At 53.6% G+C, this 140,453-nt stretch overlaps 2 protein-coding genes across 2 annotated transcripts; one reads left to right on the top strand and one right to left on the bottom strand.

Annotated features, from left to right (window-relative positions):
• Positions 1–20,828: 20,828 nt before the first annotated feature.
• Positions 20,829–39,122, top strand: CYP11A1 (cytochrome P450 family 11 subfamily A member 1). The gene is made up of 9 exons (XM_012475919.3): positions 20,829–21,251; positions 28,128–28,283; positions 31,822–32,021; positions 33,064–33,267; positions 33,910–34,070; positions 37,159–37,325; positions 37,571–37,649; positions 38,118–38,315; positions 38,780–39,122. Exons 1-9 carry the CDS (start codon positions 20,983–20,985, stop codon positions 38,909–38,911), a joined length of 1,566 nt encoding a protein of 521 aa, XP_012331342.1. The 5' UTR covers positions 20,829–20,982; the 3' UTR covers positions 38,912–39,122.
• Positions 39,123–40,734: 1,612 nt separating this feature from the next.
• Positions 40,735–137,468, bottom strand: CCDC33 (coiled-coil domain containing 33). The gene is made up of 19 exons (XM_012475930.3): positions 137,448–137,468; positions 129,893–130,056; positions 111,820–111,953; positions 107,628–107,737; positions 105,924–106,040; positions 101,900–101,991; positions 100,431–100,551; positions 92,596–92,725; positions 91,922–92,055; positions 90,862–90,933; positions 77,666–77,860; positions 46,331–46,496; positions 45,931–46,019; positions 45,590–45,721; positions 45,406–45,499; positions 43,885–44,051; positions 42,787–42,873; positions 41,763–41,876; positions 40,735–40,942 (listed from the first exon to the last, which is right to left on the bottom strand). The coding sequence occupies exons 1-19, from the start codon at positions 137,466–137,468 to the stop codon at positions 40,814–40,816; spliced, it is 2,268 nt and encodes a 755-aa protein (XP_012331353.2). The 3' UTR covers positions 40,735–40,813.
• Positions 137,469–140,453: the final 2,985 nt, after the last annotated feature.

Here is a 140,453-nt window from a genome sequence, read left to right as displayed (position 1 = left end):
CTGACCCCAGTCCCTCTTGGAATGAGGCTGTTGTCCCTTCTGATGGGGAACTGAGGTCCCAAGTGAGGGAGGCCCAGGCTGCAGAGCTGGCTGCCAGTGCCTTCCTGCTCAGAGCTACCCCTGGCATGTGCTAAGGAATTTGCAGGAGAAAAAACACAACTGGATGCCAGGCCTTGAGGCCACCTGTGGCCCACAGGCTGTGAGAAGGCAGGTTTGGGCTGGAGCTGGCACAGAAGTAAGGTCTGCCAGGGGCCGGGGGAGGCAGGAGGCTGACCTCAGCTTGGGGATGGGGTGGGAGGGCTGAGAGGACAGCAGGCTGGGGAGGCAGGGGCTGGTCTGAGTGCCCCGAGGAGGCTGCCCAGATGTGAGACTGGCAGCCAGGTTATGGGGAGGGACCTCTGGGGCACTGCATCCTTCTGGGAGGAGCGCTGAGCAGGGCAGGCAGGAAGAGTGGGCTTACTGCGTTTCAGGACCAGTCACTTCCTCTCTCTGACCACACCTTTCAGATGAGCTCACCACCTACTTCAGTGCCCAGCCCACCTTGATGCTGCAGGAGCAAATAAGGTGATGAAGACTCTAAAAAGCAGAAAGGTGGTATTATTAGCAGAAGTCACATTTGACTTGCTAATTCACTTCCTAAAAATAGCCACGTTTATTATACAATGGGGAGAACCCTGTGCTGGAGCTGGCGCCCTGGATTCTTGGCGCGGCTCTGTGACAGCTATGCTGTGTGACCTTGGGCTGAGTCCCGACCAACTCTGGGCATCTGATTTCTAGGTGGAGGCCGGATAGACCCTGAGATTGGAATGACAGCCAGATGTAAAATCATCAAGGAGGATGTGGACTGGATGTGGGCTCTGGAGGACTGGCTTCCTCTGAGTCACTGGGTCCGAGCAATTGGTGTCACTGAGGCCAGCCCTGTAACCTGTTGCAGGGGTATTGAGTCTTGCCTTGATCTTGAGGCCCCAGGGGCAGGTTGCCTGGTCCCCAGCACACAGCCCAAACATTAGAAGGCTCCGAGGACTGCAGATGAAAAGAGTCACAGAGAGGAGCTGGGGCCAGATAGATGGGATGGGGTGGCAGGGACCATGGGACATCCAGTCGGCTGGGCTGAGGAAACTACTCATTCACAGCACGTTTACTGAGGGCCTACTATGTGCCTAGCACTGGCTGTGCCACACGCTGCAGGGACAATGGAGGGCAAACTAGACCAGGCCCTAGTCCCTGCCCTCCTGGAGCTTCAGCTCTAGTACAGGAGGCAGGCACTCATCACTCACCACACAACCGAACTCTGCAAAGGGCTCAGAGAGGGATGCATGGTGCCAGGAGCACATGTAATGGGGGATCTGACTTAGTGGAGAGGTCAGGGAAGGCTCCCTGGAGGAGGTGACATGCGTTGAAACCCAAAGGATGAGTCAGTACCCACTAGGCAAAGCAGGGGTGGGAGGGGAATGCTAGGCAGGAGGAAGAGCAGGAGCACAGGCTAGGTGGAGAGAAGGGGGAGCAGAAGGGCTAAGGCAAAGCCAGAGTGGCTGCAGTGGACTCGGGGGCCCAGGAGTCCTGCCTTTACCATCAGCATGGTGAAAACCCCTGAAGAGGAGCTTTTCCATCTGAAGCAGCGGTTGTATGGTTCTGATGGCGGTTGAACCAGGGTGTGGGGGTTTAGATGGGCATGGGCCAGACTCAGACGTCAGCCTGAGGCAGTGGGAGAGCCCAGGTGGTGGTGTCTAGAAACACTGACTCACAGAAACGCTGGCCCGGAAGTGCACCTGTCAGACGACACAGGTTACGATGGGTGCCCCTCCTTCCTATGCTTTCCTGTCTGGTTTCAGCTCTTCTGTCAGCCCTGAGTCACCGGCTCCCCCAGGTGATGCAGGCCCCGGGACCTGCCAGGATGCTGCCCCCACCTCCTGCATGCGCCATGTCTCCATTTTCCTTGCCCTTCTGTCCCAGGTGCCTGCTGTGACTCCACAACCCCCTGCCCACCCTGTCTGCTCTCTGTGCGCTGGAACCATCAGCTTGGGAGAACTGAAGGGTTCATTGTAGGACAACTGGGCCTGACAGGGGCTTTCCAGTACACGGCGCCTGAACTTCGGTGTATGGTGCATTGATGGGAAACCAAGGGGCGTGGGGCTGAAAGGGGCCCTTCGAGACCATCTGTCCATGCTGCACAGGCACAGTGGGCTTGGGGCTGAGGACCACAGTGAAGTCTAGTAGCACGGGACGGGAACCCCTAGCTCCCTGGGCATTTTAAATCTTGGGAGGGGCAGGTGTGTGGAGCCTTTCTGACCTGGGACCTCAAGATCCCCTCCTCCTAGATCTTGCACTGCCAGCTGCTGTGGGACTTTTGGCCTGAGAAGCTGGACTCCTGGGATTTGGAAGGGTGGCCTTGGGAGCGCTTTTCCAGCAGGGGTTCCCACTGGGACTGGATCCAGAGGTTTGGTTAGGAATACAAGCCCTTGCCATTGGGCTGATGGGGGTGATGCAGAGCCCCCTGCACCCTGGCCATCTCTCCTGGGGGCCAGAGTGGCTCATCTTCTTGACCCCTGCGGCCCCCCTCACTCCCCCATGCCCCTGCTCTTCTTCGGCTGTCCTAGGGAAAATTCTCCCTCATCCCACCTAAGGGGGGCCCTGAAACAGCAATAGGACATGTAGACCCTGTCTCCCCAGCACCACAGTGGGCCGTCCTTTCTCCACCTTCTCCTAGAGCATGATTCTGGGAAAGGGACAATCCCGGAATCCATGGCGGATACTCCGCGTGGAGGCCTCTAAAGCTTCCTCTTCGGGTCTAGCCTCCTTTGCAGGCCAACTTTGCGTGCAAGCCTATGTTCTGGGACACAGTTTCTTCTCCAGCCCCTTCCCCTCTCAAGAGAGCAGACTTTGGATGGAGTTGGTTGCATTTCTAGAATGTTCTCTCAACTGGTGGATGTGCAAGGAGAAAGGAAGGGCTTATTCCCTCCCTCGCTCAGGTTAGAAGGACCTCGCAGAATGGGCCCGGGAGTCTCATGTTCAGCTCTGCGTGCTGCTCTTCCCACCCCTAGGAACCCTGCTTCCTACCTGTGCCTTCTGTGTCCCCAGTCCCGGTTCTGCCCTGGGACCTTGGGATGGGCCTGAGGGCGGTGGCTGGGAGCCCGGGAGCTGCCACTCCTGGAGCAGTACCACCCCCTGCTGGCCACCAGAGAGCCCCGGGGACTGGAAGTTTCATTCAGTGCCTGCTGAATTGGCCCCGTGGGGCAGGTTCCTGGGTTCTCCAGGAACAGTCTGGGTGTGCTCTGGCACAGATCCTGGCTTGGTCTCTGGCAGGCTGAGTGGCCTTAGATGAATTTCTGTTCCTGCCTGCGCCTCAATTTCCTGATCTGTACAATGAGTAGGGTGACCCAAGGAGGTTCCTCCCAGGTCTCAGATGTGGAGCCTGCTCCTACAGCCTGCCTCTGCATTCCCACTCCTGCTCTCCCCACCCTCAAGGCCTCCCAGCCCCTCCTAGCCTCTCTCTCTATTTGGCAGATCCCCCTGCTGGCAGCCTCCATCTGCCCTCACTTCCCTGGGCCCCCCTCCCTCCATCACAGGCCGTCTCCCCTCCCACTTGGCACCCCCAGTCCTCCTCCCACTCAGGCATGAACCTCTGTGAGTGGGCTCCTGGCAGGGTAGGTAATGGGACCGTACATTATCCAGTTTGTCCACTGTAAAATGGGATAACACCCAACTCCCAGAGCTGTTATGAGGATTAAACAAAATAATGACACGTTTGCGAAAGAGCTTTGTAGGTGTTGAGTCTGTGTCAGAGGAGGGGCCGAGAGTAACTCAGGCAGCCTGCCTCGATGGTCCCTGAGGCTGCGGCGGAAGCCTGGGTGACCTAGACAAGCCCTCCTGGCCCCCATCCACCCTCCTGGGGTTGGAAGTCAGGTCAGACCCCTGGATCCAGTCCTGATCTCCAGTGGTGAGAGAGACCTGGAATCTGGCGAGAGAACTCTGCCAGGCATGGTTCCATGACTTACCGGTCCCAGCAGAGACACGGGGGCGGCAGGGGAGCCAGAGACAGACCTCTCAGCACCCCTGGGGGAAGATGGGCTCTCAGTCTCTGCAGGAAAGAAAGCAAGACATTCTTTAGGCACCATCTAACACACAACACTGATCAGAGACTGAAGACTTTATCCCGAAGGCTCTCCACTCATCTCAGGAGAAAGTTCCCAGGCCTTAGTTGAGCGCTGAAGGTCTAAGGACTTATGGATCTGGCCCCTGTGCCCCTTTCCGTTTGGTTTTATCCCCCATCAGCCACTCTGAATTCCTTGGCAACCAGACTATTCACAGGCAAGTCTAGGAGAGAGGTACTACTAAGACAACGAAGCACAGAGAGGTTGAGCAGCTTGCTTAAGGCCACACAGCCAGTGAGGGGAGGAGCACGGGGTGGAAGGCACTGGAGCTGTGTCCCTAATCTCCATGCTCTGCTGCCTCTAGGACACACGGGAGGGGGCAGGTTCAGGTGGGGAGAGCAGGGAGGGGCCTTTGCAGAATTCTAGGGGACAGAGGATGGTGGCCTGATGTGGGGCAGGGCCTCCCGGGGTCTGGGAAGAGAGGGATGCGGTTTGGAGACACTTGGAAGAAGGAGCAGGAGAGCAGGGGTTTGAAGCTTTGAAGACTGGATGAAAGGGGCCTGGGGTGAGGGGCAGGGGCAGAGGAAGCTGGTGGGGTTGGATTTGGGCATGGTGTAGGTGTGGGCCTGGGGCCGCCCAGATGGCTGGGTTGTGGGAGGTAGGAAGCTGGGGCTCAGGAGTGCAGCCACTTGGGAGTGCCAGCTCTGTGCCTAGGACTGAGTGTGGGCATCTGGGGGTGGGGGTATGTACAGTGAGAAGCCCCAGGGAGCCTCCACATCAGGGCTCTCTCAGAAGCTGGTGGGGCTAAGGAACCAGGCAAGGTTTGTGGGAGCCAAATGCCTGACTAGGAGAGGACCAGAAGGGGGGCAATATCCATTGGTACACCCAGGGCAGAGGGAGCAGTAGCCCCAGAGACTTGAGATGGGATCTGTGGGTAGAAATTGCACAGAGGAAGCTGGGTGTGGTGGCTCACACCTGTAATCCCAGCACTTTGGGAGGCTGAGGAGGGCGGTGGTGGGGGCGTGGATCACCTGAGGTCAGGAGTTTGAGACCCGCCTGGCCAACATGGTGAAACCCTGTCTCTACTGAAAACACAAAAATTAGCCAGGTGTGGTGGTGAGTGCCTGCAGCTACTCAGGAGACTGAGGTGGGAGAGTCTCTTGAACCCGGGAGGCAGAGGCTGAAGTGAGCCGAGATTGTGCCACTGCACTCCAGCCTGGGCGACAGAGCTAGACTCTGTTTCAAAAAACCAAACCAAAACAACAACAAAACCCTTGAAAAATAACAAAAAAGAGATTGCACAGAGTGAAGCTTATCTTGATGGGGGAAGAGCTTTCTCGTTCATGGAGCACCCAAAGGTCACAGAGGCTTGCTCTTGGGATACTGACTCCCAATCACAGGAGGCGTCAGAGGCAAGGCTGGTTGGCTGCTCTGCAGGTGGGGGCTGTTGTTAAGGGATCTTCAGTGGTGATGATGGACATGAGGCCAGAGAACCTGTCTATAGTCGAAGGGTCATTGCTTTCTAAATTTAAACAGCCCCTTTCCTGGGGAACAAGCTCTCACTTATGCTGTGAAACCACCATCCTGGCATTCTAAGGCTCTCCTGCTGTGTAGACGGAAGCCTTCTGCATGACCAGAAGGAACCCCTCACCTTTTCCTCATGTCTCAAGTTCATCATTTGGGGGGCTTTTCTGCCTCTTTTCCTCCCACACCCACCCCAGGGCAGGCCTTTGAAGCAAGGTTTCCTTCCTGGTCTGGCACTACAGGAAGCCAGGAGGGAGGTGTCAGCAGCGGCTGCAGGCGCTCCCACTCCATTCTGGCCGGCCTAGGGGCTGCGGTTGCCAGGGTTGCCCCAGGGAGGGGTTCCTGAGATGTTTCCTTAGACATGTAATTGGAATTGCACAGCTTGGTAATTAGGAGAGGCAGCAAAGTGTTCTATAAATGACTGTAATTATGGCTGGCGAAACCCCGTCTCTACTAAAAAATACAAAAAAATCAGCCAGGCGAGGTGGTGGCGCAGGGTCGGGGGTAGGAGGGCACCTGTGATCCCAGCCACTTGGGAGGCTGAGACAGGAGAATCGCTTGAACCTGGGAAGTGGAGGTTGCAGTGAGCCGAGATCTCACCACTGTACTCCAGCCTGGGCAATAAGAGTGAAACTCAATCTCATAAAAAAATAAAATAAAATAAAGACTGTAATTATAGTTACTTTCTGCAGCCAAACCAGGAGTTTCGGGGATCGCCTGGGGGAACGGGGTGAAGCGGGGAGGGGGAGGGAGGGGAAGATCTGGTTTTGCATGTCAGTTGTGGGCCAGACCCCATCCATGAGCCATGTGCATATTCACAAGGCCCCTCCGTAGACTCTGGGGGTTCTAGACCACTAGCAACCCTGGAACCCATCTGGTTCAGGGCCCCAATTTGACAGAGGTGAGAAACCTGGAGAAGGGAGTAGACTTGGTCCAAGTGACAGAGGCGTCAACGCCAAACCTGCGCTGGAACCCAGCCATCCCCTCAGCCAGACTGAGACACATCATTTCAGCTTTTAGACTAAAAGCGCTTTCTTTTCTCCTGGTCTTTCCCCAGTGCCCCCTCTAGCCTGGCACTCTCCCCTTACCCCTTTCTGGGATACCTTTACCCTCTCTTCAGGTCTCTGTAATGCCACCTCCTTTGTTAAAGAAGGAAATACTCACTAGAAACTTATTTCCTAATGTTTTTACTTTATGTTACCATTATTCATGCTCGTAAGGTCATTTGTGTCTGTGGCGCCTGGTGGTGCGCACGCTGTGTGATGGTGTGAACTAGCTCCACGCTCAGTGACAAAATACTGGTGGCTTTATATCTGCCAGGGTAGGAGTATTTGCACCACAGAAATGGGCAAAGACTACAAATCAGTGCCCCTCACCCCAGTCCAGAGAGCTGGTTGTTAAACACTGTTCAGCTCGTCCCTGAATATGCCTCTGACTTTCTGGCCCTCACGTGGCACCCGGCAGACCCATCAGGTGCTCAGTGAGGGAAGGGTCGCTGCGCAGGAGGAGAGAGGATGCAGGCTTTGCCGTGGGAGGAGGGACTGCCTCCTTCTGCCCCCGGTGCTAGCTCTGGCCTCTGCCTCATTTTCCGACCTGCACCCAGGGCTCTCACAGGGGTGTAGGGAAGGCCTGTGGCAGGGGCCTGCATCTTGGATTTAGGTGAAGCCAATTTCCCAGGCCAGGGGTGAGGGGCCCCGGAGACTCAGGCAGGTGTAGGCGGCCTTGGGCAGGGCTCACAGAGAGCTGGGCCTGGAGGGCTTCCTGCCTCTTCTCCTAAACTGTCCATGGCAGCGTGCCACCTTCCTGCAACCTTCCCAGCCTGGCCACAGCAGGTGGGGTGGGTGGAAAGGCCGTGGGGCTGGGAGGCTTCAGAGAGGCATTTAGTGGGTTACGGCATTCCACAATGCACAGGTCAGGTTTTGAGCTAAGGATGTTTGCAGAAATGTGTTGGGGTTAAAGATCAGCACACCTGTAAAAACTGAAAATGGTCAATTACCATCAATGTCAAGAGGAAAAATTGTCCCTTTGTTGCTCTTTCACTATAGCAGAGTGCTGCTTCAAACAAACCTGACCCTACCTGCCTGATGACCCAATACGCAAATGCCAGCCACAGGTGTGTTCTATCTAAGGGAGGGCTCTATCTGAGAATTGTCTGGCCCCAAGTATCAATAGTGCTGAGGCGGAGAAACCCTGCCCTGGAAAGATGTACTAACTGGGTGTGTGGAAAGACACACACACCCAATTTCAAGTCACCCTGCAGTCCCAAGTAAAGAACCCCTGGTCTCTGCAAACTTTTAGTTACAGAAGAGGAACTAACGAAGGGCTGAGGTGGGGGTGGTAAATAATGCACTCAAGATCACCCAGCAAGTCCCCCTTGTGCAATCGGCATGGTGCCTGCACACAGTAGCAGCTCAGTAAATGTTAAATTGGGAAGAAGATTAGGAAAGAGGCCGGGCGTGGTGGCTCATGCCTGTAATCCCAGCACTTTGGGAGGCCGAGGCAGGCAGATCATGAGGTCAAGAGATTGAGACCATCCTGGCCAAAATGGTGAAACCTCGTCTCTACTAAAAAAAAAAAAATTAGCTGGGCGTGGTAGCACGAATCTGTAGTCTCAGCTACTGGAGAGGCTGAGGCAGGAGAATTGCTTAAAGCTGGGAGGCAGAGGATGCAGTGAGCCGAGATCACGCCATTGCACTCCAGCCTGGCAACAGAGTGAGACTTTGTCTCAAAAAAAAAAAAAAAAAAAAAGAAAAGAAAAGAAAGAAAATCAGGAAAGGATTAGGCTCTGGCCTGAAACTTCTCAAGGTTGCCCCAGAAAGGACCCCACCAGCATCCCCTCGATCCTTCCTGGACTCCAGCTTCTTGGCAGTAGTCGCTGCTGCTGATTGGCCTCTTCTTGACTCCTCCATGAGGAGGCCTGAGCCTGGCTGATGGTGGAGGCAGGCGACGCTGCCTAAAGGATAAGGAAGAGTGGGTCAAGGTCAATTTCACACATCTAAGCCAGAGAGGACACAGTGGTTACAAGGGTTCACCATGGTGGCAGGCACCCAGGGTACTGGAGAGCTGGGTCATCCATGGTGATGGGTGGGCTAGGCCAGGTTCCTGCAAGGTGTGTGGGTGTATGTGAAGGTGAGCTCAGATTTTCTGACCCTACCTGCCTGATGACCCAAGGTCCTTAATTAGCTAGACATCCTGTCTGGTGCCTGCTTCTGGAACTGGCCTTAAAGGGCCCACAAGGGTAATATCTGTGGGGGCCTCAGCCGTCACCTCTGCTCTCCATCCTTCCTTCCCTCTTCAATGGAAGCAAAATTGCATAGCTTTACCAATGTCGGATTTACAGCTCTACTGTTAGGTTCATATCCCAGATTTGCTGCTTGTTGGCAGTGTGACCTTAGGCAAGTGATTCAACCTGTGTCTGTTCTCAGCTGTAGAATGGGGTTAACACAATTGTATCCACCTTGATAGGGTTAATGGGAGGATCAAATTAGTTAAAAAAAATTTTTTTTTTTTTTGAGACAGAGTTTCACTCTTCTTGCCCAGGCTGGAGTGTAGCGGTGCGATCTTGGCTCACTGCAACCTCCATGAGGTTCAAGCGATTCTCCTTCCTCAGCCTCCCAAGTTGCTGGGGTTACAGGCCTGCACCACCATGCCTGGCTAATTCTGTATTTTTAGTAGCGATGGGGTTTCACCATGTTGGCCAGGTGGGTCTCAAACTCCTGACCTCAGGTTATCCACCAGCCTTGGCCTCCCAAAGTGCTGGGAATACAGGCATGAGCCACCACGCTCGGCCCAAATTACTTAATTTTTTAGCAGATCAGTTGGAGGGATGGCTAGCCTAGAGTAACCAGTCAATAAATGTGAACAAATTCCAGTATGATTTTTACTGGGCTCCTCATACCCTCCAGGGATGGTGAGAACTAACTTAAGGCTCCTTTTTTCTTGAGCGTCTCCATCTTTCTGCTGCCTTCTAGTGGAGCCCGGCTGTATGTTCTGAGAGGATGCAAGGTGAACTTGGTGTGTCCGGAAAGGTAATTCCCTGCTTCAGATTTCAAAGAAAGTGTGCCATTTAAGGAAACCTTGTGATTGGTTGTTGTACAGAGTCAAACAACTAGTTTCTCCCGCGTCCTCCCAAGCAGAATGCACCTGTGGTTGGCATTTGTGTACTGGTTTGTTTGAAGCAGCACTCTACTGTAGTGAAAGGGCAACAAGGGCAATTTTTCTTGACGTTGATGATAATTGGCCATTTTCACTTTTTACAGGTGCAGTGACCTTTGACCCCAACACTTTTCCGTAAACTTCCTTACCCGAGCTCTCACAGCAACCAGGTGGGGACACATGTTGTCCCGGCCTGGTCCCCTACTCCCATGGACCCTGCGAGAGGCGAAAGGATACCACAGAGAGTGGGGGCTCTGTGCTGGGCACTGGGTGTGCAAAGCTGTGTGTGATGTAACCGTGGACCCTGGAGAGAGATTTCGTTAAGGGAAAGATGAGGGTGGAGCAGGGCAGGGGGCGGGATAGGAAGGGGTCTGGATACCTACCTGGTTTGGCTGGCAGGAGGTTAGTGAGAGCAAGGGAAGGGGCAGGCTAGAGTCCTGGATTGGGATGGTCCCTGGGGCCCCGGCTGGGGAAAACGAGTTCTGGGAGGGACAAAGCTGTGCCGAAGGATGCACATCTGGCTACCTGAGGGACCTTGGAACTTGGTCTTTCGCAGTACGCCTGTGTCTGGGGGCAACGCGGCCGATGGCCACCCCATATGCTCGATCAATTCTGCAGCTCAGGCCCCCGCCTCAGAAGGCTCCGCAATACCTGTGCCAGGTCTCTGTGCCTTCCTCAAGCTTTCACGCTCCAGGACCTCGCGCCTCTCAGCCCCGCCCTTGGTCCCGCCCCCTCATGGCCAGCCAATCCGAGAACCCCAGCAACCCCCTCTTCCAATGCGGCTCCTCCGGGTCCGCGTCCGTCCCGCCCCCTCTACCGTAGCTCCTGCAGCTGGATGCTTTCCGCCGTTCGGGTGGCCGGCGTTCGTTCCCCGAAGCCCGCATCCCAGCTGCGGCCCGCAACGGCAGGTGCTGGAGGGGACTGCGGCCTGGGCCCCGGAGCCAGTCGTAGGCTCCGGGGCCAAGCGTGTCCCCGGGCCTCGCTCTCAGGATCGCCCTTTTGGAAGCCGCACCTTTCTGTCGTGCGCCCTCCCCACGGGCAGGGGATGGATCCCGGAAGCAGTGCAGGGAAAGGAGCCGTGGACAGGGGCGCGGACTCTGGCTTCAGCCCTGTTCTGGCTCTTCTGGGTCCTTCTCCTCAGGCTCTCAGCCTCCTCATGTGACAAACAGGTGTTTGCGGCTGCCGGGGTTGGCTCTGGGGCCATTTAGCCTTTAGTGAGAGTTCAGACGGAAGAGACCGTATCAATCATGTAAACCACTGTGGGCTGTGGCCGGCTCTCCCACTCCTTTTCTGGCCCCCCGGTAGGGCCCAGACTCAGCCCGGGGTCCCCTGCCTCGGGAGCCCACCTCCCTCCTGCACGCGGCTGGGTGTCCGATCCCGGCGCTGTTGCCGCGGGCTTTGGCTCCACCTAGTGGCAAGAGGTTTGATCTGAGAGGCGCCGGCTGAGGCTCTGGAGTGACAGAAGCGGCTATCTGGAGCAAGGACAAAGTGGCATTCTCGGCCTCAGCCTCTGCCACAGACCTGGCTGAGGACCCCGACCTCTGGTTCCGAGGGGAGGCTGGGGTACTGGTTGCAGTAAGAAACTTCTTGCTTACATAGCATGGCATGGCATGGCTTCTGTGCCCCGGTCTGACTGGCCCCATCCCCTTCCTCCTCTGGAACTGGACTCTGTCTCCATGGTCTGGCCAAGATGGATGTTTTTCCTTATGTGCCTGTCTAAAGGGGTGTGAGGTGCGTCAGGGAGAGGACAGGGAAGAGCTGCTGGCCTGGTTACTTATGTACTGCCCACTAGAGAAGCCCACAGCGGGGGCCTCCCAGGAGCCCATGTGAATATTTTGACAGCTGAAGAAAAAATGATTAGCTCTGAAATAAGAACACTGCAAAATTGAAATCAATAAATTCTTAATCAGGTGTCCAACTGTAACATTGTATCAACCTCATTAATTGTTAAATTTAGTATTCATAAAAATTTCATTACATCTGAAAGAATGTGTGGGCTAGGTTTTTCTCATTTCACAAGAATTCCCAATTGTAATTTAAATCAGTTACTCGTAGCCAAATGGTTTTAAGAGCAAAATTATAAATATCCTTTCAAAAACTTTACAGCATAATTTTAATATTTTAACATGTTTGCACTGAGAAAGTGAAGTGAAGCTGTCAAAAATAAAAATGAAACTGGACGTGGTGGCACGCGCCTGTATTCCCAGCTACTCAGGAGGCTGAGCCAGGAGAATTGCTTGAGCCCAAAGGTTCAAGGACAGCCTGAACAATGTGTAGAGGGGGACAGGGAGCTGCAGTGTGTCCTGCACCCAGGCAGGGAGTGCTCTGGGGGTACTCAATCACCCTTTAAGTTGGTGTGTGAGGGCTCCTCTGGAGTTACAGGGGTGATGGGGTCTTAGTGGAGCAGGGAGAGGCAGCACTGGGGAGCTAAGTGAGGATTAGGGCTCAGGTTTGAGCTCACCATGTGGAGTAAGTTCCCATAGGAGGGCTGCGATGGGTGGGCCCCCAGGACTAGCACTCAGAGATGCCCTTTGCAGGGGCCCCCAACCTGGCAACACTCCTCTGCTGAGGGCTCTGGGCCTTTGACTTCTGGGTCCAGTCTTCTCTCCTCCTTCACCCCAATTACTCCTGTCCCTAAAGTTATGTCAACTCTGTCCCCCCCCTTTTTTTTTTTGAGACAAGAGTTTCGTTCCTGTTGCTCAGGCTGGAATGCAATGGCGTGATCGTGGCTCACTCCAATCTCTGCCTCCCAGGTTCAGGTGATTCTCCTGCCTCAGCCTCCCGAGTAGCTGGGATTACAGGCATGTGCCACCACTCCCGGCTAATTTTTTGTATTTTTAGTAGAGACGGGGTTTCTCCATGTTGGTCAGGCTAGTCTCGAACTCCTGACCTCAGATGATCCGCCTGCCTTGGCCTCCCAAAGTGCTGGGATTACAGGCGTGAGCCACCGCACCCAGCAACTCTGCCCTGAATTTCCATTCATTTCAGGATCCGTAAAAGAAACAGTCTCCAAAGCAGGGTCCCTTTTCCTCCAGGACACAGCACATTCAGTCTTCATAATCCCTGGCTACATAAGTCCTAGCCTGGGCAGGAACAATGTGTTTCATTTCTTCCTTGGGAATATCACTCTACCATATGGCCACATGACACCTCCCGAGGCCAAACAAACAAAAAACCCCAAACAGCAAATGGGATCCATTTAATAATAAAATAGGTTTAACAGCCACATCTGACACTTAAGATGAGAAATGCCATTACCTTGAGACCCAGGGCTGGTTTCTCTCCAAACATCTGAGGTCCTTGCCCCTCCCTCCTCCCTTTAAACGGTTAGAGTGGGGTGGCACAGAAACAGATGAAACGCCCTCAGAGGAAGGAATAGGGTGTAGTGGTGGGGGAGCAATTTGACTTAGTGAAATACCCTGAGCTGTCCATGTGGCTGCCGTGAGGATCACAAGTTCTTCCATGCCACATCAGTTAGGGCTCCTTCTGAGGGAGGAATGTGGGGCTACATAGAACAACAGGATTGACTCTAGGTCAGAAATTTATACACGTGCTGGGATAAATGTCAGAACTTTATACATGTGCTGGGATCGTTGGAGGAAAAGCCAGTTCTTGGAGGACTGCTTTTCTTTGTGGAAGCTCATTGCCCTGCTGCTGCTCACAAGACACTGCCTTCTCCAACTGATGTCATTCCAGGCTCAAGGTCATCAGTGAGGCAAAACAGGCTCTCTCCAAACTCTCTTTATCAGAAGGTCCCTGACTGATGAGGCAGCGGTCACTCCAGCAGGAAGAGCAACAAGCACTCTTGATAAGTGCTTTTTTTTTTTCCTGCTAAAAACTGTGGCTCTAAATTTGTTGAAAGTGGTTGAACAGTATTGGAGTCTGGGGTCAAGTGGCTGTGTAAGGACAACTTTCACCATCATGGGTGATGTCTGGGCTGACACATACAACAGAGGAGACCAGGAGGATGTCACTCGTGTGTGTGTGTGTGTGTGTGTGTGTATCTGTGTGTTTGCTAACAGCTCTATTGAGATATTCACACATCATACAATTCATCCATTTAAAGTATGCAGTTCAATGGCTTTTAGTGTATTCAGAGAGTTGTACAATAATTACCACCATATACTTTAGAATATTTTCTTTTTCGTCATCCTAAGAATCCCTATGCCTTTATGTCTCATCCTCTAATCCCTCCATCCCCCCAGCTCTAAGCAACCACCAACCTATTTTCTGTCTCTTAGATGTGTGTTTTAAATGCCTTATTTGCCAGAAAATAAGATTTTAGGGAAAAAAAGAGGGAAGTTGTACTCTCCAATGACAAGTATAAGGTATAGTGTAGACTGCTGTCGTGAAATGCTCTACCTGGCACGTGTGTGTTTTCTGACCTACACATTTTTACCAAGTAGGCTGTAGTTTTCTTGAAATGACTTGAAAACTCTACAGGTGACTGACCTTGTTGTTTAGGAAAGTGGTAGGTGCAGGGTGATGGGGGGTGGGTGTAGGGGCTGACCTGGGCTGGGAGGATGGGTCTGGGGGTATGATATGATGGAGGGGGTATGGAAGCAGCTCTGAGAGGAAAGCAACACAGATCCAGTGTGTGGACAGGAAAGAGTTGACATCCTGAGTTCCATGGCAACCAGATTTGCCAAGGTCTTAGAGTGTGTCCAGAGTGGAGCCTGACCGCAGACCTCAGTTCAAGGGACCCAGAGGCCCTCTGAGTCAGCTGTGCTGAGTTACAGCCCCAGATCTGGGTCAACTGGGGAGAGATGACGAGGATCAGGGTTCCAAGGCGAAATTCCTTTGTTTCTTCGTGTTTCTCCAAGGCCTGGGGGACAAAGACTTTCTCCTCTAGCCTTGCCCTCCACCATCAGCCAGAAACTTCCTCCGTGGAAATCTGCAGTGATTTTTGGGTTGGCCTTACACAGGGCAGGCTGTGGGGAAGAGCCACTCTTGACTCGGGCCCGTGGGGCTGCTCTGAGGCTTGCCTCTGCCCTTGTATCACCCTAGTAACTGACGGCAGGTCTCTGCCCCTCCCTGGACCTCAGTCTTCTCATCTGTACAATGGCAGCTCAGAGACAGGACTCCCTCAGGGCCTTTCCAGCTCTGTCGGCCTGTGAGACCTAGTGAGGCGCAGGGCAGTCTGGGCATGGATCCAGGGATGGGTCTGCAGGGCGCTGGGTGTTGGGTCACATTGCTCACTGCCCTGCACCTGTGCCCAGGTCTGCTTCTCAGCAGCATGGCCAGGGACTGAGAGCCCAGACCTGGGAGAGGTACAACTCAGGTTTGAATTCCAGCCACAGTAAGGCAAGTGAAGATCTAGAAGATTCTTCCATAGAGGAGATGACCAGCCCAAATGATAAGTTGAGGCACTGAGATTGGCATCTATCTGAGTCCTCTCTGATCACCCTGCCCTGAAGCCACAGTTAGGTGAGCCCTGCCCACCTGTTCCAAATTCCAGCCAGTCACTTGGGTCCTGACTCTTAAATTTGGAATCCAGGTAGGACTCTGAGTGGACTGCCAAAAATCATCAGACATTTAAGGAATCTTCTAATATGAAAGGCAGGGATCAAAACAAACAGAAAAAGGAATTCAGAGGAAACAGACTATGCAGAGAGTAAAAGAAAACTAAGGCCGGGCGCGGTGGCTCAAGCCTGTAATCCCAGCACTTTGGGAGGCCGAGGCGGGTGGATCACGAGGTCAACAGATCGAGACCATCCTGGTCAACATGGTGAAACCCCGTCTCTACTAATACAAAAAAATTAGCTGGGCATGGTGGTGCGTGCCTGTAATCCCAGCTACTCAGGAGGCTGAGGCAGGAGAATTGCCTGAACCCAGGAGGCGGAGGTTGCGGTGAGCCGAGATCGCGCCATTGCACTCCAGCCTGGGTAACAAGAGCGAAACTCCGTCTCAAAAAAAAAAAAAAAAAAAAAAAAAAAAAAAAAAAAAAAAAGAAAACTAAACAACAAACAAAAAACGGTGATTAATATCTTCAGAGAGTTAAGAGAAGCTGTTACGTCCATACTGTGTCCACATCCAGACATAAGAAAGGACTGTAGGAAATTAAAGAACAGATTATGGAAATAAAAATTGCAGTGGAAAGGCTGGAAGCAGCCTGGTGTGGTGGCTCATGCCTGTAATCTCAGCACTTTGGGAGGCTGAGGAGGGCAGATCGCCTGAGGTCAGAAGTTTGAGACCAGCCTGGCCAACATGGTGAATCCCTGTCTGCTAAAAATACAAAAACTAGCTGGGCATGGTGGTGTGCACCTGTAATCCCAGCTACTCAGGAGGCTGAGGCAGGAGAATAGCTTGAATCCAGGAGGCAGAGGCTGCAGTGAGTCGAAATTGTGCCACTACACTCCAGTCTGGGCAATAGAGCGATAGGGCGAGACTCCATCTCAAAAAAAAAAAAAAAAAAAAGAAAAGAAAAGAAAGAAAGATTGAAAGCTGAAGTAGAGAATTATTTGGTGAGACAAAGAAATGGAACATGGGAGAGAAAATAAAACAATAAAGAAAAAATCAAGAGGTTCACATAAGAATCATAGGAATTCCAGAAGTAGATAAGAAAGTAGAGGGGAGAAATAATGAAATAAATTATACGAGAACATTTCTAGCGATTTGAGAACTTGCATTTCTAGACTGACTCACCAAGTCTCTTGCCCAATGACTGATATGGCAAGATGCATTGTGAGAAGAGCCTGGGAGCTTCCAGATGGGAATAAAAAGGACAAATGCAAGGATACAGGAATCAGAATAGCCTTGGACTTCCCAATGGCAATTCTAGAAAGTGGAAGACAATAGTATACTTTCAAAAATTACTTTAAAAGATTGAAAATTATTTCCAACTTAGAATTCTATATCCAGCTAAACTCTCAATCAAGTGTGAGGGCAGAATAAAGACATTGTCAGATAAGCAAAGGCTTCAAAACCAAGCCTTTCATGCACTCTTTCTAAGCAAGGTACTGAGAGATGCATTCAAGCAAAACAGGAGAGACATGGGATGTAGAAGCAGGGGCAAAAAAAAAAAAAGGAAATCTCCAAGATATGGTGAAGGAAGGTCCCTGGAGGAAAGCTGTGCACAGGCTTAGAGATAAGCAGCATGGATTGGGGGGATGATGGCTGGGAGATGCTTCTAAGAAGAAACAAATGGATGGGAACCTGATTAGTTGATTGTGTAGAAGAGATTTCCATTCCCCTCTGGGAACTGGCATTAGGAGTAGGGAGGGCTGGGATTGGAGCAGGGGGTTGCCCTCTTTCAAGTTTAGTAATCCTGTTGATAGTTTTATGTGTAGTTTTATGTATAGTCAGTAGCACTGACTGATAGTTTTATGTGCCAACTAGACTATGGCCCCTAGTTATTCAATCAAACACTAATCTAGGGGTTGCTGTGAAGGTATTTTGTAGATGTCATTAAAATCCAAAATCAGTTAACTTTAAGTAAGGGAGATTATCTTAAATGATCTGGGTTGGCCTGGTTCAATCAGTTGAAAGGCCTTCAGAGTGGGGCTGCAGCTTCCCTGAAGGAGAACAAACTCTTTCTGTCGAAAGACTCTCTCCCTGAGAGTCTAAGCTTGCCCTTCCTGACAGGCTGCCCTACATATTTTGGACTTGCTTAGCCAGTCTTATGATTTTATAAACCAATACGTCTCTTGATACATATCTCCTACTGGTCTGCTTTTCTGGTAGAATCCAGACTGATAAAAGAACTACTTGAATTTTTCAACCACCTACATGGATTATTTTGATAAAACTATATAATGAAGTAAAAATGAGTAAATATATATATTTTTTGAGATGAAGTTTCACTCTTGTTGCCCAGGTTGGAGTGCAGTGGTGTGATCTCGACTCACTGCAAACCTCCGCCTTCTGGGTTCAGCCGAACCTCCTGCTTCAGCCTCCTGAGTAGCTGGGATTACAGGGGACCGCCACCATGCCTGGCTAATTTTTTTCTTTTTTGTATTTTTAGTAAAGATGGGGTTTTAACGTGTTGGCCAGGCTAGTCTTAAAGTCCTGACTTTAGGTGATCCACTTGCTTCGGCCTTCCAAAGTGCTGGGATTACAGGTGTGAGCCACTGTGCCCAGCCAGAGTAAATAAAATTTTAACCTCTCATAAAAAGAAGAAGAAAAAAAAAAGAATTAGAAAAAGGACTAGAAGGAATCATACCAAAATGTTTTTAACAGTTACCTAAGGGTGGTAAAACTACAGGGAATACAGTAGCAGTCCCCATAACAAACCTCATGCCCTCCTTTCCCTCAAGGGACAATTTGCCATGAGACTTTTTTACTTTGGTTCCCAGACTGTCCCCTTAATGAGTTAAAGCCTGTAAATAAATTAAAAGTAGGATTATCTAGAATATAAGCTTGAAATATAAGAGTATAACAAACTCAGCAATATAGTTAGTTGTTTACTAGGGTATCGCTCACGGTTGTTAGTTGTTAACAGCAGAATTCACTCTAGCCAACATGTAGTAGGAAAGGAATGTATTGAGGCAACTATGTCACTCACCAAATCTCTAGGAGGGTCAAGAATCAGTCTTGGATGCCAGGGTTTCAGGAATATCACTCAACTCACATCCCAGAGCAGCCCTGGTGGCCATCTGCTGAGCCCCACAGGGCTCAGGTGCTGCAGCTGTCCCAGGGTGGAGGTTCCTGCCACCCCATATATCAGACTAGGTTTCACACAGTACCTGCTTCATCATGTTGCTACCTTTTCAACCAAGATTTCATGAGGTTGCATCTAATTGGTGGAGCCCAAGTCATCTGCCTGCATCCCAGTTGCAAGGGATGCTGGGAAAGACAGTTTCTGGCTTTTTGCCTTGAGATGAGATGTAGTCATTAGCCAGAGATTGCCAAAAACTCTTTGGGAATTTGTGCCTGGACAACCCAGCTCCGATGCTCAGCTGTTTTGATAAAAGCCAGGAGCACATTCATTGGCCTCATAAAAAGAGAGAGTCCAGGCCGGGCGCGGTGGCTGGCCGAGGGGGGTGGAGCACGAGGTCAAGAGATCGAGACCATCCTGGTCAACACGGTGAAACCCCATCTCTACTAAAAATACAAAAAATTAGCTGGGCACGGTGGCGCGTGCCTGTAATCCCAGCTACTCAGGAGGCTGAGGCAGGAGAATTGCCTGAACCCAGGAGGCGGAGGTTACAGTGAGCCGAGATTGCGCCATTGCACTCCAGCCTGGGTAACAAGAGCAAAACTCCCATCTTAAAAAAAAAAAAAAAAAAATAGAGAGTCCAATGCCCATCACCTGGGTCACCAGGACAACTATTAAGTGTGGTGATGCTGCCACTCTTGCTGGGACCCACTGAATGAACTGCTGCCCCTTCCTTGCCAGATGGCAGTAAGCACAGAGCTTCTCAGGGCCACTGGCTTCTCGTACCTCTCTCCTTGTTCTCTTCAGGGTGTGATGTGTCAGGGTGGCCTGTGCTCTGCCTACAGTGACAATTTGATCTCCTGTGAGCCAGGGACCTTCCTCTCCTTCCCACAGAATTTGAGGAGGAGGAAACCTGCACCAAAGCTTATTTGGGGCTTTTTCCTACTCAGTGGATCAGTCTCCTCTCTCTAGAGGTCATTGTTTTTAATACAGGAGAAAGGATTACCCAGGCAAAGATGCAGATTTTTTGTTTACATCTTTATTGAGGTAACATATTTAATAAAATGAAACAAATCACTAATGTATACTTCAGTGAATTTTTACATATGTAAACACTCAGCTTAAGAAAGAATATTTCCAACACTCCAGAAAATTCTGTTGTACCCCCTCCCAGTCATTACCCCACAAGAGAACCACTTCTAACACCATAAATTGATTTTGCCAATTCTTGAACTTCATCAAAATGGAATCCAACAGTGAGTGCTCTTTTGTGAGTACTCTAACATTAATGATGCACAGGATATTAATGTTCTTGTTTGTCCTTTTCCTCAGCGTTCTAAAATGAACAAATACAACTGTAATTTTCAAAATAATAATAGCGGCTGGGTGCAGTGGCTCATGCCTGTAATCCCAGCACTTCGGGAGGCTGAGGCGGGTGGATCACCTGAGGTCAGGAGTTTGAGACCAGCCTGCCCAACCTGGTGAAACCCCGTCTCTACTAAACATAACAAAAATTAGCTGGGCGTGGTGGCAGGCACCTGTAATCCCAGCGACTTGGGGGCTGAGGCAGGAGAATCGCTTAAACCCAGAACGCAGAGGTTGCAGTGAGCTGAGATCACGCCATTGCACTCCAGCCAGGGCAACAAGAGTGAAACTCCATCTCAAAATAATAATAATAATAATAATAATAATAATAATAAATAATAGCAACACTTGCCATTTACACAATATTTTCAGAAAATATACGGTATTTTAAAATCAGGGAACTGTATAAAATAGTTTATAATCACATATATATATATAATCATGTGGTGCTGTATAATGACATTTTGATTAACAATGAAACACATATAAACTGTGGTCCCTTAAGATTGTAATACTGTATTTTTACGGTACCATTTCTGTGTTTAGCTACGTTTAAAAAAAATACTTGTGTTTGTGTTATAATTGCCCACAGTATTCGGCACAGTACATGCTGTACAGGTTTGTAGCCTACGAGTAATAGGCCATCTCATGCAGCCTAGGTATATAGTAGGCTATGACATCCAGGCTTGTGTCAGTGAACTCTGTGATGTTCATACCGCAATGAAACTGCCTAAGGATGCATTTCTCAGAACGTATCCCAGTTGTTCAATGATGTGTGTCTATACAGTGGGGCCATAACTAAGATGTATGTTGCCCCAAGCTGGCAAGATGGCTTTGACCTTCTCTTGGGTCCCCCAAACACAGGTTGTCTGCAATCTTGACCAAAGGCTGCCAGGGCATGCACTCCACTGCAGGGGCCAGTAGGAGGCCCCAGCTCAGGCAAAGGCACAGGCAGATATTTCAGGAGTCTGCTAGGGCTGGCACTGAGGGCAGAGACAGAAGCGTTTCCCTGTCCTTTGGGGAGCCTCCCTGTTGCAGAAATTCCAGACTGAACCTTCATACTGAATAAGGGAGGAGGTGTGTGTGGGCTGGAGCCTGCAGGATGAGGAAGGACGTGAATGTTTGTTTTATCAGCCTCTGGCGTGGCCTTGAGATGGTAGTTATAATCTTGGCCCTGGTGTCCAAGGCCCACAGTCATCCTGGGAGTCCCCGTTAGAGTGGAGCAGGTACAGTCACAGCTGTGGGGACAGTATGCTGGCCAAAGGTCTTACCCCACGCTCAGTCCTGGTCAAAGGCTGCCAAACCTTTCTGAGTGCCCCCAGGGAGGGGCTGGGGCGACCCAGGGTGCCCACCGGCGAGGGAGCCGGAATCTCCACTCGCAGTCCTCGCCCATTCAGTGAGATCCCCTCCCCTGGTGACAATGGATGGCTAAATCTGTACCATTTCTGGAGAGAGTTGGGCACACACAAAATCCACCTTCACCAAGTCCAGAATTTCCAGAAGTATGGCCCCATTTACAGGTAAGTCTGGCAGAGGGTGGGAGCTGATGGGACAGGGAAGAGGAGGGGCCCAGGCAGCCCCGCTGTGCTCCCCACTCCCCAAATACGCTGTTCTCCACTTCCAAACTCCTGTACAACTTCTCTCTCTCTCTCTCTCTTTGTTTTTTGTAATACGATACAGAAATATATCGGGGATATTTCAAAATTCAACATTTCAATCTGTGAATGTCTTAATCAAGTACTCTAAACCAGGCATCTACTTTTGAAACAGTTGGTGGCAAGACCACCAGCCATCTGCAAGGAAGATCTTTAACGGGTCCAAACCCTAGATCTGGCCCGGCGCGGTGGCTCACACCCGTAATCCCAGCATGTCGGGAGGCCGAGGCAGGCGGATCACTTGAGGTTAGGAGTTCGAGACCAGCCTGGCCAACATGGTGAAACCCCGTCTTTATTAAAAATACAAAAATTAGCCGGGCATGGTGGCGGACGCCTGTAATCCCAGCTACTCGGGAGGCTGAGGTAGGAGAATCGCTTGAACCCGGGAGGTGGAGGTTGTAGTGAACCGAGATCGCGCCATTGCACTCCAGCCTGGGTGACAGAGCAAGACTCCATCTCAAACAAAACAAAACAACTCCTTGGTCTGAGGAAGGGCGACTGAGGCTAAGTTTCGAACTCCTGGCCCTGGAGCTGTCAGCGCAGGTAGCGAGTTTTAAAAACGGGGGGAGGGCGAGCGATTTGCAGTTCAGAGCACAGAGTGAAAAGGTCGCAGCGTGGTCGAGTTTGGCGCTAGCGACAACCCCAGCTTTCCCCCCGGCGCACGCCGCCGCCGCCGGGGCCGCGCGATTCCGGCCTTGGGTCCGCCCTCGCGTCACCCTGGGTGCGCCCTCGCGTCACCCTCGGCCCGCTCGCCCCCGCCTCGACTAGGCGGCTGCCCCAGCCCATCCGCCCCCGGGTGGGCCAGCGTTTACCTCAGGGCGAGGTCGAGGCGTTCGGTCCCTGCCGGTTCCTAGGTCCCCGTCACTCTGCCGCCAAGTTCCTCTGCACGGACTCCGTGCGCTTTGAGGTGTTACCGGGGCGCTGGGACGCTAGCTCCGCGGGTCCTGCCAGGAGGCAGCGGCGAACCAGGGAGCATTTCTCCGCCGGGCCTGCGCCCCTGCAGCATCCCTTGCCCACCTCGGCTGGCTTCGGCTGGCCTCGGCACTTGCTCGCGGCGCTCGCTCGAGCTCACCTGAGCTCATCCGAGCCCACCCGAACTCATCCGAGCCCACCCGAACTCACCCGAGCCCACCCGAGCTCATCCGAGTCCACCCGAACTCATCCGAGCCCACCCGAACTCGCCCGAGCCCACCCGAGCTCACCCGAGCCCACCCGCGCCAACAGTGGGGCACTACGGTGACGACCGCGGCGGCCGGTCCTCTCCTGTCCAACTTCTGATCTTACCTCTTCCAGGCCTGGGATGCTGGCGGGTAAAAGGGAAAGTATTCCCGGTTCCCAGGCCTGAGGCCTCAACCTTCCGCGGATCCCACTCCCTCTGAAACTCTGAGAGAGAGGTGGTTCCTAAGTGTCTGCCTACATCCGTTATCCTCCGCACACCTTGCAAGCGTTTGTCATCCCCAAGGTCAGAGGAGCCTGAGGCTCAGAGAGGTCACCCAGCGAGATTCCCGTCCTGCTGGGGAGCTGACCTTGCCCTCGGCCCTGGGGCTCTGGAGCCCCTGAGTTTGTCCCTTCCCTTTCCCAAGAATCGGCCTGGCTTCCTGCTAGGAGGAAAGGCCTTTTTTTGGTCTTTGGGTCTCTAAGCCCTCAGGGCCTGTGGCTGTTTTTTTTTTGTTTTTTTTGTTTTTTTTTTTTTTTAATAGAGTCTTGCTCTGTCGCTCAGGCTGGAGAGCAATGGCGCGATCTCCGCTCACCGCAACCTCCGCCTCCCGGGTTCAGGCAATTCTCCTGCCTCAGTCTCGTGACTAGCTGGAACTACAGGCTCGTGCCACCACGCCCAGCTAATTTTTTTTTGTATTTTTAGTAGAGACGGGGGTTTCACCATGTTGGCCAGGCTGGTCTTGAACTCCTGACCTCCTGATCCACCCGCCTTGACCTCCCAAAGTGCTAGGATTACAGGCGTGAGCCACTGCCCCCGGCGGGCCTGTGGCTTTTTCCTGGAAAAACTGCTAAAGTGGGTTTCCACGGTGGGGAGCCTTCCAGCCACCCCTGAGTTCTTTGCTAAGAGTCTGGTCGAGAGGGAAGGGAGATGGTGTAGTGGGTGGTTTGGGGCTGGGAGGGGAGACCGGGAGGGACAGTACATTTTCGTTTAAATGAAAGGTCTTTACAACTCAGAGCATTCTAATGGGTCAGTCACAGGGGACGGGTGTAATGAGTTGGCTGGTTTGATGGCTGGGCTGGGGGTGGGAGGGAGGACAGGCTAGTTTGTGTTGGGGCTTCAGCTGCTCCCTCCTTCCCTCTCTCATAAGTCCTTTACAGTCCAAACTGCCCCTTTTGATAGCTGGTTGGTGGCAAGAGCTTCCCCTACCCTGCACCCCACCTCATTCAGCGTTGAGTGCTGGGCTTGGGAGGTTGCTCCCCTCTGGGTCTCCCCTTCCTCCCCCCTCTCCTAGGCCTGTTGGTGCCTCTGTCCCGTGCTCACTTCACATAGATCTCTAGCTACCCCTGCTTCCTCGTCTCTTCCCTTTTCACCACTTCCTAGACCCCCAGTAGCAACTCCTTCTTTTATACAGCCCCTTCGTTACCGGTGGAGGGTGTCCAGGTTCTTGGCGTCTTGAACAAAGAATTGGACAAAATGCACAAACAAAGCAAGGAAAGAATGAAGGGATTTATTGAAAATAAAGTACACTCCACATAGTGGGGGTGGGTCAAGTTCAAGGACTCAAGGGTCCCGTTACAGAATTGTGGGGAATTTACCCCCTAGAGAATTCCACTGGTTACTTCAGGTACGCCTTATGTAAATGGAGAGGATGAAGTATTCAAGTTACAGAGTCATAAGCCCTATGGAGAGGATATTTCCTGTTAGAGCTGAAGTGTGAATCGGCCTTATGTTCTCTGCCTCCAGACCCTATTTTCCTGCCTCACCTTTCTGTTTTCTGAGTCACTTCCATCTGAATCTTGTAACATGTCCCTGTAGTTGGTATTATTACTTCCCCATTTTACAGATGGGGAAACTGAGGCCTAGTGAGAAGAAGGGTCTTGTCAATGTCACACAACTCATGAGAGCAAAGCGAGGGCGGGAACGGGAATTGTCTGACTTCCAGCTCTGTGTGTCATTATACTCGAATTTACAGCTAATAAACAATAAACTTCTGAATAAATGTGAGGAATTTAAAATATAACTTTTGTGGGGTTTTTCCTAACACAAAGGCTGTTCTTGTTTTATACAGAGCAATTTAGAAAATTGAAAATTTAGAAAAATGAAAAATTGAAGTCAGGTACAGTCAATTCCAATAACATTTAAGTATCATTAAGAATGTGAATATACGACCAGGCTCAGTGGCTCACGCCTGTAATCCCAGCACTTTGGGAGGCCGAGGCAGGTGGGTCACCTGAGCTCGGGAGTTCAAGACCAGCCTGACCAACATGGAGAAACCACGTCTCTACTAAAAATACAAAATTAGCTGGGTGTGGTGGCTCATGCCTGTAATCCCAGCTACTCGGGAGGCTGAGGCAGAATTGCTTGAACTTGGGAGGCTGAGGTTGCGGTGAGCTGAGATTGTGCCATTGCACTCCAGCCTGGGCAATAAGAGCGAAACTCTGTCTCAAAAAAAAAAAAAAAGAATGTGAATATACTATATACGCTCCACAATAATATATCAAGGACTTCTTTCCTCATTTTTCTCTCTAATATACAATTATTTTTCCTAATTTAAGAGGGAGTGCTGTTTAGTGGTCTTCAGACTTTTCTGGGGGTAGATCCCATTTCGTTTATTTGTATCTTCTTCCTTTTTCTTGATCTGTCTTATTAATATTTATTTATTTTTTGAAACAGGGTCTTGCTCTGTCTCCCAGGCTGGAGTACAGCGGTGCCATCATAGCTCACTGTAGCCTTGAACTCCCGGGCTCAAACGATCCTCCCCCTCTTTCCTCGGCTTCCCAAAGGACTGGGATTGCAGGTGTGAGCCACTATGCCCAGCATCTAATATAATTATAAAAGACAGCATGGTAGTCCACAGTATAGATTTTTTTTCCCACCAGTTCTTTAAAGTGAATGTACAGCCTACTTTTGACTTTTTTCTATTAGACGTGATGCTGCAATGGACATCCTCATCCATCAGGCTTCGTTGTTGATGTCAGATCATTGCCTTGGGCTAGATTCCCAGAAGTGGGATTGATAATGATACTAGCAGTTCAAGGGCTTGGCTGAGCTGGGGTAGGGATATGGAGCTAGTTAGTGCAAAGACACGTGGTAGCTGGAAAAACATTGAGGGGATTTTTTTGGGAGGCCACGAACAAGTGAAGGCCTGAGACTCAGCAAGGTAGGTCCAGGCTTTCTGGCTCAGTGGTTAAGGCAGCACTGTGAGAGGAGAGAGAGAGAGAACGCGTGCACACACGAGCGCCCTTGGCCTGTATCTGTATGTTTTTATACTTTGCCTAAAAATGTATCTTAAATTAACTTTCTTAGACAAAAGGGAGAGGTAAGCAAGAAGCTATTGGCAAGACCAGCTCCTAATACATCAACGTGGGTTTAAGATCTCGCAAAGTGATCAAGTGGTCGGTGAAAAAGAAAGAGACAAGGAAAAAGTTTTCCTTAAAGCTGGGCCCAGGGAAGACCCCACATAATGCTGCTCTGTGGATGCCTGACGTTCCCCTGAAAACCTCAGTTTTTTATTGTGCTCTTTCAATAGGGGAGGGGGAGCGAGGTTACGCAAAGTTTCAGTGATAATTATACAAAAAGAATACATTTGCAAAAACTGGTGCACAAAAATCACAACGTGGTATTATAAAAGCAGAACAATGTAAAGATAGCTTTCTGTGTGTCAGCACAGAAATCATACACCTTAGCAAGAATAGAGGTTAAATATAAACTTATGATTATCAGCAAGAACATATTGGGCTCACAGCTGCAGGGGGAACAGGATTTGACACAGGACAACCAGCCTGACCACAAAAACTGCAGGAGGAGGGGCCTCCCCACAGGCCTGGAGGAGCGGTGGGAGAAGAAAGGCTTTTACCTCCTTATCTTCACCACAGAGACAGACGCCCCTCATGCATCCGTTTGTAGGCTGTCCATAAGGGTCGCATTCCCTTTCCAGGGCCATAATCAATATGCCTTTCCTGGGAAAGGAATCCGGGTAATAAGCCTCTCCATTACAGGTCCGTTTATAGGCTCTCTGCAACGAGAAGCCCATGACGCACTGTCATCTCTCTCCGACAGTCAAGCTAGGTGGTTAGTCCCTTTCACAGAGTTCCTGTTTTTACCAGAACAGTTCAGCAGAGCCAAAGTTACAAGTCACATCTCAGCATTTCACATTGCCCTTCATTTTCTCAAATATAATCGATACAGCAAGTAACACAAAGCAAATAACACATTTCGGGGAAACCAAATTCTAAGATAATTTACAGGTTAAAAATCAACAACAATTTCTTCTTCTTATTTCAGGTAGCTCGGGTTTTGCCAATTCTTCCAGAAGCTTGGGGTTGCTCAGTCACCACAGAGGGGTTCAGAGTATTCCCAAAAAGAAGTGGAATTTCCTGTTGTTTTGTAGTAGTTGTATTTTTATTTCTCATTTTTTGCTTAAACAATGGAATTAATTTTCTGGCAGTTCTGGAAACTAGAAGTCAGAGATCAAGGTTTTGGGTGAGTTACTTGCTCTCTCCTTGGAGTTAGATGCCATCTTCTCCCCGTGTTGACGCGGTCTTTCCTCCGTGTGTATCCACGTCCTCTTCTCTTTGTGTAAGAACACCAGTCATATCTAATAGTTGTATTTGGCCAGGCACGGTGACTCACACCTGCTGTCCCAGCACTTTGGGAGGCTGAGGTGGGAGGATCTCTTGAGCCCAGGAGTTTGAGACCAGCCTGGGAAACATGGCAAAACCTCATCTCTACAAAAAATACAAAAATTAGCAAGGCATGGTGGTGGGTGCCTGTAGTCCCAGTTACTTGTGGGGGCTGAGGTGAGAGGATCACTGGAGCCTGAGAGGTCAGGGCTGCAGTGAGCCGTGATCACACCACTGCACTCCAGCCTGGGTAACAGAGACTCTGCCTCAAAACAATAACAAAAACCCAGTTGTATTTAATAGAGACTGTCTGCAAAGCAATTTGCAAACCCTTCCTCACTGCCTGTAGGCTGGGGCCTGATGTTTTACTGAAGTTTTATTTTAATAGAGACAAAGTGTGTTGTCGGGTGGCCTCTGACTCTTAGGGGCAAGGTGGCCACTGCCAGAATTTCAGTTGTAGAGTCTGGCAGGGGTTTGGCCTGATATGGCCTACTTTGCAAGCTATAGTGAGTCACTCTAGCCGTGACATGAAAGTGTGCCATGGTTCTGAGCTCTGTGGACGGGTGAGAAGCGGCGGCTGCTGTGGAGTGAACACAGGAAGAGTGCGCGTGGAGCAGAGGACTGGCTGGTCCGTGGAAGGCTCTGGGGTGGGCTTTGGGCTGGCCCTGGGGATGTGCTGTGGGACGGCAGCAACAGTAATCATAAAGCTGTCACTTGTAGAATGTTTAACAAAGGTCACATCCATATACTTGCTATCATCTTGTCCTTCAGCAACGCTGTGAGACAGGTACTGTGTTTGTCTTTATTTTATAGAAAAGGAAACTGAGACTCAGAGGGGTTAAGGGCCTTGACTCAGGTCCCACAGTCAGCAAGTTGTGGAACTGTGAGGCAGCTGTGCTGAGCCTGTATCCACAGCTCTCCTTGGATCCATCCATCACCCTCTCTCCCCCACCCCTCCAGGGAGAAGCTTGGCAATGTGGAGTCGGTTTATGTCATCGACCCTGAAGATGTGGCCCTTCTCTTTAAGTTCGAGGGCCCCAGCCCGGAACGATTCCTCATCCCGCCCTGGGTCGCCTATCACCAGTATTACCAGAGACCAGTAGGAGTCCTGTTGAAGTGAGTCCTGGGCCATCTCCCAGGGTCTGGAGGGAGGTGGTGGGGAGCTGTGGAGAGGACAGAGGCCAGGGGTGAGGGGCTGAGGCCAGGCTTGCCCTGTGCCTCCTAGCAGGGCCTCTAGGTGAATATCCGTCATTTTCCTGCCTCCCTAAAGCAAATGATGATGATGATGATAATGAATTGCTCTGCCAGCCTTCAGGGAAATGGTCATACTGAAGATCCTAATGAATAATTAAAGATCTGGCAAAGTTCTCAATGATTGGTTTGCTTACTGAGTCCCACCTTACTGAGCACACTTGATGAGTCAGGACTTGTGCCAGGAGCTGGGGATACAGTGACAAATAGAGCAGGGACCTGCCACGGTGAGTCCCATACAGGCTAAAGGGGCAGTGAGGCATTTGCCCTACATGGGGACAGATCAGTGTTTTTAAGTGTAGTGGATACCGTTTTCTACCAAATTGTTCATCAATTTTTTTTTTTTTTTTTTTGAGGCAGAGTTTCAGTTTTGTTGCCCAGGCTAGAGTGCAATGATGCAATGTTGGCTCACTGCCACCTCCGCCTCCAGGGTTCAAGTGATTCTCCTGCCTCAGCCTCCCGAGTAGCTGGGATTACAGGCATGTGCCACTATGCCTGTCTAATTTTTTGTATTTTTAGTAGAGACAGGATTTCTCCATGTTGGTCAAGCTGGCCTTGAACTCCCGACCTTAGGTGATCCGCCTGCCTCAGCCTCCCTGGGAGTCCAGGCGTGAGCCACTGTGCCTGACCCATCAATTTATTTATTTTTTTTTATCTTGAGATGGGGCTCACTGTGTCACCCAGGCTAGAGTACAGTGGTTCAATCATGGCTCACTGCAGCCTCTGCCTCCCTGGCTCAGGTGATCCTCCCACCTCAGCCTCCTGAGTAGTTGGGATTACAGGTGTGTGTCACCACACCCAGCCAGGTTTTACATTTTTAGTACAGATGGGATTTCGCCATTTGCCCAGGCTGGTCTTGAACTCCTGGACTCAAACAATCCTCCTGCTTTGGCCTCCCAAAGTGCTAGGATTATAGGCATGAGCCACCACACTCAGTCCATCAAAAATGTAAAATGTGGGGTGGGGTGCGGTAGCTCCTGCCTGTAATCCCAGCACTTTGGGAGGCTAAGGAGGACAGATTGCTTGAGCTCAGGAGTTCAAGACCACCCTGGGCCACACAGTAAGAGCCCATCTCTACAAAAAATAAAAAATTAGCTGGGTGTGGTGGCATGTGCCTGTGGTCCCAGCTATTTGCGAGGCTGAGGCCAGAGACTTGCTGGAGCCCAGGAAGTGGAGGTTGCTGTAAGCAGAGATCACACCATTGTAAGTGGAGGTTACAATGGAGATCACACCCAGGAAGTAGAGGTTGCTGTAAGCAGAGATCACACCACTGCACTTTTGAAACAGATTGTGTCTCAAAAGAAAAAAGGTAAAATGCAACCATATCAAATGTTGGTGAGGCTCCAGAACAACGGGCGCTCTCATCTGTGGCTGGTGGGAGTGGAACCTGGAGCCACTACTTCGGAAAATGATTGGACATTTTCTCCTGAAATGGAATATTTTCATACCTGTGACATAGCAGTTTGACTTCAGGGATATATTCCAAAGAATATCCCTGCTTTGGGGGATGTGTAGTAGAATGTTTGCAGTAGTACTGTTCATGATATTAAAAACCGGAAAGCTACTTAAATGCCCAATAGGTTTGTAAGTGAGTGAATTGTAGTACACACCAGTCAAAATGAAGGGTCTCAGTGTCCCACGGCAATACGGATGATACTTAGAACGATACAACTAAGTGAAAAAAGCAAGTCTGACAAAGCATGACAGCTTTTTATTTTATTTTATTTGAGATGGAGTCTCGCTCTGTCAAGTGTGCTGGAGTGCAATGGCATGGTCTCAGCTCACTGCAACCTCCACCTCCCTGGTTCAAGTGATTCTCCTGGCTCAGCCTTCTGAGTAGCTGGGATAACAGGCGCCCACCACCACACCCAGCTAAATTTTGTATTTTTAATAGAGACAGTGTTTCACCAGGTTAGCCAGGCTGGTCTCAAACTCCTGACCTCAGGTGATCCACCTGCCTTGACCTCCCCAAGTGCTGGGGTTATAGGTGTGAGCCACTGTCCCTGGCCAACAACTTTTTAAAAGAACTTAAAAACAAGTATGTATTTTATAATAGTACCTTTTAGGAATAAATGGAGATCAGATAAAATTAGACACAGACAAGAGCAAGGGATTCTGCTGGGTGGTCTCCTTAGAAGCAAACCAAGGATGTGGAAGGACCAGTGTAAGTTACTGTCAATTTCCTAGTTTCTGTGGTGGTTGGTAAGTTTACAATAACATTCTTACCAAGTCACAAAGAGGATTTTGCATGGATTGATTTTCAAGAGTGTGCCATGGCCCGGCGTGGTGGCTCATCCCTATAATCCCAGCACTTTGGGAGGCCGAGGTGGGCAGATCACAAGGTGAGGAGATCGAGACCATCCTGTCTAACATGGCAAAACCCCGTCTCTACTAAAAATAAAAAAATATTAGCCAGGCATGTAGTCTCAACTACTCGGGAGGCTGAGGCAGGAGAATCGCTTGAACCTGAAAGGTGGAGGTTGCAGTGAGTTGAGATCACGTCACTGCACTCCAGCCTGGGCGACAGAGCAAGACTGTCTTAAAAAAAAAAAAAGGGCCGGGCGCTGTGGCTCATGCCTGTAATCCCAGCACTTTGGGAGGCCGAGGCAGGTGGATCACGAGGTCAAGAGATCGAGACCATCCTGGGCAGCATGGTGAAACCCCGTCTCTACTAAAAATACAAAAAATTAGCTGGGCATGGTGGCGCGTGCCTGTAATCCCAGCTACTCGGGAGGCTGAGGCAGGAGAATTGCCTGAACCCAGGAGGCGGAGGTTGCGGTGAGCCGAGATCGCGCCATTGCACTCCAACCTGGGTAACAAGAGTGAAACTCCGTCTAAAAAACAAAACAAAAAAAAAGGGATGTACCATGAATTGAGGTTTATTAGGACCAACCAAGTTTTGGGCACCTGAGGTCCTCCAACAGAAGTGAATAATGGGATGTGTAGAGGGTGCAGAAGAGGAGAGGCTGGTCAATTTTGTTTGTGCAAGAGTCAGAAAATGTTATACGGAGGGGACCTGGAGTGTCAAATGTGAGCGCCGGCCAGGAGAAAGTGGGGGATGGGAGGGTGGCTTGAAAGTCATGCCTGCAGCTGAGGCAAAGAGCCTGAAAGTTACGCAGAGAGTTCTGAGAATATCAGTTCCTGGCTCTCAGCAGAGCGGGTGGAGGGGAGTTGGGTTTTGTTCCCCTTCACTTTCTTTTTTCCTTTTCTTCTCCCAGCCAGGCAGAGCAGGGAGGAGGTGAGAGGCAGAGGGCACTGGGAGAGGTGAGGACAGGGGCCCTGGTGGGAATGCTGGATGCTGTGAGCTGTCACTCAGCTTCCTGGGAAAACTGAGTCAGCCCCTCTGTGTTCGCCAGGCCTGGGGTCTGTGATCATGAGGGCTTGCGGGCCCGTGTTTTCTCAGGAAGTCAGCAGCCTGGAAGAGAGACCGACTGGCCCTGAACCAGGAGGTGATGGTTCCAGAGACCACCAAGAACTTTGTGCCCTTGTTGGATGCAGTGTCTCGGGACTTTGTCAGTGTCCTGCACAGGCGCATCAAGAAGGCGGGCTCTGGAAATTTCTCAGGGGACATCAGTGATGACCTGTTCCGCTTTGCCTTTGAGTGTAAGGGGCTTGCACCTGGCTTGCAGTGGGCATGGGGGTGGGTGTTCACTCTCGTACCTTCAGGTTCAGCACAGACCTTGCAGAGGCATTGAGATTGGCTTCTGGGATGAGCTTCTGATCATATCCTCCAGTGCCAGCTACCCAGAGGCAATTTAAGACCACCCTCGGCAACAGAGTGAGACCCCTCGCTCTGGGGTTCCCTCACCTGGCATTCTCTCTCATCTGGCATTTGTGCTGTAGGAGCAATGGTCCCCAACATACAGGTCGCTATTGCCACCATCCTCCAAAGCCAGAGCCTGGCTTGGCCCTTCATTCTGCAAGTCTCCACCTCCTGGGACATAGACCTTTGAAGTCAGGTAGGGTAGAGGAGAGAGTTCAGTGGTTCATCTGAGGTGGGCGTTGAGGAATCTGTAGGAGTTATCTAGATGGGGTAAGGAAGTCAGGCAGTAGAGGTAAAGGGAACAGCACATGTAAAGGCCCCATGGCTTGATGAAGCTCGTGTGGTCATAGCAAGAAACTGGGGTACCCAGAGCTTTGTATGAAAACAGTATTCACATTCCTCACCTGATAGGTGGGGAGAACTTGAGGCTGTCGTAACTTCTTAGGTCCAGCAAGACTAGGTCCGGGAGGGTTAATTATCCAGGGCCTTAGGACCCTCAGCCTCCTTTCTGATCTGTTTCAGGAAGTATTTAGCCAATTCAGCCAATTACAGATGAGGAATTTCTCCTGGTGGAAGTATGGTCAGAGCAGTTGCATCCTGGGCTAGGCTCTCTCCTAGCTGTGCCAGAGACCTTGCTTCCCACCTTTCAGGTCTTCCACATGCCCTTCTGCAGAACCTGTGTGGTTTCCAGAGGCCAGCTTTCTCAGCCTTGCATCTTAGCCCTTTGGGACTCAGGCCTCAATTTCTTTACTGAAGGAGGCTGAGGGTAGGGGCAAGAGATCCTTCATGCTGAGGGAGGTGAGGGTGGAGGAGTCCCTGGGAGTTGTGGCTCTCGGATGGCCGTGCTGGAAGTGGCTTCTCAGCCTCTGCCTCTCCCTGCAGCCATCACTAATGTCATTTTTGGGGAGCGCCAGGGGATGCTGGAGGAGGTAGTGGACCCTGAGGCCCAGCGGTTCATCGACGCCATCTACCAGATGTTCCACACCAGCGCCCCCATGCTCAACCTCCCCCCAGACCTGTTCCGTCTGTTCAGGACCAAGATCTGGAAGGACCATGTGGCCGCGTGGGACACGATTTTCAATAAAGGTGAGGGCTCCTCCAGCTGCGCTCTCCTCCTGGGAGCCCCAGGCCTCAGCTAGCCCCTTTGTCCCAAGCTCTGTCAATGAGTGCTGACTTGACATGCAGGAAACGCACACTGTGGTGGGCAGGCGTGGGTGTCAGGAAGGCCCTGGGACCCCCGGAAATGTCAGGCGGAAGACTGGCTGGCTATTGGGGATTATTAGATTTTTCTGGAAAAAGAAGAGCGAAGACGGCTGTGATCTTCTTCAAAGGAGCTCATGCTCCCCAGAGGGTGAAGGGCCAGTGTCTGAGCCATGGCTGTGCTGGATGACAGGGACTTGGGGAAGGGTGGGTGGAGAAGGCTGGTCAGGATATGGCAGAGTCAGATCCCACCTCTGCCCTTTACGCCCATGTGACCTTGGGCAAGTGACTATCTCTCTCTGCCTCTGTTATCTGTAAAATGGGGATGATGTCACATACCCCAGGAGTTCAATGACAAAACAGATATGAAGGGCTTAGTACAGAGTAAGTGCTCAGTAAAACGGCAGCCTAAGAAGCACAGGGCTCCAGAATCCCCAGGCCCTTGGCGCCACCTCTCACCACAGACTGCCCTCCTTCCTGCCCACCTGCGGGGAACCTCACTCTTTTTTCTTTCCTCCTGACCCACAGCTGAGGCATACACCCAGAACTTCACCTGGGAATTGAGACAGAAAGGAAATGTTGACCACAATTACCGTGGCATCCTCTACAGACTCCTGGGAGACAGCAGGCTGCCCTTCGAGGACATCAAGGCCAACGTCACGGAGATGCTGGCAGGAGGTGTGGACACGGTGAGGTGGCTGTAGGGGCAGCACCTTGTCCCCCCCTGTGCCCACGTGCCCCTCTTTGTCTAAAACCCTGTTGTTAAGGGGGCCCTACCCATGTAGGATATGTCTCCCTCCCCACCGATATTTCTTAAGTGCTAATCTCCTAGGACAGTGAGGTCAAAGTCAAGTCACCCTGGGCATGATTTGAAGCTGATCAGCCATTTTTCTTTGCCTGTGAGAGAGGAGTGGCCAGGCATGGTGGCGAAGCCCAGGCTCCAAGTGGAGTCTCTACAGGAGGAGATCCCCTCTGGATGCTTGCTCCGTCAGAGCTCTGCTGATGGAGGACAACGCCCCAGCTCCTGGGGAGAACATGCTCACTCAAATCCGGGGAAGCAGGCAGGAGCCTGGACACACTGGGGGGCCGGGGGCATTTGCTGTGGGCTCTGCCGTCCAGGGTCTTTTCATTGTCCTCCCTCCTCCCCCTTCCAGCCCTCAGTACCCTACGCTGCCCCCAAGGCCCAGAGGCATCCCTTGTGCTCCCTCCACAGCAGCATGGCACCCCAGAGACTTCTTTTTCTGGATGTTAAGAATGATTAGTCCTGTGTGATATCCCATTTTCCACTTTTTAAATTTTTTATTATACTTTAAGTTCTGGGGTACATGTGCAGAACGTGCAGGATTGTTACATAGGTATACACATACCATGGTGGTTTGCTGCATCCATCACCCTGTCATCTACATTAGGTATTTCTCCTAATGTTATCTCTCCCCTATCCTCCCACCTCCTGCTATCCCTCCCCTAGACCCCCACCCCCCATCCCCGACAGGCCTCAGTGTGTGATGTTCCCCTCCCTGGGTCCGTGTGTTCCCATTGTTCAACACCCACTTATGAAATTTTTAAAACTTCCCCATGCTAATGCTGTAGTGGAGTTGTTTAGTATTTACTGACTAGTTAAGGCTTAGAATACAATAGACCTCAAATGTCCTCACATGGCTCAGAGGGGAGGGGTGTATGGTTTGCTAGGGCCGCTGTAACCAAATCCCACAGACTGGAGGGCTTAAACAACAGACATTTATTTTCTCACAGTTCTGGAGGCTGGATGTCCAGGGTCGAGGTGTTGGCGGGGTTGGTGCATTCTAAGGCGTCTCTCCTTGGCTGGTAGATGGCCGTCTTCTCCCTCTCTCTCGCATGGGCTTCCCTCTGTCTGTGTCAGAATCATCTTAACTCATGAAGAAACTAGTCAGGATTGGATTAGGATCCCCCTCAAGGACTTCATTTTACTTTAAAATCTTTGAAGGTTCTATCTCCAAATACAGTCACATTCTGAGGTTCTGAGGTTAGGACTTCAACAGATGAATTTTGGGAGGGGCTATACAGTTCAGCTTGTGACGGGGAGGCAGCGAAGCCAACGGAGGGATGGCACACTGCAATGATGGAGGCAAGCGCCCTCCACTGGCCAAGCTGAGATATGGAGACTGACTCACATAGCCGTGAAGGACACAGAGAAGGCTCCACAGAGGGCCTAAAATTCTTGCAGGCTGCTGCCAGGAGGAGAGAGGAGAAATAGTGTTTCAGGAGCAGGGAGAAGCACATGTCAAGTCCCCTGGGTGAATCACGTTCATCCCAGGTATTAGATCTGTGTAACACTCTGATGAAGGGGTTTTGGTCCCTGGGACAGGCTGCAGACGGAGCCTCTGAGCATACCTTCAACATAGTTCATTGTCTATTATGTAGAAGAGATCTTCAAAAATCACTCACCTGCACCAGAGAAATGATTACCGTGAGGTAACATTTATTAAGCACATGCTGTACGGCAGGCAGGGTTCTAAGCTGTTTACATATGTTACCTCATTTAATACTCACAAACAATCCTCTAAGGTATGTTACCATCATCCCCCTTTTTCAGATGAGGAAGCTGGAGCACAGAGAGGCTAAATAACTTGGTCAAGGTCACACAGCTAGTAACACAGCTTATCAAATCCCAAGTACCTCTCTACGGCAGGCCTTGGCAGTACTGAGATGAAAACACACACATGGTTGGAGTCTGGCAGAGGGAGCACATCCTTGCTTCTTAGGTGGGGAAGGGAATTCCAGGAAGAGGACCTAGCATGGGGAAGACTTCAGGGCTTTGGGGGCTGTGTGCCACTCCATGTAGCTGGAGCATTAGGTGCGTGTTGGAGAGAAGTGGGGAGTGGGGGATGGGGGAGCTGCAGCAGGTGTTGAGGGGCCCTGTGGCTCAGGCCTGAGCCTCTGCATTTCATCTGGAGGCTCTGGGGAGCCAGGCAAGGATTTTAAGCTGAGAAGGAGCTGTGTGACAGCTTGTCATTGTTGCCCCTGCCAGGAGGAGAGAGGAGGGTGTCTAAGTCCCTTGGACAAAATATGATCCTTGGTAAGATAGTGTGTCAGCAACCCATGTCCTAGTCCCCAGGAGGGACTGCTGCTCCAGGCTAGGGTCCCAAACGGGCCTGGTTTGTCATCATTGAGGAATTTGATGAGGGTCACTCAGATCTCTGGCGAAGGGCTAGTGGTCACAACCTCTGGCTTATATTGAGATTAGCTGATTAATTTCAACACACACCACACACCAATTGCAACACTGATAGGAAACATCTGGCTGGTCCGGTTTCAGCATCTTTGAGCCTTACTTGAAGCCATGCTGCTATAGGCGAATGCTAAGGCTTTGGGAAGTTCTATTGGAGAGAGGGGTGGCTGTTTAACAAGGCATTTCAAAAGGAATGACATTCATTCTGAAGTGCAATCATGACAGAAGGATTTGGCCTCTAAGGGCCTCTGGAATTCTTTGGAAGAAGGCGTTGTCTGTGTAGCTGACACTCTACTGGCTGGGGAGATGGGTGGGTTTTTGGCAACATGAGGGATGAGGGCAGGGACAAGTGCTTCCCCTAACATTCCTGCCTGGCCAGCAAGAAAGGCTTTCTGGACATTTCCCGTTTTAACAATGGAATGTGTTTTGCTTTTGCAGAGGATGGTCTTGGAGACTGGGGTGGGGTGGGGGAAAGAGAGGTTCTTGGAAATGAAAATTTAGCGTGAGGACCTCAAGGAGCCCTGGAGTGACCGGCCCTCCGGTCTTCTATACGCCCTACTCCCCACCAGACATCCATGACCCTGCAGTGGCACTTGTACGAGATGGCACGCAACCTGAAGGTGCAGGATATGCTGCGGGCAGAGGTTTTGGCCGCCCGGCGCCAGGCCCAGGGAGACACGGCCACAATGCTGCAGCTGGTGCCACTCCTGAAAGCCAGCATCAAGGAGACTCTGAGGCAAGCCCACAACCACCCATGCCACCCCCCAACTGCAGTCCCTGGGCAGGGCCAGGGAAGTGACCGGGGCAAGGGTTAGGAGGATGGGCTGGTGGAGGAGGTTGGAAGCAGGAAGGGAAAAGTCTGGAGGAGAAAGAAAATAGAGCCAGGGCCCTACTCTGGCATGAGTGCCATGCAGGGTGTGGGGCTCGGGGGCTGAGACCAGCCTTTGGGGCCATCAGCTTCTGAGTGCCCTCCTCCTGCAGACTCCACCCCATCTCCGTGACCCTGCAGAGATATCTTGTAAATGATCTGGTTCTTCGAGATTACATGATTCCTGCCAAGGTAGGTGCAGCCAGTGGGCTGCAGGCTCTGCCAGTCAGAGAGGGCTGGAGCAGGCTGCAATTGCTGACAGAGGGTGGTGCTGGGGCCCTTGTGGGGCCCTTGATGGCAGCAGTCTCAGTCTGAGTGAAGGGCAGAGGTGGTGGGCCTGGTGGGCGGTGACCTCTAGGATGTTATTGGAAACCAGGGTTAAGAGGAAGACTTCACGGTTTGCCTGAGTCTGAGGAAAGGGTGGAACGGTCACCCTAGCCTTGTGCCTTCCGCCATCCCCATTTGGTGGGTAAGGATCACAGAGGGGCAGGGCCTTGTTCAAGGTTGGACAGTGGGCAGAATGTCCTGCCCTGGAGAGCCGGGCAGCCATGCTGTGGAGTGGGAGTGGTGGTGAGAGGGCAGGGGACTGGGGAATGGGGTGTTATGCTCAGGGCTGTGGGGAGGCAGGGCTTACTCAGGCCTCTGATCACCTTGCCCCAGACACTGGTGCAGGTGTCCCTCTATGCTCTGGGCCGAGAGCCCACCTTCTTCTTCCACCCGGAAAATTTTGACCCAGCCCGATGGCTGAGCAAAGACAAGAGCATCATTCACTTCCGGAACTTGGGCTTTGGCTGGGGTGTGCGGCAGTGTCTGGGACGGCGGATTGCCGAGCTGGAGATGACCATCTTCCTCATCAATGTGAGTCAAGCCGGGGACATCTGGGCACCCTGGGCTAGCCCTGGCCCCAGTGACGGCACCAGCCTTCCTCCTCCCATCTCTGTCCAGAGCCCAGGGAGGTCAGGGCTGGGGCACGTCTACCTCCAGTTACTTGCTCTGACTCTCTCCCACAATTCCCTGCTGCCCCTTTTTGAGGCTTAACCACTCAGTACCCACTGTTGCCCCTGGCCGTCCATTCCCCATGGTGGTGATGGGATGGGACAGGGCTGAGATGTGTAGAGGACTTAAGGTCTAGTTCTAAATTGAGGGAACGGAGCACTAGGATGCATTATCAGGCACTGTGCAGGGTTACACGAGGAGCCGGTGGTTAACTCCTGGAGCTCCTCAAATCACACTTCACAGGCACTGCCTATGGGTGAATGGGCCTGGCCAGGGAGACAGATCCTCCTCTGCCCTCCCCTAAACCTACCATCGGCCTTTCTCAGATGCTGGAGAACTTCAGAGTTGAAATCCAACATCTCGGTGATGTAGGCACCACATTCAACCTCATCCTGATGCCTGAAAAGCCCATCTCCTTCACCTTCCGGCCCATTAACCAGGAAGCAACCCAGGAGTGATCAGAAGGGATGGCCTGCAGCCGTGTGGGAGGAAACCCCAGGCAGCGGGGCCCACAGGGTCTCTGCATCTTCAGTCCTCTGTCCCCAGCCTTGCTCCTTTCTGCCCAGCCTGCTGAGCAGGTAGGGTAGGATCTCAGTGGTCACCTTCCTCGGCTCAACTGGGCCGCTCTTCGTCACCCACCCCATGGAGACAATAAACAGCTGAACCTTGTGGTGTCTTTCGTTCCATCAGACTCATTAGGTGCTCATCACTCCCATGGAGGTGCTCCCTGGGTTAAAGCAGGATCTGGGGCATGCTCGGGGGACCCAGGCAACCACACTTGAAGCCACCTCTGCTGGTACCCACTCACCCACGGCAGCTCAGGAGCCAGCAGGATCAACTCTAGGCTCCCCGGGGCAAGGGGTGAGGTAGAGTGAGGTGGAGGAGGGGAGGGACTGCCACTGTGCCAGGAGCTATAGAAGCACAGGCAGAGGGACGAAGGAGAACTGGGGAGTTCTGTGGAGAGAGCAGGGTGGCCCCAAGAGGCGTGGCCCAGTCCTGCCTTTCTAGGTGGACCTGCCCACAGGGGTAAGGCTGGCACAGGGCTCTGGTTGGGTGAACCCTGGGTGAGAGTTCCCTGTGGGGCATGAGGACTTCCTGCCAAGGCCCAGCCAGAGTCCTGGGCATGGCTAAGGCTGAGACCTGTGGGCGAGATCCCCTGCTACTGAAGGGCTGGTGTGAGGTCACTGACTGGGGGCAAGAGGCCAGCCTGCTTCCTCTACCCCTCCTGGGCCTCCTCTGGGCTTGCTCCAGGCCTCATCTTCTCGCTCTGGGGGCTTGTACCCCTTGTTCAGGGGCGGGAGGTGGGAAGAGTACTCTGCAGCAGGGCTGTCGGTTGTTATTGGACTGAATGACACTGGTTTGGATTTCCGCCCCTTAATCACTCGAGGTCCCATAGCTTCTGACCTGACTCCTCTCAGCCCTCAGGTATCCAGGTCCAAGTCCTGCAGGCAGGTGGGGGAGCTCGTCCAGCTGAGGCCAGTGGTCCAGCTGGCCAGCCTCTCCTGCCAGGGCTGCAGGATCTGGGTCCACCCTTGGAGCCCTTCTGCTTTCCCCACCACACAGTCCTCTTCCCTGTCGTCTTTCTCTCTCCTTCCTGTGCCCCTTTTCTTCTACGGTTCTGAGTCAGCTTTGACTCAGAAATGTTGCAGCCAAAGAGGTCAAGCTCTGCATGGAACAGATGGGGAAACTGAAGCCCAGAGAGGCTGCTTGGGTTCCTTGAGGTCACACAGTATGAATGCTCCCAGAACCCAGGCCTCCTAACTCCCAGTGGGTACCTCCTTCCACTGGCCCCATCTGCTCTCCTGCCCTGGCTATGTTTGGACACATCATTACCAGCTGAGCCTAGTGGCTTAATGGGGTATTTCACAATGATATGTAACTGCCACAGGAAGGCTTCAAGTCCTCAAGTCTTTCCCTTTTCAAGAGACAGACAAACCAAACTTGAAAGAAGGAACGTCAGACACGATAGATGTTTTGGAGCAGATGAGAAGGACAAGCCTCCCTCTTATCTTCCAACAGAGCTGGTCTCTGGTGGCCTTGCTTCTTCTGGGGGTCTCGAAGAGGCCTGTCTCCCTGGCCCTGCTTTGGAAGGCCTCTTCTTTCCACCCTCCTGGGTCCACTGTGGCCTTTGGCTTTCCAAAGATGCTGGCTCCGGGGGCAGGCGGGAGGCTGTAAGGCTGCGGCAGAAGGCCCAGGCCCAGGCCCAGAGTGGGGGTCTAGGGGCAGGAAGCAGGGCCCCTAGGCTGCCCTGCTCCAGGAAAGACACAAACACTCACAGAGCTACAGTGTTTAATCAAGTCATTTTTAGGGGGCGGGGATGAGACTCCCCAGCACACAGGGAAGGAGGGCTGCTCCGGGGCTTAGGTCTGCTGAGAGTTAGTGGTCTCCTTCTGGGGATTCAAGTGCCTGTTGAGCTTAGTGTCTGAGCTGGGCAGCAGGGGCTCCAGCTTTGAGGGCTGCTTGAGGTCCTTGGAGTGGGTGGGGGCATTCTGTGGTGTGCAAAGTAGGGTGCATGAATACCCCCATTCCCAGGGGCTGACCTGCTCAAGGGCATATTGCCTGACAAACCAGGCCTCAGAGGATCCAGAGCCCAGTGGGTCATGCCCACAAAGTTTTCTAAACCCATTTCGCCATATTGACGCCTATTTTCTCCAGGAGCCCCCAGGGCTTAGGTGAGTGTGCAAAGGTAGCCTTTGCTCCTTGCCTATTTCCTCATCCTTTCCAGGCCTTTCCCAGGAGCTGCTGCTGAGCTCTGGCCATGGGCAAATCACAGCTGGCTCAAGAGCAGGAGAAGTCAGGGTCTTTGCTTTGCGGGGCTGGGCGGTCCCGGGGTTGAACTTGAGGGGCCATTGTGAGCAGGCCTGTTTGTTCTTGGGAAGTTGGCAAAGTAGAGCCTACATAGTGGCCACCTAAGAAGGGTGTGCTAATTTCTTAGGCTCTGTGGAGTCAGGGAGGTAGGGCCGCAAGCTGCTCCGCCCATGCGTGCAGCCAGTCCTAAAACTCAGAGCCAGGGCATCCCGGAGATGCCTGCGTGGCCCCTCATCCACCGTCATCTCCTTGAGTTTCACAGCACCCCATGGGGGAAGGGGTGGTCTTGGCAGGGGTTTTCTGTTCTACTCAGACAGGTGGGGGACTTGAGACCGAGCCTTCGGTTGGTAACAGAGCAGGAATAGGAGCCTAGGTCTTCTGACTCCCAACCCCGGAGTTGGCCCCACAGTGGTTTTCTCAGGGCCCAGTGACTTTGGGGGTGGGGTGGCTTCCTGCTCCACCACCTGAACCCCCAGGAGCTCCTCCAGGGGGGTCACTCACAGTCTGTCCTATGGTGATGGAGTTCGAGAGATGCCTGAAACCGTTTTCTTGTTCCTGCAGCCGTGTGGCTAGATCCTGCTTCTCTCGTCCCCAGCGTCGAGCTGAGTCCTCTAACTGCAGGCATAGAGAGGAATAATTGGAGGATCATGGGCAACAGGGCTAATCCCTGATGGCCAGGACAACCAGGGCCTGGGCCTGCTGTCCAGGCAGAACGCAAAGCTCTGGGTCATGTGGGCTTGACACCTTCCCAAGAGACCTCGGGGTGGCAGGGGTGAGGGTAAGGGGGCCAGATAGTCAGGCAGCCTGACCAAGACACAGATGGACATTTCAACAACATACTGAGCCCTGATCCTGAGTCCACACTGATCCCTGATTCCGGTCACAGACAGTCTGACCCTGGTCACACACTAACCCTGACCCTGGTCACACACTGAGCCCTGACCCTGGTCACATACTGAACCCTAACCCTGGTCACACACTAACCCTGACCCTGGTCACACACTGAGCCCTGACCCTGGTCACACACTGAGCCCTGATCCTGGTCACACACTGAGCCCTGACCCTGGTCACATGCTGAGCCCTGACCCTGGTCACACACTGAGGCCTGACCCTGCACACACTGAGCCCTGACCCTGGTCACACACTGAACCCTGACCCTGGTCACACACTGAGCCCTGACCCTGGACACACACTGAGCCCTGACCCTGGACACACACTGAGCCCCGACCCTGGTCGCACACTGAACCCTGACCCTGGACACAGACTGAACCCTTCCTGACTCTGGTCACACACTGAACCCTGACCCCGGTTGTACCTGACCCCTGACCCTGGTTATACACTGAACCCTGATGTCAGTTGTACACTGAACCCTGACCCCGTTGCACATTGAGCCCTGACCCTGGTCACACACTAAGCCTTGATCCTGGTCATAGACTGAGCCTAGACCCTGCTCACATACTGAGCCCTGGTCATAGGCTGTGTGGTGAGCCTGGTCCAGCCTCATCAACCCCTGCATCTCCCCGACCTGGCTTTCCAGGGACAGGATCCGGCTCTGAGCTCGTTCCAGCTTGGCCAGGAGGTTGAACCTGTCTGAAGTATCAGAGAGGAGATCCTGTGGGCAAAGCAGAAACTCAAGTTTGGCCCTAGCTGAGGGCTGCGGCTGGTGTGAGTCGGGAAACTGTAAGGTGTTGGAGGAGAAACCAGTCAGTTCTGACTTCAGACTGAGCTCCCGAGGCAGAGCCTCAGACCTGGGCTGAACCCTCTTCTGGAAGTTCAGAGCAGGGTCTGGCATGTGCTTTTTTCACAGCTGTTTCCTGCACAGATTTTGGAAATATGAAGTTTTGACACAACAATGTTTTAATGTAAAATGCATTTGGGAGCCTCTGGGTGAGGTGGAGAAGCTGTGAAGCAGCTGACCTCATCCCTCACACTTTACCTGGATGTCCACATGGCAGGTGGGCTTTCAAACAGAACTCACCTCCAGCGAGTCCTGGGATGGAGAGAAAATTCTCCTGTGCCCCCGCCCTGCTCAATCTTCTGTGATTCCAAATGTTCTGCCTTTGGGTTTATGTAAAGCAGGGGGCACCTGAGGCAGCCTCAGAGGTGGAGCAGGGCCTGGGCGTTTCTGGGCCCTGGGCCACCCACCTGTGCAGGCAGCATCTGTGTGCACTTGGAGTGGCCTGGGCCATGTGTCTCTCGAAGCCTCTCTGCCAAGTCTCCTCCTGCTCCCAACTCCCCGGGGTCCACCTGGGATGGAAAAGGGCTCTCCAAGGCTGCACCAAGACCAAGGAATTTCTGCTCCAGAAGGGAGTTTTGAGAGGCCTGTGTAGGGTCCAGGTGGAGGCCAGCCAGGTGGCAAAGGGGTCAAGGCTCAGGGGCCAAGGGTCAACAATTAGCTTGCTTTCTCCTGGGATGCTAGATGAGGGTAAAAGTGAAGAGTTCGGGTACACACATTTCTCAAGAGAAAAAGAGCAAGGCCTGAGAGCTGATAGGACCCTCCAGGCAGACTGGAGACCCTGGGAGGCCTAGCTTCTGCTCTTGATCTTCAACTTGGGTTGTACTGTGGGTGATTGCTGGGCACCCGGTGACCAGCACGGGCAGGCCCAGGCCAAGGGCTTCTTACCGGCAGGGCCTGTTGCTGCGAAATGATGGGGGCTGGCTGATGGCGGTTCTTATCCAGCTCCGCCCGCAGCTTCGCATTTTCTGCCAGCAGCGCGGAGTAAAGTTCAAGTGGCAGGTTCTCTCCCGTAGAACCTAGGGGCAGGCCAGAGGCTGAGAGCCCAGGGAAACCTAGAGATACAGCCACAGATGTTGGGGAGATGGGCTCTCCTGCCTCCCACATCCCTGTGCTGATCAGCTCCAGCATTTTACTTCAATCTGCCACCCCTCCCTTCTACTCCCAAGCCTTCAATGGCTCCCTACTGCCAGCTGGATCAGGTGCACACAGGCTTTAGACTCTGACCCCAACGTTCTTGCTAACTCCTCATTTGTCTTTGGTGTATTTCAGCTCCTCACTTCTCTCTCTTCCTCCCTTCTCTGTTCCTGGCATTCTTCTCACTCCCTGGGCCTTTGATCTGGCTGTTTCCCCCGCTTGGTTGCCTCCTCAGTTTCATCCAGACTCCTAGATGACCTCAGCCTTCCTGAAAGGCCAGCCTAACTTTCATTGCTTTCTAAAGGTCCCTAGAAACACCCTCCTGCCCCTGAAACCCTCAGTAGTGAAGGCTAAGCACAGAGCTGGGCACACAGGGGCCCTGGTGAGGTTGCACAGGCAGGCTCAGGGAAATCCCTTGCTTTGGGCTGGCTTGATAGGTTCACCTGGTCCTTTCTGCTCGTCAGAGCCTAATTGGCAGTTTTATGTGGCTTTTGGTTAATATCAATGGGGAAGAAAACCCCCAAATCATTTATTTATTTATTTTGAGACAGAGTCTCCCTCTGTTACTCAGGCTGGAGTGCAGTGGTGCAATCTTGGCTCACTGCAACCTCTGCCTCCCAGGCTCAAGCGATTCTCATGCCTCAGCCTCTCAAGTAGCTGAGACTACAGGCGCTTACCATGCCCAGCTAATTTTTGTATTTTTAGTAGAGATGGGGATTCACCACGTTGGTCAGGCTGGTCTCGAACTCCTGACCTCAAGTGATCCACCCACCTCGGCCTCAAAAAGTGCTGAGATTATAGGCATGAACCACCACGCCTGGCCCCAAATCATTGATTTAATCAAAGTATTTTTGCTTGTTTGCTTTGCAGAGGCAGAATCTTTGGAGATATGGGGAGATGAAATAATTCGACGGATTGTGGGGTTAGGAGCTGGGAAATGTTGCCCCAGGTGGCCCTTCTGGGGAAGCCCTTCTCTGCTGTGCTAGTCTGCAGGGCCCTCCTCTGAAGGTCCAGCCTCCTTCTAGCCGGGCTTACACTGTATTCTGAGGGGCTTCTAGGGAAGGAGGAAGGAGGGAGCTCAGGGGCTCTCTGGATGAGGCTCCTGAAAGAGGAGGGGAGCAGTGCAATCCTGGGTCTCCCAGGCCCACAGACGTAACTGAGTACAGGGGCCCTCTTTGCAGGTTCTCCTGAAGCTGAGAGGCTCCAGGAAAGGAAAGCCTCCAGGGGTGGGGCAGAAGCTGGGGAGCTGATCACATCAGGGTGTGGACCCACCCGTGTTGGGCTTTCCTGGCTGCCTGTTTGGAGGCGGGGGCTCGCTCCTGTCCTGAAGCCTGTCTTCCAGCACCTGCTCCATCTTCTTGATCACCTGGAGGGCAGAGCAGAGGCTGGGCTGGCCCGGGGGCTCCCTACCCTGCTGACATTGGTGGGCCTCAGGGCCAGCCCCTCTGGCACCTGCCTTCTCCTGGTGCCACACGGTTTCCTCCAGCGCCTTCATCTTCTGCAGCTTGCCCTGGTACTGCTTCAGCAGCGTGGCCTGTGGCTGCTGAGCCTGATACAGGAGGAGCAGCTCCTTCTCTTGATCATTCTTCTGTGAGATGAGGGAGGAGGGGAGGGGAGAGAATGGGTGCCCGGGGGCCCACCTTGGCCCCTCTGTAAGTCCTCCACCGGACTGGTCCCCCTTTCTTCTGTGCCTCCATTCCCTCTGTGCCTGTTCTCCCTTCTCCTCCCAGACTCTTCTCATCCTGATGCCCCCCACCATAGCTCCCTCCCCTCTGCCCCCCACAAGCCCCAGCTCACTCGAATCAGCTCATTCTGCAAATGCTGCACCCTGTCCCTCAGTTTCTTCATATCCAGCTCACTCAGCAGCAGTTTCTGCTTCACGGACACTGTTGGGGGAGTAGGTGAGCCAGCTCAGGGAGGAAGGAGCCTCTCTCAGCTCAAATCAGCATGGTCAGTAGTGGGAAGGCACATAGGCCTTCCCACTTGGGCTTGGGACGGGACTGGATTCTCCGTTTGCCATCCCTGAGAGGACCCAGCTGGGCAGGGGCTGTGTGAGTGTCTGTGAGCGTGGGGCTCCTATTCGCCAGAGTCCAGTAGCATGTGTGTCTGGGAAAAGCTCCCCGCCTCCCTGTTGCACCACCTGGAGTCTGCGCCCAGGCAGATGCCCCGGTGCCCGTGGTGGCCTGCCCACCCTCACCCGCGTGCCAGGCCTCACTGGCTTTTCCCTGCCCGTCTTCCTCCTCCTGCTGGGCCAGGTGGCTCCTCAGTATGCAGTTCTCTCTTTCCAGGATGCTGGCCTGTCTCCGCAGCGACAGGATGTCCTCTGCCATCTTCTGCATGGCCCGCCGGTAGTGGTTCATATCCTGTGGATCCCAGAGCCCAGAGCTGAGCCCACTGCCCCACAGCAACCCTGGTCCCCTGTCCACACCCACACTTGAAAGTCAGCAGGTCTCCACTAAGGCCAGTGAACAGCAGGAGCCCCACGCCATGGCCCTAGGTCTTAGCAACTCCCTGGAGGGGTGGTTATGACTTGATCCTCACCCATCCTGGCCATGTGAGGGCAGTCACACTAATGTTCTCTCGGACGGGGGCCACATCACATCCTGTGATACCAACGCAGGGGGAAACCCCGGGTGTGGACACAGGGGAGGAGGCCTGTGGGCAATGGAGACTTGAGAAGATCCAGGGCCAGGTTTGCCAGACCCAGCTCAATCATAGCCATTTCTTCACCTTTTCCCTCCTCCTTCCCCACTTTCTTATTTATTTATTTATTTATTTTTTGGGACTCTTGCTCTGTCACCCAGGCTGGAGTGCACTGGCACGATCTTGGCTCACTGCAACCTCTGTCCCCTGTTCAAGCAATTCTCTTGCCTCAGCCTCCTGAGTAGCTGGGATTACAGGCACTTGCCATCACACTCAGCTAGTTTTTTGTATTTTTAGTAGAGACAGGGTTTCATCATGTTGGCCAGGCTGGTCTTGAACTCCTGGCCTCGTGATCCACCCTCCTCGGCCTCCCAAAGTGCTGGGGTTACAAGCGTGAGCCACCGCGCCCGGCCCTCCATTCCCACCCTTCTAATTCCTCTCATTTCTCACGTCACTGAGAAGCCAGGGAAGAACCTCTCAGAAATCCCACTGACGCCACTTGGAAGGCAACTGGGCGCCAGCTCCCCAACCAGCCCAGTAGTCAGAAGACGACCCAAGGTCGCCCCAGGAGATCCAGGCTAGAACTCAGGGTGGAGGCTGGGATCCAGCTCCAGGATGTGGGGTATCAGGTGGGGACAGGGGGACTGGAGTCAGCCATGAGGTCAGGAACAGCAGCAGTCCTGAGGTCTGACGCTGACTGAGCGTTTGCTGTGTTCCAGGCTTTCTTCTAAGCATTTTACGCGCCCTCCCTCAGTCAGTCCTCTCAGCAGCCCCGCGAGGACAGGTACTATTACCTCGTTCTACCAATGCAGAAACCAAGGCTCAGAGAGGCCTTGAGTCACCCGCTCAGTTACGAAACTGATGAGTGATAGAGCCAGGGTGTGAAATCCAGGCCTGCAGGGACTCGAGCCTGTGTTCTGAAGAGCTGTGCCATCCTGCCATGAGAACTCCAGACATGGTCGCTTCACAATATGTTGAGAAGGGATAAAAGCAGGCTACAAACAGGAATTGCCAGTACAATCCCCAAATGAGAGAAAAATTCATGCCTGCCCATAATAGGCTATATTTATATGCATTTGTTTGATAATCAGAAATTCCCTACTGTTATTTATAAAACGTTTCGTTTCGTAAAGGGAGTTTCGTTCTTGTTTTTTTTTTTTTTTTTTTTTTGAGACAGAGTCTTGCTCTGTCACCCAGGCTGGAGTGTAGCTGCGCGATCTCAGCTCACTGCAGCCTTCGCCTCCCGGGTTCAAGCAATTCTCTGCCTCAGCCTGCGGAGTAGCTGGGATTGCAGGCACCCACCATCATGCCCAGCTAATTTTTGTATTTTTAGTAGAGATGGGGTTTCACCATGTTGGCTAGGCTGGTCTTGAACTCCTGACCTCAGGTGATCCGCCCGCCTCAGCCTCCCAAAGTGCTGAGATTACAGGCGTGAGCCACTGCATCCAGCCAAAGGCAGTTTCTTAAATCTGAACTACACAAAATAGAAACGGAGGTCCCAAATGTGAAGCCAGAAGGGTCTGGATGGAGGAGCAGCAGGCCGGAGCTGGGATGCGGGAGGAAATGGGCATGGGGAAGTGAGTTTGCTGAGGAGTTTGCTAAGCCCTGGTGGCTCGTGGACTTCCTGAAGCTGTGGGAGGCTGTGTACAAACGGGTGGGTGCTCACACCTCCAGGAAGCAGAGCTCTGCCTCCAGCTCCCACCTGGGCCTCATGCTGACTGCGGAGATGGCCCACCTTCTCAGCCACTGCCTCCCACCTGCTGCATGGCAGGCCGTGGTTTCTGGAGCAGGGGTCCCCTGGCAGCAGGGGACCACCAGACACCACTTGTCACCTGCCCCTGTCCAGCCTCCTGGCTGGGCTCCCTCTAATTGCACCAGTGCCAGGTCCCTCTCCCCAGCACCTGCCCCTGTAGAATTCCAGGTCTTGGCTCCTCCAGATCTGCCCATCTGGTGTCCTCAGACAGCATTGTTAACGGAGAGACTCTGTCTAGAGACCACACACACACACACACACACACACACACACACACACACACACAGCTTTGCAGTCAGCCCCAGATCAGCAGGCCAGTTTGGCCACTCACATGCAGTGTGAGCTCAGCCAGGCCCCTTCACCTTTCTGAGCCTGAGTTCTCGTGCAGAGATGCCTGGCATTGCTGTGAGGCTGAGTTGGTGCATGAAGCCCTAGCCCAGGCAGGTATAATCTGGAGGACGCTGGTCTCCTCCACACCTGTTTCTATTCTAATCACTGCTTTAATCAACAGGTCAGACCCCTTCTTCTTCCTCCTTGCTGCCCCGTGAGCTCCCAGGTGCCTCCTTTGCTGTGCTCTAAATCTTCAATTTATGGTAGCCTGTGACTGATGGGGGACCAGCCGGAGAAAGCACATGATATTTTGGCAAAGGAAATTTGGCCTCTTCTTTCTTTGCCCAGCCTGGTTCAAGCTCTTAGCATGTCTGCCCTGGACAATTATAGCAGCATCCAAATGGGTTTTCTTGGGTTCCAGGGTTATCTCCTAGAGAAACACGCACACACACATCCAGGAAAACACGTGCAGGGATGCTCGCTTCAGCACAGCTTGTGTCTTCTACAAGGGCGTGCTCAGTCTCTGGGCCACAGGCTGTGGTCACAAAGGATGACCTAGATTTAATTGTACTGACACACAGAGATGGCCATGCTCTATTGTGAAAGGAACGTGCACGTGGCAGATGAATATGATTCTGTCTGTAACTGGGCTGTGTGCGTGCTCACGGAGGGAGTCCTGGGGGAAGGGGCTGCCAGCTCCTCAGCCCACCCTATGGGTCTGATCACCCCCTCTTCTCATTCAGAGGGTCATCTTTCTAAGACCTTCTTGTTCAACTCAGCTGTTTTGAGGCATGAGCAGAGCTCTGTTATTTTTTTTGTTTTGTGACGGAGTCTTACTCCATCACCCAGGCTGGAGTGCAGTGGCGTGATCTCGGCTCACTGCAACCTCCGCCTTCCTGGTTCAAGCTATTCTCTGGCCTCAGCCTCCCAAGTAGCTGGGACTACAGATGTGCACCACAGTGCCCAGCTAATTTTTGTATTTTTAGTAGTGATGGGTTTTCACCATGTTGGTCAGCCTGGTTTTGAACTTCTGACCTCAGGTGATCTGCCCGCTTCAGCCTCCCAAAGTGCTGGGATTACAGGCATGATCTACTGCACCTGGCCCAGAGCTCCGTTATTAACAACCTGCCTTGACAGACAAAGAAAGCTGGGGTCCAGAGTGAGGAATGAGATGGAGGGAGAGCATAGCTTCGTCCCTGCCTCCGCCAGACGGTCCCTGTTGGACTCCACTCCTCGGACACTAGTCCTATTGGCCTCCACAGGTGCCTATCCCCCTCCTCCATCCAGCCTAGCTGCTCTGAGAGTGAGGGCTCCCCCAGGACATGGAGAGGGGCCCGGCCCTGGCTTATCGCTCAGCCTCTGTCCTCTCCCAGTGCTCTACATCTGTGGGAACCTGAAGGACATGCATTCCCTCCTCGGCTTCCCCCATCCGCACAGCAGGGACCTTGGGCAGCTCAGCTGGGCTGGGAGGTCACTGCCTGAAGATGGGCAGCCCTGACCCTCCCCACAGCCTGGAGCTGGGCCTCCCCAGCCCCCAGGGCCATGCTCTGCATCACAGCCCAGCCTTGAGAACACAAAGGACACCATGGCCCAGATTCCTGTTGCGGTCTTGCTGCCTCCCCTCCTCCAATCCCTTCCCTCCAGCCCCTCCCCACTTGCCAGTCTGCTGGGGGAGGGGCAGGCACCAGCCGCTTCCCTGTCTTGTCTCTGGGCTGAGCCTCCTCTAGAAGGGCTGACTCCAAAGCCATTGCGCCTGACCCTAGTGCCCACTGCATTCTCCTCACCCACTGACACTGCCCTTTCCCCAACCGAGACCCAGCTCTCAGAGCCTGCCCAGGTTGGAAATGTGAGGTGGCCCTGGGTTTGAATTGCCTAAGCTGGAGGGGGTTGTGGCAAGACCCCTCTTGCCACTCAAGATGGATGGGGAAATGAATGGAGGCCCAGAGCAGGGAGCCAGGTGAGACCCAATGGGACCCTTGCTGGAGGCAGACCAAGGAGGACTCAGCATGGCAGAGTGAATTGAGCAAGGAAGAGGAGGGTCGGGGATGAGGAGGGTAGCCTGGGGTCTTCGGGTGGAAGAGGTGCATGCCTACAGCGGGGAGGAGGAGAAGGTGGGGGAGGATTGGGAGGAGGAATGGGAGGACCCTGGGACCTTTTGGTGGAGGTGCATGCCTGGAGTGGGAAGGAGGAATGGGGGAAGCGGGGGAGGTGGGGAGGAGGAGAGGAGGAGCCTGGGGTCTTTGGGTAGAGGCGGTGCAGGTCTGGAGTGGGAAGGAGGGGGAGCTGGGGGTGGGGAGTATGGCATTAGGGGTCAGGTACCTGCAGGGCCTCAGGTCAGGTGGCCAGCAGTGGCTGATGGTGATCTAGCCTGAAGTGAACCCTGGCGGGAGACAGAGCGGGTGGCAGGACAGGCCTGGTTCCACTGGAGCCTTGGGAAGGGAGCAGATTTTCAGAGTCTGGGCAGTGTGGAGTGAGAAGGGGGTTCAAGGACAAGGGGTGGTAGCAGACGGGTTCTCCAGACTGGGGCAATTGCCAGAGAGGCAGGAGGAACAGCGGTGAGAGCAGGCTGGCGAGGCCAAGGCTGCAGAGGGCTTCAAAAGGAGGGGCGACCACCTTCCGCTTGAGTCTTGCGGCTTGGGTGATGCAGGTGAACCTGCTGCTAGAGATGGTCTGAATGGCACACAAAGCAAAACTCACCTTCATGTAAACATTAAAGAGCTGGCGGGCGAGTGAAGAATTATGGGCAGAGATAGGGGCAGGTGGAAACCCATACAGCTGGGTACTTCAGAGCAATGAGAAGACACCATGATGGGGGCGAGCCTCACATACCTCAAGGTGAGCAGAAGAACCACGTGCAAAGCAATGCATGTGTCATGGTGCCCTCTCCATGAAGGTAAAAATAGAAAAATCAGGCCGCAGTGATTCCAGAGGCATGCTCAGGTGGTGACAGTATAAAGAAGCAAAGCAGGCCAGGCGCAGAGTCTCACACCTTTAATCCTAGCACTTGGGAGGCCGGGGCGGGCAGCTCACTTGAGGTCAGAAGTTTGAGACCAGCCTGGCCAACGTGGTGAAACCCTGTTTCTACACAAAGCTCCAAAAATTAGCCGGATGTGGTGGTGCATGCCTGTAATCCCAGATACTTGGGAGGCTGAGGCCTGAGAATCACTTGAATCTGGGAGTCAGAGGTTGCAGTGAGCTGAGATCATGCCACTGCATTCCAGTTTGGGCAACAGAGCGAGACTTTGTCTCAAAATAAATAAATAAATGAAAATAAAGAAGCAAAGCGAGGACAGAACGCTGGCAGAGTGATCACATTCAGGAGGGATGTGGCTGGGAGGGGCGTGGGGGCGTGAGGATGCTGATGATACTGACGATGCTGTTTCCTATCCTGGGGGGTGGTTTCATGGACATTTGCTATATAACAATTTATAACAATGATATTCTATATGTTCAATGCAATTTTTCACATGGGTTACATTTCACAGTTTAAAAGATATTTGGAAAAAGGAGAGAAAGCTCAACAGCTTCCAGATCTACAGAGGGAGCCTCTAGGTGTGGCCTGGAGGAGGTGACCTTGGTCAGTGCTTTGAACGCTGGGTGCTGTGGATGAGGCCTGAGGGGACAGTGAGGTTGAGAAGGGTCAAAGGTAGCTCGGAACACAGGATCAAGGAGAGGCATGGGTGGAGAGAGAGGATTTCCTGAGAATTCGATGGTAAGAGGGAGGGGTGCATAGGGGAGGCCTGGGTTGGAGTAGGGGTAGGAGTGGGAAGGGGCTTCACTCTCCCAGGGAAGGAGGCCTGAGACAGGTTGCTGGGTCTGAGGCAGTGTGGGTGGCAGTCTGACTAGTGTTGGAGTGGGTGCAGAAGATGCGTCTGCTGGACCAGGCACATACCCTCTCCTTTGTCCCCTTCCCTGGGCAGCCACCCAATCTTAGGGTTCCCCGGACCCTAGTTTCCATCTCTGGCAGGCCCAGGCCACCTGCACGTGGTTTGCCTTTGCAGCCGGCAGAGGGCAGCAGCCTCCCACAGACGCGCAGTTTCAAACTGTGGCGGGATGAGGCCAGCCTGAGCGCCAGAGACTCACATTGTGGGGAAGGTATGTTCGGGGCTGTCTCGCTCCCCAGTTCCAGGAGCACATGCCCTTCCTCCGGGCGGTCCGGCCAGCCTTCCAAGACCTCTAGCCCTGGAATCCCCATCTCAGAAGTTCAGATATTGGGGCCAGAGAGGTGCAGAGATTTGCCCGAAGGCACTCAGTGAATCTTGAACCTAGGCTGGGGCCTCTGTCCTGGGCCAGCTCCAGTGCTGGGGCTGAGTGGTGGGGACAGGGGCTGGGGATGAGGCCCATCTTGCAGTAACCTCAATTCTTCCCTGACAGCTGCTAATTTCTTGCTGCCCCGAGGCTGTGAGGAAGCCCAAACTAAGTGTATAGGAGAGATGGAGGCCCGCCCAGCCCCAGCGGCTCCTGCCCTTGCCCGTAGGTCGTCCTGGCTGAGGACTCAGACCGGCTGTGCTGTGGCTGAGTTCCTGACCCACAGAGCATGAGGTGTGATAATAAAACATTGCGTGGGTCGTTTGCTGTCGCAGTAGGTAACTGTAACATCCTCCCTGGCTCCACACCCCTCCAATGGCTCCCATTGACCCTCATGGTAAATTTCCAGATTTGAATTTCCATCTCTCCCAGCACGGCTAGATCCCCTTTCAGAATTTAGCTCTGGCCACTCCACCCATGGATCCAGCCTCCTGGGCCCCTTTCTGTCTACAAAGCCTTTCCTGCCTCTGCCCAGAAGCCGTCCCTGGTCCACATCAGCCTGGCACCCCCCCATCTGCTAAGGGCCACCCACATGCTCCTCCTTCAGCTCCCGAAGACCTTGATGGCAGAGAAGGGCCTTCCTGCCTCCCTGACTTACTTGGGCAAATCCTTTGACCCAGCCCCTGCTCCTGCCAGATTTGCCATCATTTGCCAGAACAGAACTCCCACAGGTCTCCTTGGAATGTCAGAGAGGCCTCTCTTGGCTAATCTAAATTTTCCAATACTTTTAAAGGGAATTAACCACACTTCTTGGCTGAGTGTGGTGGCTCATGCCTGTAATCCCAGCACTTCAGGAGCTGAGGCCAGCGGATCACTTGAGGTCAGGAGTTCAAGACCAGCCTGGCTAACATGATGAAACCGACTCTGTGCTAAAAATACAAAAATTAGGCTGGGTACGATGGCTCATGCTTGTAATCCCAGCACTTTGGGAGGCCAAGACAGGTGGATCACCTGAGGTCAGGTGTTCAAGACCAGCCCGGTCAACATGGTGAAACCCTGTCTCTACTAAAAATGCAAAAATTAGCCATGCATGGTGGTGGGTGCCTGTAGTCCCAGCTACTGGGGAGGATGAGGTGGGAGAATTGCTTGAACTGGGGAGGCAGAGGGGCAGAGGTTGCAGTGAGCCAAGATTGCGCCACTGCACCCCAGCCTGGGCAACAGAGCAAGACTCAATCTCAAAAATAAATAATAAATAAAATAAAGAGAAATAACCACATTTCTTTAAAATACAGTGGAAAATTCAGCTTGCAAACTGGTGCTGGCCTCCTCCAGTTCCAGAGACCAGGGAGCAAGGGTCCAGCTCTGAGAGGCTGTCTCAGGGATGAGTCGGGGAGGATGGAGGTTGTGTCTGCAAATCTGCTGAAAGAGACTAGTGTTTTCCCATGGGTTGGGGCTCACCATGGCTAAGAAGTCCCCTTACTCCTAGAAACACACAGGCCAATGCCACTGGGTCCCTGGCCTCTCAGTTCTTTGCCACTGCTCACCCAGCCAAGCTTCCTTCCCGCCCACTGAGGTACAATAGAACCCACTGGCCGTGAGAAAAGCCTCTTTCTTTCCCTCCATTCACTTTGGAACCTTATCACCACCAGAGGGCAGGCGAGGGAGGACTGAGAGCCTCATTGACTGGGCGGGGGATATCGAGGCGGCCAGGGCATAGCACAGCGGGAGAGGCTGAGCTCCTGAGACACAGAGGGCAGGGTTAGGGAGGTGGGGGCAGGGTGGTCTGTGCGATGGGGCATTGCCCTATGGGTGGGAGCCTGGAGGAGGCAGTGGCACTGTGGGTCCCCTTCTTCATCTGCCACCACTCCAGGGTGGCCCCAGCTTCCCAAGCCCCCATCTGGGCTCTGTTTGGCATATATCTTCCTTCCACCTGCTCCCCAGCAGGGCCTGGCAGCTGCTGTTTGCACCCATAAGCTCAGCTCTGTTGGGGGTGGGGAGACCCCTGCACTCAGAGAGTTCCCAGTGGGAGGGAAGCCTTGCGTGGGACACGGCTCACATCCCAGGAGTGCAAGTCAAAGCCAGGGATGGAGTTGGGGAGGAGATCCTGCGGGGGAGGGTAGAGCTGGGCCTTTGAGGTGCAGGTGACATTTGACTGGATTGGGTAGGATTTGAGAGGTGGGGACCACCAGGGGAAGGTGTGGAGGCCCACGTGGGCTGGGCTCTTTGGAGGCAGTAAAGTACCCAGGTCTGTCTGGCTAGAGAGCTGGAGCGGGCTCACCTGTTTGCGTCAGCCAGGCCCAGGAGCTCTGCTTCTGAACAGAGGGCAGTGGGGAGTCATGGAAGGTTCTAGAACCAGGGCCCTACTCACCCAGGTCTCTGCTCCTGGTTCCCCTCGAATGTCATCTGGGCCTCGCAACCACAACAAATCTGTGCAAATTGCTGTTTAAAACAGATTCCCTGCTCCACGGAAGCTGCCCTCCCGGGGAGGGGAGGCACTTGCTTCTTTGTTCAGGCCAAGGTTATGGCAAAGAAACAAAAGGAGTGAATTTTCCCTTTCTTCTGTTCTTTCTTTCACTTCCTGCTGTAGCAGAGACGGTGCCTAGAAAGCTTTTGTGCTTGGCTTGGGGAAGCTTGGAGGGGTGGCAGGGCCTCTGTGGGCAGCTGACCTCAGCCCCTGTCTAATTGGCCCCTGCAGGAGCCTGGTGCTAATTGGGCTTGGCTAGGACAATGGAGCCCGGCTGGACTGGGGTGGGGGCGGGGCTTCCTGGAAGATGATGGCTTTCCTGAACTTCCCAGCCTTTCCTGAACCCTGCCAGACCCTCCAGGTTCCGTTCTGGGCCCTCCTCCTCCAGGAAGACCCCCAGGCTATCCCAAGACAGGCCATCGGTCACTACTCCTTGGGTATTGGGCCAGGGTCCAGCCTCTGCTGATGCCAGACTGGGGCCAGCCCTTGCTCTCAGCCCAGGGAAGTACAGGGCTGCGTATTCAGGGGATGGTGAAGGGCGGACCCCAACCCTGGTCTCAGAGGCCCTGCTCACTCTTTCACAAAGAACCCTTCCCCACTGGTCACCTCCTGCCAGAATCCTCCCTGGTTAGAGCTTGGCTGCCTCAGAGTGGGGAGGGGGAAGGGCCTGGCTGGAACCCAGAACCTTGGGTTCTAATCCAGCCTCCGTCCACAGCTGTTGAATGACCCGAAGCGAGGCCCTTGCCCACTCTATGCCTGCTCATCTGCACCCTGCGGGGAATGATCCTTGCCGGGGTTGTCCTCTGGGATTCTTGCCATAGGGGAAGAAGAAATGCTTTGGCAACTGGGGCCCAAACCAGAAAGGGTGGCACTCACCTGGGCGGCCCCAGCCCCCTGGCCTGGGCCGCTGCTTCCAATGCATGCCCCATCTGCCACACCCACTCTTCCTCGCAGCTCTGCACTGCACATGCACTACCAGCAAGGCTTCCCAGGCTAGCCTAGGCTCAGCCACTTTCTAGGATCCGGGACTGGAACTCCAAAACACCAGAGGTAGGCCCCGGGCTAGCAGGAGACAACGGTCACTTTAAGGGATTTTCCCAAAAGCCCTTCTCACCTCCCTCTCTGGGTGACTGTGTGGGCTCAGGTGGCCTAGGCTGGAGCCGAGGGCCCTGCAAAAGATTCCTGTGACCATGGGCATCTAAGGGCCAATGCCCTGGTCCTCTCCGCCCTGCCTCCCACTTGTAGAGGCTCTGGAAACACCTCTACTGGTTGCTGGGCAACACACCCCAACACACCTGCTGCTAGGGAGCCAACCCATCCTCCCAGAACCAGGGGGTGTGGGGGCGACTTACAGACAGGCTGTCACCAAGGCCTGTGGCAGCCATGGGGGCTGGAGGGGGTGGGGGCTCTGGCTCCCCCATCTTTACTGCTGGCAGTCCTGTTCCCCAGGATGGGTCCCCAGGGACTGTTGCTACAACAAGTGCCTGCCAGGTGACAGAGCCCAACCCTGCTTTAGAAGGAGGCAGGCCCATGGGGCCACTTCCCTTTTGTTCCGGGGAGGAGGGGTGCCTGGTGGGGCAGCTGAAATCACACAAGGTTTACTCCTTGGCCATAGAACTGCAGGGAGACAGCAGGGCCACAGAGGGCTGTGGGGCCCTTCAGGGCTCTGGCCTTCTGATTCCCCTGGCCCAGACTTAGTACCCCTCCTCCCTCACCTGCCCTTGGCGACACCTTGGTCCCTGCCTCCCGCTTCAACTCCCCATCTCTTCTCCACTTTCTCTGCCTCCTGGTTACCCCCACACGCTGTCTCTCCTTTCTCTCCTGCTGAGCCCCACCCTCGGTCCCTGAGTCTCCTCCTCCCACTCCTGCTGACTCTCTCTGCTCCCCAATTCCCCCTTGTCCCCTCAGGAGCCCCCCGCCACACACACACTGCAGCAGCCCAGGCTGGGCTCTCTGTCCTCCTGGAAGCTGCAGTGTGGCTTAGGGCTGCGCTCCTGGCCCCCGGGGCCTTCCCCATCTGCTTTCCTGATGCTCTGGACACATTCCTTTCCTTTTAGTTCAGCGGCGACATGGATGTTTGTTTTTGAAAGAAACTCACTGGGAAGCAAAAAAAAACAAACCCAAACGAGCCTGCCCGCCGCCTAGAAACAGCCTTGGTCACGAGGGCAGAACGTCTGATAGAAACGGCTTCAGCCTGGGTTGCAGAGATACCCTCCCTGGGCATGGAGGGGCCTGCCTGCCTTTCCCCAGCGGAACTGGGTTCAGCCTGTCTGTCCCAGACAAGCTTGGTCCCAAAGACTTTCACAATAGGGCCCTCCATCTGGACCTAGCAAGATGCTAACCAGCACTGGGGCTTTACAAATATTTGTTTACTTGTTGAATGGATGGATGAATGAATGAAAGTATTCTTTGGGGCCTCGGTGGTGGCACCATAATAATAATCCTTGACTGGACAGGCCAAGACAGGCACCTCTATCTGTTTCAAGATCTCCACCCTTACTGCTGGGCACCTAGCTCAGCAACTCTGCACGGGGTGGGGGGCCTCTGGCCTCAAGTTTCATTTAATCCACTTTTTCTGAATGAAGTCTCTTCCTCTGAACAACAGGGACAGGCAGGGGAGTTGTACAAGACAATCCCCGTACTCCTATTAGTTCTTATTTGAGTGGACCTGGTGAAGTGGAAAGACAGTGGGCTCTGTTACTAAGCAGCTGTGTGACTTTGGACAGGTCACTTAACCTCTCTGAGCCTGTTTCCTCCTCTGTAAAATGGAGTGCATCACTGTGCCCACCTCATCCCTGTTGGGATTAAATGAGGTTGTGAGCGTACAGCTCCAAGCACAGTGCCTGGCATATGAGTGGCTCCAGAAATATTATTCCCTCCTCTGTGTGACTCTTATGAGGGGCTCTGGAGGGTCTAGCACCCCTCCAGGGAAATGAAAGGGAGGCTGGTGGTGGAGTCATCATGCTCCCTGGATGGCATCAGTCACCCACCGGCTGGCGCCCAGATGTGGGCCTTAGATCTTCCTGTTCCTGCCCCTCAGCCTCCCCACCAGGGAAATGGGTGTGTGACCCTTGATATCCCAAAGATCCTGGGGCAAGAAGCCTCCCAGACCAGGCTTCACCACCCCTCCCTTCGAGGGGCCCCGTCCTCCCCCGCCTGCTGTGCACCAATCGATTGAGTCCGCTCCCATCCTCGGGCGTGCCATGAATTTTTCATCAAAGGACTGTAGACTTTGGGAAACGTACAATTAGAAGCCCCATCAATAATGCACTACGCAGATGCAGGCACTGAGCTCAGCCAGGCCGTAGACATGGCTGTCTTCCAGCCCTGCTCTGGCAGGAGGCCGGAGGGGCGCCCCAGCAGACCCTCAGGGACCCATCACCGGACACAGAACAAGTGTGGGCTACTGAGAGGTAGGGGAGCCGAACCCTTGAGGAGCTTGAGCCTGCCCCTTGAAGCCAGATGGGCCCCAGGGGCTCCGTCCTGGCCTCAGGCATTTCATCTATAAAATGGGTGCTAAAGGGCCCCCACCTCCTGTCCCTTCCCCACTCCTTATCACTGGGTGAAACACACAAGACAATTACTGTGTGAATTGTCTAATTACTTAGTAATTAGACAATAACTAAGCTTCAAACTCCCCCTACCCGAGTTTGAAGCTGGCCTAACCAGAAGGTCCAGATGCCTCCCTGGCCCCCTGCAACGGCCTCCATTGAGCCCACACCCCATCTCCTGGAGCCCCACGGCTGCTCTGCTGCTCCCACCCCTGTGGGCTCCAGGTCTGGCTCATACATTCTGAGGCTAGGTAGGGCTCTTTGTGGGGCTAGGGGATGTCCTCCTTCAGGGGGTCCCAGGAAACAGGGCAAGCACCAGGCTGGGGTGGGGAGGGAGGGGAGGCCAGTACCAAGATGCCTGGTGGCACCGGGGCTTTATCCACACTTCCTTCAGCCAGCTTGGCAGTCAAGGTCCCTGCGGTCCTGCTCCTGTCGCCCTCCCCCTCCACACTTAATAGTGCAGCTCCCCATGGACAAGTCACTCCAGCACCAGCCGCTTCCTGCAGCCTCAGAACCTCTGGGGAAACAAACCCATCGGGTGCATCTGGCCTCTGTGCCTTTGCTCACGCGGTGCCCCCACCTACAGGATGGGGCCGCCTTCCCCCTGTCTCTGCAGATCCATTCTGCAAAGCCACCTCCTAACAAAAGGCTTTCCCGCCTTTCTGAATTTCTAGAGCTTGAACCAGGCAAATAAGAGCTCGCCACAGGCTGGACACTGTTCTAACTACCTTAAATAGATCGGTCTAACTTCGCCTCCAGTCACCTATGAAGTAGCTCCATTCCACAGAGGAGGAGAGTGAGGCACGAGGAGGCTAGGGAGGTTGTTGGAATGGGTGAGCTGGTTCCAAAATCTTTTTTTTTTTTTTGAGATGGAGTTTCACTCTTGTTGCCCAGGCTGGAGTACAGTGGCATGATCTCTGCTCACCACAACCTCTGTCTCCCGGGTTCAAGTGATTCTCCTGCCTCATCCTCCAGAGTAGCTGGGATTACAGGCATGCACCACCACACCCAGCTACTTTTGTATTTTTAGTAGAGACAGGTTTCTCCATGTTGGTCAGGCTGGTCTTGAACTCCCGGACTAAGTGATCCACCTGCCTCGGCCTCCTAAAGTGCTGAGATTACAGGCGTGAGCCACCATGCCCAGCTAGTTCCAGGGTTGTAACCACCACCCCGAACCCTGGGGCTGGCTCTCCTGTCCTCAGCTGGCCTTGGAGTCCACAAGGGCAGGGCTCATGCTTTATCACTCACCAGGGCCGGCATCTCCCCACTGCTGGGCCAGAGGCTCAGCTGAACTCAGGGTGGGGCACGCAGGATGTTGATAGCCAGGCTCAGCTGCTGGCAGGAGTGGCCTCCCCCCACCCGAGTTTGAAGCTGGCCTAACCAGAAGGTGCAGATGCCTCCCTGGTCCCCTGCAACTGCTCATACGTTCTGAGGCTGTCCTGAATGCCCTCACTCCCCGAGATAAGACGACTGCATCAGACACATGAGGGTGGGGAGGCTGGGGCTAGGGTTGGGGTAGGGAGGCTGGGGCTGGGGCTGGGGTGGGGAGGCTGGGGCTGGGACTGGGGTGGGGAGGCTGGGGCTGGGGCTGGGGTGGGGAGGCTTCTGGGGCTGAGGTGGTTTTTGCCCGTTGCTTTGGCATGCTGACAGACTGCTCTGGGCCCTGCCTAGCTGTGAGCCTCTGCCGCAGCCTAGTAGGAGGCCCATGGGCACCTGGGGTTCTGTGCCCTGCCCATGGGCCACGTGAAACCAGAGATGCCAGCCCCTAGAGGCGGGGCCTGTGCTGAGGAGACACAGCCCTCCATTTCCATTTCTAAAACTCTCTCCTGGCAGGAATGCCGCTGGGTTCGGAGCCTGGGAACTGTACCCCTCCCCCACCCCAAATCCCCAGCCCAGGTGCTCCACCACAGCTTGGAGCTGTCTGCAGGAAAGGACTCACCATGACACCAGTGATGCCCACAGAGGGGCTCTGGGATGGGTCCAGGCCCGGGGGGCTTGGCAGTGGGATGGTGGGCAGGGAGCTTGGTTAAAGCCCCCTCCACCCCCACGGTGTGTGTTTGCATTTGGCCCTAACTGAATCCACTGTCTGCCTTGAGGTCGCCATGATCCTATTAGTGGGCAGCTAGGGTGGAAGAAGAGTGTCTCCTCCCATCTACAGGGGACAAGTGAGCCCTGCCTTTCCCCACCCAGGCCAGGGACTGAGGTCCTCCCAGTTCAGGAGACACTCTTTGGCAGGCCCACTTGGCCAGGCCCTGTGCTGGGCACTGGAGACACAGATGTGACCAAGGCTTGGGGTCTCTGTCTCCAAGGAGCCTGTATTCTGGTCGATGTGACAGCAGGCAGTGTGGCATAATAAATCAGTATGGCAAATGCAGCAGCGGGGGAGCCCCTCAGCCAGCCCTCTCCTCACCCTGGGGTGTAGGTAGGGGTGTCCTGGAGGGCATGTCAGAGCTGGAGGTGGGTTTTGAAGGATGAGTAGGAGTTCGTCAGTTGATACAGGCATAAGGAGGGGACACAGTCCCAGCACAGGGAACAGCAGGAGCACAGGTGTGGAGGTGCACAGCAGCCTGGCACACTGTGGGGATGCAGACAGTCAGGACATGTGGGGAGGAGGGGCTGGTAGGAGGTGAGACTCGAGCGGCTGCGGAGCTCAGTCATGGGACCTTGGATGCAAGTCTAAGGCCCAGCTGTCGAGCCTGTTTTAAGCAGGCAAAGTGGACCTGGCTGGGCCTGGATGCTGGCAGCAGACATGCTTGTGAATTTCCAAAGATCCTCCCAGAATAAGGTCTGGTTGCCTTCTAAACAAATCCAACGTGCTACGCAGGACCCAGAGCCCGGAGAGGGTAAGAAGTTGTCGAGGACGTCTGCGGCAGAGCCAGCTCAGCACTCACAGCCCTCAGGGTTAGAAATCTGTGCTGGGCTGGAAGGGACTGAGAGACGTTCTGGAGGAGAGAATGACCCTGAGAAGAGTAGGCTGGGATGTTGGCTGCCCAAAACCTTGGGGTGAGGAGACAACCAAGGAAAGGCGTCCTTGAGATGCTGCCTTTTCTGTTACCTGGGTGGGCCACCTGCCCCAGCATCCTGGAGTCACTAGGCCACGACCCACCCCCACTCTAGGAGCTGTCCAAGCCTTGCCCCTGTACCACCCTTGACCAATGCTGCTTAAGGGACACAGAGACTTCCAAGTGGCTTCTCAACCCCTTCCCACCCTGTGACACAAAGGTGTCACTGTTCTCAGAGCAGGAACCTGCCACAGCTCAGGCGATGGGAGCCAGAGCTGGGACCAGAACCAATGCCCTGCCTCCCAGCACCCAGAGGTAGCCAGCCTTCCAGGGCCTGGTTTGGTTTGGGGTCTGGAAGCTTCCTCTGGAGGGCTGAGGCCCTGCCTGGTGGAGTCGGACTCAGAAGTGTCAGTAAGGGTCCCAGGCCAAGCTTGGCTCAGCAGGGAGAGAGGCTGTGGGTGTTGGGTGGGGGAGATGAAGATGAAGACTTGGCCTTGCCTTCAGGGGTCCTAGACTGAGGGGGGAGACAGTGTCCCACCCTGAGGAGCCCCGTCTGAGAGGGGAGATGTGAGCCTGCCCAGGAAGCTCCTATAGGTATGAGGAGGGTTGCACAGTCACATCTGAGCAGGAGGCAGGACACACACACTCCCGATAAGGACACATGAAAAGAACAGATGGTGCCAACAAGTGCAAATTAATTGAGCGAAGCCTGTGTACATAGACGGGGTGACAGGCAGGCCGAAGGCTCAGGAGGGGCGGGGGCTGCAGGGTAGGGAGCAGGGAGAAGCGGGTAACGAGTGCTTATCGACGTCTCGCTGGATCTGCAGCCGGTAGCACAATTATTGACAAAGCCTGTCTATAAATCTCCCAGCCATGTCTTCAGAAACCTTAATTACGGGGCCTCATTACCCTTCACACCTCTAGGCACGGCACGGGGGACTCTCCTGGGCTGGGGCCGCTGCTGACACTGCGGCTGGCCTGCCACGGGCGGGGTGAACCCCTGCAGGGAGATGTGCCCAGCTGGGATGTCCGAGGGACACAATTCGGGACCATGTGGTCCCGAGGAGTGGGCCAAGGCTCAGCCTCCAGGCAAGGGCAAGGGGGTGAAAGGGACTTTGGAGCCAGAGGGAATATCAGCTGGGTTTCCATTCTAGTTTTGCCAGTCGCTCTGGACTCTGATGTGCACCTTGCCTCTCGGAGCCTCAGTTTCCTCATCTGTACAGTGAGGAGAGGGCTGTAGTGAAGATTACGTAAGCACAGTCTCTCCAGTGCTGCATCTGTCCCTTTCATCTCTTCTGGGTCACTGTCTGAAGCTACCAAGAAAGAGAAGCTGCCTCTGGTGGCTGGGAGCTGGCGCCATAGCTGGGCCCTGGTGTCCTTCTGTTGAACAAAATTCACATCATACCAGCCCACTCTCTGACCACTCCGTAACGTGTGTGAACACAGATAAAGCATGGTCATGGTCCAAACCACAGAAATGCCCACACTGCCTTTCCTGGCTAATACGAGTGACTGCTGCTGCTTTACTAGTGACCATCATTCCTGCCTTCTAGATAAGAACTCCTACGATACCCACTCTTAGAATGCTGATTCTTTTTTTGTTTGTTTGTTTTTTGAGATGGAGTCTCGCTCTGTCACCCAGGCTGGAGTGCAATGGTGCCATCTTGGCTCACTGCAACCTCCACCTCCCAGGTTCAAGCGATTGTCTTGCCTCAGCCTCCCAAGTAGCTGGGACTGCAGCCGCCTGCCACCACACCCGGCTAATTTTTGTATTTTTAGTAGAGATGGGGTTTCACCATGTTGGCCAGGCTGGTCTCAAGCTCCTGACCGCTGTTGATCTGCCTGCCTCGGCCTCCCAAAGTGCTGGGATTACAGGCGTGAGCCACCGCGCACGGCCTAGAATGCTGACTCTGAGCCTGCCTCCTGACAGCATCTAACCCAGAGCAAAGCCCTGTTTCCTCAGTTAGGGGAACACCAGCCCGAAGCTGTCAGGTCCTTTCCAGCACACTCTTTGTGGGATGCCTCACGACTCCCCATGCTTGCAGCCCCCTACTACACTGAGTCAATAAACCCACAGTAACTGCAATTTTGTTAAACTACATGTGTGTTCCTGGTCGTCTTCAGCTGGCGAGCTGAGATCCTGCCATTTGGAGCATCGTCTCTTTAGAGGATTGCTCTCCACGTCTGAATTCCAGGCTCTCATTTTCACATTTCTCTGCCTCATCATTTGTTTGTGAAGTGTGTGCCCACTGCGTCCCAGTGGTTGTCCCCACCCGGGCCAGGAGAGAGCACTCTGGGGTAGGGGTGTGGAGGGAGAGATACTGGGGCCACTGCCAGGTCTCTGCCTGGGGGAGGGAGCTCTGTCTGGGCATCTGGGCCTCTTGGGGGATCCGAGGAGCCCTAGATCATCTTGAGCCTTGGGAGGGAGCATGGGTGGGAGAAAGGATTAGGGTGAGGGGACCTCAGCAGTGTCGCAGGGGAGCAGGAGGTGGGTGGGGTGAGACCGCCTGCCCTGCCTCCAGGCCTGTGCTACAGGCCCGTGCACCCTGTCCAGGCAGACCACAGTCCTGCCTCCAGTCCAGGCCACAGGCCTCCTCCCCAGCCTTGTGCTGTGGAAAACCACCTCACCGCTGCCAGGCTCAGGCCATCAGGACCCCGGTAACCCCTGTGTTCAGCTTTGCCTCTTGAAGCTTGAGCCTCAAGGCAGTCAGTCCCCCTCAGAGACTCCGCTTCCCCCACCTGTCACCCGGCCTTTTTTGGCCATGGTTCCTCTCATGCCTCACCCTCCTCATTTCTGAGAGTCCTCCATGGGAACCTTCTCTACAGCCTCCTCAGCCTTGCCCACTGCCCAGGTAATAGCAACCCAGGGCCCAGACCTCACAGACGCAGGTGGCAATGAAGGGAGGGGCTTCCTGGGGGCAGCACTCCCACTGCCTGCGGGTACCCTCCCACTGGGTCTCTCGGGATGCCTCCCCCAACCTCAGGCCCCTCAGAGTCAATCTCAGAATTTAAAAAAAAATTTTTTTTTGAGATAGAGTCTTGCTCTGTCGATAGCCTGGAGTGCAGTGGTGTGATTTCAGCTCCCTGCAACCTCCACCTCCCCAGTTCAAGTGATTCTCCTGCCTCAGCCTCCTGAGTAGCTGGGATTACAGGTGCGCATCACCACGTCCAGCTAATTTTTGTATTTTTAGTAGAGACGGGGTTTCACCATGTTGGCCAGGATGGTCTCGATCTGTTGACCTCATGATCTGCCCGCCTCGGCCTCCCAAAGTGCTGGGATTACAGGCGTGAGCCACACACCTGGTCTCAGAATTCAAATTCTGATTAGCCAGGTCTTCTGCACCAAGCCTGTCTCCGGTTCTGTCTCCTAACCATCCTCCCAGAGTTGTTTTTGTTTTTATTTTGTTTGACTCAGGGTCTCACTCTGTCACCCAGGCTGGAGTGCAGTGGCGGGAACATGACTCACTGCAGCCTCGACCTCTTAGGCTCAAACAATTCTCCCACCTCAGCCTCCCAAGTTGTTAGGATTATAGGCATGTGCCACCATGCTCGATTAATTTTTTAAACATTTTTGTGGAGATGACATCTCGCTATGTTACCTAGGCTGGTCTCAAGCTCCTGGTCTCAAGTGATCCTCCTGCCTCGGCCTCCCAAAGTGCTGGGATTACAGAGGCAAGTCACTGTGCTGGCTTTTCCCGGAGCTTTTAAGTTCCCCTCATACTTAAGGTCCAGGCTGTCCTGCTGAGATGGCAGGTGGAGGACCTGGCGGGTCTGGAATAGAATGGGCGGGGCACAGACCCATCCGCAGTGGATGAATAGATTCCCTGAGGGAATGGCTGACAGTGGTATAAGATGAGGATCTTGGAGGGGCCGAGAGAGATGGAATCTGGTTCCCAGACCGTCTCCACTTTCCTACACTATGCTCTTCACCCCCAACTGTGAGCAACAAGGCGCCAGAAGCTCTTCATGGCTCCCAGAGCCACTGCAGGCACTGCGGGGTTTTCACAGCCAGCCTGGGGGTAAGGGCTAGCACTGTCCCCATTTCCCAGCTAAAGAGACTGAGGTTCCTGTGATCCAGACCACCCCTGGTCCACCAAGCTGCTCAGGAAGGGGCGTTCTGTGCATTCAGTGGGCACACACTTACTGAGCACCCAGGGCGCGCCAGGCACCGGGTTGGAGTTGGTGGGGGGGGGTACAAGGTGGAGGAGCCAGGAGCACGGGCCTGGAGCTAGGAGTAGGCACCACTGCTGTTGAGCGTGGATAGAATATTTTGGGTTCAGGTAAAGGCTTGAGGCACAGGCTTCAGAGGCTCCAGGGCCCATCAGGCTGAGGAGGTCCTGCTGCAGGCGAGGGAACCATGTACGGGTTCAAGGCCGGGGGCAGCATGTCTAGATTTGGGCTTGGGACAAGTCACCTGGCGGCTATGTCCTAGGAGGAGGGAGGCTGAGGTAGGCAGGAGGGCCCCATCTGGACAGTCAGCTTCCAGATCCTGAGCCAGCTCCCTTAGAGAGCCCTCTGGTCCTCCACAGGAGCCCCCCACCCACATACAGGAGAAGGCGGGAGGGTGGGGCCTTCATCTTGGCCTCAATGGGACCCTCTCTAGCAGCTTGAGGAGGAAGGCGAGATGCCTCCAGCCTCCCAAACTAGTCCTCTGAGAGGGTCCAGCTGCCATTGCCCTTCCTGGCCCTTCCAAATCCCTGAGCCCCTATGCAGCACACCCCCAGGGTCCGCCCAGTGGAGGTGGATTTGCATATCTGAGAGTGAAAAAAATTCTGCTGCAGAGGCTCAGCGCCACCAGAGCTGCTCAGCCCCCTTTTGTCTGTTTGAGTAAGAGCTGGCTAAAGGCTGAAGGATAATTAGTCCCCCGTGGGCAACGCTGTCCCCCCTCTTTGAAGATTTAAAGGCGCAGCCCACATGCTCAAGCCACTGGAGTCTCAGCCCCTTCCCCCACAGGCCCTCCCAGCCGCCTCTACTCCGCCCTAAGGAGGGGACGGCAGCCGCTGGCAGGAGCCAATGAATGAGCGTTTTATCTGATTAAACTGGGAGTGAACTGGCTGGTCTCTATTATCTGTGGACTTGATTGTATATTTAGCACCAAATGTGTGTGTGTGCGTGCACGTGCGTGTGTGTGTGTGTGTGTCTGCGCACATGTATTGGGCTTTTCTAGTCCCTGTGTCAGGAGGAAATTGGATTGTACTGAAAAACATTTAATCTGAACTCAGGAGTGCACCCTGATAGAGTTGCCAAGCTAGCAGGGAGGGACAGTTCTGCCTTTAGCCCTGGAAAAGAGGGGCTCCAGCCCTGGGCCGAGTGTGTTGGAGGGTCCTGCTCTGGCCCTCCTCGGGGCACAACCCTTCCCATGGGGTGAGGAGGTGGTGGTGCCAAGGGGACGTGCCCACCCAGAGCATGTGCCAGCTTTAGACCTCACCCTGGGTAACTGGGATCCTGGCGCTCCCCTGCTTCCCGGGCCTGTCCTCCTGAAGGTGGCGGTATGTCCTTATGCACACGAAGTCTCATAGGTGGGACTGAAACTGAACTGGGTGAGAAGAAAAGGGAACAGGTGGGTTGGGGGGTGGGGACCTGGGAGTGGCTCCCCCCACACTGCCAGGGGTCAGTGTGGAACCTGAGAATTCTTTGAGGTTGTTGATAAGGTGTATTTGTTGAGGTAGAGGAATGGAACATATTTAGGAGTTTGCTAGCTTCTGCTTGATTTATAACTTTCAATTACCTGGGGTTTGGACATACGGTATGTGGGCCTTGCTTGTACTCTCAAATATTCCAGGTGGGCCTCGGGGGTGGGGTGGGGGCGGGGCCCTGCAGTCACAGAGCTTGTCTTGGTGTTTACTAGGAAACTGAGGCAGCTCTTCCTCCCGGATGGGCTGGGAAGATGGCGAGTCAAGCTCACCAGGCTCCTGACTTCTGAGTCACCAGGCTTGGCCAAGGCTCAGGCGCTGGGCTGGAGATCCCAGACGTGTTTGACCAAGACTCCCCCTCGGTCTTGTCTGGTGGCCCTGGGAGGGTTATTGGGCGATCCCTAGTCTCCTCTCCTATAAAGTGGGGATGATAATTGTATGCTCCTTTTCAGGCTGGAGCGAGGATTACATGAGATTATGACTAAAGTTCTGGGTGCAGAGTAAGAGCTCAGTGAATCTTGACAGGAACACTTAGTGTTATTAAAATGAATGCTGAGGTCGGAGTGGGCTTGCAGTGTGCAGAAGGGACCGGCCCCACCTCCCAGGTTAGCAATTCGTTCGTTCCTGGTTCTACAGTTCACCTCAGCCTCACCAATCGATGATTCAAGCCCTCAGCAATTTATGGCCTCATCATCTTGGCTTTAGTTACCGAGAGCGCTCCACTCCTGCCTCAACCGCCCACCATTAATTAAGGATGGACAGCAAGACCCGGCAGCACGGGCCGTCTCACTAAAGAGCAGTGCCAGGAGGCTGTCTTGCTTCCGCCTGCCTTGTTTGCTGGGCTGGAGGAGGAAATTGTCAAGACCAGGTTCCTCACTCCACGGAAGGGGAGACCAAGGCCCAGGAGGGGAAGGGTCAGCCAGGCTGACTCCCCAAGTCAGAACTGACTCCAGGTCTCCTAATGCTCCTCCTGCCCAACACTCTTTCTGCTGTTAATTTCCTCTCTCCCTGGGTGGCCTCTGCTTGGAGTGACCTCATCCTCATCCCACTGAGCCCGATCTTCTGGGTACTTAGGGTCAGGCCCTGATTTGGCCAGTCCACTACTCCACGCATCCCATCCGTTCCTTCCTCCGCACCACTAAGGCTTTCTCATCCCTCACTGGAGGGAGGCATTCACTCCATTATACAGATAAGGAAACTGAGGTCCAGACAGGGAAGGGACTAGCCCTGGGGCCTCACAGTGCCTTTTGGGGAGACCCCAGGCCAGGTCTGTAGAGAGACAGGCACACACACACTAACTTATAATTTCTACTCCACAGACCAACAGATTCCTCTTGCAGGAACAAGAGGAATTTCATTTCTCTTCCACCAACAAAGCAAAGATCTGCTATGGTTTCGTACTAACCCACCGTGGCGCTTGGCTGGCTTTTCTCTCTTGCTTATCAGTGACATCTGCAGACTTACCCTGGCATTCTGCAGAGAGTGTGCTCTGCCTGGCGCGGGGGTGGATGGGGGTAAGGATTAGGTATACCCCACCCCCTCTGTGTCTCCACGATCCCCTGAGTAGCCTGAGCCCCAGCCTTGACCATACCCTCCTCCACCCATTCCTGATGTGTCTCCCTGCTGAATTGGGACTTCTTGAGGACAGGGACCCTGGTAAGGAGTTATCTTTATGTGACTGTCACACATCTTGTGGGTGAACTTCTGGAGGGGGGTGAGGAGAGGCCTGGGTGAGTTGTGCTGCCTCCCCTCACCCTCCTTAGTCTCAAGGGATCCCAGGAACACAAGGACTATTAATCAGCCTCCTGCAAAGTGCCAAAATGGACGGCCCTTTACAGTTTCCAATGCATTCACCCACTCTCCCGTCAGCCCTCTCAAAAGCCTCAAGAGGCAGGGAGAGTATTTCCTCCACTTAACAATGAAGAGACAGGATCAGAGAGGCAGAGTGATTTATTCAAGGCCACACAGCTCTTGGGTGGTGGAAATGGGACTCACACCTGCTGGCTGCACAAATGAGTGGAGGAATGTGTGCGGTGGATAACCAGACTTGGCACGGAGTAGACGCTCACAAAACCTGCTCGAATGAATGAATGCGTGCATGAATGAATGAGTAGGTGCGTGTGCCAGACTACAAAGTCAGCAGGGAAGGGAGAGACAGCTGGGGGTCTGAGAAGGTGGGGGGCCACCAGACACTTTTGCTCCCCGTGCTCACGTGCCCCCTTCTCGGCTCCTGAAGCACTGCTCGTCCTTGGGGTTTGAGTGCTTTCCCCTCAGCCCCTGGGGTGATGCTCTTTCCCTGCTGTCTCATTTCCCTTGGTTGACTGCCTCCCCGGGCTGTCACTTCCTTTGGCTTCTGCAGGCTTGTCCTCAGTTAGGCTGGGGGGCTTTCCCTATGGAAGCCTCCCCTCTCCAAGCCCACCCCTAAGGTCTGTAGTGCCCAGTACAAGAGCAGAAATGGAGGCTCCTAGCATGCGCCCTCGGCAAACAGCCATCGCTCCTTGGGCCTCGGGGTGCACCCCCACAAAAGTATTCAATCCTTAGAAGTGTGGACTTCAGAAAGAAGCTTGCATAGGCCTCAAAAGCAGGTTCAGGCCGGGCACAGTGGCTCACGCCTATAATCCCAGCACTGTGGGAGGCTGAGGCCAGAGGATTACCTGAGGTCAGAAGTTTGAGACCAGCCTGGCCAACATGGTGAAACCCCATCTATACTAAAAATACAAAAATTAGCCAGGTGTGGTGATGGGCACCAGTAATCCCAGCTACTTGGGAGGCTGAGGCAGGAGAATCGCTGGAACCTGGGAGGCAGAGGGTGCAGTGAGCTGAGATCGTACCACTGCACTCCAGACTGGGTGACAGAGCAAGACTCCGTCTCAAAAAAAAAAAAAAAAAAAAAAGCAGGTTCAGGCCCATTTGGGCAGGGAGGGGTCTTGGGTACTTACAGAGTTTTCTAGAAGGGTGGAGCTTGGGATCCAGGGCACATTTACCAGGTGGGGAGGGACAAGGCTGGAGGAGGGTCAGTGGGCCCTCTAATCAGCTTAGGGACCTGGCCAGGTCGGTCAGGAAGACAGGCCCACGGAGTGACCTGTAGTTTTGCCTGGCAGGGCAGCACCAGGCTCCCTATCAGCTCCAGGGCCGGGGGCTGGGGGTGGGAAGCGAGGAGCCCACACATGTGCGGGGCATGTGGAGTGGGGGAGGGGACTGGCCGGCAGGGGGCCTTGCTCAGCCGCTTGCACGCACCAAGAGACAATAAATCGACAAACACTTAATCTCTCTGCAAATTGAAACGGAGCCGTAAATATCTGCTGCATCCCAGCAGCTGAGTTATGAGTCTCGTTTATTAATCTCTTTAGTCTCAGGTGATGGATGGAGGAGGAGAATGGCCCGCTGAGACTGGGAGGGATGGGGGAAGGAGGGAGGAGAAGTGGGTCAGGGGTCTGGGAACAGCCCTGCCGGAGAAAGGGTCTGAGGGAGAGGCCTGGGGGATTTTTGCTTCCTCTCTTTTTGCTCACAGTCTTGATGGCAGGGTCCCATGAACACAGTGATTATTAAGTCTCCTGCAAAGTGGACGGCCCTTTACAGTTTCCAACACACTGCCCCTCATTCTCTTGTTAATCCTCCCCATGGTCTCAAGAGGTGGACAGGGTGACAATATTCCCTCCACTTAACAAGGAGGACACAGGAACAGAGAGGCGGAGTGATTCATCCAAGGCCACACAGCTCTGGAGTGGTGGAGACAGAACTCAAGCCTGCAAGAGCTACGCAGATGAGAGGAGGGCTGTGCAGAGGGAGCTGACAGACGCATGTGGGATGTGATCCTTATTTCTCCTTCTCCACCCTTCCCCCTCCCTCTCTTACTAAAATGCTTGGTAAGCACTGTGTGTGATTGCGTTTAGGAACTGGAAGAAGCAAAGGTCAGAGTTGGGGGAGGGACAGGAAGGGGAGAAGAGGTGGAGTGTTCTCAGCCCTGGCTCAGGTCTGATGCCCTGTCTTTAGTATTTATTTGTCAGACCCCCTCCAGCCCCTGTCTGCACGCCACGTGGTGCTCCCAGCTCAGGGCCTGCAGGAGTGCAGGGGAGGAGCTGAGGAGGGCGGGGCCCTGAGAAGGCTTCCTGCCTGTGAGGAGCTGGGCCTGGGTGGGAGCTTGTGGGTGCGTGCTGCATAGAACAGGGGTGCTTGGAGAGGTGACTGAGAGAGGACAAACCCGGCAAGTGGGGCAGTCAATGCTGGGCAGCAGAGTCAGGGGCTACGGAGACTGAGGGGTGGCCAGCGTTTTGGGAATGTGTCTTGTGGCTGGCGTGGGATGGCCTGACGGGCACTGAGTCAGGGGCATCTGTTTGGAGGCCGTTGGGTGTCCCTGGCTGGCTCTGGTCTCTTTGTCTCTGCTCTTGTAGTTCCTCTGCCTCTCTTGGTTCCAAAGGAGCTGGGGCCCCGGGTCCTCTTGAACTCCCAGGCCCTGGGTGACCCTGCTCCCAGGCTGGGCTTGGTGCCTGAACTAGCGGCCCTGGGAGGCCTGCTTATTCCTGCTCCTGGGGGCCAATTCCAGGCTCCTGGGGCTTTGCAATGCCACCACCCCGGGCTGATGTTCCTGCTGCTTGTTGCTACTGACGTGGGCAGTGTGCAGGGGTGCTCTGAGTCCCTTCCCTGGTGACTGCTGCTGGCAGCCTCAGAAGGCTCCTGCTCAGAGGGCATCACCTGCCAGCAGGTGGTGCTGAGGGGTGGAGGCTGGGTCTGACTGCTGTCAGCCTCACCAGGCTGCAGCCCCCATCCTGGGCGTGGGCATGGGGGCAGGACCAAGGCTCCTGCCACAGTGCAGGAGCCACAGGGTACTCGGGAACATCTGCTCCCATCTCGTGAGCTGTCGAAGGCAGGAACTGGGGCCCAGAGAGGGGAAGGAAGTTCAAGGTCACTTCCAGGAGTAGTGGGAGCAGTGTAGGTGCAGGGACAGCATGGAGCTGGGCCAGGCTGCGCAGGTGGGGTGCACCCTGTGGATGAGGGAGGCTGTGTGGCAACCTCCAGTGGGGCAGACCTGGGGCACGGGAAGTTTCTGTGCCATGTAATGTGGCACCCTTCCAGGTTTTCCTGAGACTGTCTTGGTTTGAGCACCGAACACCCCATAGTCTGGAAACCCCTCAGTTCTGGGCAGCAGGGATGGGTGGTCACCCCAGGGCCGTGCAAGCCAGACAGAAAGGGCTAGGCTCGGGGGTGTCTTTGCTACACGGCCGGCCTCCCTTTCTGTGGGGTCTCACCTCTCCCATCTGATCCTGAGGGGCAGGTAGGGTAGGGTAAGCAGCTCTCCTGTGCTACAGATGAAGACACCAAGGCACATGGACACCCGGCGTCCCCAGAGCACCTCTCCGCCTGCCTTCGAGGAAAGGGGTCCTTGTGCTGGGAGGCCTGCCTTCCTGAGGACCGAGCCCCCACCTCTGCCACTGAGGGACCTGGGAGAGGCCACAGCTTCCGTGGCCCTCCTTCCCCTCTGCACTCATGATATGAGGCTGTCTCCGCTGAAGTCAACCTACACCCTTAGAGGCAGGGTAAGTGGGGTGGGAGAAGCTGGGGAAGGGATACAGAGAAACTGAGGGATTAAGGCTGAATTGTTCTAGGGTCTAGCAGACTCAAGAAAGGAAGAGAAACAAAAGCGATATGCTCAGAGGGGGCGGGGATGTGAGGAGACCAGTGGAGGGAGGGGAAAGGCTTTCAAAGACAGAACGAAAAAAATGAGTTATTCCAGTGTAAGGAGGTTGGAAAAACTCCACTGAATCTTTTAACAACCCTTGTCAATTATTCATCTCCTGGTATGAGGGCCCTCTGGTCTGCCACAAATCTCCTCTGAGCAAGGCAGAAGGAGGGAGGGAAACAGAGGAGACAGAGAGAGAGAGAGAGAGAAAAGGAGAAGGAAGGAGGAGGAGGAGGAGTAGCAGGGAGGGAGAGAGAGAGAGAGGGAGAGAGAAAGGGCAGGAGAGGCAGGGAGAGAGACAGGGAGAGGAGAGAGGCAACCCTGTGCTTGAATTTCTGCACTGGAAACAGCACTAAATATACACTTCCTGCATAGCAAATGACCACGTCTGCCTCTCTATCCAAAGCATAGCCTGCCTCCTCCAGGAAGCCTTCCTTGTCTGCCTCTGTCCCTCTCTAGCACCTCCCCAACTCTCTCTCATTCACTGAGGACTCACTAGGTGTGTCCAGCAGTCCTGGGTAAGTGTGGCAGTTAAAAAGCTACATTGTCCCAACCATGCCTCTCCTTTGCCTGCTCATCCCCACGAAATATTTACTGTGTACCTACCCCGCGCCACTAATCATGTCCCTGGGTATAGCTTGCTCCTGTCTGCTGGGGAATTCCCAGAGCTGAGGTCCTTGGCCTCTTTGTCCCCATGTCCCTGCCCCAGCTAGACACGGGGCTGGACACATGGCAGGGTGGAGAGTTCTGGTTTTCTGACTGGCTGGAGGAATGGGGAGCCCAGGCGCACGGCAGGAGTTTCAGAAGCCCTTTGCGGTGGAAGTCGGTCCATCTAGAGGTGACATGGAGGCCCCTCGGCTTACCTGCCCCCCTCCTAGTGTTGAGAGACATGGCCTGGCTCCACGTGAGGTGGGCTCAGGGTGCCTAGAGAGTGGAAGGCGGATGCTTGCAGGTTGTTGACTGTTTGGAGAGTTGCCATGTTCAGGATGAACCTGAACACCTTGTCACACTCACTTCAAGGCTCACCTCTTCCCAATGGCTTCCTGAGCTGCTCAGGAGGGGGATAAGGCTTCCTCTACCTCTGCCTCAGGCCCTACACTTGACCCAAGACCATACCCATGGGACCTTGACCTCAGTGGGCCCTCCCAAGACCAGAGCTTTGCACCATGTTGACAAAACGGAACCCGAAAGGCCTGTGTCAAAACCAAGTATTCCAAGGTGAGAAGTGGCTGGGCTGCAGCCGAGGAATGAGGAGGATCAAGGGCACATCCAGGGGCAGGGAGCCGGCTGTGGACCCAGCGGGCTGTGGGGGTGGGACGCGCAGGCCTGGGGGCAGGAGGCAGCAACGCAGGGAGAGGCACAGACCTCCTCTTCTCCACTCCCATCCATTCGCAAGGTGCTTTTCACTGCAGAAAATGTTCAATTTCCTATTAAGCTGAAGTAGGATCTGAAGGGAATCAGAAATCAAATTGTTTTTTGGCCCCTGGGGAACGCACGATGAGACTGGATATAGACAAACGCACTTCAGACATTAGGCGATGCCAAGGGGCTCAGCCAGAGGCAACGGCCCAGCGTGAGGGAGGCGGTTCTTCTACACAGCCACTGCCATGTCGCGGGCGCCCGCTGCTCCAGCCCTGGGCCCTGCTGCTGGCCACCGCTCCCTGGCCACATGTCCAGGAGCCACATACACTTTGACCGTGCCACTGCTTCTCAATTGTGTCCCAGTGCTACCAAAGGATCCCCTACTGCTCTGTACGTCCGCCCACGGCTTCCACACTGCGCTCGGGACTCATTCCTGTGATTGCGCCCTCCTGCAGTGCGGGGCTGTGTGACATGCTACGGCTTGGGTCTATTGCTATGCAACTCCACTCCACCACTCCACGGCCACGTTCGATTGCTTGTCACTGTGCCTCTTGGTCGCTGAGTTCATCCATTGCTATGTAATTTTGTTCGGTTGCTATGGAACAGTGACCCGCTGCCACACAGCTGCGCTACCTGGGCTTGTCACGGAGCTGTATGCTGTTGCTACCCACCCACGTTCTATTGCCTGTGACTGGGATCTACCAGCCACATGCCTGTGTGTGTCGGGGTCCTGCTGGGGGCTGGGTGTCTAGGCTCCAACTAGGGCAGAGTGTCAGAGGTAGAAATAGCCAGCCTGGTAAATCTGAGGAGAGTGAGAGAGGGAGTGAGACAGAGAAATGATGAGTTGGGGAACCGAACCAGGGGTGAGAGGATAAACAAGGACGTAGTTAAGAGTCAGAAACAAGGAGGGACGGGGGGCCTGGAACAGAGTGGGATGGGTAAGGGAGAGGGGCATGGCCACTGCCCCTCTGTGAGTCTTTGGGGGACCCGATGGTGCCAGGTTGGCTGAGCATGCAGGCCTCTGTAGAGTCTAGTATTTCCTTGGCTGGATGCAAGGCGGCATGATTTTGCCGTGTCAGGAAGCCTTGGGCAGGCCCATTCCTGCCCATCCCTGGGCCACCTCATTGCCACCCTTTGTAAAATGAGAGGATCAGCCTAGATACTTTCTAAGGTTCTTTCTGATTCTCTTGCTGCCCAGCCAGGGGTGCTATTCCATTGCCCAAAAGCATTTACCAACATCTGTCTTGGGCCAGACCTGGGCAGGGCCCTGAAGCCCAGAGGCATGGAAGTCAGTGGGCTCTTTCGTTCAAGGGCTGGATGGTGGTGGCTGAGCAGCCCTAACCAGATAGCAAACCAGGGCTAGCAGCCAGCCCTTAAGGCCTCACCAGGTTTCCAGCAAGACGGAGGGTAGAGGAACCAGGAGCACTCTTTCTGGGTGAATGAACCACTGAAGGGAGTGCTGGGGGTGATGCCCAGGGTGGGCATGCTTGAGTGAGTTCTCCATCAGACCCAGCTCACAACACGTCTGCAGTATGTGGGTAAGGGGCAGCCCTGACCCCTTGTTATCACTCAGAGCCTCCCAGAATCCCACCCTAGCGCTCCCAGGCCCCTTCTTTCTCCTCCCCTTCTCTGCCACTCACAATGGTTACTGTTGTTCCAAAACACTTCCTCCTGGCTGGGCACGGTGGCTCACGCCTGTAATCCCAGAACTTTGAGAGGCCAAGGCGGGTGGATCACCTGAGGTCAGGAGTTTGAGACCAGCCTGACCAACATGGAGAAACCCCATCTCTACTAAAAATACAAAAAATTAGCCGGGTGTGGTGGCAGGCACCTGTAATCCCAGCTACTCAGGAGGCTAAGGCAGGAGAATCATTTGAACCCAATGCAGTTTATGACTGAGCTGGATGTTGATCCCCCAAGGGCCAGAGGTGAGAGGAGGAAATATAAAGATGGCCCATGAGTGCTGTGGCACCTGACAGGGACAACCCTGCTCCAGGGTGGGCAGGGGTGCTCATGTGGAAGCACCTGGCCATGCCCAGCAACCAGCCAGCCTTCCTATCCGTCCGATGGGACATGTTCCAGAAAGGTGCAGAAGTGCCAGGGGAAGATGAGGAGGCTGTCGGTGGAGGAGGTCAGGTCCTGGAAGGAGGATGACTTGGGCTTCCCTATGGACTGGTGGCCTTGTCTGGGGCCTTTTCTCAAGATCTTCCGGAGCAGTGATCCCCATGGGACCCGCCGTGGAAGAAGGGAGGAAGCCACACAAGAATTCAGCCACAGTTACTGGTAGTACCTCCTTGGACTGTCTCTTTGGTGGCCCATTCTTTAGCGCTCTGCATCAAGGGCTGAGACCCAGAACTGACCCCTCAGCAAATTAGGATGTCACTTTGGCCACCTCCACCAGCCCTTTCTGAGCATTTGCTCAACCGGCAAAAGGAAGACACAGCAGCTCCCATGAAGGAGGACACAGACTGTCACCAAAATTGGTGTCCTCTTTTTGAGCTTCAATTTCTCCTGTTATAAGTTAAAATGAATCTCTTAAGGGTGCTTCCCACTACCCAGTGGCCATGTACCTCAGGAAGTTCTGAGTTGATGCCTACACATGTAAATGGAACCCTGGCTTACAAGTGTCGCATGGGTTTGCTTTGAATGAAGTAACACGAGAGTCTTCCACTCAAAAGGTGAAGGGATTCTGCAAATGAAGCCACAGCTCTCAGCAGTTTGACTTTAGGGTAACTCACATGCAGAGTGTGCCTAACGGGAGGTCTACTGGCCACCTGAGGCATGAACCAGTCCTGCAGATGGCAGCCAAGTCCCCTTCCCGTGGCCTCGTCCCTGCCCCGGCCCTTCCCACCTGGGGAGAGACACTCACTGTGTCACGGGACATCTCAGGCACCAGAGGCTCCTCCTCTACTTCCTGTGGAGTGGACGTGCTCAAGTCCATTGTGGAGCTCACTGTGGCCTTGGACCAGGACTCTCGGATGGTTCCCAGCTTCTCATCTAGGACCTTGGGGTCCAAGGTAGGAAGAGCCTTGCTGTTGTTTGGTGTCAAGAAGTTTTCTGGTCTCTGAGAAGAGAAGGTGCAGAGAGACTTCGGGACAGGCCCCTTCTCTGCGGCCATCTGCCATAAACACACCTTTTATACCCCAAGCCTCTTCTCCTCATGGCTCAGGAGGCCCTGTATGCCTGGCCCATGTACACCTCCTACCATCTGCCCCGTTGCTCACCAGGCCCCAACGACAAGTCTCTTGCTGTTCCTCCACGAGCCAAGCTCTCTCCTGCCTCAGGACCTTTGCATTTACTGTTCTCTTCCTGGAGGTCCTCGGGATCTTTACGCGGCTGTCTCCTTCTTATCATTCAGGTCTCAGCCCAGAAGTGATCTTCTCAGAGGGTCCCTGCCTTTTGCGATAGAGGCCCACTCTATCTAAAGTAATCCCACTTCCAATATATTGTCTTTTCACTTTTCCCATTTTACTGTGTTCGTAGCACTTACTCTACCAAAAAATTTGAAAATTCATTTACTTCTTCACTGTCTCCCTCCTGCAATGCCCATGCTAGGATGGGAGTCCCATTAAGCAAGAAACCTTGTCTGTCCCTAGTGTCTGGTTCATTGTAAGTGCTCAATACATGTTTGGTGGAAGAATAAATGAACTATGCCATCTCTGACACCCACACTTGGTACAGTAACAACAGCTTCTAAAATTCTAGACTTTTTTTTTTGACACCCTTTGCTATGTAGACCTGTCTTCCATTTCATCTCCTCTGTCATCCTTCAATAGTACCACCTATTAAGCACAGAGTCTCTCCTCTCCGTATATTCTGATGAACCTTTGGCTCCTTCCGTGTTCCTTTTCCTGTTCTCCTCCTTCTCTCTTGGCATGATCATCACTCTCATGTGTCTAAAATCTGATGCCACTCAAATACCAGCCCCCTTGCCCGAGGACGCCTTGATGTCTCAGCTCGCACTGGCTTGTAGGTGTTCTGGGTTCTTCTGGTCAGCAGTTGGTTATCTGTGCTTTCATGTTGCCCTCTAATTCCAGACTTGCCTGCTATTTTTGTTTTTCTAATAAAACTTTAAGTTCCTTGGGCTCAGGGACATGTCTGTGCTCCCTTTGGGGAGGGGTTACTTTAAAGCTCTGTTGGAAATCCATGGTTATCTCTAAAACATACTCATTGTTCAAAGAATCACGCAGTCCTAGGGTTTGCAGGTATCTCAAAGGTGAGCCAGCTCCACCCTGCACCAGCTGTTGGAATCCTCTCTTGGCTGCGCAGCAGACAAATTATTTCACTGTCTGGAGTCTTGTGCTAGAAATAAATAGAGCAGTGGGCACACTGCCAACCAGTACAGATGCGCTCAGAGTTAGAGGTGCCCGGGTGTTTGACCCTGAGCAACCAGAGAGAGAATGCGTGCAGGTGGGCCTCTCTTTAAGTGGTTCCTCTATAGGAAAGTCCATGCACACTAACTCAGTGAATCGGGACAAGGACCCTTCACTTTACCACTGAAATTCTTTGAGTAATTACGCCTTTATGTCCCTTTCAAATAAAATTTGCTATGCAGAAATTCATTAACGCGAAGCCTTTTCAGGCTGTATTTATAGAGTAAGGGACAGTCACACAAGTACACGGGGCATTTGGTTAAGTCTGGGCTCTATATCCCCAACTCCCCATCTAATCGGTGCAAAATAGACAATTCCAAAGAGAAAGCAGCTATAACAAGACTCTTGGAATGGGAAGGGTGGGACACTGGGGTACCCCGAGGCTGACTTTGGCAGTCTTCCTACTGCACTTCATGACCAAGACTCCTGTGTCTGTTTTGTCTGTGGGCATCAGGCCTGGCTGTCTCTCCCACCTGGTCCTCCCAGTAGCTATCACTCAAGGAAGGCAGGATTCACTTGGAGGCTCCCCACTGATATGAAGGCACCCAGGGTAGCATCTGAGTCAGATGGTTTAGGGTTTTCTGGCCATGTGTTTTAGATGGGAAAAAGTACCACATCTGTCTCCTTCTCAGAACAGCTGAACACTAGATTGGCAGCAGAGGGAGAGCTACAAAATGCATACTGGATGGATGGATGAATGGGTGGGTGGATGAATGGATGGATGGGCGGATGCAGGAGAGAATGAAGGAAAGCATAACTACAGGGCAAAGACCACCTTCCCATTGACCAGGTGGCCCCTGGGGCTGGGGTGAGACGCTAATTCAGGAACCTATAATGACATTTCTCCTCATTTCCAGGCAGAAAGCCAATCTCCATGCCCTGGATTTCATAGACTGCCATCTAATCCAGTTAGGGGAGGAAGTAGAAGTAATGAAATCAAGGGAGAGGTCTCCAGAGGTGCCCCCATCAGTACTGAAAGCAGAGACAATTGCAAGGGAGTTCCCTCCCCCACAGCCTGTCTCCCTGACATCTGCTTGGTGTGGCCCTAACACCAGATGGGTCAATGCAATAACCCAGAGCTCACATTTACTCAGCCCTTGGTCAGAGCTGGGCACTCACCAGGTACTTTTATGTGGATTCTGAAATTTACTATGTGTAGTTCATTTAATTTCATCACAAAGCTAAAATAAAGGTGAGACCAACCCCTCAGTCCAGACCAGTGCCTTTACCCCATCAGTCTTTTATGGAGTGAGGTGGAAGTGGGGGTGGGCTCTGAGAAGGAAGGCAGGTAAGGCAGAGTACTTATGGACTTTAAATGCATCCTGCCCATCCCTGCTACAGCCACCTTTCCTGTAGTGCCTGCCAGACTCAGTGGTTCTGTCCTGTCCTATACTGGGGCTGGCTCTAGCCAGGATCTGCTCCCATGGCTGCTCCATGCCTGTACCTCCCCACCCTGCAGGTTTCTGCCCACCTTCCCATTCTTCTGTCCCATTCGACTTTGCCAGGATCCATCCTGGCCTGGGTTTTGGAGGCAAAATGGAGAGGTGACTTTTATGGTGAAACCTTTAGACCTCTAAATGGCACAGGTCTTGCAGAGCATATCCAAGGCAATTGCTTTTGTCATGTGAGGTGAGGGGCACCAAGAGGCCCATTGTGTCTAAATTCTCCCCAATAGTTCTCCTTCTTTAGGGTCTGCTTTGCCTCTCCAGATTCCAAAGCTTCAATCAGCTCACATTTGGGGGAGGAAATTATGCCCTTGGCCTTTTGCGTCTTACGGAAGGGAGCTTGTCTGAGACCACAGAGAGGGCCAGCCTGCCTGAGACCATAGAAAAAGCTAACCCATTGGAGGTGGTGAGTCAGATGGGTGGAGGATGGGGAGAGCCCTGGAGATTAACTCCTCCCTATTCAAGCCTGGCCTTGTCTCACTCTCCTCCTTTCCTCCAGGTAGAGTGGGGGCTGCTGGCCCACCCCGCAATCCTGCTTATTTGCCTCTGTATTTGACAAGCCTTGCCCCACTTGCTGGAGGAGCTTGGGGCTGACAAGTGGCCCCTGGCCCTGTGGCTTCGTGGCTGCAGCACATCCTGCTTCATTAAGGCTGTAATTGGAGATTGACTTTGAAAGCTCAAAGAGATGCATGGCCACGCACTAGCTCAGACCCAGGATTCAGCCCACTGCTCTCTGTGTTGTTGCAGCGGCCCACACCACATGTGAGTGCCATGGTCGGGGAGAAGATACCCCTTCCTCACTCCTCCTAGCACTCACTGTTGCTAGCAGAGTGGGGTCTGTTGAGACAGACCAGACCAATGGCATCACAGGCTTGAGGCTTCTTAGGTCACCTGTCTTCCCTCTCGCCACAACATCCTCTGCCTTCCTCCTACCCACTCCATCCCCTAGATCCCCAATCATGCAAAATGCAACAGTTCCCGCCCGCCCGGCAATTACGGAGTAGCCAGGCTGCAGCTGCTGTCCTTGGTGCTGAAAGTGCCCGCCTTCCGGCCTGCCTGCCTCTCGCCCCGCCCTGAGCCTTCTCGTTGGAGCGCACATGCTCTTAATTCAATTAGCTGGCCCTGAACCCTCCCCAGGGAGGCTGGAGCGGAAACTGACAAATTCTGTTTAACAAAGACATTTGTCCCTCGCCCCGCCGGCTTTGGGCTCTGCCCGCCTCTATCCCGCTCATTAGGTATCTAACAAAGTGAGTCCCAAGAAATCTGCTTCCAATCGCTAGTAATTCAGGAGGCCTGATGCAATTTTCTCCCTGATAAGGGTGTCTCGCCCACTGGCAAGCGCCGTAATGAGCCCTGTGCAGCAGCTCCCCGATCAGTCACTGCTTTGTCATTTCCTGTGGCTGCAGTTGTAGATTCTTATCTTTTCAGCTGTAGGCGAGGCTCAGACAACAGGCCCCTCCAAGAGGGCTTGCAGCCTCCCCTGCATACAGCCAGCCTCATTTATGGCATCCTGCGTGCTCTTGCAGCCGCAGTGGGGTTTGAAGCTCCCAGTCTGTGTCCCAGCCAAGAAGGGTCCCAGTGTTAATCCTTGGTGGGGCCATGATTTATTTGCCAGAAAATGGTGTCAGAGGGTTAATCCCAAAGCAAGTTGTGAGGTCAAGGAAGGCGAGCCACTAATAAGAATTTTTGAAAAATCTGTTGGGGATTTTAGTATGAAAGTCTTGTCTGTGGCTCAGTGGTTTGACTGTGGGCTCACTCTTGTTTGCCTGAAACCTGCTCTTACTGCATTTATTTTTTTCCCTTGAGTTTCCCCTATTCTTATGCAGAGAGACGTTTCCAACACAGATGAAATCACACCCTACTGCTCCTCCAAGACCCTTCTTAGTTTCCTACCACTTTATGACAAAGCTCTCACCCTGCATCCCAGCACCCAGGTCCTCCACAGTCTAGACTCCATCTTGCTTTCTAGTGTTACCACCCATTACAGTTCCCATATGTCATGTGCTCCAGACACTGTCATGCCTCCATGCCTTTGCATATGGGAGTCCCTTTGCCTGAAGCATCCTTGCTTTGCCAATTTCTAACCCACTATTTGGAACAGAGCTCAAACCATGCCTTTCTGTGACGCTTCCCCTGACCTCTGTATGCTGAATGCACCAATCTCAACCAGGCCCCTTAGTAAGATGGGTGGTGGTGATCTGTTGGGGTGCTTTACTGATTGGCACAGGTTAGAAATCTAATAAGTGGTTAGTGAATGAATGACCTTGGCTGGGTCAGAGGTACATCTGGTTTGGCTGAAGGGACTACAGGGAAGTTTATGCTAAGGTGTTTGGGCTTTACAAAGGGGGGAATCCCAAGACCAACTCCCATTTTCTGAGAAGTTTTGTCTAGAAGCTTCTGCCATGTCTCTCTCTATTTCTTCCCTCCACCTTCAATCTACCAGTTATGCACTGGGCTCACAGGGAGAGCAGAGCAAGGGAAGGGAGTGGCCAATGTGTAGTTTCGTCAGTCATCTCTGCATCCTGACTTAGTACACTCCATCTGCAGCTGGGAGTTGCAGGCTCACATTCTCAAGGCAACACAGGGTTCTGTGTTTGGTGAGGCATTTTAAAAAATAAATAAATTGAGTCAAGGTCTTACTCTGTTGCCCAGGCTGGAGTGTAGTGGCACCTCTCAGCTCACTGCAGCCTCAACCTCCCAGGTTTAAGCAATCCTCCTGCCTCAGCCCCCCAAGTAGCTATGACTACAGGTGTGCACCACCACGCCTGGCTAATTTTTGTATTTTTAGTGGAGATGGGGTTTTGCCATGTTGCCTAGGCTGGTTTCGAACTCCATCATCATTTCTGAGAGATGTTGTCAAGTATGGGCAAGATGGGGGTCTTTTAAAATTATAATTATTGTTAATCAGAAGTGAAGACACTTGATCTGCCTGTCTTGGCCTCCCAAAGTGTTGGGCGGATTACAGGCATGAGCCACTACGCCTAGCCTGGTGAGGCATCTGAGATGAGCTAAAGCAGGTCTTCTGAATTACCAGCAATTGGAAGCAGTATGTCTCTCGGTCCAGCCCTTCCCACTCTGGCCTGGGAGCTCCTAGACCCCACAGCCCCCAACTCAAGGCAGGGTACATTGAGGACTTCAGCAAATCTGGCCTCTGGAGAGATGATTGTCTGTCTCTTCCCCCATTTCTTTATTCTTGGAAAATTGCAGCGAGACCAAATGTGGTGCTGGCGATGTTTATCTTCAGCACTTGACAAGGCCTCCTGATGTCCTTATGGATGCAAAGCTGGTGGAGCAGCTGTCATGAGGGGCGGGTGCCGAGTGATGGGTTTGCAGGCTCTACCATTTCCCCTCCCCCAGGAGACCTGTCCTCATCCCTGATGAGTTCAGCATGTTTGTCAGCAACTTGGGTGAATAACACTAAGAGATCCCTTTACCAAGGATCTGCAGGACACTGTGCTAGGCACTGGCACATGCTTCCCTATTCAATCTTCACTATGTTCCTGGCTGGGAGGGATTACAATTCACCCCCCACCCTTTTTTTTAGATGGAGTTTCACTCTTGTTGCCCAGGCTGGAGTGCAATGGTGCGATCTCAGCTCACTACAACCTCCATCTCCCGGGTTCAAGTGATTCTCCTGCATCAGCCTCCCGAGTAGCTTGGGATTACAGGCATTTGCCACCACGCCTGGCTGATTTTGTATTTTTAGTAGAGACAGGGTTTCTCATGTTGGTCAGTCTTGTCTTGAACTCCTGACCTCAGGTGATCCACCCGCCTCAGCCTCCCAAAGTGCTGGGATTACAGGCATGAGCCACCACGCCTGGCACAATCCCATTTTAGGGATGAGAACAGTGAAACTCAGCATGTCTAAGATCAAATGGAAGATCCAGATTTAAGCCCAGATCTATGGGCTTACAAGGTGGACACTGCAGCACTTAAAGTGTCCTGGCCACCTCCATAGGTGACCTGGAGCTTGGGGTTGTGGGTACAGGTGGGACTGTGAGTGTGTTGCATGATAAAATCAGGGTCCAGAGTGATCTCAAGCTTAGAAGATGGGCTGAGATGAAAAAGGCGAAATACCACAGGGGAGAGAAACCCTGTCTAAGTTCAGAATAGAACAGCAGGGAAGCAAAATGTAGACATGCTGCCTGCTGATGTACCAGAGTCGGACTCTGGCTCTAAACTTACCCTCACTGCTTTGATAAGTACTAAAACAGAACCAGAGCTAGGCTTCAGCTGCACCAAAGGGGAGAATGCCCCACCCTCTCCCTGTGAGAGGAAGAGGGAGTGGGAAGGTCAGATGAGACCATAGCAGCTGCCCCTGCCCTCAGTTGTGGCAGCAGGTGCCACTGCCACCTCTCCTCAAATGCACCCTCTCTATAGTCCCAGGAACCTAGTGGGTTTCAGGACCTCCCAGCATCTCTGGGGGCTGTGGGCTGAGGAGGGCATGGCCACCCATCTGGGAGGCCCTACTTCTGCCTGGTGCCCCATCTGGGCAAGGTGATGGATCCCAAATCTTAAACTCAAGAGGGGAAATGTTGCTGTGCACCCAGATGACAGTATGAACTTGTCCCACCTCGTGGGGAGGTGCACTTGCAGGCAGAGGCAGGAACAGATGCAATGAGCACCTACTGTGTGCACTTGAGGCTCCAATCCACACAGTCAGCCTAGAAAATCTGCTCAGTGTGGGCCTCACTTCAAAGAGGCTGACTGCAAACTGGAGGGCACCCAGGATGCTGTGAGATCCCGAAACCAGTTCATTAAGAGAGCCAAGCTGCTTTGCCTGGGGAAGTGTAGGCTCCCCAGGGACCACATTGCACTCTTCAAAGAGAAGAGGCTGAGATCAGAGGGGGAATGGAGGAGACCAAAGGTTTATGTGTGTGTGTATGTGGAGTAGCCATAGGCTTATGAATTTTTTTTTTTTGAGACAGAGTCTTGCTCTGTTGTCCAGGCTAGAGTGTAATGGCTCACTGCAATCTCCACCTCCTGGGTTCAAGTGATTCTCCTGCCTCAGCCTCCCAAGTAGCTGGGATTATGGGTGCCCTCCACTACGCCCAGCTGATTTTTGTATTTTTTAGGAGAGACGGGTTTTCACCATGTTGGCCAGGCTGGTCTCAAACTCCTGACCTCGTGATCCGCCTGCCTTAACCTCCTAAACTGTTGGGATTATAGGCTTGAGCCACCGTGCCCGGCCAGGCTCATGAATTTTTAGAGCCTAATGGACCTGAAAGGCCAACCTCCACTGAATGTGCAATAAGCAGAAGTTTTCTGTGTAGATGGTTTTGTATATGAGTGTACATGTTTTTCTAGTTATGTAATCTGTGTGTGTTCATATATGTACTCACCTACATACACAAACCGTTTTAAGGCAGATCACTCTAAGCAGCAAATGACTGTAGAGAAGTCCCATCAGAGGGTTAAAAATGAACCCATCTGGCTGGGCGTGGTGGTGTACACCTGTAATCCCAGCACTTTGGGAGGCCAAGGTGGGCAGACCACCTGAGGTTGGGAGTTCAAGACCAGCCTGACCAACATAGAGAAACCCTGTCCTTACTAAAAATACAAAATTAGCCAGGTGTGGTGGCTCATGCCTGTAATCCCAGCTACTTGGGAGACTGAGGCAGGAGAATTGCTTGAACCTGGGAGGCAGAGGCAGAGGTTATGGTGAGCTGAGATCGCATGCCATTGCACTCCAGCCTGGGCAACAAGAGTGAAACTCCGTCTCAAAAAAAGAAAAAAGAAAAAAAAAGTACCCATCACCAACAAACCATCTTCAAGTGCAATATCCCAAACCAGAGACCACCATCTCTTGCCATTCACTGAGACTGCAGGCTTTGTTATCTAGTCCTAGTCTGCCCACAAAAGTGCTGGTTTGACTATGTGATCTACGCAGGAGGCTTGCTGGGGCTACCCCGAAGCCTCAGGGGCAGAGCCAGAAGCCTGGGGCAGAAGCAGGGCCCAAGGAGGTAGGTTGAGCTCAATGTGGGGTGGGCATTTCTATCACTCAGCCACGGGACGGCCTGCTTCTGGAGCTAGTGAGCTCTCCGTCATGGCTGTGCAGGAGGAGAGGCTGGGATGACCACGTGCTGCCAAAGAGACTGCTGTCCAGGGTGGGCTGTTGAGAGAGACCTCTGCTGTCTCTGCCTGTTTGCAAATTTCTCCACCCTGGTTCTGAGAGCTCTGAGAATGGTGATGTGGAAGTGGTGGGTGCGGGGAGGCTGTGTTCACTAAAATGTCCAATTATCAAGGACAGCCTGTGCCCGACACTCTTGGACATGGAGGCTCACGGCAAAGAGCCTGTGTCCTCAGGCTGGGGCTGTGCTCAAATAGGGCATGCACGTTCATTTTTCCTGAGGCATTTCCACTCTGTGAGAGCACTGACCATGTCTGACCATGTGCAAAGAGCTGTCCCAGGGATGGAGTTGTTGACCACGTGGACGAGGGGCCTGAGAGCCTCTATCACAAGCCTCTGCAGCTGCAGTGTCCACAGGACTCTAAGACCGCCAGGTGGCAGGTGGTAGCTTCTGGACCCACCCATTATGCAATATTTGATTTAAACAGTGGAGGAGTTGGTGGCCCCAGCCCTGCTGCTGCCTTCCCAGAGGCTAGGATGCAGAGATGAATGCCAGGTGCCCTCCATGATGAAGTCGCAGGCGACACCTCAGGCTCAACAATAAGGTGGCAGGAACCTGATCTCTGTTACAGCAGCTTAGCTCATAACCGTACTCAGCTGCCAGGCAGAGTCCAAACAGCCCCTCCAAGGACTCCCTATCATGTCGCCTTGTTTGAGTGTCCTCGGCCCTCTTACCATTAGCTGATGTCTGCTTATGAATTCTTTATTGTCTGTTCCCACACTCCCTGCTAAGAGTGCAAGCTTTATGAAGACAGGGCCTTCATAAAGGTATTTTCTTCTTCTTCTTCAATGTAATATTCCTAAAATCCAGAACAGCAATTGCTTCATAGTGGGTGCTTCATAAATGCGTGCAGTTGCATAGAGAACAATGATGGTATTGCAGCGAAGGTGGTGATGAGGGACGGAGTAGGGGATGGGCCACTTTAGACTTAGCTGCAACGCCATCTGACCTGTTCACGAATTCTCAACACTATCCTGCCATCCCTTAGGGAGAAGGTCACCAAAAGGGCTCAGACACTAGAGAGCCATGTCCTGTCCAAGCCTGATGAAGGTGTGAGCTCAAAGCAGAATGAGGCCCATGGCTGCCCACCCCTCTTTCTCCCCATTTCAGTCCACAGTGGCTGCCAAAATTCTACCTCTTGCCTTGCATAGCACCTGACCTGCGGTGACTCCTTATCAAATATACATGGAATAAAACAGTAACTGCATGCGCGCTGTGGCTGCAAGCACTTCGTGGGGATTCAACCACATTAGCACTTTACACTCAGGCTCCTAAATTGGTCTTCAAGATTCTAGAATCAAAGGGAGTCAGTTAGTGGCCAATTCTCTGATAGTTCACCAAGAAATAGTTCCACTACAAGGAGATTGAGCCTCTGTGCGTGCCACTGCAGGTGTGAACATGTTTGTGTCGTTTGCATCGTATGTGTGAGAGTGTGTACATATGCATTAAGTGTGTGCGTCCTTCTTGCCAAGGTATGAGATACACATCTGTGTGTCTGTGACTGTGTGTATGTAGATATTCATATGGGATTGGTGAGAGCGTATATGGAGAGACAGAGAGAGAGAGAGTGTGTGTGTGTGTGTGTGTGTGTGTGTGTGAGAGAGAGAGAGAGAGAGAGAGAGAATTCTTGGCTGCAGAATCTGAATTTCTGCTAGTACTATTTTCCTGGTACACACCCAATCTGGATCCCCTTTCTTTTCCTTTCTTCTCAGAAATCCATTACTAAAAGGTTTTTTACCCGCCTCCAGGGGGAGGGGGTTGGGGGAAGGAGACGCTAAAGTCACAAGGCCCAGATCAAAACACTCAGCAGCTAAATGAATTCGGCAGCATTTTCCCGCATGACTTGGAGGGATAATTTAGTGAGGCCGCCAGCTGGAAGGAAAGGGATTAATTCTGCACTTAGCACAGCTCCGGTGAATAATTCATTACTGGAGACCTTTGTGCCCAGCCCCTGGGCAATTGGGGAACTGTCCTGCCCACCTGCCTGTTGCCTGCCTGGGCCCACTGGGCCGTCAGTCCCCTGACCAGGGGCACCTGACGCTCCTTTTAGTCCTGGGATGCACACGGTGGTATTGCAGCGAAGGTGGTGATGAGGGACGGAGAAGGGGATGGGCCCCTTTAGACTTAGCTGCAACGCCATCTGACCTGTTCACGAATTCTCAACACTATCCTGCCATCCCTTAGGGAGAAGGTTGCCAAAAGGGCTCAGACACTAGAGAGCCATGTCCAAGCCCAATGAAGGTGTGAGCTCAAAGCAGAATGAGGTCCATGGCTGCCCACCCCTCCTTCTCCCCAGTGGAAGGGGCAGGAGGCAGAGGGAGGTGGGGAGGGGCTGGCAGTGGCCACAGGCAGACTCTAGACCCTGGGAAGAGGCCCTGGAGGGTTGGGCTTTAAACTGGGAAGTTGTGACCTTTTTCTCCAAGATTCTGCTCCCTCTTTCTTGGGGTTTTTGGCTTCTACCCTTGAGAGGGCAATTCTGAACACCTACAGCAGGGACTGCCAATGGGGGTCTCAGCCCCTTTCCAGAGGCCTTGTAAGGACACTTTCAGCATGGTACCAGCCCAGATAGACTCCTTATACCCCACACCATAGGACTCCCTGTGTTCTTCATGAGTGAGGTCACAGAGCCAAGTCCTACCCCAGAGCTGGTGGATGCTTTTCCTGCGTGGGAAGAAGGCAGGAGTGGGCTGGCGTGGACATTAGTCCCTGCAAGCATTTTCTGCGTTCATAGTCCTGAACCATCCACTTCCCAGCACCGCTGAGAGGAAAGGGGGAAAGTTCAGCGGGTGTCTGGCACGTGCACTGCAGCCAAACGAGCAGGGTCTAAGCTGGGCTCAGAAACCAGGTGTAGCCAGCTAGAGGGATCAAGGCCCATCCAGCAGGCAGGGCTCAGCCCTGGGTGTCTTCCCATTTGGACCAACCCAGATGTGGTAGACAGAGTTCCAAAAACGGGCCTCCAAGATTTTACAGCCTCTCTTGGAACCGTGAATATGATGATGGATCACTCCCAGGATTATGTTTGTTATATGGTACCGTTGACTTTAAGATAGGGGGATGATTAGAGTGGCCGGATCTCATCACCCTAGCCCCTCTAAAAGTCCCTCTAAAAGCACCTCTAAAAGTTTTCTCTGGCTGCTGACAGGAGAGGAAGTCAGAGTTTTGATGCGTGGGTTGGGCGTGGTAAATCCCAGCACTTTGGGAGGCCGAGGCAAGTGGATCACCTGAGGTCAGGAGTTTGAGACCAGCCTGACCAACATGGTGAAACCCCATCTCTACTACAAATACACAAAATTAGCCGGGTGTGGTGGCAGGCGCCTGTAATCCCAGCTACTCAGGAGGCTGAGGCAGGAGAATCATTTGAACCCAGGAGGCGGAGGTTGCGGTGAGCTGACATTGTACCACTGCACTCCAGCCTGGCGAAAAGAGCAAAACTCCACCTCAGAAAAAAAAAAAAAAAAGAGTTTTGAAGCGTGACAGGGACTGGACGTGCCTGCTGGCTTAAGATGAACAGGGCCATTGTGAAGGGGCATGTGGGCGTCCTTCAGGAGTGGAGAGCCAACCTAGCTGACAGCCTGCAAGGAGACCAGGATGGGAGTCCAGCACTGCAGGGATCTGGATTGAATGAACTTGGAAGCAGATTCCTCCTGAATGAACCTGAATGAACTTGGAAGAAGATTCCTCCCCAGACCCCCCAGAAAGGAATGTGACCCTGCCAACATCTTGATTCCAGCCACTTTGTGTCACGGGACCTACCTATAGAAGTGTCAGCTAATAAATGGGCATTGCTTTAAGCTGCTTAGTTGGTTCTAAAGCAATAGAAAACTCATATCCTAGTTCAGAACGCTTGCAGAACCTTGATCCCAGTGAGCCAGACTTGGTTTGGACTGGGTCAGAGGCTGACTCCCCGGTCTGGGTGGCCCTCTGCTCACAACTCTCTTCTTCCTAATCTCAGCTCTGTGTTTTTCTGGAGTCTCAAATCACCCTTAGACGTTTCCATCCAAAGCAGTAGTCCCATCCTCCCTGAAGTCCCTGAACAAAGTCAGCAATTGTGAAGGAAGTTGGGCCTCACTGACGTGTGCCTGCTGGCCCTCACCCTCCCCTGGCCTACAGCCTTACCTTGGAGGAAAACAGCTGGAAGGAGAGATCCACTGTGGGGGCCTCACCACTGACAGTTTGCAGGCTGGTGTCCTGGGGAGGAGAAGGGAGCACTCAGACCACGCTGGCTAGGACAGCTTCCGCCTCTGCACCAACTACTGTTCCGGATTTCTCCGGAAGGTGTCACCTGGGGGCTCACCCAGGAGGGTGAGAGGGAGGTGGGAGCTGGCCTGCTTCTGCCCCCCAAACCGCCTCCACATCTCCCCTTCTAAACCCCTCTAGAGACCTGTTAGGCACCACCAGGCACATCTGACAGAGAGATTCTCATTTGTTGAGGTCTATTATGTCAGGATGGCCAGAGTATTTTAGGGGAAAAGGTGGCATAGGAGTAGAGAGTGATGGTAACGATATTATTAATTCTCATTGAAAACTTATTCTAAGTGCTTTCCATTGGTTTTCTCACAAAATCTCACAGCAACCCTATGAGAAAAGTGCTATTACCATGTACCCATTTTACAGGCAAGGAAACTGAGGCATTGAAACTTTAAGTAGTTTTCCCATGGCTATGTTAGCTGGTATGTGGTGGAACCAGAATTTGGACCCAGACATTCTGGCTCTAGAGCCTGAGCTCTGAACTCTCTTGTTATACACAGAGACTGTGGACTTGGCATGTTGTTCCTGTTTTAGAGACGAGGACTCTGAGGTTCAGAGTGGTTAAGTTATGTGCCTGAATTTCCAGAGTGAGGATGGGACCAAGACAGGATTTGAACCCGGGTCTGCCTGGCTGGAAACCTGAACTTTTGCACTGTCCCACGGGGTCTCCCTGGACTTCTCTCTCAAGTTGCTCAGAGACAATCTCTCTGGCTTGGTTCGTCATAGCCCCAGAGGCAAGCCAAGACCGGTTTCTAGGGTTCCAGGGAGCTCCTTACTCCTAGAGTGGGTGACTTCCCTGGTGGGTGCCTTGATAGAAGCTTTTGGAGAAGTCAAATTCTCCTGTGGAGGTGTGGCGAGGTGGAGCAAGGTGAGGCGGGGTGGGGGCAGGTGGGCATGCCAGGGGCCCAGTCCAGGGCAGGGGGCTCACCATGATTGGGAGCCGCTCCACGCGAAGCCCATCCAAGCCTTTCCCTGTCAGCATCTTCTGGTACAGACGGCTCCTTAGCGGCAACACGGAGATGCCCAGGGGCTGGGCGAGGGTCCACGGCTGGCTGCCTTTCACTGCGGGGGAGGGATCAGCTGGGGCTCCTGCCAAGCCCCTACCTGGGTCCCATCCTTTGATACCTGACGTCCAGTCCTCTTGCCTCCTGGCCTTTTTCTGCACATACATCCTCTTCTGTCGTCAGGGCTTTGTGAACTCAAAGCCAACTCTAAACATATTCTGTGCATCTGGGAATTTATATGCATCACCCTCCTCTCTGGCCTTTGGGGGCCTTAATCCCACAGTGCAGAAGACTGTGGATCAGCGCGTCTCTGAATCCCGTCTCCCTCACCCTTCTCTCTGAGTTCTGACAGCTCCACTGCCCCCATCACTGATGGGTGCAATAAAACAAAGCGTGGGGCTAAGACCTAGTATGGGACAGGCCCACGTGTCCTGGCCTGTGGACAAGGAATGCAGCCAGGCTCTGGTCTGCCTGCACTAAGAAGCTGCCTCGGCACCTGGGAACCATCCATCCCTGTGGGAGGATGGTCTGAACACCCTTTCATAATACAAGTCTCCTGAGGCATGGCTGTCCTGGCAAGGCAGCAGGGGGCATGTACTTGAAGCTGAGGGGTAGTACTCCAGCACCAGGGCTGTGTCTTCTGAGAAGCTGGTAGCTCCATCTTGGCCTTGGAAGAGGAAGGACTGATTCCACAGGGGCTGCTCCGGGGGTCCCCCAGGCTTGGACAGCTGGAGGGAGAGGGTAGGAGCAGGTGGTGAGGCCACAGTTTCTCCCAAATCAAGACATGCTCAGATACTCGGTTGTGTGTATCTACATTTGTCACAAATGTTTCTCCCAGTTATAAAAGCAAGTTGTCTGGGCATGGTGGCTCATGCCTGGAATCCCAGCACTTTGGGAGGCCAAGGCAAGCGGATCAATTGAGGTCAGGAGTTCAAGACCAGCCAGGCCAACATGGTGAAACACCGTCTCTACTGAAAATACAAAAATTAGCCAGGCATGGTGGCACGCACCTCTAGTTCCAGCTACTCAGGAGGTTGAGGCACAAGAGTCACTTGAACCCAGGAGGCGGAGGCTGCAATGAGCCAAGATCATGCCACTGCACTCCAGCCTGGGCGACAGAATGAGATCTGTCTCAATAAATAAATAAATAGGCCGGGCGCAGTGGCTCACTCCTGTAATCCTAGCACTTTGGGAGGCCAAGGTGCGTGGATCACCTGGGGTCAGGAGTTCAAAACCAGCCTGACCAACATGGTGAAACCCCGTCTCTACTAAAAATATATATAAATTAGCCAGGCGTGGTGGTGGGCTCCTGTAATTCCGTCTACTCAGGAGGTTGAGGCAGGAGAATTGCTTGAACCCGGGGGGCAGAGTTTGCAGTGGGCCAAGATACTGCCACTACACTCCAGCCTGCCTCTGTCTCTAAATAAATAAATAAATGCAACACACATATAATAAATACATTCTGGAAAATACAGAAAAGTAGAAAGAAGGAAAAAAACTCCTGTGTTCCCACGATAAACACGACAATTCATAGAACTGTGTTTCTTCCTAGACTTTTGTGTGTATATTTTGTATGTAATTGCCTCTCTTCATTTATTATTAGTAAACTGTTTTGACTCTGCCCCCCTCCCCCCGTAGCTCATCATCTTCCAAGAGGATAGGGGACAGATGCGCGTGCGCGCACACACACACACACATACACACGCGCAATACATGTAGAGTTGAGTCTAGCATCCCGCCTTTCTCATTCACTAGTAAAACCTAAGCATATCCAAAGTCACAAAAAACTCTCATCACCCATGACTTTAGTAACTTCAGAACATTCTGTCGTGTCCAAGTGCCCTGATTTCTCCCTTCCCATTTTCCCCTATAATAACACGGCATCGAATGTTCTCTATTACGTATCTTCATATCGCAAATTACTTTCTTACTACAACTACCTACAATGGAATTGCTGAGTTCAAAGATGTGTATTTTAGGACACCTCATTCATTATTGGTGAACTGTTTTCCTAAAGTGTTGTGCCAATGTTCACACCCATGGCTGGTGGTGTCACAGATGCCAAATTAGACATGACCTCTAGGTGTGTCACGAGCCCCTCTCTGCCTCACGCGGCTTGCCCAGCCCCTTGCAGAGGCCAAGACAGCTCTGCAGACTACAGAGCCTCTGTGTGCCCGCCGTGTGGGCCAGAGGGCACATGGGAGAGAGACATGATGGCACCCCAGGCCAGCAGTTGGGGCACACACCTGGGTATGATTTAAACAATGAAACAAGACAGTATGAACTATAACACTGCGCAATAAGACAGCTATAGGAAATATTCCCGTGCGTGGTCAGAAAAGCCTCCTTGAAGGAAGCAGAACCAGAGAAAGGCTCTGAAGGAAGGTCTGGCTGGGGGAAGAGAGAGATAAAAGTCTTCAGCGTGGGAACACAGCACAAGAAGAAATGTGGAGTAGCACTGAGCACAGCCTGTGCAGAGGACGCCTGGAATGAGAGACGCCAGGGGGAGGTCCAGCATCTGCCAAGGCCAGAAGGTGGGAGACGGGAGATGGCCATCAGCCTGTGCCTCCCAGCGGGCAGCCCTGCAGGGTCCCAGCACAGGGTGGGGCTGTGGGTCATTGGCACAGATGCACCAAGTGGCTGCCTTGCCTCTATTCCCCAGCCAGGGGCTGTCAGCAACAGTAGCAGCCGCTCCCACCTCCTGCTCCCCTGCAGGAATCAGTCATTGCAAAAGGTCAGCACGAATGCACCGCAGCTCTAGGAGTTATTGATGCGGGATCATGAAATATCAGCGTAGGTCCACTCCCCCCACAGTGGCAGGGGCCTGATGACCATCACACTAATGGGCCTGGTTTGCTCAGGCCCAGCCCGAGGCTCAGCTGTGTCTGCCCTTGCCCGTGGAGAGATGGGTTGCAATCACTGCAGGGCTAGCATGCCCTGGACACCTGAACAGGGACTGCAGTGATGGGAGCGTCCCACTCCTGGTGGGAGCTTGGCCACCAGGTCCGGCGAGAGAAGTTGATTCTGAATTCTGTGGGACTTGGGAGTGATCTTTCAAGATTGATCCCCAAACCACATCCCTCCCAGAGCCACCCCATTCTCCTGGGTGCAGGAGGGTCCCCATGGCTGCCACGATCTGCCAGGCATTGGGGCACCTGCTGCCCAGGCCTTGCTCCTATCCTGGAAAAGGGTTATTTAGTAGATGTAGCTGCGCTCTCTGGGATCCATTTATGTGTCTAAACGGAGCCTACAAACCCAGAGGCGGTGCCCAATAAGGAACAGCCCTTTCCCTGTGCAGTTTCCCAGGGCAAGTCACCTAGGAAAGATCCCTTCAGACCTAGGACTGGGGAGGGAGGGTCAGCCTCTCTTGTGTATGTGCAGGTGGGAGTGGCGGGAACTAGAAGTTAGACCTGCAGAGTCTGACGCCAGAGCCGTGGTGAGGGTGCTGTGGCTGATGTGTGTGCAGGGTGGGAGCGGGGAGAGGCAGGCACTGCCTGCAGATGCTAATGGGAAGGGCCACAGCCGCAGTGGAATTACGGAATGTCATTAACCCTCAGCTGTGATCTTCAGAAAAGCCATTAACCCCCAGCCATGGAGGCAGACCTGCTTCCCCTGGGGACAGAGTCTTCATTCCATGGCCCCCCCTCATTTCCCCTGGGCCCACCCACACCCACCTCTGCCCGCTCTGCCCAGGCGTAGTGGCCACCATCTGGAGGAGTTGCTGCCAGCAGCAGATGCTGGGCTGGGGTCTCCAGGGAGCTAGGACTCCTTGGCTCTGCGCCTGGGTCTGCCTTGACCTTGCCGTGTGACCTTCAACAAATCCCTTCTCCTCTTTGGGACCTAGTTTTCCCATCATCCAAGGGGAATAGGCCTCAAACTCATTTTGAAAGCCTGTTGTGAGGTTAAAGGAGACGATGGATGTTTTGCTATTAAGATGAAAGTTCTACTGCACTAAGCAGATGTTGACCCTCCATGCCAGAGGCCCGCGGGGTGCCGCTAGAGCCAGACTCTGCCCACGACCCTGTAGCTCACCATCTTCCAAGAGGACAGGGGACACACACACACACACAAAATACATGTAGAGTCCTAAGCAGGCTGTGGTTGTGGGAGCTAGGGTGTGCGAGGAGAAAGCCATGATTTCTTACCCTATTCCTCAGGGAGGACCTGAAGAAAGAGCAGCAGGTAAGGAGGAGGAAGGTCATTCCAGGCTGAGTGCAGCAGAGACGGAGGCTGCAGGTGGGAGGGGGCAGCATAGGTGTGGAGAACAGCAAGCCGTCCAGGGGGGCTGCAGAACGCCTATATGAGCTGGAGCCATAAGCCAGGAGGCTGGAGGGCACGGGGCCTTGTGAACCTAGCTGAGAGCAGGGCTTTGCCTTGTTGTGATAGGGATGAGGGGCCCAGGGGAAGGGCTAGGCAGGGGATGCCCTAGCTACTCTTCAGAGAATGAATGGCAGGGGCCTGAGGGGAGACCAGCACTAGGGCAGGGTCTGTGGGGATGGAAGGGGCCCCAGGAGAGCTTGGGGACAGACCAGCTGTGGGGCTGAGAGAGGAGGAGATGGTGGTGGGCACACATGGCTTCCCGGAGCTCCATCCCAGCTCTGCAGGAGACAGGAACAACAGGAGCAGCTTGTTGGGCAATGGGCCCCTTCCAAGGTGCTGGTGTAGGAGTAACTTACACGGCCCACCCTATGTTGGTTCCAGCAGGCTGGACCAGATGAAGTTTGACCGGCCACCTATCCCTTAACTCACCAGTTCAGGCTTTGTCATCATCACCAGGCTCCACTGAGGGCCGCCTAGCCCACCACCATTCCCCTCCCTGCCTCATCATCAGCAGATGGCCTTTGGGTTCGGGTGACCCATAACCTTCCACATTAATACCAGCAAGGCAGAACCACACCCCTCCTCAGTGATTGGCTCAGGGAAGTGCATGTAACCCAATCCTGGCCAATGAGACAGGAAGGAGGTCTGCTGAGGGATGGCTGGGTGAGGTTGATTTCCAGTTGCTCCTTTTTTTTTTTTTCAGACAGAGTTTTGCTCTTGTCATCCAAGCTGGAGTGCAGAGGCACGATCTTGGCTCACTGCAATCTCTGCCTACCAGGTTCAAGGGATTCTCCTGCCTCAGCCTCCTGAGTACCTGGGATTACAGGCACCCACCATTACGCCTGGCTAATTTTTGCACTTTTAATAGAGACGGGTTTTCACCATGTTAGCCAGGCTGATCTCGAACTCCTGACCTCAGGTGATCCACCCGCCTCGGCCTGCCAAAGTGCTGGGATTACAGGCGTGAGCCACCGCACCCGACCTCCAGTTGCTCCTTAAAACCACCTGCAAAAAGAGAGGCTGCAGCCGGGCGCAGTGGCTCATGCCTGTAATCCCAGCACTTTGAGGCCAAGGCAGGTGGATCACCTGAGGTCGGGAGTTCGAGATCAGCCTGGCTAACATGGTGAAAACCCATCTCTACTAAATGTACAAAATTAGCTGGGTGTGGTACCTGCAATCCTAGCTACTTGGGAAGCTGAGGCAGGAGAATCCCTTGAACCCAGGAGATGCGGGTTGAAGTGAGCCAGGATGGCGCCACTGCACTCCAGCCTGGGTAACAGAGTGAGGCTCGGTCTCCACAAAAAAAAAAAAAAAAGAAGAAGAAGAAGCGAGGCTGCCTCTTTTCTGCTGGTCTTTCGTTCTGTTTGGGTGGGATGCCCCCGTGAGCCATTAGCCAGCTGAAGATGGTAATTCATGGGTGTTGGAAAGATCCTGAGACCTCGAGGACACTTTTGAGCCTGAGCATCCACCAATTCTGGCAGCATCCTATGTCGTGATTTGATGTGGTGTGTGACAATAAATATCCTTAGTGTTTAAGCCGATCCAAGTTGGGGTTTCTGTTAATTGGAGCCAGATGAGAAAAGGGCAGTGATGAGGCTAGCCTCAAAGCGGGCACTGGCACTAGGGGAGGTACAGCTCTGAAAAGAGTGGAACCCATTTATCATGGACCCTGGGCCTGGGCACTTTGCAAAGATTACCCTTTGCATTCCCCTGACAGCCCGAGGAGATTGGAATCAATGGGTCTGGAGAAAGGGGCAGCTTACCAAGGGTCATGCAGCCAGCAAGTCACAGAGCTGGAGTCAAATCCAGGTCAAACAGTGCTTTTGCGTGGTGACAGTTGGTGAGAAATCACAGCCCCCCAAGATGTCAGAGAGGGCAGGCCCTAGAAATTACCAAGTTCAATCTCACCCGCTCAACTGTAGAGATAAGGGAACTGAAGGTCAAAGGGGACAGGGCGGGAGTCTGTGTGAGGTCTGAGTGCAGGCTGCTGACTCGTGCCCCTCCAGGTAGGGCTCTGCCCTGGAAATCCCCACCCCTCCTTCCCACAGCAGCCTGCCCCTGTTCTCTCACTGCTGCATCTGGGCACCTCTGTGCCAGCTGCCAGCAAATTCCCAACCTGGCCCAGCGGCCATGGGGTTGGGTGACGTTCAACAAGTGTCCTGCCATTGCTGCACCTCTGGCTCCGTGTCCCACACATGCAAAAGGCATTGAGGGCAAGTCTCTGTAGTGAGGGGTGCCTCCCCTACCCAGACTAGTTAGGCAGCAAAGGCAGCCAGAGAGAGCCTGGGGGTGGGAGGGGGTGCACTCATTAAAGCAGGCAGCGTCTCCTACCCCTTGGGACAGCCTGCTGATTGGTTCTTAATTTTCTGGGCAAATGCAGGGCCATGTGTGAAGTAACTCTGGGGAAATCAGGCAAAGGATTGGTTTGAGTTTGAAGCCTCTGTCCCCAGGGTCCCCCTTTGTCCCACTCCTCCCCAACCCCATCACTCTACCCCATGTCTGAGCCTTCTTCAAATGTCTTTGCCTTTAAATGAAGGCTGGGCTCCAAAGGGGTGTCTTATTCTATTTTTGCTATGCCAGACATAAGTATTGGTGGGCAGACAGCAGGAGGACCTCCAAAAATCCACCTGCCCTTTGAGGTCCCTAGGAATGTTGGGACCATTGTGTGGGGCAACCTGGCAGTGAAGCGCAGACCATAAGAGACCATCTGGCTGTTCCCCCAGATTCAGACATGGTCTGACCATACCCCAGCCCCCAACCACATACTCAAACACACGGCCCTCCTGTCTGCCCTGACACACGTGTCCCCACCTCACCCTTGTGCTCTTGCTGTGCCCAACTGCCCTGCCCTGTACCAATCCTTCCTCTGTTAAGAATTCAAGACCAGATGCAGTGGCTCATGCCTGTAATCCCAGCATTTTTGGAGGCCAAGTTGGATAGATCACGAGGTCAGGAGTTCAAGACCAGCCTGGCCAAGATGGTGAAAGCCCATCTCTACTAAAACTACAAAAATTAGCTGGGCGAGGTGGCAGGCACCTGTAATCCCAGCTATTTGGGAGGTTGAGGCAGGAGAATCACTTGAACCCGGGCGGTAGAGGTTGCAGAGCCAACATTGCGCCATTGCACTCTAGCCTGGGCGATGGAGTGAGACTTTGTCTCAAAAATAAATAAATAAATAAATAAAAATAAGACTACCTTCCCTAATCCAGGCTTTATATCCCTCTCCTCTGATTAAAAAACATTTTTTTCCCAGGCTCAGTGGCTTGTGCCTGTAATCCCAGCATTTTGGGAGCCGAGGCAGGTGGATCACCTGAGGTCAGGAGTCTGAGACCAATCTGGCCAACATGGTAAAACCCCGTCTCTACTAAAAAGACAAAGATTAGCCGGGTGTGATGTCACGTGCCTATAATCCCAGCTACTTGAGAGACTGAGGCAGGAGAATCACTTCAACCAGGGAGTTGGAGGTTGCAGTGAGCTGAGATCACGCCACTGCAGTCCAGCCTGGGAGACAAGAGCGAAACTCTGTTTCAAAAAATGTATAAAGAAATAAAATGTACATAACACAACGTTCACCATTGTAGCCATTTTTAAGTGTACGGTTCAGTGATGTTAAGTGCATTCATATTGTTGTATAACCATCACCACTATCTATTTCCAGGACTTTTCATCACTCGAACCAGAAACTGTGTACCCGTGACCCATAACTACCTGTTCTCCTCTTTCTCCAGTCCCTGTAGCCATTGTTCTACATTCTGACTCTGAATTTTCCTATTCTATGTATCTCATATAAGTAGAATCATACATTTGTCCTTTTATATCTTCTCTCCTCTGATGTTCTAGCCCTGACACACCCTCCTGGTTTGTTATTAGATTATACATTATCTTGTGTTGATGTTCAAACTTTCACCCATGTGACTCCCATCTTCACCAGACCAAGAGTTCCTGGAGGGCATTTTCTCTGCAGCACAGGCGAGCGCAGCCCTGAGTATGCCTCGGGATGCAGTCAACCCTCACTCGATAGTCAAGGGATCTGCTGACTAACCCACTGAGTGAGTGAACAGTGAATGTGTAGGGGAGTTACCGGAAGCTGGAACCAGTGGGGAGGAGACATACCTGAGGGCATCCATTCTGGCTGACCCGAGGCACGTCAAAGTTCATCACAGACGGGATAGGGAAGGAGAGTGGGGTGATGGGCAGCCCCACGGAGGTCAGGTCCCTGTTGGCCTGGCTGACCCTGGGGAGGCAGGGAGACAGGATCAGTGCTCTGGGCTCTGCACCTGAGCCTGGCAGCCTGGAGTCCCCACTCTGACTCTGGGTTGATATGAGAGAAGGGAGTACAGGGACCCCGCCAAGTTTGGGCCTAGACCTCATGACAAGTGGGGAGCACTGGGCTGGGTGTGCCTCAGTCATCTTCCTTCCTCCAATAAGCAAGGGGGCTTCGTAGGTCATACAACTCAACAGGAGGTACAGATAAGTCAGGGCATCAGGGCAAGTTGGAAGTGACTGAGACAGACCCTGTCTCCTAAGAGATGGTGCTGTTTCAGAGAGCGCACGCTCACTGGGAAACTCCCACTGTGGCCAAGTGTGAATCTCCTGAGGACTGACTCCAACAGACTCAAAAGGAGGTCTCGTGGGGAGGGGATGTGTTGGGGCCTCCAGGATGAGGAGGGAGGGGATTCTGGCAGGGCTAAAGACTGTGAAGTTTCAGCCGGGCGCAGTGACTCATGGCTGTAATCCCAGAACTTTGAGAGGCCAAAGTGGATGGATCATGAGGTCAGGAGTTCAAGACCAGCCTGGCCAACATGGTGAAACCCTGTCTCTACTAAAAATACAAAAATTGGCCAGGCGCTGCAGCTCACGCCTGTAATCTCAGCACTTAGGGAGGCCGAGGAGGGCAGATCACCTGAGATCGGGAATTATAGACCAGCCTGACTAACATGGAGAAACCCCATCTCTACTAAAAATACAAAATTAGCCGGGAGTGGTGGCACATGCCTATAATCCCAGCTGCTCAGGAGGCTGAGGCTGAAGAATTGCTTGAACCCAGGAGGCAGAGGTTGCAGTGAGCTGAGATTGTGCCATTGCACTCCAGCCTGGGCAACAAGAATGATACTCTTTCTCAAAAAAAAAAAAAAAAGACTGTGAAGTTCCAAGATGACCTTTGAGGCCAACCACCAGCTGGAGCCTGTGGCCCTGAGCTGAAGTGGGACGGGGAGTGTGGAGGTGGGGGTGTGAGGCAGGGAGGCAGGCTGGAGGGGCTGAGGCCCCCTGGGCAGAGAATGAGGACCCTTCTTGTTCCCGTTCACACACTCTGTAGCTGTCAGGCCTGATATCGGTACTAATCCCCACCACCTCCTCTCCAGCCTTTCCAGGGGCCAGGGCTCTCCCTGGGGAAAGAAAGGCATGGTCTGCTGCAGGAAGCTTACTAGGACCTTTGACCCAGTGAGGAGGCTTGAAGGGCCTTAGGGGCAGAGGGATTTCCAGAGGTCCTGGAATCAGCCTGTAGCAGCAATGACAGGCTTGCCCCCTCCTCTGCCCTCTGCCCTCCCCTGCTTGCCCATGCCCACCTGGGCCCCACTCACTTAAATTCCTTGTAGTTGGGAACAACCCGGGCAATCACCACCATGGGGTTGGGGTTGTTGGCCAGGGGCTCGTTGACTCCCCGGAGAAAGATCTGGAGAGGAGAGGAGGCAGGTGAACCTCCATGTGCCCTTGGGACCTTCCAGTGACAGCCAGCCAGCCTGCTCACCATCTTTCTCCCCAGCCGTGGGCTCATGGCTGCCTCCACACTTGATACCCGCTCTTCCCTGTTCTTTGCCTTCCTTGGTTCCCGCCTGGCACCAGGCTGCCCTCCCTTGGGAAGCCTCCTCTGCCTAGCTGAGGCAACTGCCCCTGCTCTCTGTCCTGGGATTTGCTAAAGGATCTCTTACATCAGTCCCTTTGGGGAGAAAGGGTGTGATGAAAGTTGGGGCCTGGGAAGGGAGGTCGTGTTCTAACCTCAGCCTCCCCACTGGCTCCTGGGGAGGGGAGGGCTAGGGTTAGGGCTAGGTGCTCCAGCTCCTTGGTTTCTGTCAGTCAGATGAGGCTCCTCCCAGGACTGTGAAGGGTCTCTGATTAGATGGTTTGTGAGAGAGCACTTTGTAAACTGAGGACAGGAAGCCCAGGGCTGGCTTCTCCAAACATGCTGAATTTCCTGAGGTCAGCGGTCACAGCCAGGCTCCCTGGCCTCCCTAGCACCCATTACCCTGGTGCCTGCTCCCCACAAGTTTTCCCCAGAAAGTACAGGTTTGGAACAGGATCGTGGCATCCGCTCCTCTGGGCTCCTCTTTCTTCATCAGATCCCATTGTCACTCCCCTGACCACCCTGTTACCTTCTCAGTCCTCTGCCACCTCCTAAGGGCTTGCCTGCCTCCCAGCCCTGACTGCCCTCTCCCCCACTCCAGGCTTCCACCAGAGCAGCTTTCAGAGAGCAGAGCGGGGCCCCAGCAGGAGGCTACAAAGCAGGACTGGGCAGTGTCCCTTGCTCCAATCCTCACTGACCCTCTGCAGTCTGGGCCTAGGGGACACTGGAAAGCAGGCAGGGGAGACAGGGAGTCTGCCCCCATGCGCCCCCCCTGCAGCCCAGGAGCCCCTGATCTTCTGGCCAGACCCTCACCGCATATCCACCAACAGCCGTCAATCTCCCTCAGCCCCCACCCACTTCCCACTCGCTGTCATTCCTCTTGCTCCTCCCATTCCTCTGTCTCCTCACTGGCCTCTCCACTTCTGTTCCTTTCCCTAATCCATCCCCTTTCCCAGGCAATTTGACACATGATGGCAAAAGTGCTCTTGTTAAAAATGAACTGGGTCATGTCACTCCCTGCCTGACACCCCGTATGTCCCTCTGCCTCGCCTCCCGATGTGGAGCGGGGCAGACCCCGTCTTCTTGCTCCAGACCCCTTTTCTCTTACTCCTGCCACACGGCCCTCTTGTTTCTGCCACAGGATCTTTGCACATGCTAAACCCTCTGCCCAGACTCCCCCTACCCCCCAGCAGCCCATCATGGTTGGCTCCTTCTCATCCTGTAGCTTCAACATCACCACCTTTGATAAACCCCCCGTGGTATTCTTAATAAAGTAGCCCACCCTATTCTCCCGATCTCAGTTGCTGGATTCCCTTTGCCATAGCACTCATCATAGCTTATGTTTATTCTAATTTATCTCATTTATTTTCTGTCTATTTGGCTATATCCCAAGCCCCACAAGAGCAGGGACCATGTCTGTATCATTTACAGTTGTCATTCTCGGTTTTAACAAAAGTGCCTGGCATAGAAAAGAGCTCAGTATCTGTTGTGGCTAAATGAGGATCATATGGATGAAGGAGAAGGAGGAACGGTGGAGGGAAAATTTACCCTTCCTGTGTTTATGAGCATGAAAGAAAGAGAGAGAGAGAAACAGAAAGACCCAAGAGAAAGAAGGGGAGCAGGCAGGCAGTGGTCTGGGTGAGGGTCTGCCTGGGTCTTGGGGGATGTGCACTAATTCCATGGTGCTGATGGGAAGAGAAGCAAGAAAAGGAAGGGGCTCTGGACACGGCTGATGGACTCTGCCCCAGGTACAGTTTGGGATGAAAAGAGGTCCTCACTGGTCTATTCCAGCTCAGCCACTCGCTCCAGCTGGGTCACGTTGACCAATTCCTGCTCCACTCTGAACCTCAGTTTCCCAACTTGTGCACGGAAGGGTTGAACCATAATCTCCCCTGAGTTTCTAGTTTTGACCTTCAATGGGAGGAGAGGGCCCAGGAGTGTTCTGGATCCTCCTCCTTTTTTTCCCTCTGCACCCTCCTCTCAGGCCCCTCTGCCAGGATCCATGTCAGCTGGTTGCCCCTAACTCGAACCCCACACAGGTGTGAGCTGAAGGGCACATACAATAGTCCTCAGGGCCTTGCAGCTCTCACTGAGGGCTCTGGAGACTGAATCCCTTCACCACACTCAAAGGATTGACTCTCTGACAGTACATCTCACACTTTGGGTGGGTCTGGGGTCTGGGCCTGATGGATTTCACTGGAGGCTGGCAGGCCCTATTACTCACAGGCTCCCCAGCAGGTGTAAGGCTGAAAAGGGGGTGGTGGCAGCTAATTTGCACCTGTTCTGTGTGGACTGTGATCAGGTGTGAATGAGACAGCCTTCCAAGTACACCTGCTCACGACAGCCCGGGAAGTGGCGGAAGTTTTTGCTCCTGCCGTGTGCTCACCATCAGGAGCAGGCAGCTACTCTGTGGTCATATGTGTTGTACAGATGGAGAGGACATCTGTGCTGGGGCAGGAGACTGGGCAGGCTGCTGCAGGCCAGGGAAGACCCCCACTCTATCACTCTACCAGGCAAGTCAGAGGGCTGAGTGGGGCGGGGCAGCTCCACAGCAGCCCCAGAGTTCTGCCTGGGTCTTGGGGATGTGGCCCCCTCCCTGTGGGGTGTGGCCTGGTGACAGCAAGTCCAGGCTGTTATCCCCCTTCCTTGTTCTGTGTGTGATTGAGCTGCTGGCTGTCCTCAGGAAAAAGGGCGTGATAGAAGGTGGAGGAGCAGAGGGCACCTGTGGGTCCGACATGCTGGCACTGGAGGGGTAGCTGTGGGGGAGTAGCAGTGTGGGTTAGGAGTTCTGGCTCCCATACCATACTCCCCTTGGGTCTCAGTGTTCCTGGCCGTGAAATAGGGCAAAAGAATGCTTCCTCCCTTGCCAGGCTCACGGTGCTGGTGGGAGGTAGGAGGGTGGGAAGGGTAGAAACACATCAGCCATGTTTGGGTAGGCAGAAGCTCAGAGTTTGGGTCCTGTGGCTCCCACCCTGATCATACTCAGGCCATAGCTGAATTTGAATCTGTCACCTATGGGCAGTTTGAAAGCTGAGGGAAATGGGAAAGGGGCCAGGTCCCTGGATCTTGCCTGCTTTGAGCATCAAGAGTTCCTCCTGAAGCTGCTAATTGGCCTAGAGAGTGGATGGTGATGGGTCAAGGGGAGGTGGCCGGGCCCAAGGTGGGCCCAGCCCTGTCCTGGCTAATGGAAGAGGCTCTGTAAACAGCTGCTGAATGAATAAATGAATGAATGAACTGAATACTTAATCAGCAGACCAGTCAAACCTCTTTAGCCATGGTACTGAAGGAAAAAGCTCAAGGAGGCCCTACACTTTGGCTTGCGGGCCCAGGCACTATCCCAGGAGGGGAAGAATAGAACAGGAAACAGCTGGGCTGTGGGCTAAGAGGGAGTACGGGCGTCTCCCCTGCCCCTAGCATAAGATTCGGGGAGACGCAAGGCTCCGGGAGGTTCCGGTCCCCACTGCAGCACAGAGACAGTACACAAGGAGCAGCGCTTTGGCTGAGCCCCTGCCCCCACCTCCGAGGCAGAGACGGAAGAAGAGGCTGAAGCATCTTCATCCTCATCATTCCTGCCAAAGGGCTTGTCTTCACAAACTCCTTTTGCTATTTTGGAAAGGCCTGGCTGCTTTTTTCATTCTTGACACCTCCGCTCCACACCCTCAGGCCAGCCAGAGGGGGCCAAGGGCAAGGTGTGGGGCCTGCTCAAAGCTTGGCCCCTTCCCACCCCATCCCACCCCCATCCCTGAGGGCCCCAGCCCTGGTACCTCCAGAGCTGCGTGGTTGCAGCCTACGTAGCGGGGGATGAAGCTGCCCTTCCGAACGACTGTTGCGTACAACTGAGTCTTGGCAGTGGCTTCGTCGGTTTTCCCAGACTGGGTGGGCTGGAGAAAGTGTGGGGGCAGAAGACACAGAGGAAGGAGAGTGTCTAAGGGGCAGATCATGGCCATAAATCCAGCCCACTGCAGACAATCACTGGGCATTGCTCCACTGGGGCTCCGAGCTGATAATTAAAGCTCATGGTCCCTGCGAGCCCTTCCAAGGAGATCAATATAATAAATCTTCCCTTTTCCATTTGAATATTTCATCACCCTCACAAGGACCACTGCCTGTCTGCTCACCAGTAAGGACGTGATAACAAGGCCTGGGCTGTAAGTAAACAGACAGTCAGGGGTCTTGGGTGATGCCCCCAGAATTATGGCTCAAGTGCCGAGTCTCTCAGGGTGAGTAACTATCTCTCTTTTACTTCCCTGCCTGGCCCATCCTGAAGCCTTGGGATTGGGGTTCCCTGTGGGGCCCGAGGGAAGGTAAAACCCTAAGGGAAGGTAAAGGGAAGGTAAAAGCCCACAGTTGAAGAATGGCTTAGAAGAAAGTTCAGTGCCGGCGCAGAGGAGGGAGGGAGGGAGAAGGGGAACTGACCAAACTGAGCACCTACTGTGTGCCAGGAACCTTGCCTATCATTGCATGGGACCCTCAAAATGACTGTGCCAGCTTTGCTGATGAGGATGGAGGCCTGGGGGTTGAGTGGCTTCCTTCCCATGGGTATCCAGCTAGGAGGCAGCAAGTCTAGGATAGAACCCTGACAATCTGGCTTTGCATTGTTCATTACTGCCCGCCACTATCTGGGTCTGGAGTGCACAGTGGGGAGGGGAATGTGATGCGTCTGCTCATCTCCGGCTCACTGCCTGGCACATAGTGTTGCTTCTTATTGCCTTTGAGCAATAAGAGAGTGAATTCTACCCCTTACCCCTCAGCACTAGGAGGGAGGACAGGCAGGGGTCTGGCCTGGGAGGTCCAACCTTGGAGTGAGGAGCCTCAGGCCCCTCAGTTCATGGCTTGAACCCAGTTGCTCACTCCAGGGGTGCATTCCAGGAAATGCTTTATCCCGTGTACTCCCCAACTCTCCTGGGCCTTCTGACCAAGGCAGCATGTGGAGGCAGCTCAGAAGGAACTGGCTTAGAAGACGGCATGACCTGGGCTCACCCTCAACTCTGCCGCTCACTTGCTCACTTGCTCTGTGACCCGGGAGGAAGAGATTTTTCTCCTCAGGTCCCAGTCCTGTGTCTGCAAAATGTCATTTAGCTTGAGGATTAGAGGGGGGTGTGACGTGACTAGCACAGGGCCTGGAAGCAGCAGGTACTCTGTAAATATTGTGTTTCTTCGATTTTTAGATCCTCTCTTCTTTTAACATTTATGAAATCAGAATATGTCTTTAATTGGTGTATTCATTTAAGGCGGCAGTTATCCTATAACAATCAACTGTTTCACAGAGATGAATTTGGAGAATTCCAAATTCTTGTAGACATCACTCCTGTGTATGTCGCAGGAGCTGTGTTTCTTGGGCCCCACCTGGTCCTAGATTTGTCATGCTGTGGGTGGGTGTGATGCCCAGGGCTGCTCTGAGGCAAAGGCTGGGGCATTAAGGTGGTTCCCACCTGCTCTCCCTGCACTTCCTCAGGACTCTGACTTACCTTCACCAGCTCAAAGTGGTAGGGGTGGAAGACACGCAGGTACTTCACGGGTATTTTGTAGGACAACAACTCCTCTTTCTGTTTGTTGTCTACTACCTGGAGGATCACATCTGGAAAGAGAAGAAATGAGCACAGATTCAGTTTTAAATGGACCCCTTTCCCTCCCAGTATGGAGAGACAGTGAGAGGTGAGAGACATCACCAAGAGTAGAGAGCAGGGGCCACACGGATAAATCAACGTGCATGCACATGTGTGGATCACCCCTGTGCACACAAACCCACAAGCACAGTCTGAGCCCCTGCACAGGGCGAGGCTCCATGCCAGCTGCTGTTAGGACCCCAACATGCAATTTTCTCCTGTGGTCTAGAAACTCCCAGCCCAGAGACAGACACACACAGAACTGAGTCCACTCCCCTGTGACAACAGACACACATGTGCACACACTGAGTACACAGGCAAACAGGCATAGCGCCTCTTTCCAGGAATAAGACTCCTTCCCTTGGTCACAAACACTTGTGCCAGCTCTTGATGGCACAAGGATGGGGAGAGATTATCTCACACATGTTGCAAGTGGAGAAACTGAATTTCAGTAGGAAAAAGTGATTTGCTCAATAAATCCTTTAATACAGCTATCAATAAAAGTCTACTACAAGTCAGGGAAAACTGGTCTAAATACTAAGAATAATGGACCACTTGGTAAATATCTTCCAAAGAGACTATATTTTCTCATAAAATGGCATGAATGTTGGTATAAACTTTTTTTTTTGAGACAGGGTCTCATTTTGTCACCCAGGCTGGAGTGCGGTGGCATGATCTCGGCTCACTGCCACCTCCGCCTCCTTGGGTCAAGTGATTCTTCTGCCTCAGCCTCCCAAGTAGCTGGGATTACAGGTACTCGCCACCATGCTTAGCTAGTTTTTGTATTTTCAGTAGAGACAAGGTTTTGCCATGTTGGCCAGGCTGGTCTCGAACTCCTGACTTCAGGTGATCCGTCCACCTCGGCCTCCCAAAGTGCTGGGATTACAGGCATGAGCCACCGTGCCCGGCGAGTATAAACTTTAAGAAGAACACCAATGTCCTATAAATAATCATGACAGTGCTATTTAGTGGGTAGAACTGCCATGATTATTTAGTGAGCATCTACTATGTGCTGGGCATGGGGATGGGCACATCTCAGCCATGATTCCAACAAATTCTCACCACAACCCCTCAGGTGGATATCATCATCTCTCTTCTTAAAATATGAGCAGTGGGGCTCATAGGGTTATATAACTTGATCAACATCACACATCTAGAAAGTAGATGATGAGAAGGGTTGGATTTGGTGACACTCAAGGCATCTTTCTATTCTAGAAACCTATGATTTGAGGAGGAAGAAGAGATGGGGAGAAAAGAAGGAGGATAGAGGAGGAATGGAGACGGAATGAGAAAGATGGGGTAAGAAATGATACAAAACAGAGAAGAATAGGGAATGGAGGATGGGGCGGAGAGGTGTGCCTGAGGGAGACGGAGCACCTTGCCCTCTGCTTCTCTTCAGACAAGAGATTTCAGCACCAGGGACAGCAGCTGGCCCTTGAGGGCTCTGCAGGTACAGTGGGCTCAGCGGCTGGGTCATTTGGAGCTGGATGGAAGGAAGCTGAGGGCTTTGTTAAGTATTCTTCCTTTCTCTGTCTTCCCCACAGCTGCCCTGAACACTTGCCAAGGTATCTCAAGATCTGGCCACATGGGATCCGTGCTCAAAGGAAAGAAGGGGGAAAGGGCACCGAAGGTGTTGAGATTGGCTTGAAGAAAGGAGACTGAGGCAAGGGATTTGAAGTCAGCAGACCTGGGTTCTAGTGTCAAGACATTGACTTGCTCTGTGACTGTTAGCAAATCTTTTAGCCTCTCTGAGCTTTATGTTCCTGCTCTTCAACATATTAAGACTTTAATAAAGAAGCCATGTCTCTCCCCTTGGATTGTGGTAGGGAGAAGGCTGTGTTTTCCAGCTATAACATTCTGTGCAAGTGCTCCTCCTGGCTGTCACTATTTTCCCTCCTTGTTAACCATCTGCAGCTCTCCATACACAAGCCCTGCTGTAGGCAGACCTGAGGAAACTCAGCTGGGGGATTCCAATGCTCCCAGCCAAAGCACTACCAGGAGCTGTGCAGACTGAAGCCCCTTATGCCCACTCGCCATGGACCAAGAGTCCCCAGATCCAGTTGGGATTTGCCAGGGTTGAACGAGAGGTGAGTGCCGTGCATTTTCCGCACCCTCTATTTTTGGAGCTCTGTGTGGGCAGTCATCAGATGAGCTGGAATTGGGGGTAATGGACAGCCACTCCTCCCTGCTCCTGTCTGCACGCTACAAACACGCTTCATCAGCTTCCTCTCTGGGCATTGTGCCCTTCCGGACTCCCACCGCTCCCTTTGTGTGGCCAACAAGCTATTTCTGCCACCCGCCTGCTTTGGCCCTGACACAGGGTCTGAAACTCCCCTTTGCTTTTCATTAACACATCCTTGAGCTACCTCCCACCCTTCCCCCGCCTCTTGGCCTGGACCCCATCTCCCCCACCCCCACCACAGACATCACCACAGCAACCAGTTCCAACAACCATCCAGCTACTTCAATCTGCAGTGAGGCGCCTGCCAATATTCCCTGCCTGCCCAGGCGGCCTCCCCACTCTCTTGTCCCTCCTGCAGTTAGTCCTGCCCCTCTCTCTGCTGCACAATGGGCCCTGGGGTCACTGACCTCATTACATTTTTCCCTCTGTTACCCCAAGTGTGTAGAGCCCAGGGTAGGATCCCAGCTCAGGTCCACTCACCACAACCTCTAACTTCCCACCAGTCACATAAATACATGCATGCATGCATACACACACAGGCACACACACAAACTACACATACTCATGCACTGTAAGGCACACACCACCATCCAGATCCATCCAGACACACACACACACCACACTGTTGCAGCCAGACACACCCATGCACACACACACACACACACATAAGACACACAGACACACATGCCTACAAGTAGACACAGCACGCATCACATTCACACATGTGCATGAACCAGCATGCAGGCATTCACAAAGACATGCACACACAGGCATGCATGTGCCTCTGCATGAAATCTTAGGTCAATTTTTCCTCCTCTTTTGCATCTTGTTAAAGCATCCCAGCAGCTCCACCTATCCCTTTACAGGCAGAAAAGAAAAATTCTCTGGCTTGATCTAGAACTAGCTCCTTCCCCTTTTATGGAGGCTCCTGTCCCGTTTCCTTTCTCCCCTTCCACAGTCTTCAGCTGGCTTTCTGCTCTTTGTGAGGAGAACAAGGAGTTCTCTCTAGGTCCCTGGCAAGATTTCAAGGGAGAGAGGCAAAGCCTGTCCTCTCAGGGAGAGACCACTGCAAGAAGCAAGTCTGAGGTTCTGACTAGATAAGATCAGAGACATCGCTAGGCACCTCCAGTCTGTGCTGACAGTGCCCGATGTGATGCCGCACAGTCTGGACATCAACCAGTCAGCATTCCCATGTGCCCCGCCTGAGCTCCCCCACAGCTCAGACCCACAGCCCAACAGACCCACAGTGTGAAAGTAGATACAAGTGTGCACATGCATGTGTGTACGTGGCACCTGCTGGCTCAGGCTGAGACTTGGGGAGGACTAGGAAGGAATAGGGATCCATTCTAGGGACCTTTCAAACATTTTTTAAAAAATCAAATGGAAGCAGCAAGAACCCTGGAGCTGCAGTGAGAACATGCCACGCGGAGTCCTTGGTCCTCGGTCTTCAGCTTAAGCCAGTTAAACTCCTTGAACCTCAATGTTCTCTTAAGCAATGGAAGCAGCATTGCTCCTCCTGGGAGGTGGTGACTCCAGTGAGCGATGTGTGGGGACGTGCTGGGACGCTGTAATGTCCTGTTTCAGTGGGAGACGGCAGTAATAACAGCCATGAAAATAATAACAACAGTCATAAAAAAAGATAAGCTTGCATTGTCTGGAAAATTCATTTATGTGGAACAACTCATTTTTCGAGCGGGATGGGGAGATGAGGCGTGACAGTATTATGATTTGTTCTAAGTGCTTTTAACTGAGCCCAGGGAAGTGTTCAGGTGGCTACCAGCTGCGCTGAAAGGGAGCCTGCTTCTGCCCTAAGTCCTTGGCCGTGTTCCCCGCCTGCCTGCACATGCAGGTCCCGCCAGGCCCCCACCTCACCTTCTCGCCCTGCAGCCTCAGCTGGGATCTCCACGTTCACCGTGTCCCCCCAGATAGGGGCTCTGGTGGGCTCTGAGGTCACAGATGTGATTGCCTTGGAGCTCTGGTTGCTGTTTTCCTCAGATGTGCTTTTCCTGGGGAGAACAGGGGCAGAGTGAGTCAGAGGGAGGGGTCCTGTCTGTTGCTTATCCCCCTTCTGGGCTCCACTGTCCATAAATCTGAGTGAAAGGTGGACAGAACACGGAGAGCTCCTTCCTGCACGCATGACCCTCATGTCATCCCAGGCCCAGGGGACTCCAGGCCTCTCCCCCGGCTCCCCTGCCAGCCCAAGTGACCACACTGTCTTGCTGGCCACTGCTGAGGCCTTCATTCAGACACAGGCCTCTCACTTAGGCTCAGGGCAGGGGTGGGGGTAGATGCCTTGTCCTCACCAGGGAGGGCTCTCCAGTTGGTGCCCGTGTGCATGGCCTCCCTCTTCTCTAGGTTCTGTTTGGTGGGAGGAAGCCTCTGGGCAGGGTGGCTGTGCAGTGCCCCACCTGGCTTTCCTCTCTTCTTCATCTTATTTCCCTAAACTTCTGGCCCAGATTCTAGGCTCCGCCCAGCAATCCCATTTCTAAATGCTCGCAATGAAGCACGCACATGGTGCCTTCTGTGATGCCTGCTGGTGCAGAGCCTTGGGCTGGACCCCTGGAGCTGGGTCCGGGCCTGGGGGCAGGAGGTGGTGGCAAGGGCTTCCCAGCCCTGCAGCACTCAGATTGTTCAGGATCGGCCTGCCCAAGGTGGCGTGTGAGCTTGGGCCCCCTGCATCCCAGTGCACCTCACAGGTATCTGAAATGTAGAGCCGTTAAACGGCTCAGGAGAGAGTGAATACTTCTCCTGTAGAAGAGGTTACTAGGCCAGGGCCATCCACAGTGCTGATCCATTAACTGCAGCAGTCACGGGCTGAGGAGTCATCCCAGAGGTCCTGTAGCAGGGGGAACCACACCACACCCCTTGTAGCGGGGAGGCAAGGTGCACAAACGGTACCCCAGGATGGAAGCAAAGATGTCATCCCCACCAGCACTTGTTCCACCCGCAAGGCCCCCAAAGGGAGAGTGGGGCAGGCCAGTTAGCTGAGATACCATCTGCTCTGTGCATTCGCAACACCAACGTGGTTCTCCCCAGCCCAGCTTGTTCCTCTCCTCCAGGAAGCCCTCTGGAGCCCCCTGGCCCTCACGCTCCCTCTGTCCTTTAGATTTAAGTGATGCTGTAACCTGGCTCCTTGCCTCCACTCCTCAGAGTCCTGCTCCTGTGGGTAACCACGCTCCAGTGGGTTCCATCTCCCAACTCCAGGGGTCAACTGAGGACTCCCGCTCTGCTTCGACTGAGAGGCAGTATGACACAGTGATTGTAACAGAGACCCTGCAGCCAGGCATTGTGGGTTCCAAATCCCAGCTCTACCCACTACCAGCCGTGTGACACTGGGCAAGGTACAGAATGTGTGGTGCCTTACTTTCTTCATCTATAAAACGAGATGGTAATGGTGCCTGCAGGGCAGCAGTGGGAATGAAACGAATGAATATGTGTAGTGCTTGGCACATTGCTAAGTACTAAGAAAGTGTTAATAATTCTTAGTACCTTAAACTATTAAAATATAAATGTAATTCCTTGTTATTACCCCATAGCATTGGAGATCTTAGCCTCACTGACCCTCCTGCGACCAGCCCCTTTGCCCTGGCATGATTTCTCCCCATCATGTCCCCAACTTTGGGACTACAATGGGGGATGTCTGGCTGCTCTGGCCAAGATGCGGGATCCTGGAAAGAGCACGAGCTCGGGAGTGACTCAGAGCTGGATTTGGAGTCCGCGTTTATCCTGGCGGGATCACCCCTCCTGCATCTAAGTTCCTCCTTTTTCAATAGCACCCGCCTCAGAGAGTGGTTATAAGGACCAGAAAGAAAGCATGTTCAGCTCCCGGCACCCAGGAAGCCCCAGTGATGCCCTTGTTTGTGATACAAAACAGCCTGGGCATTTTCCTTCTTTCTTTCTTTTTTTTTTTTTTTTTTTGAGACGGAGTTTCGTTCTTGTTACCCAGGCTGGAGTGCAATGGTGCGATCTCGGCTCACCGCAACCTCTGCCTCCTGGGTTCAAGCAATTCTCCTACCTCAGCCTCCTGAGTAGCTGGGACTACAGTCTGCACTACTGCAGCCTGGGTGTTTTCTTAAGAGGACCTGCCTGATGGCAGCATGAAGGGGAAGGAGGTAGGCGCTGAGTACAAGCTGGAGTGAGAAGGGGCATCTCTCAGAGAGCCAGAGTCCTTCTCAGATGAGCGTCCATCCATACACATCACCTCTGCAGGCCTTGCAGAATGTGCTCCTCACGCCTGCAAAGGAGGGTGTGGGAGGCTGCCAGGCTGGAGAGGAGGGGCAGAAGCCTGGCAGGGATGATCAGTTTGCTCCCTCTACCCTTAGGTCCCTTTTTCCCTCCAGTTCTGTGGCCAGGCTTGACCGAGGGGTGCAATCTAAGCATTTCCTACAACACTCTGTGCCCCAGCTCCCGCTCCTGACAGCTGCCCCAGCAAAGTCAGAGACCTCAGGCTCTGAGCAGCCTCCCTGTGCTACCCAGCCACCCGATCTGCTACTTACATATATATAGTTAGTGCACAATGAGGCCTCACAGCCTCCCTCCTCAGGGACCTGCACAGAAACAGAAGCAGGATGGAAGTGCCGAGGGTGTGGCAGGAGGGAGTCAATCCTTCTGCACCCAAATGTCAACCCCAGAGCTGGATACAAACCTGCACCTGCACGGGCACATTCCTGGGGGATTCCCAGGGATCTTCATGTAGCTCTGTGTGCACAGAGAAGACACGACTGAAGATGTGAGGTCACAGGCAGCAGAGTGGCATGACTCAGGTTGTACCCCATGCCCCATACTTGGCAGCCTGTCTTCTATCCTCGTATCCCCCCAACCCCTGCAAGTTCCTGGGAGGCTGGCAGGAGGAATTCCCAGGTGCAAGGAGGTGGGGAAGGGCCACGGGGCAAGGCAAGGGAGCAGGTGCTGACTTCCCTCCGGCATAGAAACAGTTAAGCAACTATTTTCCCCACCTCCCCATCCCATCTAATACAAGGAAGGTCGTCAGGGCTAGGTGAGCACAGATAAAGCAACTGGGTGGGAGGGGGAGGCCCCAGGGGAACGGGGAGGCTTTTAGCAGGTGGAGGGGGGCTGTCAGGGTAATGGCTTTTCCTGGCACAGCTGACTCCTCCCAGCCCTGATGCTATTCTAGAATCTGGAGAGCAAGAAGGGCTTCTGATTCTTCACAGAATAGGAGCAGGGGACCAGCTCTCTCCCTGCTCTCAGCCCCCATTCTGCACCCCGCAGATGGGCACGTGCCTGAGTTCTAGATCCCCAGGTTCCCTCGGGGCTCCCAATGCAGTCTTAGAGCCCAGGAGACCTCTCCAAGACCCGCCTCCCTAGGCCTCTCCACAGGCTCTCTGCAGGGAGAGACCTTCCTCCCTGTCCCCGCAAAGACCTGCCCTGTTGGTTTGGACCTGCTAGCTCCAGACATTCAGGGCCAGGAGGAGCTAATGTGTGATGTCTGCTGTCTCAGGGCCAGATTTAATCCAGCCACAACCTGGGCAGCCATGCCAGGATAGGACTGGAATTGGGTTTAGAGGTGCAGTGCAGCAGCCCTGAGACCAACCTGCAGGAAAATGTAAACCACCTTCAACCTGGCCGACCTGCCAGGTACCTTATTTTCTTCATCTATAACAGGAGATGGTAACAGGCTACTGGAAGTGTGTGTGTGTCTTTCACAAACTCCAGTCCCTAGCCAGGCATTTCTGGGGTTCCCACCCCAGCAGGGGGTAAGGGGGCCAGGCCCAAGCACAGCTGTGAGTGGAAGGGAACAGGACTTTGCTTTCCTTCTGCAAGGTCACGACTAAGGAAAATGTGTCATCTGGTTCCTGGGGGCTGCAGCTGTGAGAGGAAAAAGTGAGCACGGGAAAAGCACGGGACTTGATGGAGAGAAAGCAAGAGTGCTCATGAGCCACTTTCTCCCTCACCCCAGGGGATACACACACACATCCACACACACCACGCACACGCACGTACATGCATGCACGCACGCACACGCACACACATGCACGCACGCACACACGCATGCACATGCACGCACAAACACACGCACATGCACGCACACATGCACACACATGCATGCACACGCACACACACACACGCACACACACGCACACAAATGCATGCACACACACATGCATACACACATGTATACGTGCTCAAAAGTTGCCCAGAGAGGTGTGAGTACCATGCTGTACCCACCCTCTAACCTGCCAGCCCTCAAGCTGCCTCCGGGGTCTTCTCTTCACACCTGAGCCCACCTGCCCCACCTGCCCTGCCTGTCCTCTTGGCCTCTGGCTCCCCTCAAAGCCTCAAAGCAGGAACACTAGTCAAGGCCTGGCCTTCTCCTGGGCAGAGCTTCAGAAGGCAGGGCACAGGTGGCCTGGCTTGTTTTGAGTGCCAATCCCAGGACTGCCTCCAGGAGAGCAAAGGAAAGAGGAGGGCCCCGACTCAGGTCTGCTGTGGCTGCTGGGGTTTTGGCTGGGCAGGCTCATAAATCCTAAAAGACTAGAGGGATGTTCCCAGAAGCCTCTTGGGAGGGAAGCTGTCAGGCAGGCACTGAGAAGGATGGATAAAGAGCAGATCTTGGCTGGGCACCGTGGCTCATGCCTGTAATAACAGCACTTTGGGAGGCGGAGGTGGGTGGATCAACTGAGGTCAGGAGTTTAAGACTAGCCTGGTTAACACGGTGAAACCCCGTTTCTACCAAAAATACAAAACATTAGCCGGGCATGGTGGCACGCGCTTGTGATCCCAGTTACTCAGGAGGCTGAGGCAGGAGAATCGCTTGAACGTGGGAGGCGGAGGTTGCAGTGAGCCAAGATGGTGGACTAGGAGGTCTTAAGCCCCTTTGACCTGGTCTATCACAGCCCATTGCTGGCTCACCTGGGAAACCGAGAGGGAAGTGAGGGAACCGGCAGTCCTCCAGGCCAGCTGTCGGATGTCATGGTGGGGCCTCCATCTTTCCTGAGAAGGTAGGGCAATTCCCCTCTACCTGCTTCCTCCATGCCAGCTTCTGAGCCAGGGAGGCCTGCCTCCTCCTCCCTCCATAAGTCCAAGAGGCAGCCAGACTCCCAGGCCATAGGCTAGGCCTGCCTCCATCCCTGGAAGGTGGAGGAGGTGAACAGTTGGCTTCTGCAGAGACAGTCATCTGAATGGGGTGGCCAAAGGCTGGGTTTCTGTGTTTCTGACCCTAAACCTGGAGGAGTCAGGGCTTGAGCAGATAGATGGAGGATCTTCCCACTTGGAAGAGAGAATGTGAGGCTTGAGAGGCGCTGTCTGACTGATCCACGTGCTGGCTTGGGAGCATGGGTTGGGGGAGTCAGGAGAGGGAGGCTGTGGTTCTCCCCTGACTAAGTCCCTCTCAAGGCCCCTTTTGGCCATGGCCATAAGCAGTGTCCTCTGAGGCCAGGCAGGCAGGAGGCAAGAGCCTGGTTCTCACACCTCTGGCCTTGGCCGACCTCCTCTGGAATTGCTGGGCGGGGAGTTGTGCCCAGGGACTCCTCAAAGGAGGAGCTGAGATCTGAGCCAGGGAGTCAGTGCTGAAGCTCCCTTCTCTCCTCACCCCTGCTTCTCCAGACAACAGCCTGTCAATAAGACCCCCAGTCCATGCTGCCGCCTCCCCCAGTCCCATGCTGAAGGCAGGGCATCAGGTCCTTGGGGGTTTTGAGCCCCGGGAGGCTGCCACTTATGGCATGAGCGGGGCTGTTATTCTCAGCTACTCGAGGGCCTCTTATCCTGGATTTCATTTATTAATTGGACTCTAATGAAGCATCACTAATTGCTGATGGCACTACAACACTGCAGGTGGGCCTCAGTTTACAGAATAACTGACTCTGGAGCAAGGAGGGCGTCAACTGGAGGCCAGGAGCTCCCGCTTCCATGAGAGCCCGGCTCCTTCCCTGCCCTTGCCTGCAGGGCGTGGGGGCTGCCCTGGGAAAAAGAAAGGGCGCCTCCCCAGAAACTCCGAGGAGCACTCTAGCAAAGGCAAAGATCTTCCTTCCAGCAAGGATGCTGCTGTCCCACCCCACCCCTACTCACATTTCATCTGAAAGTGTGGGTATCAGGCCTCCAAGTCCAAGCCTGGCCATTATAGCCTAGGTGACCCGCTCAGACACCTCTGGATGGTCCCCAGGAGCCAGAAAGTCTGAAGTAACCACAAGTAACCACGTGGCCACAGAAAGAAGTGAAGCAACTTGTTCCTGCCTCAACTAATTGCTCTCCCCTGCACCCTGCATCCATTGTTCCTGCTCAGCCTTGCAAAGCTTCCCCACTGGACAGTGGGTTTCTCAAGACCCCCCTCTACCTCACTCTTCCCTCTGCTTGCAACTGATAACCCCCACCCTTATGACCATGTCCGTTTGTAATAAATAACCCCTACCCTTGTGACCATGCATTCCGTGATGCCCTTTCCCTCCCTAAAATAGATTACCACCTTTAACTGACCACTTGCCCCAACCTATAACACCAACTCCTGCTGGAGGTGATAGCTCACGCCTGTAATCCCAGCACTTTGGGAGGCTGAGGTGGGCGGATCATCTGAGGTCAGCCTGACCAACATGGTGAAAACCTGTCTCTACTAAAAATACATAATTAGTCCGGTGTGGTGGCGCATGCCTGTAATCCCAGCTACTCAGGAGGCTGAGGCAGGAGAATCACTTGAACCTGGGAGGCAGAGGTTGCAGTGAGCTGAAATTGGGCCACTGCATCCAGCCTGGGCAACAAGAGCAAAACTCTGTCTCAAAAAAAAACACCAACTCCTATCCCACCGCCCTCCACTGACTCTCTTTTCAGACTCAGCCTGCTGGCACCCAGGTGAATAAACAGCCATGTTGCTCACACAAAGCCTGCCTGGTGGTCTCTTTACACGAGCGACGCACCTAACAGTGGGCAAGCCACATTTCCACCCATGGCAGACAAGGAAAAATCCACAGCCCACAGAGCTTTGTGATAGCGCAAAGTCAGGCTCAAGTCCCGGTGTGCTGGGCATTGTCGCACCTTCTACCCTCTTCTGGGAAGGGGATTTCCTTGTTTTTCAGAGATACATTTTTGCTCTTTTTGAGTCTGGAGGTGATGCAGGGCCAGGAAGGGCCGCTGTCTGCACTGTCTGTCAGCCTTTGGAGTGGCTGTCCTGTGGCCTGTCCTGTGGCATAGCATGTGAGGGGCCCTGGGAGCCATCTTCTTAGGCCATGGGAGGAGGGTGGACCTGCCAGTCAACATCACAGTCCTATGGGGATGCAATGACAGTCCCCTTGGAAGGTGTGGACCTGGATGAGAACGTGGCAGGCCTTGCCAGGACGCAAGATCCTCTCAGTAGCTCAGTGGCTCTGAACAGCCACTCTTCTGAGTAGCCCCTTTCTCATGTATGCAGCCTTAGGGCAGGAGGAACGTGGGCCAGACATTAAGTCAAACTTCCTGACCCCACAGAAATTACTGGACTTGGCCAGGCTTGGTGGCTCACACCTGTAATCCCAGTACTTTGGGAGGCTGAGGCGGGCAGATCACGAGGTCAGGTGTTCGAGACCAGCCTGGCCAATATGGTGAAACCCTGTCTCTACTAAAAATACAAAAAACCCTAGCCGGGTGTGGTTGTGGGCGCCTGTAGTCCCAGCTGCTTCAGAGACTGAGGCAGGAGAATTGCTTGAACCCAGGAGGCAGAGGTTGCAGTGAGCCGAGATTGCGCCACTGCACTCCAGCCTGGGCAATAGAGGAAGACTCCGTCTCAAAACACACACACACACACACACACACACACACACACACACACACACACACGTGAAATCACCGGACTCTTCTGATTCCCAAGTCATTCTGATTCTCATTCCCCTCCTAACTTGTGTGGTGTTCAGTCCAAGTTCTGAGGTCTGGGGCCACTCCCTGTAATCTCAGCACTTTGTGAGGCCAAGGTGGGAGGATCACTTGAGGCCGGGAGTTTGAACCAGCCTGGGCAACGTAGTGAGACCCCATCTCTACACACAAAAAAATACTAATAATTAAAAATAAATAAAAATGGAGAGGGTTGACAACCCATGCCCTCGTTCTTCCATGTAGAGATCGGTGGGAGGGACTGGGGCTGCTCCTCTGAATGAGCCAGGTGTGCTCCAGTTTGCCACAGTCGTTTCCGCTCTCTATGGCATCACACGCCATGAACTTCAGATTTGCATAACTGGCTTGGCCCTGAAGACACTGACTTTGAGTCCTGGCTCCTGGCTCCACTGCTGCTGACTGTGTGGCATATCCCTTAAGCACCTCTGAGCTCAGCTCCTCCCTGACCATGGTGCTTGGTATCTCACAGATTTCTGGATGGACAGTGGAGCCTCAGAGGAGGAGCAAGGATGAGGACATCAATGGGATTCCAGGGCAGCTCCTTCTGCTGGAAACTTAGTGTGTACAGGGAGGGTTGACAGAATCAGGGAGCACACAGGGGGAGGAGGAGCTAAATTGGTGCCCAGAGCCCCAGCCCCTGCTCGATGGCCTCCCTCACTCCACTAGAAGCTAGACCATGTGACCTTGGGACCCACAGGGGCCAGGCATGTGACCCTGTGGCATGTGACCCTGGGACCCACAGGGACCAGGCTAGGGCAGAGGGAAGCTGGACAAAGCCTGGAGGGAGCACCAAGCCTCCTGGCTGCTCATGATGGCCAGGGAGCGAGGAGGAGTCCTGTCAGCAGCTCTGCCTGTGCTCAGGAGTAAGCAGAGGAGACAGCATTACAGGATACAATGAGGACCCTGGGAAGGCCCCCTCTGGCCTGCCTCATGGCCCCAAATCTCCCCACGAACGCTTGCTTTTAAGTAAGCATTGCCCTCTGAGGCTGTTCTGTGGGCTTTGAAGAAGCTTGTCAGGGAGAACTCATGCTTCTTGAGTCTGAATGAGGGCTTCAGGCATGAGAACACCTCAGGGATCCCAGGTGGCAGAGATGGGGGAACATCTGGAGAGAATCCTGTGGCTTCAGTCTGGCTGGGGTGGGTCTCAGGCCAACCACCCTTCAACCACTGACACCAGCTGTGTTTATAACTCTAGGACATAGAGAGGTTCTCACTGAACAAAAATTCCGAGGTTCTGAGTCTCCAGGAACTGATGTCATGGGTGGCAGGTGTGGGTGGAAAATCAAACCATGGTGCATGGGCCCTGCAGGGAAGATGTAGACCCGGGCTCGCAGGCCTGCCTCACTCCGGGCCTGCTCCCCACCCTCATCCCTTTTCCCATAAGCATCTGCTGGGAGAGAAGGAGCCTTGGCCTCCGCAGGAGCCAGCGGCCAGATGGGAATCGTCATCTTCATCTGCTCCACTCCCACTGGCCAGCCACGTGACCTCAGACACATCCATGTTCTCCCCTGGGCCTTGGCCTCCTTCACTGTCACATGGGAATAATGCAGCCCTTTTCCAGGGCTGCACTGTTAGAACCAGAGGGTGTACACAGCCAAGCTCCCAGTGAGCTTCGAGTGGGGATAATCAGCAAGTGGGGGCTGCTTTGTTCCTGGGACTGTCCTATGATCACTATCACCATGTTATTGTTATTTTTGCTGAGCTGAGCCCAGCCCTCTGGCTGTTGAGACGAGCCATGGGTCACCTGTGAGTCATTTTGGGCCTCTGCCCAGATCCCTGCCTTCAGGGGCCCTTGGCCAAAGGCCCCCAGCCAGACAGGGAGGAAGGAGAACTCCAGATCCCAGGAGGGGCCTCCGCACTAGTTACTACACCTTCTCTGGAAGTCTGGGTTAGCGTCCTGTGCCAACAGCCCCTCTTCCAAGACGGGCAACCAGCGCATGAGAGATCAAGGCAGAGAAAGAGGTGGAGGGAGCTTTTGGATTTTGAAATCCTGGATCCTGCATCCTCTCTTGGGTACTAAGTACTTCTATGACCTTGGGTAAGTCGTGGAAACGCTCTGAGCCTCAGGAACCTCATCTGTAAAATGAGGTATAATGGTTATACTGTACCTCGCTCATAGGGCTGGGCGGCAATTAAACTATGAAACACACAACACACTCCTAGCTTATTTGCCAGGGACATGGTGGGTATTTGATAACTGCAACCTTCTCTAACCCCCCTCTTACCAGGATTTCAAACAACTGTCCCACTTTCAACACCTTCTTCAGTGAGTCACCAGAGTCAGAGCTCAGTCTGTGGCCAGGGTCAGGGCTGGGCTCAGTCCATGATCAAGGTCAAGCTCCATCCAGGGCCAGGGCCAGGGTCAGGGCTCTCAGGCTTATCTAAGAAAACCAAGGATGCTCTGAGTATGACTCTAGCTGGCCCTGATCTGTGCCTCCTCCCCCTTGCCGCCCCAAGCCTGCCCCACATGCACAGAGGAAGCAGTGCCTTCGCCTTCGAGTCCTGGCTCTGTCCCCACTCATTAGCTCTGGGCAGCAGGCAGCCAAAGAAGCAGCTGCCAATGTTGGCAGCCCTGCCATGCAGACTTTGGCCAGGGGTCAGAACCCCACAGGCTGTCTCCTGGCTGGCCCTTTTCCCACATCTCATCCTGCCCACTGGGGCATCCCCTGCCAGTCAGTGCCACTGCCTTCCTGGTCCCTGCTGTGCTCTGACTGGCAGGTCTCTCTGTGCCAGGCTGGGTGACAGGTGCTGGGCACGGTGCAAGTCCCAGAGCCTGGGACACCCTGGGCCTGAGGACTGGCCCAGTAGACCAGGGCATGGAATCTATCTCGGGTGGCAGAGCTGGGACTCTTGTTGCCTCTGAAGAACTGAGATTGTTTCCCAGGCCAGAACACAAGCCAGCCAGGCAGGCCTGCAGCAGCAGGGAGGCCAAAGCTTACATCCTGGTCATGGGAAGACTGAGGCTCAGAGAAGGCAAGGACCGGCCTGAGGTCGCATAGGGAGTCAGGGGCAGCGGGCCTGATGCTAGGTCTTCCTGAACCCAGTCTGGATTCTTTCCACTGTCCTGTGGCTTTCTTCTGATAGATCTCAAATGCCACTGTAAGCCTGCTCGGGACTCCCCCGTCCCCCTGTAGAGTTTTAGACCTGCCGCATCTCACACTGGCACCACCATCTCTCTAGCCCTTTGAGACAGGTTCCCAGGTGAGGTTTTCAGGCATTGAAAGTAACAGGGCCAGGCATTCATACAAAGTATGAATATTGTATGAATGTTTGCAAGTATTCATACAAAGTAACCGGGCCAGGTGAGGCAGCTCACGCCTGTAATCCCAGCACTTTGGGAGGCTGAGGTGGGTGGATCACCTGAGGTCGGGAGTTTGAGACCAGCCTCAGCAACATGGAGAAACTCTGTCTGTACTAAAAATACAAAAAATTAGTCAGGTGTGATGGCACATGCCTGTAATCCCAGCTACTCGGGAGGCTGAGGCAGGAAAATCACTTGAACCTGGGAGGCGGAGGTTGCGGTGAGACGAGATTGTGCCATTGCACTCCAGCCTGGGCAACAAAAGCGAAACTGAAACGTCCATCTCAAAAAAAAAAAAAAAAAAAAAGACAAAGCAACTTTCCCACAGTCATACAGCAAGCTAGAAACAGGGCCAGATTCCTTAGACGATTATTTATTGACTGATTCCTATGTTCCAGATACTGTGTTTCATGAGAGAAATATAATGGTGAGCAAAGCAGACCTGGTGGTTGTCCATGGAACCAGTGGGGCACCATGGAGGCGGGAGGTGGGGGCCATGACAAAGAGTCAGTGTATAATCACACAGAGTGCAGGAGCACACATGCTGCTACAGAGTCGCATGGAGACACGCAATGAGGGAGGATTTGGCTTCATCTGGGAGATCAGTGAGACTTCCTTGAGGAGGTGACGACTGAGCTGAGATCGGAAGAGGGGAAGGGAGAATGCTTTTGGGGAGGGAGTGTGCAATTCACCCTAGGGTGAGAGGCAACAGGTTTGCTCAGAGAACTGAGAGATGTCCAGTGTGGCTGGAGCGGAGAGGGAGGTGGAGGTCCTGCTGCTGGGGAGCTGGAAGGGATCAGCAAAGACTCAGCTGTGCTGGTCCTGGAATCCTCTTAACTCTGGGAACAATAGGAAGCTACTGGGTTCCTTGGGTACGATGGCACCACAGTACCAAATGGATAAGCTGCCTTTGAAGGGGTCTTCAGGGAGCAAGAGTTGAGGAACCAAGAGCAGCTGGAGAAATAGCGCGGTGGGCCTAAGTCGGTGGTGGAGCTGGCTGAGAGAAGCCGCTGAAGCCAACAGATGGGTAGACACGGACATGACTTGGTTACAGATCCGATCGGGGGAGAACGTGACACCAGGATAGGGTGGGATCACACGGAGAGAGTACTGGCTGGAGAAGGAAGAGCCTCATAGGGCAGAAACCTGAGGCAGGTCGACATGTAAGGCCAGGCAGAGGAGATAAAGAGGATGGCCACAGGGGAGAGTGGGAGAGTGGGGTAATGTGGAAGCGGAGAAAGGGCTTCAACCACAGTGAGTGGTCACGAGGGGCTGATGGCCCTGCGTGAGAAACTAACTCACCCGTCCAAACCCAAAGAATGGACTCAAAGACCCAGAGAACAGCAAAAGTGAGACTTTTTTTTTTTGACAGAGTCTCACTCCGTCACAAAAGTGAGACTTTTAATGACAGTCTTGCAAGATCGTGTGTCTGATAGGCAGGCACATCCAGTGCAGTTTCAATGAGCAATTTCCCCTAGTGCACAGGTCTCCCCGCTGGTTCCTCATAGGTTGAGTACTGTGAGGTCACAATTTTCCCAGATCATTAGGTAGGGCTTTAAGTTTTTTTTTTTTTTTTTTTTTTTTCTTTTTTTGTAGCCCACAATGCATTGCAATCCTAGTTAGCTCAGGGGCTATTCAAGTTTTTGACTTACCACCTAAGTAGCTGGGCAGGCTGATAAGAACAGACAAAACGAGCTATTTTGCAGGCTAGTAAACTTTCATTTTAGACTAAACTTTGCTTCGGGTTAGGGCAACTAAGGGGGTGGGTGGGACTGACAAGCAGGCCTTGGCTCTCCAAGCAGGAGCTAGCATATCCTGTTTCTTCTGTAGCTTGCTGACCTAAGCCGATTTAAGGCGCTTTGTTTTGGAAATGGATGATGTATACATTATTTCCTTCATCTGAGAGACCACAGAAGATGGGATGCCGTTGGATGCAGGATCAGACATGGTGGTCACTGGTGAATAGAGAAGCTATTTCGGTCAAGTGGGGTCAGATTGGAAGCAGAACAGCAGCTTAGCTGAAGAGAGGCTGACCCACAAGGCGAGCCAAGTGGGCCTGCTGGTCCGGAATAGTTTTGGCTGGAGGATGTGCCTATTGCTAGATGGGCCCAACCTGGTGCCTACATATAGGGTGAAGTGGCCATGTCCCAAACATGAGAAGCACCATCTTTGGGCCTGAAAGCTCTCCAGCTCCCCACTAAGTGGATGAATGAGTGAACAGCTCTGGAGCACTCCCAGGTCTGTGCTTCACTGCGCCCCCCAGCCCCGCACCCTGCAACTGTGGTCCTTCCCACGGGGGATGCAACAAACCCAGAGAGAAGGTCAGGACCCAGGTTGAGACAGAGATCCTCAGGATCCCCATTGCCAACCTCAGGTGAGAGGAGATGGGGTGGCAGAGGGCAGGAAAGCAAGCCAGGAGACTAAGCTCAGGGGACCGGAAAACTGGCAGCAAAAAGATGAGAAAAAATGCTTGGAAAGAATGTAAAATTATATATACGGGCTTCCCGCAGTGCTTGGCATGGTCAAGTGAATTACCACATCCATCACTTCACATAGTTACCTTTTGTGTATGTGGTGAAAACAAAATCTACTCTTAGCACATTGCAAATATACAATATAGTATCTTTTTTTTTCAGACGGAGTCTCACTCTGTCGCCCAGGCTAGAGTACAGTGGCGCAATCTCGGCTCACTGCAAACTCCGACTCCCAGGTTCAAGTGATTCTCCTGCCTCAGCCTCCCAATTAGCTGGGATTACAGGCACCCGCCACCACGGCCGGCTAATTTCTGTATTTTTAGTAGAGATGGGGTTTCACCATGGTGGCCAAGCTGCTCTCAAACTCCTGACCTCAGATGATCTGCCCACCTTGGCCTCTCAAAGTGCTGGGATTATGGGCGTGAGCCACTGTGCCCAGCCACAATATAGTATCATTAACTAAAGTTACCTGCTGCATATGAGATCCCCAGAATTACTCATCCCAAAACTGAGAGTTTGTACCCTTGGAGCAATATTTCCTAAATTCTCTCATCCCCAGCCCCTGACAGCCACCATGCTACACTCTGCATCCATGAGTTCAACTTAGATTCCATTAAGTGAGATTATGCAGTATTTATCTTTCTGTGTCTGGCTTATTTCACTTAGCATAACTTCTCCAGGCTTATCTGCATTGTCACAAATGGCAGGATATCCCCCCTTTTATGGCTGAATAATACTCCATTGTGTATGTGTTGTATATATGTGGATATATGTGTATACAATATATAATTTTGTGTGTGTGTATATGACATAAGTATATACAAATACATGTATAGGACGTGTGTGTGTGTGTGTGTGTGTGTATGACATTTTCTTTATCCATTCATTCATCAACAGACACTTAGGTTGATCCTATATCTTGGCTACTGTGAATAATTCTGCAATGAATATAGGGATACTCTTGACCTTAAGTGATCCACCTGCCTCAGCCTCCCAAAGTGCTGAGATTACAGGCATAAGCCACTGCACCCGACCCAGATATCCTTTCTTTTCCTTCCTTCCTTCCTTCCTTTCTCTTTCTTTCTTTTTTTTGGACAGAGTCTCCCTCTGTCACCCAGGCTGGAGTGTACTGGTGTGATCCCGGCTCACTGCAACCTCTGCCTCCCAGGTTCAAGTAATTCTCCTGCCTCAGCCTCCTGAGTAGCTGGGGCTACAGGCGCCTGCCACCACGCCCAGCTAATTTTTGTATTTTTAGTACAGACAGGGTTTCACTGTATTGGCCAGGCTGGTCTCGAACTCCTGAGCTTGTGATCCTCCTGCCTCAGCCTCCCAAAGTGCTGGGATTACAGGCGTGAGCCACTGCGCCCGGCCAGATATCTTTTCAAGATACTGATTTTGTTTCCTTTGGGTATATGACCAGTAGTGAGACTGCTGGATCGTATGATAGTTTTATTTTCAATTTTTTGAGGAACCTCCGTACTGTTTTCCATAATGGCTGCACCATTTTACTGCACAGTCCCACCAACAGTGTACAAGGCTGCTCTTTTCTCCACACCTTCACCGACACTCATCTCTTGTGTTTTGAGAACCGCCATCCTAACAGGTGTGAGGTGGTATCTCACTGTGGCTTTGATCTGTGTTTCCCTGATGATTAGTGATGTGCACGTTTTCACATGCCTGTTGGCTATTTGTATTTCTTTGTTGGAAAAATGTCTATTCAGGTCTTTCTCTCCCTCTCTTTTTTTTTTTTTTTTTTTTTTTAGGCGTTTGCTCTCGTTGTGCAGGCTGGATTGCAGTGGTGTGATCTTGGCTCACCGCAACCTCCGACTCCCAAGTTCAAGTGAGTCTCCTGCCTCAGTTTCCCAAGTAGTTGGGATTACAGGCATGCGCCACCACTCCCGGCTAATTTTGTATTTTCAGTAGAGATGGGGTTTCTCCATGTTGGTCAGGCTGGTCTCAAACTCCCGACCTCAGGTGATCCACTCAACTTGGCCTACCAAAGTGTTGGGATTGAGCCACCATGCCCGGCCTTTTCCTCATGTTTAAATTGGGTTATTTGTTTTTTTGCTATTGAGTTGTATGAATTCCTCACATATTAACTCCTATCAGATACATGGTTTGCAAATATTTTCTCCCATACCATAGGTTGCCTTTCATCTTGCGGATTATTCCCTTTGCAAACTTTCTAGTTTGATGCAGTCGCACTATTTTTGCCTCTGCTGCCTGTACTTCCGGTGTCATAGCCAAAGATTAATTGCCAAGATCAATGTAAAGGAGACTTTCCCCTCTGTTTCCTTGTAGGGGTTTCACAGTTGCAGGTCTTACATTTAAGTCTTTACAAATAAATACATATTTTTTAAAAGCTTTGAAATACTCATCATGAACAAAACAAAAACTTCAGTGAACTTTCTTATGCCTATTTTATGCTTTGTTACCTGTGTATTTGGAATTAGATGTGCAGGGATAGAAAACTCTTTCCAGGGTCTATGGTCTCTGAGGGTCTGGATTCTCCCTCTGGGGTTCCTGCTTGGGGCTGGGGGCGACCACTGAAAGCCCACTTCAGGTCCCGACAGCTGGGCCTTCATTCTCAGAAGCCCTTCCTTCTCCTTTCATTTGCATCTCATTAGCACCACCTCGAGTTGGTGGCAGCTCCGCCTGTCTGGAGCCCTGGGAGGCAGGCTGCAGCCAGGCCCGGAGCTGCTCCCAGCTGGGGAGGGGTGTGACGACCTGGTCTCTCCTCCTCCTTCCCCGCGTTCTCCGTCCCTACCCTCTCTCTCGCCCCACGTGCCGCAGCCACTGGGAGGGCGCAGGCGGACTCGGGGTGTGCCCCACTCTCTGCACCCCCACCCAGGCTCAGGTCGCCTAGGCGCCAGCCTCGCGTTCCTATGGCAACCGGGTGATGGCGCGGGTCGCGGTGCCTGCCTAGGAGCCACGCGGCCACCCAGCTCCCCGCCCCGCCGCCCAGGCTGGATTGGTGACAGGCAGGGCCTCAATCTCCCGAGATGATCGGCGATAATTGGTTTATGGAAATAGCTGAGCGGAGAAGGCTGGCTGCCCCGCTAGAAACCAGCCTCCCTGCTAAGCCTGCTCCCTCCACCTGCCCTTCCCTCACCAAGGAAATGGAGTTGGGGGAGGGAGCGCCAAGGAGCTGGGCTGGCACAAATGGGGCTTTCGAGGCAAGTGTTTCACCTGTTGGTCTCACCGCGGGGAACTGGAGGGAGCCGGACTTGTCATAGTAACCAGCTGTTGGCCTCAGTCACTCCTTGGCCCCTAAGTTTGGGCTCAGGCCTATGTTGGGTGCATTGTTGGGGGAAATGGAGGAGATCCGTCCTCAGGGAGCTCCAGAGGAGCGCATAAACCATATTGATATAAAGTACTTCAAACCAGGGTCACCTCTGCTTGGAGCACCAGAGGAGGGAGAGCTCAACTCTGGTGGCTGCCTGGAGGAGGAGGCTTTCAAGGGAAGATTTCAGCAGGCATTGGTAAGAGGGCTGGAGCAGGCAGGCACTTCCCTAAAAGAAATGTGGGCAACGGACTCTTGGCAGGAACTGAATGGTGCTGGCATTGGTGGGGTTGGGGAAGTATAGGGTGGCTTGGTGGGACGCCACCGCGGCTCCCACCGCCTGTCTGTAGAGATCTAGGGGCCACATGCTCCTTGGAGGGTGCTTTATAGTAAAGATTGAGCAGACGTCCGGTGACCCCAGCGAAGGCTGGCTGAATGGAGACTGTGTTGCCCTTGGTGCCTGTCTGGAAGAAGTGAGACCCGTGAGGTGGGCATAGATGTGGCGTGTCAGGCCTTGGCACCAGGCTGGGGAAGTGTGTACCCTGACAGCATCTGGCTGGAGGATGCGTGTGGGGTGCATTAAAGGCCCAGAACTAAGGGAGTCCCCCTGATAGAAGTGAGTGGAGAAGGAGGGGAGGGGAGGGTGGTTATGAGGACCCTACCCCAGGGTTGGGCATGATGGGGTGGGGCACCCAGAAGTCAGAAGAGGCAGGCCCCAAATCTTCCCCTTCCCCAATCTGACCATCACCCCCATGAGCCCAGCCCAGGCCTCTGCATGAGAGGGCCCTGCCCCACTGGAGCTGAGCTGTGGCCAATCCCTGCCCAGCTGGTGTGGGGTGGGGGGTGACGCTCTGGATCCTTGGCACCCGGCCTTGCCCAGCCCCAGTGAGCAGCTTCCCATGCAGCGGCGGATATGCCAGGCAGTGCCCACAGCGCCTCTGTGAGTCATACTTGGCTCTTCCTCTCTGACAGTCCCTGTCCTGGGCTTTTGGGTGCTCATATTCCAAATAGCTGTCCCCCTGTTTCTGCTCACAGCCCCAACCCATCCCCTGCCCCCACTCTCACCCAGCTACTTACACCACCACATAGGGCCACGGCTCGGAGCCATCCTTGCAGGCAGGCAGGTTGGTAGCCCCATGGAGGGTGACCATGATGGTCTCCTTGTTAGAGGGAGACAGGTGACCGATCTCCGGTTCCATGCTCTGGGAGGCGACCAGGGGCTCCTCTGGGCCTTCAGTGTTCTGTGGGGAGATCCAAGGATGAGTGGCCTGTTTTTTTACTTTTTCTTTTTTTTTTTTAAACAGAGTCTCGCTCTGTCACCCAGGCTGGAGTGCAGTGGTGCCATCTCGGCTCACTGCAGCCTCTGTCTGCCGAGTCCAAGCGATTGTCCTGCCTCAGCCTCCCCAGTAACTGGAATTACAGCCATGTGCCACCACATCCTGCTAATTTTTGTATTTTTAGTAGAGACAGGGTTTCACCATGTTGACCAGGCTGGTCTTGAACTCCTGACCTCAGGTGATCCGTCGGCCTTGGCCTCCCAAATTGCTGGGATCACAGGCGTGAGTCACTGTGCCTGGCCCTGAGTGGCCTCTTCTGCTGCAGCACCTCCCTTCACTGCCACCCTCTAACATCTAGCCCCCCTCACAGCTCCCATCAAGTGCCTGCCTCCCTCTGTCACCCCTCCACCCACTCTGCAAGGCAGTCGCTTGGCCCCATTTTCTCCGTACCTCTGTCCGCATCCCACATCTTTCAGTGCCTCTCAGCCTCTCCCCGAGGCCTGGATCCAGGATGAGACAGGCCACCTCACCTTTCAAGTCCGGTCCCACTTCTAAGCCTTGGCTTTCGCAAGTGCCCTCGTCTGTAATTCCTAAATCCCACCTGCTTTTTCAGTCCTAGCAATGGGCCACCTTCTTCAGTCTGTCCCGTAACCTCGCCTCAGCCCACCCATCACCTCAGGTCCCTCCTGTGCACAGCACTTTACAGCTTACAAAGCTTCTCCACGCCTCGGGGGCACTCCGGGCATTACATGGAGGTGAATACATGTGTCTGTCCCAGATGCCCCACCTGTCTTCTACCCAGAGAAATTTGTGGACTGGGGAGGAGGAGGTGCCTGCCCATGCCGGGGCCTCCTGCGCCAGTTGCCCCATGCGGGGACACAGCAGCTCAGTAACTCGTGGCTCCATGGCCCAAAGGACCATTGTGATGAGTTGCTGAGAGGAGACAGAGCCCTGGCTGGCTGAGGCAGTCAGGGAAGGCGGCAGAGAGGAGGAGGCCTTAAAGGGTTGGGAGAATCTGCAGGAGTGGAGTCAGGGAGGAGAGGCCAGGAGCAGAAACTGGAGTGAAGGAGCAAGCAGGAAGGGGCAGAGTTTTCCGAGGCCCAGAGGTGGCTCAGTTTGACCGGGGAAGCAGTGGGGACTCGGGGGAGATGGCAGCGCTGGGGACATAAACGCTGTGGGGTGGGGAGGGGTGTGGCCGTGGGGCTGCTGTGGCTCAGGGGCGTCCTCATCCTCCCTGGCCCTGGTCCTCCACTGGCCGGCTGGCTGACTCTCCACTCCCAGTTAATCTGACCCAGATTAATCCTCGCTAGGCCTCCTTCGATAGGTCTCCCTACCCTTTGTCCCTCCAGCTGATGTGAGGGGCCATAGAGGGGCACTCCTGGTCCTGGGAGATGAGCAATGACCTCTCAGGGTGGTGGTGGAGCCCTGAGGGGCCACCAGGGGGCTGTCCCACATCTTTGGCAAGCTCAGCCTGTCAGACCCTGCATTCCAGGGCAGGCCTTGGTGGGTGGGGTTAACAATGTCCTATTACACAGAGGGGTGATTGAGGCCCAGACAGAAGCAAGGACCTGGGCCCTGGATGGACTTTGGTTTTGATGGCAGCCCCGGCAGGCTGGGTCCCTGGCTCAGAATGGGCTAGCTCCTGAGGAGCCCTGAGGGTCAGGAGAGCAGGTTTAAACCAGCTCTGCCTCTCACCACACCGGCTACCAAAGCCAGCTGTGCTCTGAGCGTCAGTTTCGCCAGAGGGGAGATGAGGGCTTGGACTGGCCTATCTGGAACCTGCTCTGCTCCTACCTTGAGCCTGGGGGTCCTGGGCACCACACCACCCCTGCTGGCTCCTGGAAGCCTCAGGCGGAGGATAAGAGAAGGGGACAGTGCCTGAGGCTCTGCCCTGCCCTGAGGAGTTTTAGGGACGTTATTTCATCCATTTCTCATGACAGTGTGGGGTGCCCACAAATCGGAGCCACACCCCCCCCAACAGCTCCCCTGGGGGGGTCTACTGGCCTCTCAAAGTGAACAAGCTCTTGCCTCCTCTTCAAACCCCTCCTCCTGCTGTCTGCCCCAACTCCTTAATGAGTTAATGGTGATCTGTTGTTCTAGTTTTTCAAGCGCCACATCTTGGAATCCTTCCTGATTCTTCGCTCTCTCCCTCTTACATCCCTTATGCAGTTCCTCAGCAGATCCTGTCAGCTCTGCCTTCAAACCATTTCTGGACTCTGACCCCTTCTCAGCATCCCTGGGTCAGCACTCAGGTCCCTCCCAGACACCCGCATGTCCCGACTCGCCTCTGACGGCTTTCTCCGTTTCCTCTCCAGCTCTCCCTCCACCCCATCTGATCTCACACAGCGGCAAGAGTGAGCCTTTACAGATTGGTCTGGACCCTCTCTCTCCTCTGCTCAGAACCCTGGAGTAGCCTGCTGCTTCTTTCAGAGCCTTGCAATGGCCCGTGGGGCCCTCCAGGAGCTGTCCCAGAAAGCTGACCTCATCTTGTCCCGTGGAGCCCTGTGGGTCACTCCGCTCCAGCCACACTGACCTCCCGGCTGTTTTTCATACCCACCAAGTTCCCTCCTCCCTCCCGGCCTCTGCCCCAGCTGTTCTCTCAGCCTGGACCGCTCCTCCCTGGGTGTCGCCCCAGAACTGTCATCCCTCAGCCTGCCTGGTGCAGGCTGTGGTCCTTGCCTAGCAAGATGACTAATTAGGAGGTGAGAATACATGCCCCCCAGATCAGAAGTGCCAGTCCTGCAAAGAGACCCCTACTCCTTCCTCTGACTGAGGAGGCCACCCCTACCCTCCTCCAGGACCCAGCAGAGCCTGTCACCATCTGCAGAGGTGTTGAAGAAGGTTGCCCCTCCTCCACCTGCTCCTCCCAGAGGAGGGGAAGGTGCCCCTGCCTGGAGGTGAGGGATGGGGTGCAGCCAGAGTGCCGCTCCTTGCCCTCCTAGGTACGCAGCTTCCTCCCATATCCACCCTCACTGCCCACCACCATGACCCCTCACTTCCCCAAAGACTTGCTCTCCTGATTTAGTGGCCCAGGAGCAAGGCTGGCAGCCCCGGGGCAAAAGACCTAGGTTTCAGCTCGGCTTGGCGTGGTGGCTCATGCCTGTAATCCCAGCACTTTGGGAGGCCGAGGCAGGTGGATCACTTGAGGCTGGGAGTTCGAGACCAGCTTGGCCAAGATGGTGAAACCCCGTCTCTATCAAAAAAACAAAAGTAAACCGGGTGTGGTGGCACGAGCTTATAATCCCAGCTACTCGGGACGCTGAGGCAGAAGAATCACTTCAACCGGGAGGCAGAGGTTGCAGTGAGCTGAGATTGCACTCCAGCCTGAGTGATAGACTGAGGCTCCATCAAAAAAAAAGAAGAAAGGAATGAAGGAAGGAAGGAAGGAAGGAAGGAAGGAAGGAAAGAAGGAGGGAGGGAGGGAGAGAGGGAGGAAGGAAAGAAGGAAGGAAAGAAGGAAGGAAAGAAGGAGGGAGGGAGGGAGGGAGAAAGGAAAGACCTAGGTTTCCGCTCAGCTCTGGCCCCACCTCTCTGCCCCACCTCTCTGAGCCTTGATTTTCCCACCTGGCCGATGGGAATGCCTGGAATGGTTTGTGATTTAGCCTTTCTGTGGTCACTGTGCCTGAAGTTCCTGCAGTGAGCTGGGAGGGGTGATTAATGTTCCTCGATGGATTCCCTTTTTTGCTATGAGGGTACAGGCCCTGTCACAGGGCCTAGGAGTCATGAGCTCCCTAGGGTCACACAAGTGAGGGCCCAGGAGCATGACCATTGTCCAAGGCTCTCACTGACTCCCTGGCAGCCCCAGAGCCCAACTAGGCACCTGCAGACCCGGCCAGGAGTCGCACTGGCTCCTCCTCTACCTCCTCTGTGCCTCCCTGTCGGGGACAGCCTTCCCTTCTGGGAAAAACGCTTGCAGGAAGTTTGGCAAGAACTGCTCATGCTTCAGTTCTGGGCATGAGGCCAGCTGCCAGGCTGGCGCCTCCTGGTGAGGCCTGCAGGCATGTGCCCGCTGGGTAGGCTGGGCCCAGGGCCAGGGAGGCCTGGGGCCAAGGGTGATGCCAGGACGGGGATGGTGGCCCAGGGCAGCCAACCCTCCCACGTCTGGATGGGAATCTGCCCACTTCCCTAGAGACCTCTTGCATCAGAACCAACGTCTTCAACCCATCTTTTACCCCGGCCTGCACTGGAGGATTTATGAGAGAACAGAAAATGCACATACCGGGTTACACAAGGGGGAGTGAACTGGGGGTGATGGGGAAATCCCCCTGTAAGTCTCAGGCAGCACAAACCCATCTGTAGGGGCATGGTGAGCTCTGGGGAGGAAACTCATGTCTCCTCTTGGCGGGGAGCAGAGGTGGATGCTCATCGTCAGCTTCTCAGGCTCACTCTCGGTTAACTGACCCAACACTGCTAGGGTGCAGAGATCAGCAGGCAGCTTTTCCAGGCAGGGGTTTGGCCAGTTTAGTTGCCCAAGGCCACACAGCCAGTGGATGAGAGACTGGGCTGTGGACACCGAAGCCTGCCTGATTCCAAAGCTCAGCACTCTCAGCTACTCCACTGGGCCTGGTAACGTTCCTGTGGTGCTCTCCAGGAGTTGACCCAGAAAGCTGACCTCACCTTGTCCCATAGGGCCCTATGGGTCATGCCGCTCCAGCCACACTGGCCTCCTGGCTGTTTCTCACACCCGCCAAGCTCCCTCCTCCTTCCCTGCCTCTGCCCCAGCTGTTCTCTTTGCCTGGACCGCTAACCCCTGAGTCTCACTCCAGAACTGTCATCCCTGTGCCTTGCTCCCTCCCTTCCCTCGGCTTGCCTGGTGCAGGCTGTGGTCCTCGCCTAGCAAGAAGACTAATCAGGAGGTGAGAATACACGTCCCCCAGATCAGAAGCTGCTAACTCCAGTGCCCTTACCCAACCAGACAGGTGGCCTTGCCCTCAGTAGGCCAGGATTAGCCAGCAGGTGTTCCAGGGGAACTAGGACTGCCCATCACAGGGCATTTTTGAATCTGAGCGCCGGGGGGAGGGGCAGGGGTGGGAGGAGGAGGCAGAAACAATGGGAAGGAGTTAATGGCCCTTGAATTCAGCTCCTGAGGGTGAGGTGGGGGCTTAACTTGGTTCTGGCAGCGATAGAGATGGAAAGAGACAAACTCTTCCGCCCTCCTCCCTTGCCGCCCCTCTCCTCCAGCAGTCTGGGAGGCCTGAGGAGCTAAGCCCAGTTCCACCTTCTAGAAGGGCCCTGCGTCTGAAAACCCACACCAGCTGGAGAGGGGCTGGGCTGGGAGACAGGGTGCCTGGCTGCCCGGATCTGTCATGTGGGCAAGTTATTTGACTGCAGTGGGGCTATTTCATAGCAGTTTCACAGGACTTTCAGTTAAAAATGGTCCCCCAGGTTCCTTTCAGTTTCAGCATCTAAACTTTCCTGGGAGTTCCCGTGGCCAGGGGAAAGCTGTTTTACAGGTGAGGAAGCACACTCAGAGAAAGCAAACCCTCTGCATGAAAGCACACAGCTTAGCTGCTGGGGCCAGGGCTGGAACCAGAAGCAGGGTCGGTGTGACCCACACTCCCGCTGTCTCTGCATGCTCTAACCATGCCTCCTCGGATGTGGCTCCCTTCTCTGCTCCACAGTGGATACTCCCTGGAACTCATAACCTGAGCATCCATTGGTGGCAGCAAGAGGAATTGTGGTATTTGGAGCAGAGAAGCTTTCCCAAAGATGACACAAAAGTTAGAAATCATTAAAAAAGTGGGGGCTTGATTACATTTAAAAAAATCTATACCAGCTTCTACAATGGTCCGAAATGCCCTGCAATACAAAGAAAAGAAAAAAAGGAGAAAATGTTTGCTATATATATATACAAAAAGGATTAATATCCCCAGTATACAAAGAGCACTGAAACCTACAAACATCACCTCAATTAAGAAAATATGAACTGGGGAGTCACAAAAGAAGAAACATGAATATATATTATATATACATGATGAATGTCATTTTTTTATTTTTATTTTTGAGACAGAGTCTCACTCTGTTGCCCAGGCTGGAGTGCAGTGGCGAGATCTCAGCTCACTGCAACCTCCGCCTCCCGGGTTCAAGCAATTCCTCTGCCTCAGCCTCCCGAGAAACTGGGATTACAACTGTGTGCCACCACATCCTGCTAATTTTTGTATTTGTAGTAGAGACAGGGTTTCACTATGTTGGCCAGGCTGGTCTCAAACTCCTGGCTCGGAATCCCCACAGTTCTGGGATTACACGCGTGAGCCACTACGCCGGCAGTGATGGGCAACCTTACAGGCGATTCTGTCCAGCTATCAAAAGTGCTTCTCAAAGCTACCAATCAAAGCAAGCTTGGCTCCTCCTCAGGACTCCCTGGATCCCCAATCCAGCTCCATAGGTCATGTGGGGACCAGCTGGCACTTAGGGTGCCAGGTCAACCTGGTGCCTGGTCCTGAGTGTGTGGCATTACAGAAAGAAGCTTGATAGGGAGGGTGGAGTCTGAGGAGGGGCCAGCTGTGGGCAGAGAATGTCAGGAGCCAGAGACATCAAAATCCAGAGGGATAAAGTGGAAATCACACTAGGGCCTGGGCACCCCCACCTATGCGGCTTATTCAACCTGAGTGTAACCACAAAGAGGGTTTTCCCGGTTTGCAAGTACCTGTGTGCCTTTAGTCTCAGCTCCTTCTGCCGTCCCTGTGGGTGAGTGACACCATCTAGGGCAGGGGCTCAGCCTTGCCAGTGAGGAAGGAAGGGCTCTCTTGCGTTGAACTGTTAGCATCTCATCGCACTGAGATGCTAGTCCCTTCCTGGCAGAGCCCTGCTGCTGGGCCACAGCTTTTTATTAAGCACCCGCTATGTGCCAGGCACTGTGCTGAGTGCTGGGGATACAGAAATGAACAAAACCCACAAAAATCCCTTCTCTCCAGAGACCCAAGCATCTGTGTTCCAGGGCAGGGGCCTAGGCCCTGGAAAATCAAGGCCAGGGCTACGAAGCATGGGGGCAGTAGGGGCATCAGGGCTGCCAAGGCAGCAGCCTGGAAATATCCTGGAAGCGATTGGACGGGGGTAATGAACCATCTCAGTGGGCTCTCAGAGACTATGTGAGCCCAGCAATGGGAGGGCAGGAACCACCAGGTACGGATGGTCAGCATGGACAACATCTGCAAGCACCCTGCATTCCAGCTCCCCCGGGGCGCAAGAGTATAGCGCAGCTAACCTGGGACAGCCACAGGGACCATTTCACAGCTGTGAAAACTGAGACCCAGAGAAGGGAAGCTTTGTCATGATTAAGGCGCACAACTTTAAAGGAGGGCCTTGGAAGGAGGGACGGATTCATGCAGGTGCATGGCCCATGTCCTTGGCCTCACCTTTCTGTTTTTCCATCCCATCCTCTTGAGGGCAGGGATATCTGGTCTTGTTTAACAATCTTGGGACCATACCTGGTATCAGTGGGTGATCAGGCATCAGTCCTGCCCGGACAGCTGGCCTGGGCATCTTGGAGTCTTTACGGGTAGCAGACAATATGGAGGGCAGGTGGGAGGATGAGGGAGAGAAGAGGGTAAGATAATACATTCTAAACCTTTGGGTTAGTTAATGGGTGTTCATTATTATTATTACTGTTATTTTTTGAGACGGAGTCTTGCTCTGTTGCCCAGGCTGGAGTGCGGTGGCGCGATCTCAGCTCACTGCAACTTCTGCCTCCCGGGTTCAAGTGGTTCTCCTGCCTCAGCCTTGAGTAGCTGGGACTACAGGCATACGCCAACACGCCCAGCTAATTTTTGTATTTTTAGTAGAGACAGGGTTTCACCATGTTGGCCAGGATGGTCTTGATCTCTTGATTTCGTGATCAGCCCGCCTCGGTCTCCCAAAGTGCTAGGATTACAGGCATGAGACACCTGCCCGGTGGGAGTTCATTATATTATTGAAAATAAATTATAATTAAATAATTAAAGAAAGCCATGATGGGCCAGTGATAGTACTGGAGTATGAACCAAAGATTATGGTTAATTTAGTTCTGAGTGCTGCAAGAAATTATTACAAAGACATAAAATGTCTTTCAATTGAGCATTTGCTGCATGCCAGGCATGGTCCTAAATGCTTTTGGTGAGGTGAGACGGAAGAATGAGGAGAGATTAGTCCTTGGCCTGGGGTGGCGGGGGATGCTCTAGAGAGAGGTGAGGTCTGAACTGGGCTTTGAAGGATGATCAGAAATCCTGGGCTAGTGGCTGGGCATGGTGCCTCACACCTGTAATCCCAGCACTTTGGGAGTCCGAGGCAGGCAGATTGCCTGAGCTCAGGAGTTAGCCTGGGCAACACAGTGAATACAAAAAATTAGCTGGGCATGGTGGTGGGCACCTGTAGTCCCAACTACTCAGGAGGCTGAAGCAGGAGAATCACTTGGATCTGGGAGGCAGAGGTTGCAGTGAGCTGAGATCGTGCCACTACACTCCAGCCTGGGCGACAGAGCGAGACTCTGTCTCAAAAAAAAAAAAAAAAAGCAAAGCCATGCAAAGCAAAGCAAAGCAAAGAAATCCTGGGCTAGAAGAGGAGGGATCTGGGGTGCTGGGCAGCATTCCGAGGTGTTTGGGAGGCCCCTGTGACCTGCCTCATTTCTGCCTATTTTGGGCCCCATGTTGGAGGCTCTTTTAATCTGGTCCAAAAGCAGAAGCAGCCTGGCAGCCAGGAGGCAGGAGATTTCCACTTTGCAGAGGCCTCCCAGCCTCCCTCTCTACCCCCATTCCAGAGAGAGCAGCAGCAAGGATATGGTTCTCCCCAGTTTAGAGACAGAAAAACGGAGGCTTTGCTTTTGATTAGAACTGGAAGGACCAGCCAGGGTCACCCAGACACTGGTGGGGGATGGAAGTCAGGAACCCCATTCCTAATTTCCTCCCTGTCTAGGCCTGCCAAGAGTGGTGCCCCTGGGGCTCTGGGGCAGGGGGCCTGACCAGGAATGGCCTGGCTGTGAGCAGTGTGCTTTATCTTCCTCGTGGGCCAACATGTCCCAACACAGTGTGTACGCGTGGAAAGGTCTCAGTGGCTGCTCTCCCATCTCCCTAGAGCGCCTCTCCCTCAACCTCTTAGGCTTAGTCTAGGAGGCTGGGGCAGCAGGTTCCGGGCATGGGGAGTCATTGCTGCTTCTCCAGCAGCAGGACTGAAGACGCAAGCCAGGTGCCTAGGAAGCAAACGTTTAGGAAACTCTCATTCTCAGGGCTGCACGGGCTCTGCGCTCCCGACACAGCACCTGCTGACATTCTGTGCCCTGTCCACCTTGCCTGCCTCACTGTGGTCCCTGCCCTGCCCTGCAGCTCTGCCTCCAAACCCGGGGCTCTGGGCTCTCACCCAGCTGCCCATGCTGGCATCCAAGCTCTCTGCCACTGCAGCCACACCCCTGCCATCTTCATGCCTGGGAAGAAGCTAATGCGATTGGGCACTGGTTCCAGGCCGATTTGTCCACCTCCCGGGACCAAGGACCCCTGGGACACCAGCTTTTGTGCGTGCCCCAACCTCCCCCTCCCCCGCAGAACTGCTTCCTCCTCGCCTGTGACAAAGCCTTAACAGCAGTAGGAGCCCAGCTTCACTACCTTCTCCTCCCCTTCCTCCAGCAAGGTGAGCTCTACCTCCCCAGCACAGAGAAGTGGGCTTGCTCCTCACACGTCCACGGGCCAGACATAAGCTTTGATGATTCAGAGGGATTCCAGGGTGAGAGAGAGCAGGGACAGATTAATCTCACAGCTAATAGATAACTGTGCCCACCCCCTACCTCCAAGATGGAGCATTTGGAGCTGTATCACTAGGAGGGGCCAGGGGTTAAATGTGGCCACTAGGGAGCCCATAGTTCTGGGAGGGGCAAGCCCCTGAGGCTGGATCTGGGGCTGGCTCTTGGGGAAGGAGGGAGCTTGCTGGCCAGACAGCAAGAAGAATCTGGACAGACAGATGTGGCTCACAGTCAGCCCTGCTTCCTCATGCCACGTCTGGGGCCTAGAGTCTGGGGAGGCAGCCCATGAGGACAAACTACCCATGCAGTGAGACCCAGAGGACCGTGTCTGTCTCCCGGAGCTCCCCACCCCCACACCTGGCCTTTCCTTCCCTCTGAGTCCCGTCCCACCCCCACATTTGGGCATGAGTTGGTTGAGGTGGGAAATGTAGGCAGTGTGATTTTGTGGCAAATGGCAGCTCAAAGCTGTGTGATCTTGGGCAAAATGTTAACCCTTTTTGAGCTTTGGTTCCTGTCCTTATCCAGTGCGGAGATCAGGGCTGCTCTGTGGGCTGAATGAGACCATGCAAGTAAAGCTCTTAACACCGACAGTTACGAGCCCCAGGCAAGCTTGCTTCTCCCTGCTAACCAGCCTTGGGCTTGGCAAGTTCTCTCTAGA

This window comes from Aotus nancymaae, unplaced genomic scaffold (assembly GCF_030222135.1).
Source record: "Aotus nancymaae isolate 86718 unplaced genomic scaffold, 86718_ANA_hifiasm-v0.15.2.pri h1tg000003l, whole genome shotgun sequence".
In the NCBI taxonomy this organism is placed as follows: Eukaryota; Metazoa; Chordata; class Mammalia; order Primates; family Aotidae; genus Aotus; species Aotus nancymaae.
The sequence above is the reverse complement of the archived record's forward strand: the minus strand, read 5'-3'. Positions and strand labels throughout refer to the sequence as shown.

What these genes read in the sequence shown, in the direction of transcription:
- CYP11A1 (XM_012475919.3), top strand. Translation starts at nt 20,983, where the DNA reads ATGCTGGCCAAAGGTCTTACCCCACGCTCAGTCCTGGTCAAAGGCTGC. An exon ending in AAGTATGGCCCCATTTACAG is followed by an intron (nt 21,252 to 28,127) that starts GTAAGTCTGGCA and finishes CCACCCCTCCAG; the next exon opens with GGAGAAGCTTGGCAATGTGG. An exon ending in AGCATCAAGGAGACTCTGAG is followed by an intron (nt 37,326 to 37,570) that starts GCAAGCCCACAA and finishes CTCCTCCTGCAG; the next exon opens with ACTCCACCCCATCTCCGTGA.
- CCDC33 (XM_012475930.3), bottom strand. Translation starts at nt 137,468, where the DNA reads ATGGGATGGAAAAACAGAAAG. An exon ending in ACCACTTTGAGCTGGTGAAG is followed by an intron (nt 106,041 to 107,627) that starts GTAAGTCAGAGT and finishes CACTTTCTCCAG; the next exon opens with CCCACCCAGTCTGGGAAAAC. An exon ending in GCCAGGAAAGCCCAACACGG is followed by an intron (nt 44,052 to 45,405) that starts GTGGGTCCACAC and finishes CTGTATCTCTAG; the next exon opens with GTTTCCCTGGGCTCTCAGCC.